Below are 141,271 nucleotides of genomic sequence, written 5' to 3'. Positions count from 1 at the left end.
CAGAAACGCAGACTTCCATATCTTGGGCTCAGGCCAACTGGATCACAATTTCACGGTTGGGAGAGAGGGGAGGAACCCTGGGCAGATGTAATCAGAATCATTTTAAGTGTTTCTGGCCTGTTCCCTGTTTGCAGCCCACTGGGTGGTCTTGAGATTACTCGGGCTCAGTGGTTGATGTTGATCAAGGCCTAGACAAGGCTGGGCTGATGGGGGGGTCCCCACAGAACCCTAGAAGCCAGGACTGCTCTTTGGATTGTGCATCACCCCCATGAGCTTTCAGCTCAATTTTTCTTTTCTTTTTAACCTCTCTCCAGCATTCCTTGAAGAAAAGAGGAACCCGCTCCCTGGGGAAGACAGACAAGAAGCCTTCAGTGCAGGTACTTCCCATTAGCCTTCACAGCCCCTGTGCAGCCCCTAGACACCTTAGTCTGAAGGCCCCGAGTCTGACTCCAAGTGGCCCCAGGAGTCCCAGAGGTGCCCACCCCTCCCCAGTTACTACTCCATCCTCCCCTTGCTCATTTCCTTAGCTTCGCTGCCTACTTTACTTCCCAAAACTACACCCTGAGCTCATGGTTCTCATGCTCTCTGCTAGGTAAAGTGCCGTGTATATAGCACAGGTCAGGAATGGAATAGTCTCCAGTGGCCCTGGATTGTCAGGGTGTCAGGCACTTTTTATACATTGTGTCATTTAATTTTCTTAATGGTCTGCAAGGGAGCGAGTGTTATCGCTCCATTTTACAGATGAGGATAATGAAGTAGTAATGGTAGTAGTGGTAGCAGCAATAGTCACCTACTCCAGGAAGCCCTCCTGGACTCCCCAGGCTATACATGGTGCCCCGTCTTTGCTGCAATATCAACATCCTCCTCTCTGCTTCCCTTCTGGACCCTCAGCTCCTTGAAGGTCAGGGCTTTGTCCCCAGCACGTAGTTAGTGCTCCCTGAAATACTGCAGCTGAGCCTCCCAACACTAACCTTCCTGCGTCGTGCCTTCCCCATCGGGTCCCAGGAGGACAGTGCAGACCTGAAGTGCCAGCTGCACTTTGCAAAGGAGGAGTCCGCCCTCATGTGCAAGAAGCTCACCAAGCTGGCCAAGGAGAACGACGGCATGAAGGAGGAGCTGCTCAAGTACCGCTCGCTCTATGGAGACCTGGACAGCGCCCTGTCGGCGGAGGAGCTGGCCGACGCACCGCACTCACGGGAGACCGAGCTCAAGGTGCATCTGAAGCTGGTGGAGGAGGAAGCCAACCTGCTGAGCCGCCGCATCGTGGAGCTGGAGGTGGAAAACCGCGGCCTGCGGGCGGAGATGGACGACATGAAGGATCACGGCGGTGGCTGCGGGGGCCCCGAGGCCCGCCTGGCCTTCTCTGCGCTGGGTGGCGGCGGTGAGTGCGGGGAGAGCTTGGCGGAGCTGCGGCGACACCTGCAGTTCGTGGAGGAGGAGGCCGAGCTGCTACGGCGCTCCTCGGCTGAGTTGGAGGATCAGAACAAGCTGCTGCTGAGCGAGCTGGCCAAGTACCGCTCGGAGCATGAGCTGGACGTGACGCTGTCGGAGGACAGCTGCTCCGTGCTCAGCGAGCCCTCGCAGGAGGAGCTGGCAGCCGCCAAACTGCAGATCGGCGAGCTCAGCGGCAAGGTCAAGAAGCTCCAGTACGAGAACCGGGTGCTCCTCTCCAACCTCCAGCGCTGTGACCTCGCCTCCTGCCAGAGCACGCGGCCGATGCTGGAGACGGATGCCGAGGCCGGGGACTCTGCCCAGTGTGTGCCCGCTGCCCTTGGCGAGGCCCACGGGCCCCACACTGCCCGGCTCTGTAGAGTCAGGGAGGCCGAGGCGCTGCCTGGGCTGAGGGAGCAGGCCATCCTGGTCAGCAAGGCCATCGATGTCCTGGTGGCTGATGCCAACGGCTTCTCGGCGGGCCTCCGGCTGTACCTGGACAACGAATGTGCCGACTTCCGGCTGCATGAAGCCCCCGACAACAGCGAGGGCCCCAGGGACACCAAGCTGATCCACGCCCTCCTGGTGCGGCTGAGCTTGCTCCAGCAGGAGCTCAACGCCTTCACGCGGAAGGCGGACGCCGTCCTGGGGGGCTCCGCCAAGGAGCAGCCAGAGCCCTTCTCCTCCCTGCCCAGCTTGGGCTCCCAGGGGCCCTCCAAGGAGATTCTTCTGGCCAAAGACCTTGGCTCAGACTTCCAGGTAAGATGTCTCAGTCACAGGCCCTATTACTTTTTTCTTTTTCTTTTTTTTTTTTTTTTGATATAAACCTTTTACTGAACCATAACATATGGACTGAGAGTCCCACAAAGGACAAATGTACAGTTTAATGAATTTTCCCAAGGTGGGCACACTCGTGTAATCATCACCCAAAACAATAACTTGAATAACTTGACCGGCACCCCAGCAGCCCCTCCTCAGTTAACCACTATCCTCACTCTGTTTGTCTTTGAGTTTTGCATAAATGAAGTCACACAGTACGCACTCACCTGTGCCTGACTTCTTTCACTCACTTGTGTTTGTTGGCTCCTGTAGCAGTAGTTTCTTTATTTTTCTGGATATGAAGTCGTTGAGTCACCATACCACAGTTCACCTAGTCATTTACTATTAATAGATATAGGGGTTGATTCTGACTCACTATCTTTTGGCCAGGTCACCCTTTCTTCTTTTCTTGTTTCTTTGCAATTTTGTATTTTAAAACAAGTATTATTAAAACAAAACAAAACAAAACTTCGGTCAGATCCCGTGCAAAGCAAGAAACGCAGCTTGTAAAGGTAATGAACTTCCAGCCTTGATGTCTATAAACTACTACTTAGAAAAATTAAAATAGCAAATGCATTTGTCTTCAAAAAAAGCATTACTGCAAAAGTAATCCATAAATGTTCAAAGAGTTTCAGAAATGCCTTGGGTAAAAAGATGAAGCCCATCCCCACTGCTTCTTACCATTAAAGGTTCTGCTGTTCACCTTCTGGAGCAGTGCTGTCTGTTATGGTAGCCACATGTGGGCTACTTAAAATTAAGTTAATGGTGGGGAGGGTATAGACCTAATTACCTACCCCCCAAAAAAATTAAGTTAATAAAAATTATGTAGAATTGACAATTCAGTTCTTCAGTCATTTCAAGCACTCAGTAGCTATGTGCCAAGTGGTGCAGACCTGGAATACTTCATCGTCACAGCAGGCCCTCTCCTTCTCTGTGTGTATGCTCTCATATATTTGTTTTTTCCCCAAATTGTTTTGTTACACCCACTGCTACCCACCACAACTTATTTCACTTCTGTAATGTGTCTACTTGTTCATTTACTTAGGGTGCTGTATTGATTGTTCACATGCCATTTGTGATCAGTGCTGGAGGTGCCATGTTAAGCAAAAATAGTTATTCTTCTTACCCCCCAGCCTATATCATCCAGCGGGAAAGAGGGTTGTTAATCAAAATGTCATGCCAAAGAATGTGAAATTACAAACCGAGATGAAGGCTGTCAAAGAAAGGTACTTGGTCTGGGAACAAGGAGCTTGACCTAGACCCCGGGCCAAGGAGGACCTCTGATCTGAACTGAGATCAGGAGGATGGATTACCAGGGGAAGAGTGTTCTAAACAGAGGGAATAGCCTGTGTAAAGGCATCATGGCTAGAAGAAGTGTGATGTGTCCAAGGACTAAGAGAAGGAGTGAGTCTGGACTGCAGGAAGGTACGAGGGTACAGCTCAGTGGTAGAGTGCGTGCTTAGCATGTGTGAGGTCCTGGGTTCAATCCCAGTACCTCTTCTAAAAATCAATCAATAAATAAACCTGATTCCACCCCCTGCCAAAAAAAAAAAACAAAACCCTAAAAAATAAATGGACTGCAGAGAGCATCAGGGAGGTTTGATCTTCTTCCTAAAAGCAATGGGAGGGGTCTTCCCATTTATGTACAGAGAGATTTAACTCTTTGTTTTTGACAACAAATTTCGTTAATCTGTACCTTGTTGATCTGGCTCAATCTTGCTTTTTTAAGCAAGCAGAATGCCCCATATTGGGTCTCCCTCTTGGTTCTTCTTGGGGTAGGATGAGCTGGGACCGCACATGTGGTAGGACAGTTGAGGCTGGCTCAGGAGATTTGTGCGTAAGACAAACATTCATGGAATCTGTTTTCACTCACCACTAGTCATTCACCTTTTCGACAAACATTCGTTGAGTAGTTGCCATGCGGCAGCTGTGGCTCGGTCTGAGCTATGGAGGTGAGTCCACCTAGGCCCCTGCCCTTGAGTGGGCAGTTAGAGCCTCTTCTAGAGCCAGAGGCCTGGGGTGGGTGCTGTTTCTGGCACCCCCTTGTGCCCCTCCCCATGGTTACCTTTAGTCTCTTCTGCCTGTGCCTCTAGGTGCAGCCATCTGACTTCAGGGACCTTCCAGAATGGGAGCCCAGGATACGAGAGGCCTTCCGCACTGGGGACTTGGACTCCAAGCCTGACCCCAGCCGGAGCTTCAGGCCTTACCGAGCTGAAGACAATGACTCCTATGCCTCTGAGGTGGGCCTAGACCTGAGTAAGAGGCGGGATGGCTGGGTGGTGGGGTGGAGGATAGTGACTGAGGCCTCTCCAGCGCAGAGTGATCTGTGGACAGTCCTAGCTGGACATGATAGGGGGTTTGAGTATTCCATTTTGTTCCAAGCTTCCTGGCAGCAAGGGCTAAAAGGGAAACAAGGAAGTCTGGGCCATTCTCAGGGCCTGAGGAAAGGAAGCTTATAGACTCATCTGAAGAAACTACTCTTGTTTTCCTATACTGAATTCCACAGGGAACTTAATAATTTATGTCATTTAATGGAACCAGTCATGTCTTTAGCAAGAAGGCCACAGTCTCTCCAGTCAGGCTGACTGGGTTCAAACTGTGAATCTGTATATATATTGGCTGTGAAATTGTAGATGTCACTTTACTTCTCTGATCTTTAGTTTTCTTGCCTTTAAAATAAAGGTGATGTCTCACAGGGTTGTTGAAAGGATTAAATACATAAAAAGCCTTAGCTTAAGGCCTGGTCCCTGTGGGGTGAGGAGACGGAGGAGGAGGATGACCCATCACTGGGCTTCGAGGGACCTGCCTGCATGGCTGTGTGGCCTCGGGCATGTTCCCACTTTCTGGCTGCAGCTTCCCCACCTGTAATATGGGAGGGTTAGAGTGGATGGTGGCTGTCAAATTTCTGGATTTCCTGGTCCTTGAGGAATTCTGGGTGGTTCTGAGCTCCTCCCAAGCTTTCTGAACCTCTCCCCAGCACTTCATAATGAAGCTGAAGCAGGAAAAGGCTCCTATGGACTGGATGGGGCCTCCCTGAGATTCCTGAACCGTGGAGAGCCCTGTGTGTGCCCCAACCTGGGCACACTTTTCTACTGAGCATCACTGGGAAGGCAACTTTGTGGTCCCAGGAAGGCCAGTCTGCACCTGTGCAGGGGGAAGCTCCCTTGAAGCTGATGGATCAAATTCTCTAAGTGGTCTGAGTTTCCTAGCAGCCACGGCAAGGAGTGTGTATGTGTGTGTGTGGTGAGGGGGGGAATCATGAGGTATTCAGTTCTTATTTTTTCAGAAAAAGAGATAGGCCAGCTCACCTGCAGAGAAAGTAATTTGCTACATGCAGTCAGTTATTGTCTCATTAAACCACTCTTTATTGAGAAGTTACAGTTTGCCAGGCACCATGTTGAGCACTGAGTTTAAGGAGAATACCAGAGATAGCAGATAATATTTAGTCCTTTAAGGATTTTTAATACAAAACAGGTGAAAATATATACCTCAAGCCAGAGTGCCATCTATTGCCAAACTTCACGTTATTGGCCAGATAATAAATGTTTGGTTTTTTTCACAGCGGGACATCTTGCCATGCCTGGAAATCTATTATGTAGGAGTTGGAGCTGACATTTCTCCTTTTTGTTTTCCTGCTTAACATGACAGCATTAAAATTTCCTTTTTTCATTAAAAATACTTTTAGCAGCCTTAATTGAAGTATAATATTTAGGCAGTAAAGTGCCCATATTGTAAGTGACAGCTCTAATAATTTTCCCAAACTGAACACTTCTGTGTAATCAGCAAGCAGATCAATAAACAAAGCATGACCTGTCCCTGGAGGCCTCCCTTCCAGTCACCATCCTGACTTCTAACAAAATAGATTTGTGCTGCCTGTTTAGCTACATATCCTTATGAACACAATTTCCTCTGAAAATGTATAGTTTTATTGTCTTTTTTGTAAAATGTCATTACGTAGTCATCATAAACAACAAATAACTACAACAAAATCCCTAAGCAGCATTGCATAAGGATATAAAGAAGAAAGTCAAGATCACAAGATTATCACATAGTTCACCACTGTTAACTTTTAGTTTGTGTGTGTCCATGTCCTTCATGTTTTTCTATTGAGGTATATATATATATATATATATATATATATATATATATATATATATATATACTTTTAACTTTTTATTGAAGTATAACAGTATAATATACATATAATAGAGGACACTATCCTCCAGTGTACAGTTGAATGGATTTTTATAAGTGTAGACCCATTAAACACATGTTTGACCCCCATCGTTGATTATCTAAGTTGTTTGTAAATTACTACAATTATAAACAATGAGATGAACATCTTTATGAATTAAACTTAATTTTCACAGTGTATTTTCCTCAAATTTCAGGGAGAAATTATCAAGTTAAAATGATAATAATAGCTAGATTTGATGTGCACTGTTTCTTTTAATCACCGTGACAACGCACCGAGGTAGGGACAGCCGTTGTGCCTGTTTGGCACTGGAAGGACAGCTTGAGGCTGACTTACTGCTGTTGCTCCCCTACCACTCTCATTCTTTGACCACAGCTTCTGTCCTCCTCCTGCTCTCTCCCTCCTCATTATGTGTGTCTCTCATCTCAACCCCAGATCAAGGAGCTGCAGCTGGTGCTGGCCGAGGCCCACGACAGCCTCCGGGGCCTGCAAGAGCAGCTCTCCCAGGAGCGGCAGCTACGGAAGGAGGAGGCCGACAACTTCAACCAGAAAATGGTCCAGGTGGGTGGTGCCCAGTGCCCTCACTGCACCTACTCCAACCTCTCTTCCCTGAACCGAAGGCAAAAACCTTAGAGGTCCACGGGTCTTCAGAAGGCAAGAATGTCAGGGGAGACCCGTGTCTTCCAGCCCCATGCTCCTTTGGTGATTATGCATTAGCTGTGCTGGGCTGGAATCCTAGGCTTGTCATTGACTGTGTGACCTCAGGCCCATCCTGTCTCCTCTCTGAGCCTCAGTTTCCCACCTATGAAATATTGTCCCCATCAGAGCTGAAAACCTGTATTAGAAAGGCCACAGGCCTGGCTGATTATCAAGATGGTAGTCTTGCTTGTAGACGGCGTTTACTAAGCCCTTACTGTATGCCAGTTTTGCAATGCACTTTCCACACATCGTATCCTTTCAGCCTCATGTTTCCCCCTGTGAGGTGTCCTCATTTTGCAGATGGGGAAACTGACGCCCAGAGGGCTGAAGTGCTTTGCCTAGAGTTGTAGTTACAGGGCAAGGTGGGGCTGGGATTCGAATTCAGATAATGGGCTCCCTCTGAGCCGCGACACCGCGTTGTTTCCTTGGTATTGACATTCTCAGCCTTCCTCATTGCGAGCATGCCTTTGCTCTGCATGTGGGTCACCATCATTGCTTACCCTCCCAGGTTCCTCATTAAATGTGAGAGCACACCTGGTGTGTGCTTATTAGCTGATGTTATGGTTTTTATAATCAGACAGAGCCAGGTTCAAATCCCAGCTCTTTCACTGATTTCTAACTGATTGCTGCTGTTTTTATGAGTTTCCCATCCCTGGAGTAGCAGAGGGAAGTGTTTATTTCCAACAGAATGAGCTGCTAGCGGTGGAATCCCTGGCAGGGATCACCAACAGGCCTCTCCCGAATTTTCCTCTCTGCCCTTGTCTGAGGCCTGGAATGGGGTGGGTTTGTGGCCTGGAGACAGCTGGGGTGGCTCACGCTACTATCCCCCTCACAGCTGAAGGAGGACCAGCAGAGGGCGCTCCTGAGGCGTGAGTTTGAGCTGCAGAGCCTGAGCCTCCAGCGGAGGCTGGAGCAGAAATTCTGGAGCCAGGAGAAGAATATGTTGGTGCAGGAGTCCCAGCAGTTCAAGCACAACTTCCTCCTGCTCTTCATGAAGCTCAGGTGGTTCCTCAAGCGCTGGCGGCAGGGCAAGGTTTTGCCCAGCGAGGGGGATGACTTCCTTGAGGTACAGTTCCTCTGGGGTTCAGGCTGGGGCCGGGGTGGGGAAGATAGGACGGGAACGATACCCAGCTGGATAGACATAGCCCTGGGGCTCAGACAGTAGCCATCAGCTTGCAGCTTCCATCCCTGCTTTCCATCACTCATTCAGCATCTGTTTATTGAGAACCAGCTCTTTACTGGGGACTGTGGCAGGTGCTGGGGATACCATGATGAGGACGACAGACTTGGTCCCAGCCTCGCCAAGAGGAAGGCTTTTGGGGGGCCAATAGGTCTTCAACACCTCTTTAGGTCTCTACTTGTTGGTTTCCTTTTTTAACAAACCTCAGAGTCTTCAGCAGGCAACAGTATCTAGGTAAATTAATAATCTAGTTTTGTTGTTTTTGCATTAGATGCAAACATGGTATATATTAATGTTTTTTACTCTTTTAAGGTATAACTTACATATAGTAAAGTGCACACATCGTAAGTGTACACCCCCCAGATACACAGTATAGCCCGACCCAGATCACGATGAGCACATTTGCAGTGCCCCAGGAGGCTCCCACGTGCCCCAGGCAACATGCCCACCCCCGCAGCCAGCTCTGTTCTGACTTCTCAAACCATTTACACCGGCGTTAATTTTGCCTATTCTAGAACTTCATATAAATCCATGTTGTCTTTTGTTTCTGGCATTAGCTTAATATAATTCTTTGAGATTCATCCATGTTTAGCGTGTGAAAATAGTTTATTGTTTTTTACTGCTATTTATTTTTCACTTATGCATATACTTATTTTATATTTAATGTTACCTTTGATTTATGACAATGAGCACTGGCTTTCCATTTTCAGTAATAATACAAACTTCCTTTTTTAGGTATACTTGTTTAAGTACAAAGAGTAGGTTGACTTAAAGGCATTACTGATAGTACAGGTAGTATTTGGGTGTGGCAGGAAACACGAGGAGTGGAGCTCTGGGAATGTGTGGAGTTTGGGAAGGACTCACATGGCCCATTTGTCCCTCAGCCTGTGCAGGACCCGTTGTCCTCAAAGCCCCTGCCTCCCATCAGCAGCAGCATGCTAACATTGCTAGGAGAAGGGGGGCGTGCAAGGACGTCATACCTCAGTCACATCCACCTGAGTTGGCATTCTCACCTTGGCTTTGGCTTTTTGGGTACAGGTACCTCTGGTCTAGCCCAGGCTTGGCCCTTCGCTGGTTCAAGCTACTCTTTGCCAAAGCCAGTGGGGACCAGTGGCAGTCCCAGTGTTCCCCTATGTAAGGCCCCCCAGAGTAGCCTGAATGTCCCAGGAGTGGAGGATGTTGGTTAGACCTGAATCTCTAGCAAGAGTTTCCTCCCCCAGCCCCAGTGGGGCTCATGGTTCTTCTCACAGGCCACCTGCCTCCTCCCCAAGGGCCTCTAGAGAGAGTCGCTGACCGTCATTTGATGGACATATTCCCTCCTGCTTTTTCCCTGGAATGTCGGACACAGAGGTGCCCCTATGAGAAGCAGTTCGAAAACCTAGCATGCCTGCCCCTTGAGCATCACTCTTTATGACACCTGGGGCCTCATGTTTGAAGCCACTCTCTGCTTTAGGACCACCCCTCCTGTTTGGAAATCCCACACAAGCCTCTGGATGAAGCCCAGTTTTTTTTTTTTTTAATAAATTTTTAAAATTTTACTTTAAAATTATACTAAAATATACATAACATAAAATTTACCTTGTTAACCGTTTTTAAGTGTACAGTTCAGTGGCATTAAGTACATTCACCTTGTCTTGCAACCATCACCACCATCCATCTCCAGAACTCTTTGTCTTGTAGAACTGAAACTCTTATCCATTAAATCCTTATTTATCCCCCCCCACCCCGCCTGCCCCTGGCAACCACTGTTCTACTCTCTGCTTGTATGAGTTTGACTTTTTTAGATTCCACATATAAGTGAGATATTGTAGTATTTGTCTTTCTGTGTCTGGCTTATTTCACTCAGCATAATGTCCTCCAGGTTCATCTATGGTGTCGCAAATGGTAGGATTTCCTTCTTTTTTAAGACTGAATAATGTTTGTATGTGTAGATCACATTTTCTTTATCCATTCATTCATAGATAGAGACTTAGGTTCTTTCAATGTCTTGGCTACTGTGGATAATGCCACAGAGAGATCCAGGTTTCATTTCCGCTGGATGTGTACCCCACAAGTGGTATACCCACAAATGGTAGTTCTAGTTTTAATTTTGGGGAGAAACCACTGTACTGTTTTCCATAGCTGAAGCCTAGTTTTGGCTGCTAGGGAAGATTCTTCCCCACACCCCCCAAAATGAATTGCCTGCAGGCCACATAGCTTATATTTTAAATCAGTTTGTCTCAGGCAAACTCCATATTTGGTGAAAATCTTTCTAGCCGTTTCAATGAACTGGAGTAACAGAAACAGAAACTTACTTGAAAAAAAAAAGTATAAGCATAGAAAATTAAATAATATCTGTGCCAGTAATAAATAGAAATATACATATTTCCTGAAGTAGGCATAATAAGATATAAAAATAACCACACATGTAAAATATATATGTACATATATGTATGTAATATGATATAAAGCACATGTATAAAAATACATATAAACAGATACACAATAAAATATGTATAACTATATAAGTAATAAACCTGATCTGTATGCATACTTTTAAAAAATGTATGTATCCACACATGCAGAATTAAAACTACACACGTGAATGATAACTCTCACATATTGAGTATTTTTAGTGCTCTGGGCATTGTGTTAAATGCTCTGAGTGGACAATTGCATTTCCCTTTTATACATGCCCTGGGATGTGGAAACACTTATCCCCATTCTACTACAGTTAAAGATCTTTGATTCCTCACCCTCAATTCTGAAATCCAGAAGCTTTGAGAACTGTTTTGTTGTGTCTAACTCAGTTGGAAAAAATTGACCTGACATTCGTTCAGCAGCAGAACCTTTATTTATCCCATGTCACGTTAATAGTCACATGTTTGAAGGGGCATTGTCGGTGCCCATGAGCACAGTTGTTAACACCAGTCTGGGCTGTTGTACAGTATACTGTGTAGGTGCCAGATTATCTTTCTAAATCCCGATTGATTCTGAATTTGAAGCACACCTGGCCCCAAAGAATTTCAGAGAAAGAATTGTGCACCTGTGTATATAGATAATCAAAAGTCTGTATGTTTAGATCTTCGTGACCAGGGGCAGAACTAGGTGTCTGTTCATGTACGCCCTGCTCCCTCAACATGCTTCCCAGCCTCAGAGCCTGCACTGATCCCAGAAATCCTTCTTCATTTGGTTTCTAGGACACCACACTCTCTTGGTTTTCCTTCCACCTCACTGGTTTCTCCTCAGTCTCCTTGGCTGGATCTTCATTTTCTCCCTGAACTGACCTCTTAACATCAGAGTCCCCAGGGCTCAGCCCTCAGATCGCATCTCTCCTTTACCTGCACTTACTGCCTCAGGGCACCTGTCCAGGCACTTGGCTTAAATGGCCTTTCTTGCACATTGCAAATCCAGAATCTACAGAATCTGACCCAGATGCACTGCCCACCCCTCCACTGCCCCCAACTGAGCCATCATCACTTCCTGCCTGGATTATCACCGTAGCCTCCTAACTGGTCTTCCTGCTTCTGCCCTAGCACCCCATCCTTCCACCAAGCATCTTGTGTTAACAAGGGTACCGGGAAGCCAGGCAGCAAGTACTCCATGTGGATGGTGCCACCTGGTGTTGTACCATTTGGAGCTCTGTTGCTATCCCGTAAAATATCTTAACACAGCAGCTAGAGTGATCTCATGAAACCGGAAGTCAAGCCAGTGTCTCTCCTTGGCACCATCCTCCTCTGGTTCCCATTTCACCCAGAGTAGAAGCCAAGGTCCCTGGTCAACCAGTCTTGGTCCTTGTATCCCTCACTTCCTCCTTGACTTTCTTGCTCTTCCTCAAACAGACATGTTCCCACCTCAGGACCTTTGCATTTGCTATGCCGTTTCCCTGGAATTCATGACCTGCAGATATTCCCATGCCTTACTATTTTACCTCCTTTAGGACTTTGCCCAGGTATCACCTTCTCTGTAAGGCCTTCCTTGGCCACACAGTGCAGCACATCTTAAGCCCCTTCCCGGCTCTCTTTCTCCATAGCACTTACTATTGTGGGACATGCCATCTTTAGTGACATTTCATGTATTTCACATATTTGTTTGTTTTCTTACTACTGGCATGGAAGCTCAGGGGGACCAAGGTTTTTGTCTGTCTTGCTCACTGATGTGTCTCCAGCTCTAAACACAGGGCTTGGCGCATGGTAGGTGTTCAATAAATATCAAATGAATGAATGAATGAATAATGAATGAGTGCTCCAGTCAGAAGGTGGCTTCTTCTGCTTCATTCTCATCCTGAACTAGACCCTGGTCCCCTGGGCTGGCTCCTGCCCAGAATCCATCATCAACAAACCCCTCCTCCCAGGAAGTCCCTTCTTTTCACCCAAACCTCTGGTTGACTTTATCTATAATTGTGAGGATGTCTGTGGCCCTTTTATTCCAACCATAGAGCCTACCTTGACAACGCAGCTGTTTATAAGTAGCTCTCAGGGATGTCTTATGGTCCTGGGGGCAGAAGAGATGGTGTGGGGGGCCAGCAGGGCCTGACTCGGCAGCTGTGCTCCTCCACCCAGATGGTGCCCAGGGATCAGAGTAAAAATTTGGGCGGTTGGTGCCTAGCTGGGGTGCCTTTGGTCCATAAACCTCCATTCTTTCTTTCTGCCTGGCTTTGCATCCCCCTTTCTATCTAGGCCACTGGCCTGTATCCCCTCCGCCTGAGGGTCAGACCCCAGGCATGATGCCCTCCTACCCTCTGTTGAGTGTGGTTTTTTTTTTTTTTAAATAGGTAAATAGCATGAAGGAGCTGTACCTGCTAATGGAGGAAGAGGAATTAAACGCCCAGCATTCTGATAACAAGACCTGTGCGGGGGACAGCTGGACCCAAAACACCGTGCGTTCTCTGCCTATTTCCAGTTCTGTCCTGTCCATCTGTTCCTTTGTCTGTCTAGTGATCACATCTTGCTGCTTTCCCTGACCCCAGTCCTACGCCGGGCACGGGAGCTGCAGTAAATTACTGCCTGGTCACTGGCCCCAGATGCCCAGTAAGTCACCCCAGGGCAGTGGTTGAGGGTCAGATGATGAAGTGTGGGGTCACAGGTGAGGGACCAGTTAATTCCGTTTGGAACGTAGAGGGGATGGTATTACAAAGAAGAGGGTCATAGGTGGTAGGGTTTGAAGGATGAATAGGAGCTTGATTAATAGAGAATAGCGAAAAGGCCATTCTGGACCAAGAGAACTGTATGTGCAGAGGTGTGGCAAGGTATTCCGAGACTGGCTGCAGCTTGGGATGTATACAGTGGGGGTAAGGACATTAGGCTGGAGTGAAGGATGGAAGGAGGAAGGGCTTTTGGCCTAGGATCAGGAACCCTTAAATCAAACCTTGGGGTAGTGAGAGCAGTGGGGTCAAGCTCCCAGGGTCACCCACAGTAAGCTGGGTTACAGGTGGGAAATGGGTCATGGGCCCAGGAGAGAAGATTGGGACCAAGTCAGGCAGTCAGGGAGGCTCCCTGTTTCAGACTCCCTGGCCTATGGTGGATCAGAGAAGACAGATCCCAGGCAAGAAGGACCCGGCTTAGACGCTGCAGAGCCTCAGAGAAGCTAGAGCTCAGCTCAGACTTAGGCTGAATAATTGTTGTAACAGCAGGATTTTGTGTTTATGTGAGGCTGGGGCACATGTCAGCCCAGGAAGGGGCCAGGGCTGGGCTTGTCATGCCTGTTTTATGGGGAGATGCCCCAGCAAGGTCGTGGGACTTGCCTGAGGCCTGGTAGAGTCCCAGGCTGGACTCTGGATGAGTGTTCCCAGCCCAGCCTCCCCTCCTCGCCAGTCCAAAAGCTCCTGACCCAGGCCTTGTCCCCGTCTGCAGCCCAATGAGTACATCAAGACCCTGGCCGACATGAAGGTGACGCTGAAGGAGCTATGCTGGCTGCTCCGGGATGAGCGCCGTGGTCTGACTGAGCTTCAGCAACAGTTTGCCAAGGCCAAGGCCACCTGGGAGACAGAGCGGGCAGAGCTCAAGAGCCATACTGCCCCGGTGAGTCTCCCATGTGTCAGAGACACCCCCCTGCTTGTTTCCCTCTCAGCCAGGGCCTCAGATCTGGGAGCAGGATGCCCAAGCTATGCTCTTAGAAGCATAGGAATCCCTTCACTTACCTTGTGGCCCAGAGACGGTGAGAGACTTGCCTAGAGTCAAGGGACCAGAAACAGTGGGGACTCGGGGGTCCTTGGTCCAGGGAAGGCAGGTGAGGGATTGACAGAGGAACACGGATTGCATCACAGGCCGCTCTGCTGCACCATGGGCTCACAGGCGAGGCCAGAACACTTAACTGCCTATCTGCACAGGGTGACATCCTTCTTGCTCAAGCCCAGATTTCTGATGCTTGCTGTCCTCATAAGGATCCCCTTAACGCCCTGCTACCTGGCTCTGTTTTGCTCCCTCCACCCGAACTGGGGGACTCCCTCCCTACAACCCAGATTATCAAAGGAGCCTTAACCAGGAGCCCCAGGTCTCTGCTGTGTGCCTGGAGGCAAGTTGCTACCTCCCACTCGCGTCTGAGAAGTGAGAGGGTGGGCCTCCTCCCACTTAGAGAGAATGCTCTCACCACCACTGCCCCGACCCCACGCCACAACTCTGCAGGGCCCAGCTGCCTCCATCCTGCCCCCGCTGCAGGCTGCCTTCCTGGGGATCACGGGCCCCTTGGAGGTGGGTACACTGATTATCTCTATTGGACAAGTGGCAAAACAGGCACAGAGGAGTTATGTTTCTTCCTCAAGGTCACCCAGCTAGTAAGGGGCAGACCTGACCCTGACTCCCCCAACCTCTGCCCTCCTGGCTCCCTATGACCATGATCCCATCTTCTCCCATGTTCAGACTTCTGGCTTCCTGGGGTCACCATTCTTTCCTCCCAATGCTCCCTGCAGATCTCATAGCTCCTGCCGCATCTGCACATCCACAGTGTCCACTGCTCCTGCTGCCCCCCAACCCCTGCCATTCCAGGCGCCCCTCCCCGCCAACCTGACCGCAGCCTGAGGGTGTGGGGTGCACTTATTCTTGAGATTGCACGTTTACCCTCTGCCCCTCAAGGTTTGGGGCCAAGAAAGCCATCAAGCTGGGATGATTCCTGTGCAGTCTTTATGTGACTGTGCATGCCCCCCACTAACTGTAAGCCCTGGTAAACACTGGTAAGAGCTGTTGAAATCCGTGAGAAGCAATAACTAGGAACCGCTGCCATTTTGTAGCTATGTGACCTGGGCCAAATAACCTCTTCGAACTTCTGTCTTCTCTGTAAAATATCGAAAATGGCAGTTATCTTGCTGAGTTTCTTGAGGACACTGAGATAATGCCTGAAAAGCCCTTAGCGTGGAGCTTAGTGGTAGAAACTGCTCCACACAAGCCTTGATTGTTAGGAAAGTTTAGTTCTAACTGAGGAGATCAGGGAAGGTTCCTGGGTGAGGGGTCCTCTGAGGAGCACTCCCTCCCCCTGCCCCCTGCGGGTGCCTGGGAGGGAAGGAGTGGGGAGGGCAGAGGGGAGGAGCCTCCTGGTGCCAGCTGTCCGGTTTGCTCTTCCTTCTGCAGATGGAGCTGAAGGCTGGGAAGGGGGTTGGGGAGCGGGCAGGGCCCGACTGGAAGGCAGCCCTGCAGAGGGAGCGGGAGGAGCAGCAGCACCTCCTGGCCGAGTCCTACAGCGCAGTCATGGAGCTGACGCGGCAGCTGCAGATCAGTGAGCACAACTGGGGCCAGGAGAAGCTGCAGCTGGTGGAGCGGCTTCAGGGTGAGAAGCAGCAGGTGGAGCAGCAGGTAAAGGAGCTGCAGAACCGCCTGAGCCAGGTAAGGCCTGCCCCAGCCTGAGCTGGCTTGAACCACTAGGGGGAGTCACTGTAGGCAAAAGGCCAGAGGGAGGACTCCTTCAGGTAAAGCTGGATCCGTGTGCTCAGAGACTGCCCTAGGGATGAGGTCTTTTTCTCCGTCAGTCTCGCAGAAAGGCTTGCTTTCCTCTGTGTTTTATTCTGAAGCCAGCTGTCCTTAAATAGGGCCTCTGTCAGTTTAGCAGTTACAGTGGAAAGAAGGTTTTCCTTTTCACAAGGCTCGATCAACCAGGTGGGAGTCATGTGCCCAAAACTAGAGCCTGCCAAAACCCCAGAACCAAGAAGGAAGAACCAAGGCTGGTTCCCCATGGAAAATTGGAATCCTCTGACCAAAAGGAGGGAGATAAGAAAAACAATCATTGACCATTAACACCGCAACTACAGTCAGCACGCACCCAGCTTACCAGACTGCTTTGCTCCACTGTGACTTTTTCCTTTGTTTCACCTTTTAATTTTAATTGTATAAGTCAGGACTTTATCTTTACATAGGACTCAAATATTGCAAAAGCATACTCCAACCCATTCTCTCCCTTTCTTGCTATTTAAATTTATATTCACAGAGTTTTTTTTATCATTAATTGAATCGTAATATACGTATTGTTTATACTTTGCCTCTTTCATAGAGAGCTGTTCAGGACAGCGTGTAGAGGCCAGTCTCATTCAGTTTAATTGCAGTTTAACGTACCTAGTGTGGGAACACCACTTTGATGTCATTCAGCTGCCACTTAGCTGATATAGCTGTTCCAGGAATTGCAGCATGAATTAACATAATAATAACTATGACTATATTTGATATCATGACACTTGTCAGGATGCCTGTAAGTGGTTGGTTTCATGATCATTTTCCAAACCCACTTTGTTGGTGGCTCAGAGCTGCTACCCACTGGGAAGGTGGCTCCTAGTCCATGATCTGGGTCATCTGAGCTGAAGAGTGCAGCCTGGGGCGTGGCCCTGCACAGATCGGGACCCTGCTCACCAGCTTTGCCTGCCCCTGACTGCCCTCTTTACCCTTGCCCAGCTGCAGAAGGCTGCTGACCCCTGGGTCCTGAAGCACTCGGACCTGGAGAAGCAAGACAACAGCTGGAAAGAGGTGAGTGGGGTGATAGACTGTGTCACCTGGCTACACTGGGAATTCCTCATTTGTTGGGAATGTGACAAGGAGGATACTAATGCTGTCCCACAGGTCACACCCTCGCCCCTTAGGCTCCTCAATCCTGGGGTCTCTACTTCATGGTCCAGGCTGTGCTTTGGGACCTTAAAGGGCCCCTGCCAGCTCCACTGCTATGTGCCAGGAGAAAGGCTGAATGTCTCACTGTGTTTCAGCTGTGCCTTTCTCTAATGCAGGGCCTCTAAATAGCTGTGTGGTCTTGGGCAAGTCACTCTCCCTCTCTGGGCCCCAGTTGCTTCATTGGTAAAATGAGAATCACACTCAGCCCTGGTTGTGGAGATCAATTGGTGAAGTTTGCTTCTAAGCACCAGGTGCACTGTCCATTTAGCAACACACTGAATAACCAAACAGTGAACATATGGGCCCTTGCTCATGACAGCTTGAGGAAGTGCTGTGTTAGGAGATTTGGTTGCAAGCAACGAAAACCAGTTCTGGGAAACTGTCTCAGGGGACCTGCTCTGGAACCAGGGTGGGACAAGCCCCGAGCAGGACCTCAGGTCACTGTTTTCACCTCCAGCTGAACAGAGGCCACTGGGTGCTTTGTTGCTGCCACTACATTCAGAGTAAGTTCTAAATGGACTCTCTCTCCTTGGGTTTTCCTTGGGTTCTGATTGGCCCAGCCTCAATCACATACCTGTGGAGAGGGGTCAGATGCAGTATAGCCAGGAACTGACCAACAGACATTCTAAATTGGTGCTGACATCACTCCTGCTCTCCAAGAGGAGACTCAGGCACGTGGTGTTGGGGCTCAGCTCCCACACTCACCTCCTGTTACCTTCCCTTCGTGTGCTAGTGGCCAGAACTGACCCTTTCCTGCCTTTCTTCCTTGACAGACACGCAGTGAGAAGATCCACGACAAGGAAGCTGTTTCTGAAGCTGAGCTTGGGGGAACCAGCCTAAAGAGGTGCAGGCAGCCACCCCCACCCCATGCTCCACTCTGCAGCGCCTCCCCTGCTCTGCCCCCTGCTCTGCCACTTTGCCTCCCCTATGTGCCCATGACTGTACCGCAGCTGAGCTGAGAGAACACTGGGATATGGTTTCTATAGAACCCAAGCCACTTAGGAACTAGGAGATGGGATGATGGCAATTCTAGCCTATGATTTTTTTGGTTTGATTCAGGGCGTGGAAAACCGGGACCCCAGCATATCCCAGCAGGGAAAGAAACTGTTCAGCTCCTCTTAGCGGTCTTTCTTCCTCTATCTGAAGTTGGGAGAGTCCAGCCGGACATCTGTTCCTGGATTAGTGAACAGCATCCTCTGGGTTTAGCCAGGGAGACTTCCAGAACTATCAGGACCATCTCTCCACCATTAGGACACCCATGAAAAGAGTGAGGGCAACAGAATCCCACAGGGGCCATGCAAGCAGCCCAAACGAAGCCAGGCAGGCCCCAGGGTAGAAGGGAGCTCCAGAGTCATAGTGTGGGGTTTGAATTCCACCTCTGCCATTTCTGGCTCTGCCTTTGGGCTATACTTCCCATCTCTGCCTAGTGGGATAATAGGAACTGCCCCATAGAGTTGTCGGAGGACTGAATGGTCTGACATGGGCGATGCTGTCATGTATGCCTGGCACTTTCAGTCATCAGGCAGCACACGTGCCAGATCTGTGCCGGAGATTAAATGGTGTCCTAGTTTGGGTTCCCCCAAAAGCAAAGCCTGAGACAAGGATTTGAGTACAAATAGTTTATTCAAGAGGGGATTCCAGGAAAAGCCTGGAAGTGAGACAGGGAAGGGAAGGCATCATAAAGGGGGTGCCATCAAGCAGGTTATATGTGGGTGATTGGAGCTTAGTTTCCAATTTCGCTGAGGATCTCTGGGAGCCAGAGCAGAATGTGAGTTCTCCTACCCGGGGACAAGCCACCAAGTTTCACCCATTGTTTTTTGAGGGTTGTGTGTAGGGCCACAAACTGTGATATTTCTAGCTTCCTCTGGCTGGAGGCCAAGTGTGCTCCTGCAGATAGAAAAAAGCCCTCAGATGGAAAATGGCAGGTGCTCAGTGTGCTTTGTTGGGTGTGTAGGTGTGATGAGGGGCAGGGCACTGACAGCGTCTTCCAGGAGAGGTGAGCAGAACCTTTGTGGTCCCAGCCCTGGTGAAGCGCTGGGACCAGGGAGGAAGACCAGAGTGCCTGACCCGTGTAAGGCACCTTCCACTAACGCTGCTTTTCCTCCTCACTTTTCCCAGGACCAAATCTGTCTCCTCCATGTCGGAGTTTGAAAGTTTGCTGGACTGTTCCCCCTACCTCACCAGTGAAGCCGCCCGGGGCAAGAAGCTGCCCAACAATCCTGCCTTTGCCTTTGTGGGCGCTCAGCCAGTGGACCCGGAGAAGGCTGCCCCGGAACAGCCAGGGCTGTCGCCCCGGGACTGCAACCGTCTGGGTACCCTGGGCTGCCAGGAGCCGGCAGGGAGGCAGATGCAGCGCAGCTACACGGCTCCAGACAAGACAGGCATCCGCGTCTACTACAGCCCCCCGGTGGCCCGGCGCCTGGGCGTCCCTGTGGTCCATGACAGGGAGGGGAAGATCATCATCGAGCCTGGCTTCCTCTTCACCACGGCCAAGCCCAAAGAGTCGGCCGAGGCAGACCGACTGGCCGAGAGCTCTTACAGCCGCTGGCTCTGCAACTTCTCCCGGCAGCGCCTGGACGGAGGCTCGGGGGGCGGCCCCTCGCCGGCCGGGCCTGGCTTCCCAGCGGCTCTGCATGACTTCGAGATGTCCGGCAACATGAGCGACGACATGAAAGAGATCACCAACTGCGTGCGCCAGGCCATGCGCTCGGGCTCACTGGAGAGGAAGGTGAAGAGCACGTCCAGCCAGACGGTGGGCCTGGCCAGCGTGGGCACGCAGACCATCCGCACGGTCAGCGTGGGCCTGCAGACCGACCCGCCCCGCAGCAGCCTCCACGGCAAGAGCTGGTCACCCCGCAGTTCCTCGCTCGTGTCCGTGCGCAGCAAGCAGATCTCATCCTCCCTGGACAAGGTGCACTCGCGCATCGAGCGGCCATGCTGCTCGCCCAAGTACGGCTCGCCCAAGCTCCAGCGGCGGTCCGTGTCCAAGCTGGACGGGGCCAAGGACCGCAGCCTGTGGAACCTGCACCAGGGCAAGCAGAACGGCTCAGCCTGGGCGCGCTCCACCACCACGCGGGACAGCCCCGTGCTGAGGAACATCAACGACGGGCTGTCCAGCCTCTTCAGTGTGGTGGAGCACTCGGGGAGCACTGAGTCCGTCTGGAAGCTGGGTATGTCTGAGGCCCGGGCCAAGCCAGAGCCCCCCAAGTACGGCATCGTGCAGGAGTTCTTCCGCAATGTGTGTGGCCGGGCGCCAAGCCCCACCTCCGCGGCGGGGGAGGAGGGCACCAAGAAACTGGAGCCCCTCTCCCCGGCCAGCTACCATCAACCGGAGGGCATGGCCAGGATCCTGAACAAGAAGGCGGTCAAGTCAGGCAGCAGCGAGGAGGCCAGGCTCTCCGTGCTCCCCCAAGTGGGGAAGGATGGTGTCCCCCGGGATGGAGATGGAGCCACGGTCCTTCCCAATGAGGTAGGTGGGTGGGGTCTGCCCTTTTTCTTGGGAGGTGAGGTTGGCTTATGAGGTTCAAACTCTTGGTTTTCAGACTGAGAAATGTGGTTGTGTGTTTCAAAAAGTCCTTGTGCTGATCTGGGATGGGGATTGGAAGGCCCCAGACCTGGAACAACAGACCTAATGGATACTCGGTCTGAATACAGCAAACTAGTGAGCATGACTTTCGTAGCTGCTTGTGCCACCACACACCAGAGACTGCCAGCATCCCCTCCAGGGGAGAGGCTTGCTATCCGCTCTCCCACCACCCAGCAGATGCTGGAGCCAGCTTGTTTGGTTTGGGAGAGCTGATCGTGTCCATCTGTGTTCAGTGACTTACTTCACCTTAGTACCTTGAGCTCAGCCACTGTGGGAGGCTTTTTCTGACACCATGAAAATTGGAAATGCTACAAATCAGGGCTTCTCCTCTCAATCCTGGAAAACTAGTTATTAAATATTTACCAGTACACCACTGCCCCCAGCCCACCAAGACTCCAGGCCTAAGTGCTTCCATATTCTCTGAGACTCCTTGGCTGCTCACTCCACTCCTGATATCAAGTTCAGATTTAGGTAGGGATTATGTGCGTGTTAGTAAAAGAACGCATATAAGTTAGCTTTGCAGAAAAGGAAATGACAGAGTATCTCATGGAACCCAAGGTTATATTCCACTTTTAATTATTATAAAATATTGAATGTGTTCCCTGTGTTGCACAATATATCCTTGTAGCTTATTTTATACCTGTAAACCCCCTACCCTTATATTGCCCCTTCCCCCTTCTCTCTCCCCACTGGTGACCACTAGTTTGTTCTCTGTATGTGTGGGTCTGCTTCTTTTTTTGTTATATTCCCTGGTTTGTTGTATTTTTTAGAGTTCACATATAAGTGATATCATACAGTATTTGTCTTTCTCTGTCTGACTTATTTCACTTAGCATAATGTCCTCCAAGTCCATCCATGTTGCTGCAAATGGCAAAATTTTATTCTTTTTTATAGCTGAGTAGTATTCCACCATGTGTATATACCACTTTTTCTTTATCCATTCATCTGTTGATACACACTTAGGTTTCCGTATCTTGGCAATTGTAAATAATGTACAGCTGCACTGTTTTTGATTCAAGTATAATTGATTTACAATGTGTTAGTTTCAGGCGTACAGCAAAGTGATTTAGTCATATTTGGGTATATATATATTTTTTTCTTAAATTATTTTCCATTATAGGTTATTATAAAGTATTGAATATAGTTTCCTGTGCTTTACAGTAGGTCCTTGTTTATCTATTGTATATATAGTAGTGTGTACGTGTTAATCCCAAACTCCTAATTTTTCCCTCCTCCACCTTGTACAGCAGCCTTAGCCATTATCCCTGTATGTTGGTAACATTAAAAAATTAGAAAATACCTAAAATGCACATAAAAGTGAATTGGATAAATAAATTAAGCTATTTTCACTCAGTGGAATAGTATGTGGCCATTAAAAAGAAGGAAATCTAGACATACATAACAACACAAAAGTGTTCATGTTTGCAATTACAAAACAGACTGTAGGGGGTGAGATCCTTCTGGTAAATGTATGTGTGTGCAATGTTTTGAGAATTTATCTTTCATGGACAACGTCCACTTTCTTCCCTGTATATTCCAGGATTTATTACATTTGGGAATATTATTTATGAACAGGCATTAATTCTCTAGTGGGGGGAAATAATTTTTAAAAGTTGGTCGAGAGAGGGGCTACAAACCCCGGGAACTGATCCCTGGGCACAGCTGAGTCTAGATTCCTTGCCTGGCTGGCCACCCAGTCCATGGGTAGTCAAGGCCTCCTGGTTCTTCCTGACTTCTTCTTCCCTCCTCCTAGGATGCTGTTTGTGACTGTAACACCCAGTCTCTCACCTCCTGCTTCGCCCGGCCATCCCGCTCCGCCATCCGCCACTCTCCTTCCAAATGCAGGCTGCACCCTTCAGAGTCCAGCTGGGGTGGGGAGGAGAGGGCAGCCCCCCACAGCGAGTGACGGAGCAGCCAGGTTCCCCACCTCAACCAGCCCAATCCCTGGATAGCTGATGGGAACCAGCAGAGAGGAGACGAGGCGAGGGGCCCCGATCCCTGCATCCCTCGTCCTGGAGAGACAGCAGCTGCACCACTGCCAGAGAAGAGCTTTGCCCTCCAGGTAAAGCGGGGCCTCCTGCTGACTGCTGGGTGGTGATCTCTGACTTCCCAGGGGAAGGCAGTGAGAGGGAGAAAGACCAAAACTGGGCTTCAGAAGCGTCTCTAGAGAGATCCCTTAGGAGCTGATCCACTGAGAGCTTATCCCTGGGTTGTAAGGGAGAGCCTTGCCTGGTTCTACCCACACCCACTTCTCAGAAGAGCCAAGGAAAGCATACAGTTCCGGCCATGCCCCTCAGGGAAAAGGGCTCACAGAGATGTTCCCTGCCAACCACATCCCTCTTCATGGGGAGGAAACACTGATGAGAAGAACAGGCTTTGCTCTTGGGCTCAACTTGGGGGTCCTGGTGGAGCTGAGCTGGGCATCACCCCATCCCTTCCTTCCCTCCACCACCTCCTCCTCCCAGCCCTGCTGCTCTGGACTGCTGTGGCTCAAGGGGATATGATAGGGCGGTAGCCAGGGGTCAAGTATCTGCTTGGAGTCCTGGAGCCCTGGATCTCCCTGCCCAAAGCCTGGATGCAGCAGCAAGGACTGGAAGACAAGGTAGAAACATGTGGGGCTCAGGGTCGGGGAGCCACTGGAACTGCCTTTCTTGCCAAGGTGACTTGGGGTCCCCAACCTTCCCAGGAGACTCCTTGAGGACAGAAATGGGTAGAGCAGTCTCAAGACCTGGTGCACATATACATGCCTAATTGCCCACTGCCTTGATTGCTGGGGCCTCTCTCCCTGGCACCCTGGAGGGGCTGTTGCATCTCCACTGTGTTTACATCCTATGGCCGGTGGAGGGTAAGGATATTCCCAGCAAGAGACTCCCAGTTGGCCGGGTCAGGCCAAGGAGCAATCCAAGAGGCTGGTGCCCCAGGACATGGCAATAGACTGGGGCCTGGAAACACATTTCTTGCCTAGGTTGTTTATTTGAATTTTTCTTACTATAAATATTTAAGGTGGTTTTACTTTATTTTAATAATTTAATTTACCCTAAAGTCCTTAAGGTAATTTATTGGAAGTTGAGACGTACTCTTGCCACTGGGACAATGTGAGGCTTCGAACGCAATGGACGGGTGTGGGGTCCCCCATGTGGATAAGGAACTTGCAGCTGAGCTCTGGTTTCCTGGTCAGGCTTGGCGGGTCCCCCAGCAGAGCCGGAGCCCTGCAGTTTGCTCCCCCGACTCCGCTGACCATTTGACCCCGGATTACTACTTTACACTCAGCACCCGGTACTTACCTGGCCCCCAGCCGTCAGTCTGTGAATGTTCACTGACAGGGTGGGGGACTGGACCAGTGTCACCACTTCCCAAACATTTTCTCTTTTCCTTCTCATTTTCCTCCCTCCCTCTAACACCTTTTTTTCAATGAGTCAAACATGGATTCCTAAGGCTTTATCAAGAGCAGGGAGAGCTCTCCAAGTTCCCTAAGTGAGAACTCGCAGGAAAACAGGACTGAATTCCGAGAATGTTGTTTATTGCAGCTTTGCACATGGATGTGAGAGTGTCTGCCAGCCTGCTTCAGTTCTCACCAGCCTGCCAGCCTTTTCACCAGCCTCTCTCTTTAGCCTTATGGCCTCTCCTGGCTCGTCTCCCAGCCCTAACTGTACTGCCCACCCTTCCCCACATCCCATGTGAGCTGCATGAGCCATCGGATGGATTGCAGCATGGCTCATTGCAGTGTGGTGGTGGTTTTGGGGGGTACTCAAGACGGCCTCCCCCTTGGTGCCAGTGAACCCATTTTGGATGTACATGTGCCCCCACATCTGTGTGTGATTGGCTGGAGGCCCAGATGGATAAAGCAGCTTATCTGTGAATTCCCTATGAGGAAAACCATAAACCAGCAGCTTTGGTAGTTTGCCCCCAGGACCCAGGAGATGCCTCTGCACTCCTACCCACCAGCTCCCAGTCTTACCCTTTCTGGGGCACCTGGACCAGTTACCCAAATCCCTTCATCTCCATTCCCCATCAGCAGAACTTTGGGGTCAGACACTTCCTCACACCATAGTGACCTGTGTGGGCAAAACAGGCAGGCCGATGGATACGTGGGCCAGCCCCCTCCGGGATGCCACTGCTCCCACCCAAGAGATCAGGGGGCCCCTCCAAGGTTGTCTCCAAGTGAGGGGATTCACACCAGGCCACAAGCCACCAGAGGCCTTCTCCCACCTTCCCAAGCTGCGAGGGCCAGGGAGGCTGTGCTTCTAGCCTTGGGGAGAAATCCTCGTGAGACCTGAGCCCTGCGGACCACTCAGCCTTACTGTGATCCTCGTCCAAGATTGTCCTTGCCATCCTTGGTGTCTTGGTACCTGGCCGCCCGGCCCCCAGCCAGTGTCAGAGGCCCCAGGTCATGGTTTTCAGTCAAGTCCCAGTTTCTATTTTCTGCATGCCACTGTGCGAGGTCACTCATCACTGTTCTGACAGAAGCCTCTGAATGTGGGGCTTGATGGGGTTCAACATGTTACCTGTAAATATTGGTTTGGTTTGATTTTTAGCATTTTAATTAGTAACAGTGTTTTCTTTTTTAGGGTAGGGGGTTGGTTTGTAAAAACTCTCTGCTCATTTGGAATGTAATTTCTAAGTTTGTTTCTTTAAATGCCTTTTAAGTCTTGGTAACATTCCCAAAGCAGAAAACTGCCTGGCCCGCAGCAGGGACTCCCCTGGAGCATCGGGTCCCAGGAAGGAACACTACCCTTTTCCCCTTTCTTCCCCTTCCTACCACCCCTTGCCTTTTTACTCCTAGCAACTTCCTCGTCCTTCCCTTCCTCCTTCTCTACCCATCTTTTTCCTTTCCCCCATCCCCATTTTCTTCAACCAAAGTCCCAAGGTACCCTGAAGTCCTATTCCCTACAGACCGCCAGGCTTAGATCCATTGTATTGGCACGAATTGGTTGTGGGGAAATGGGAGAACAGTTGGCATGGTGACCCCAAAATGGACCATCTTGTGTTTCTTATGTCTGACTTCTTCCCAGAGCCAAATTAGACCCTCCTGGGGGCAATGATGTCTGTATTCTAAATGAAAATCAAACTACTTTGTCACATTAGTGGCTCCTAGATCCTGCATGCACATGGCATCAGTACGCAAGTTCCTGTCACCCTGGCAGCCCTTTGCCCCCAGTTCTTTCCCCACCAAAGGCTGACCAATTGAAAAATACCCTCCAAGAGGCCTTGCTCAAAATGGGCCCTTCCCCTTGGGCTCCCCCAGAACACTTCTCTACCGGCTGCTCTCCCAGGCGACAAAGTCAAGGGCCCAAGGACTTGAGCCTCTTCCACCCTGATTGCAACATGGCTCTGTCGTGCCTGACCCCATGCACCTTTCATGGTTTCATCATCCAGCCTGTTCTCTTGCTCACCCAACTTCCAGGCCCTTCCCAGTTACGAAGTGGGAGAATGTCCTTCTACCTTCTGCCTGATCACACTCCTTATCCCCAAGCCAACCCCCTAGTGCCCTGGCCCTGGAGGTGACACACCCTTCACTAGTGTTAGTGAATAGAAAGAGAGCCACAAGATAAACTGGACCAACCCTCTCACTTTTCTTTAAACTGTGACAAAACGTATATAATGTAAAACTTACTATTTTAGCCATCTTAAGTGGCTTTGAATACATTAATAATGTTGTACAACCATCACCACTATCCATTTCCAGAACTTTTTCATCTCCCCAAACTGAAACTCTACCCACTAAACAGTAACTCCCCACCCCTCCCCTCCTAGGCTCTGATGACCTCTATTCTACTTCCTGTCTTTATGAGTTTGCCTATTCTAGGTTCCTCATATAAGTGAAATCATACAGTATTTGTCCTTTTGGATCCAACCCCCTCACATTTTTGGATGAGGAATCAGGCCCAGAGAAGGGAGTGGGTCATCTAAAGTCACACAGCAAACTAGAGACAGAGTTAAGACTCAGGTGTCCCGACTCCCAGCAGGCTCTGCATTCCCAGTGGTGAGTGAGACATCACCTACCATTCTGTGGTCTTGGTTGAACCCCTTGCTCTCTCTGGGCTCAGTCTGTTTGCTCCCCACCACCTACCCATCCTCTCTTTTATCATCTTCCTCCAAAGCTTCCCCTCCTCCTGCCTCCTCTTCAGCTGGTTCTCACCAGCAGATGAAGTGGCCCTGGCCCATGGCCAAGGTTTTTCCTCTTTTGAGCCTGGGGCTTACTTGTAGCACCCATCCCTCAGCCCTCCCAGAATTGCCTCCCCAGCTCTGCTCCCCTCCCTGTAACCTCAGCAACCCCCTCCCATCCCCTCAGGCTCACATTCCCATAATCCTGTGTCTGTGGTCTTCCATCTCCTGATGTTTGGTTTCAAATCTCGTTGTGTCTTCTGAGTTTTATTTTGTGTTTTTTCACACCAAAGGAGGCACCTTTCCCCAGTGCCTCAGGCTGTGACACTCCCACCAGCCCAGAAAGATGTCTGCTTCATCCCACCCCTAAGCCACATTGTCTTTGTCCACAGCTTCCTGGCAGGACCTTAGTACTTTCCACTGGGAATGAGGGGGGTACTTGGATCCCCACTTTGACCTCCTCTACCCTGCCCAGTCCTGCATGGTCTTTTTTGGAAAGCAGATGCAGCCTGGCTAGGTTCTTCTCTCCTTCTCCCTGGGACCATTCAACCATCTGTCCTTCTTGACGTCACCATCTTTTGCATTCTCCTCTGAAAAAGCTTGTCCTGGCAGAACCAGTAGCTCACCCTGGCACTACCCCTTACCCCTCCCAACAGTGTTTGCAGTTTGCAAAGTCCACAGACCCAAGAACCAAAGGGGACTGGGGACATGATGCTGGGCCTGAGTCCCCTGCCCAGGGCTCCTCCCAACCCCTCCCTGACCCTCCTTAGACCCTCCCTTGTCTATCCCACCAGCCCTACTTCCTTCCCTTCTGCCCTTCACCAGCCCTCTGGGCCCTAGGCTCTAAGGAAAGGAGCTTTGATTTCCTCTAAGCATCCTTGAAGGGCCAGAGTCGTCAGGGCCTGGCCACCTTGTTACTCTTCATTCTGATACCACTCAAACTGCTCCCATGAGAAGGAACCTCAGCCAGGAGTCTGGAGACCTGGCCCAGGTCTGGGCAGATGTCAACTTCTCTGCGTTTGGCTGGTGGTATGATTTTATGATGACCAGAAGGATGATCCTTAGGGCTTCGGAGCACCCCTCGTGTTTTCGGGTCCTATGTCATCACCCTCTTTCCACTGGGCCCTGCTATACTGGCTCCTCTCTCAGCTCTGTCACTGATCTCTGTGCCTTAGTTTACTTCTCCACAGAGGGGGGCTCACCACAGGTCTGTTCCTAGCTTTTTCCCAGACATTTTGGTACCTCTAATGCAGGGCCTTGCCAGCTGTCCCCAGCTCCCTGACACTGCCTTGGGGCACCAGGTTGCTGAGGATGAGATGCCTGGACATTCTCAAAGAAGCAGGAGCATAACCTGGGAACCTGATAGAAATGAAAAGTATTGGCCCCACCCAAGACCTACAGAAGTAGACCTCTTTTTTGGTGGGGTGCTCAGCAAGCTGGGGTGTAGTAAGCCCTCCAGATGATTCTGACATACATAGGAGTTTGCCAACTGTTGATCTAGGCTAACAATTAGTGCGGCCTGGTGAGGGACTGAGGCTGGCCCTGACCAGGAAGGGGTGGGAAACACCAGCCTCATCTGGACTCCTGATAGATTGGAAAACTCCCTCCACACCCTCCTCCTCCTCCCCCAGAGTAAAACAAAACTATGTTCTCCTCTTCCTGGAAACTGCAGGTCTGGGAGAAGGCATACATTTTTCATTTCCCTGCCCCTGGCTTGGTTCCACTTCTACCCACCTCTCCCACTTGTCTGGGTTTTACAAAAGGTTGTGTAGGGTTGTGCCAGTCAGGCAGTGGGTGGGAGTCCTGGGGGGTGTGGGAGACAAAAGACCCTGATGGTTTATCCCTTGGGGACCTCACCATAGGCTTATGGCCTCTCTTCAAATAGAAAGAAACTTAACTCCTCAAAGAAAGAACCCTAAATCCCCAGCCAGCTCCTCCTCCTTCTCCCACCTCCAGGGAGACCTTGTAGACAGTGCCAAAAACAGCTCCAACCCCCAGCAGCTGGGGAAGAGAGCCAGAAGCTGTCCCTCCTCATCCTGGCCCCCCTCCCCAACCCCCACCAATACTGTGAAGCCCCCTTCCTGCCCAGCCTGGCTTCCTGGTGTGGCCCCTACAGTCGTGGCCCCTAGGGGTCCTCCAGTGAAAGGCCTTTGGGAAGGAAGGGACCAAGGGCATCCTTGGGCCAAACTGTCCACCTCTCCTGTCCACTGTTCTCTCCTCCCCACTCCTGTCTTCAAAAGGCTCCTTCCCAGGATGGATTGGGTGCTAGGACAACCATGGTCCAATCCGCCAGCTCTCCTTGCCCCCGTGTCATTTCAGACATGAGAATACTGTACAGTGTAAACTTACAAAGGGTTTTTAATGGTTGTAGATTGAAAATAAAGTATGTCATATGAACAGTTTCCGTGGACTTGGCCTCCTCTCTGATTTCTCTTGTAAGGTGGGTGGGGTCCCCAGCAGATTTGAAACCTGACTCTACCCCACCCCCAGTTGCCTGGGAAGGAGGGAACCTGGGAATGCCACAGCCAGCTGGCTGGTATGGGGTCACTTGGGAGGAGCCTCCAGGGGTTCCTGGCCACTGACACCTCAGAGTCTTCCATGAAGGGTGGTATCACCACTGAGAAACAAATGCAGAGTACTCAAAAATGGAATTGAACCTTTCTGCAAAAGACTTCTAAAAATTTATCATAAAAAAGGACACTATAGACATGAGTTGATTATCTATTACAGTATAATTAATTATCCCTAAACATATCACAGATGCTGTGGATCAGGAATTCAGGAGCTGGGTACTTCTGACTCAGGGTCTCCTGAGGTTGCAGTTAAGTGTCGTATGCTGCAGTCATTAGAAGGCTTGAGTGGGGCTGGAAGATCCATTCACAAGGTAGCTCACTCATATGACTTGCTCCCAGGAGCAAGTCAGGGTTGGCAGGAGGCCTCATTCCCTCCTCATGTGGACCTCTCATTGGGCCGCTTGAGTGTCCTCACAGCATGGCAGCTGGCTTCCCCCAGAGCAAGTGATACACGAGAAAGTGGGGTCGAAGTTACAATGTCTTTTATGACCAAGCACACTATCATTTCTGCAATATCTTATTGGTTATATCGATCAGCCCTACTCCTTGTGGAAGAGGACTGACTATACAAGGGCATGAACACCAGGAATTGGGGATCCTTGGGGGCCATCTTGGAAGTCAGCTGCCACATGAAAATCATACAGATCTCCTCTTTTTTGAGGGCCTAACAACAGTCAGTCCTGTGCTAGGCATTGAGGACAACAGTACATGGGCCTGAAAAACAGGAAAGCGAATGTCAGGAAAGTGGGGTGCCCAGGGAGCCAAGAGGAATCAGGAAAGGCTGCAGAGGGACCTCTAAACCTAAGGTTGAGACATTGACCAGATGGAGATGGTAGGGTGTTGTAGGAAGGAGACTGAGAGGAGATGTTCCAGGGAAAGGGAACAGCATATATGAAAGCCTAGTAGAAAGCAAAGCAGAACTGGGGAAGTGAAAGAAGTCTCTAGTGTGGGGAGTGATGAAAGAGGCTGGGTCAGATCATACAGTACCTTATGAGGGAAGGAATGTGCATGTCCCGTGGACAATGGGGAGCCATGGGAGAACTGAAAGTAGGGACAGGACATAGTCAGAGGATGTACTGGGTCTGGATTCCATGAAGCAGTACACTCACTGTGCCCCAGGATGGCCAGTTCCGGCTGTGTTCTATTCTTGGGACATTGACAAATAAGTGGTTGAAGGAGTAGGGTGGGCATAGAAGGAACTGGGCCCCAGAAAGTGCTATTCAGGGAAAAAAGGAAATCTCTGCTTTCAGACGGCTGGTGGGAGCCAACATGCTTGGAACCACAGGGTGGAAACTTCAGGAAGGCAGATTTCTGCCTACCACCAGAAAGCTTTTCCAAGGACCACAGCTGCTATGGAAGGATTTCCACAGTCACATTCCAGCTGCTGCTCACCAACCCTTCTTTCAGATTTTGTGGACTGTTTGTAATTCAATACTTGGACAGCTCAGATCCGAAAGGATTGCACACGCAAGGAGACATTTTGATGGCATCATGCTGGGTGCCGAAGCAGCAGTCTGCTCTCTTGAGAGCCCCCAAGCCAGCAAGGGATAGTGGACCAGGCACAGGCTGGACTCCTGGGAGCAAAGAAGGAGCATCTGGTTTTCAGCCTGGGGCCTCAGAGAAGACTGAAGCTTAAAATTTGAGAGAATTTTGCCAAGAACAAGCAAGGAAGGGCTTCCCAGGCAGAAAGAACGGTATGAGTAAAGGAGCAGAAGCAATGAGGGGTGACCAGAGGAGCAGAAAGCAGTTTGGGGAGGGGGTGGCCTGGAATGAGGCTGCAAAGGAGACTTCTTAAACTTTGCCAAGTATTGAAGGGAACCACAAAAGGAGAAAAAGTGTTAGAATAGGACTGGAAAAAGTGTTCCTAGTCCGCCCTGGGACAGTAATGGTCCACATTTTTTAGAGTTAAGATAAAGGAGGGGGCGTGGCCTAGCAATGGGGCAGGGCATCATCACTGCCCGCCCGCTAATGCACTATCTTCCTTTGGAAGGTACCGCTCTGGGCCTTTGTTTCCCCATCTTAGAAAGGCTCTGGGTATGTGTGGCGCAAAGGACACGATGGTGTGACGGGACTCCGTTAGTGACTCCCTGGGCATGCCATAACTGGGAATGCTGCAACGTGGCCAAAACTGGGCTGCGAAGGACTTGGACAAAGGGGGCGGGGCTGGTAAGAGACTTGAACATCGGTTTGCGCATGCACCTTGAGGAAGCCGGCGTTCTGCGCGTGCGCGAGTCCGAGAGGCCGCCGGCCGCGCATGCGCCCTTGGCTGGCGGGAGTTTCGCGAGAGGCGGCAGTGGCGCGGGAGGCGAATGGCGCTGCCGGTTCATACCGGGAAGCAGCAGCCACCTTCGCGCCGGGCGCCCAGGGGTAACCCCGGGCCGTGGAGAAAGTGACCTGCGGCTTTGTGTTTCGAGGACGAAGGCTCCGGGCCGGACGGGCGTCGCCCTGAGGTCAGGAAGTCGCAGACTTGTCCCTGGACTCGGCCTCGCTCACCCCCGCGCCAGTCTTTTTGGAGTCGGAGCCCTCGGCCCCGCCCAGACCCGACCAGTCTCCACTCCCCGACAGCGGAGACTAGGGGGTCTCCGGGGCGCTGCAGCCTCCTCCTGGTGAGAGGAAACCCCAGGGCGGGCGTTTGTAGAGGCCGCTCAGGGCCTGTTTTATAGAGCCAGCGGTCTGGACTCCAGAAGCGGTTGAGGGCTGGAGATGGGTCACAGGCCAGGCAGGGTTCGAATTTCATCTTTGTTCCAGGCTGGCTGCATAAAAAGTTTGGGCCAGGCTTTTGCCCCTCTGAACCTCAATTCCCCTATTTGCAAGGTGAAATTAATGTTGATTAAGAGCTGTGGAAAGGATTGATGGGATAATGATGCAAACAGTGTTTACATGCATTCATTGGTCCTGGCATATAAATTGGTACCGTTGTTGCTGCTGTTATCCAGGCTTTCATCTATGGGATACAGCCATATAGCTGGCGATTTAGATCCTTGACCTCCCCCTTGTTCTCTTTTCCTCGTTGTCCCTCCACATAAATTCTTTCCCTTTACTAAGCACCCTCCACGTACGGATTTCTGCTGCTGGGGAGGGATAAGCACGGAAGATGTAGAGGTGCCTCCCTCATGTCCCTGCCCTCTTCCATTCAGTCGATTGTCTGTGACAGGCCCTAGGAATACAGTCTGGCCGGGAAGACAGACATGTAAACAGACTTTACAGCCAGTGCTAGAGAGACCTAGGGGTGGAGCAGCCAACTCTGCCAAAGAGAAGTGATGTGAATGCTTCATGTTTGAGCTAGATTGGGAAGGATGAATAAGTGTTACAAGCAACGTGTGCAGATTCAAAAGTGGTTCATGGAATGGAAGTGGCAGGAGAAAGCAGAAATGGGTAGTTGGGACTAGCTCCTGGAGGTGTTGAATATACTGGAAGAACCTCTGCTGCAGTCTAAAGAATGGACTGGAGAGGAGCAGTAGTGCATGGAGGAGAACTGGTGGAGAGGTTGTTAGATTCTTGAGGGGAGTGGGAGAGAGTGGTGGAAATTATGACACGTGAGCTAAATTGATAACTGGAAACGGAGAAGAGCTTTAGAGACTGTTGGAGGTAGAGAATTTTTTTTTTTTTAATGGAGGTGCTGGGATTGAGCCCAGGACCTTGTGCCTTCTATGCACTCTACCATTGAGCTACATGCCACCTCCAAGCTAGAGAATATTTCTAGCAATGAATTCTGTGGAAATTCAGAGAGTGATGATCTATGCTGATATTCTCTGGAGGAGGTGGGTGAGGTGGGATTGGGCTGGGCCTTGTTAGGCAGGTAGAATTTCATGGGGCAGAGATAGGCAGATCAGAGAGACTGGAAAGCACAAGGCCTAATCTGATGTAGTAAAGCCCCAGCAAGACTGGGACTGAAATGTGAAGGACAGATCACCTCATTTTCCTATTTTCAGGGTTCTCCACCCAGGATGACTTCAGTGACTAGATTGGAGATTGTAGAAGGTGAGTATTATAGTGAAATTCAGTACCTCATGCCTTGGGTTCCGGTTCCTGAGCTATACCTAAATACCTTCCTGGCTCCTGGTGGATTTGGAATCACTTGCTCATGTATTTGCAGATATGCTTCCTCAGTGTTTCCATGATCTCGGGCACATGTTTTCTTTTTCCACTTTTTTGCATACTTAGTTGTGATGGGTTTGATTCTGTATTTTGACTTTTTTATAACAAGTGCTAGAAGAAGAACCAGTGACATCCAAGACTTATGATCATCAATTGGAATCAGATCCCATCCCTGCAGAAGCGTGTAATAAATCGTCTGCCTCCCTGGAGATGACTGAAGGCGTTTCAAAGGAACGAATTCACCTGGGCGCTAGCCCCCGAAAAAGGGAAAATTGTGATCTCAGCCACCGGGAAGGACTTCAATCCAGGTCCCTTCATTTGTCCCCCCAAGAACAGTCTGCCCGTTGTCAAGACAGGAGGCAATCCTGGCGGCGAGCAAGTATGAAAGAAACGAACCGGCGGAAGTCACTGCCTCCCTTTCATCAGGGCATCACAGGTGGGGTGCTATGTGCATAAGACAGTGGAGTTCCAGCTCAGATAGGAGGCAGTGAGGTATGGCAGAAAGGTAGACTTGACTTTCCTGCTTACTTGCTATGTGGCTGAGCAGATCACTTCACCTCTCTGAGCTTCAGTTTCCTCAACTGTAAGAGGAATATTCTAAGATTATAAGTACTGATGTCAAACACCTAGTAAGTATTCAATATCACTGTTATTTGTATCATAGTATTAGCTGTCTATTGTAATCTATACCATGAGAGGAAAATGTGATTTACAGTTTTGTTCAGCATTCACCTCTGCTAAGTGAATGTTCAACATTCACTTCTGCTAGAAATAAAGATTTCTAACTGTGGCTTTCTGCTTTATATCCTAAAGTAGAACAGAAAGTGTATGGGTTGCTATCTGATTTTAGGCTTTATAACTGAAAATATCTCAGGGGGAAGAGCACATAAAAATAGAGTAAAAACCTAGTTTTTAGACATGCTGTATTTGAATGTGATTTTGTGTGAATCTTTAATAACATCTCAGTAAGCAGTGAAGTACAAGATTTGATTTGAAGCACAAGAGCACATTTCAAGAAGAACATAATAGCTGTGTGACCTTGAGCAGGTTACTTAACCTTTGCCTTATGGTCCTCATCAGTGAACAGGATGGAATAATACCAGTCTTCAGGGTTGTGTGAGGATTAAATGAATTGATATGTAACACACTAGTTGGAATGTCGTAAGTAAGTAGCACAAGTGTTAAGCTGTTGTGATTATGTTAAAGCTATTACCTCACTTCCAGATGGTCTGATGTCTGGAAGGAAACCTGGGTAAAAACAGCCATTTAGCATATCAGAAAATTGCTATCACAGTTATGCTCATACACCTTACTCCTTAGATGTGCCAAGAAACTTCAATTTCCTAAGATTACCCTTACCTTCATCTCTGTTCCAGAGCATGTGGACCTAAAATTCTGTGTAATAGAAAACACTGATGTAATAAGATTTGCTGTTTCCTGGTTATTTCTGGCCACTTGCCAGGTTTCTTTGGTTATAGGCAGAAGGTATCCTGTTTTTCATGACTAACAGCAAGGAGAAGTAATCAAGAGAGGATACAAAAGAACTTTAAAAACACAGCCAGCTAAATCTGGAGGGTAAAAAGACATGTATCTCTCATAATTCTCTAAACAGATTTCCTTTGCTGTATAAGAACTGATGTTTTGAAATGGATGTAATGCAAAAAACAGTGTCTACATCTTTTAGTTGCTTGAGAATTCTCTGGAATAATTATGTGAAATGCCCATCCAATTCAGGCTGACTCACTGTGTGATCTTGGGCAAATTACCTATTTCCTAACCTTTGCCAAATGGAATTGATAAGATAGTTGCCTGAGTTTTAATGAGGTGTGTATGGCATTTAGTAAAATGCCTTTTAGATAGCAAGTGTTCAACAGATTACTATTAATATTATTATTAGGTCATAGAGAGGCAGCATGGTATTAGTGGGAACAACACAGGTTTTGGTGACAGACTTGGGACTGAATTCTGGCTATACCAGTAACAAGCATCAAACAAGTCATCTCCCCTCTGGGCTTCAGTTTCCCCATCTGTAAAACGGACCTCATAGTTTATAAGAAGATTCTTAAGACAGTGGATTTAAAGCATACTGCAGTGCTTATCATAAAAATACTGAAATGTTCCCATCTCCTTTGAATGGTGAACATAAAACATAAAAAGAATTTAAATTTTTTTTAAATCTACCTTGTTTAGCAAGACAAGATTTTAATGTAATACATAAAAGGTTCTTCTAACTTTTTAAAGTTAGGATGCACAGACGAGTAAATTTCATTCTTTGGTGATCCTGAACAAATTAGATGTGATTGTATATGAATTCTCCCTTTAATTAGAGAAGGCTGCTTGGGTTTTCTTACCTTAAGTTGGACTGCATCAAGGGGGAGGAAATTTTTTAGGTTTTTTAAGCTTTGCTCACTATAAGTATCCAGCTACTTAAAGGTGGTGCTATTTTATGTTAGAGCTCTGCAGATCCATCAGTGTCAACATGGCAGAAAGTAAACGGCTGGGCTCTCTCCTGCTTTCCAGTTTCCAGGTAAGATTCTCGGGATTGGGAAATGCTTCTTCCCTCCCCTTCCCTTTTTTAAACCTCTTACTGTGATAGCCCCAGAGAGAGATCAATACTGTGTGATTTATTGCTTAAAATTAAAAGATGTTTCTTTCTAGTTGGGATTAATTTAAAAGTCAGATTTTATTCCAGCAGCTGATTTGTCTCTGGACTAGGCTCTACCAGTCCCATTGGTGCTGCTGCCACTAACTGAGCAGTTAACAGAGATTTCCCCAGTCTAGTCTCTCTTGCGCATTGGCAGCAAATGATGGGAATTTAAAGTGGGTGGGGGTCAAATCTAAGTTAAGGCAGATATTTGAGGTCTGACTACATTCTGAGTTGGTATTATATTGCTGCTTGGTGATCACATCAGTTTAGATAAGCAAGTCATTTGTGTGATTACGTGACTATTTTTTCCTGAATCAAAAATCAAATTGTATAGTCTGAGCAACAAAGAGTTTTTTCCCTTAACTTTTTCTGTTTAATTATATGAAAAATCTTAGGTTAAAAATTAAATCATGTTTACTTTCATATTCATTAAATATCATAAAATTACATGAACTCAGGACTGGCCTGGGAAATCTTGGTTGTTATACTGAAAATGCTTTTCTTTATTTAGTTCTCTGTTCAGAAACTTGAACCTTTCCTAAGGGGCACTGAGGGCTTCAATCTTGAAAGTTACAAAGCCAAAGGTAAGTTGCTAAGACTAGATGAGTGAGCTTTGACCTTGGGCTGCATCTTCTGTTAAGGTCAGTTGATCCACTCTCAGGATCCCAATTTCCATGAACTGCTGCCTCATAAAACCAGCGCCCTCCTTTTTTGGGGAATTGCATTTTAAAAAGATAAGAATATGTGCTTAAGAAGTTCAGAAGGTCTAAAAAGTGAAAAGTAAGCCTCCTTTCCACCCTGATCCCCAGTCTTATTTCCTCTCCCCAGAGGCAACCATAGCCACCAGCTTCTTGTGTATCCTTGCAGAGACATTACTGCATTTCCAAACATTTATAAGTTAAAATCTAATGGGTAATCCTGTCTGCACTGTTTTTTTACCTTGTCTTTTTCTAACTTAGTAATTTATCTTGCAGGTTGTTTCATGTCACACAAATAGAGCTATCTTGATATTTTAGTAGCTACATGGTATTCCATTTTATAAATGGAATATCTCTATTTGATGCCCACATTGATTCAATCATCTCTTTATTAATGGGCTTTTGGGATCGCTTTCAGTCTTTTGCTATTCCAATGAATAGGGCAATGAATACCTTTTTACACAAGCCTTTGGGCATGTATTCAAGTGAAAATAAGATAAATTCCTAGAACTGGAATTAGCTAGATAAAATGAAATTATAAAAATTACCAGGTTGCCTTCCTAGAAAGTTTATATCAATTTGTTCTCTCACCAGCAAAATATGTAAGTACCTGTTTTCTCATATTCACCACACAGTTTTATCCAGCTATAGATTTTTTACCAGTTCATAGTTGATAAAAGGTATTTTTGTAGTTCTATTCTGTTTTTCTTTTGAAGAGTGTAACCATTTTTTTTGTATTTTTTAAAGCCATTTGTACTTTATTTTCTGTGTGTTGTCTGTTTGTATCCTTTGCTCATTTAAAAAAATTGGAATATTGGCTCTTTCATACTGATTTTGTAGGAATTCTTTATATATTAAAGAAATTAGCTGTTTGTTTCTGACATAAGTTACAAATATTCTTTCACAGGAACCAATTTTAAACTTCCTAGAAAGTAGATATTCTCCTTACTTTATGATTACACAATCATCCAGGTCAGAAATACTAAAGTGCTACCCACTTAAAAGACCTAGAAGATACATGAACTCAGACTAACTTGCCAGTTAAAATTGTTTATTTCAGAATTGCACCATCACCATAATTAGAGTTGATGTGCCAAAGTTATTTTTCATAACTACTTAACATAACCTTTCCCCTCTGCATTCCTCACCTGAATGTAATTGTAGAACCTTCCAAGTCTAAGCAGAGCCCGTTTTTACCTTATGCCCATAATTCTTTGCTTCCAGCTATTTCTCATTACACTTTTGCCATTACCTGACTTCTCTAATATGTTCTTCCATCCAGTGCCAACGGTTCATATCTTGAAAAGAATGAAATGTCAGTGCAGATAAATCTTTTTAACTGCTTTTTCACCAGTCCAATGTAAAAGAAAAATAAATAAGTATCATAAAGAGGAATTGTCTTTCATTTTATCTTTATTTACCCAAAGGAAGAAGATAAAATCTTCCTGTATATTTGTAGCATTTTTTCAAATGGATGAGAGGGCCAGAGTATAACGGGTCCCTGGAGCTAAGACCACCTTAAGAATGTTATATCTTTGTCAGCAGCTCACTGAAAATTTATATTCTCTTTATTTTACAACATGTAATTTTGTTCTCCCTAGCATCTTCTCTTTCGGAAGAATTGAAACATTTTGCAGACAGTCTGGAAGGTAATGGAGCTCTACAAAAATGTTTTGAAGATCCAGAGGGGTAAGAGCAATTCCCCTTCTGTCCAAAATTGTAATTGAATGAAGACTTTAATTAGACAGTTGTACATTCACTCAGCAAACATTTATCCAACATCTCCTATGTATCAGGCTCTTAAGGTACAGTGATAAATAAGTCAAACAAGATCTCTCTTCTTATGTATTATAATAGGAGAGACAGTCAAACAAATACATAGAAAATAATGATTTCAGATACCGATAATCCCAGAAGTCAGTAAATGTGATAGTGACTTGAGAGGGTGGGCAACTTTAACTAGAATGTTCAGAGAAGTCCTCTAATGATTTGACCTTTGCACTGAGACCTGAATGGTGAGAAGGAGCCAGCAATGGAAGGCGAGGAAAAGCATTCTTCAGATCTTGGCAAGCCTTGCAAATTGGAGAGAAACTTATGTTCGTTAGCTGTTGGCAAGCAAGAATATTAGGAGAAATTTAAAATCCCACCTCCAAACTGGTAGTTCCTGTGCAGGGGTGCACATAACCCTCCACCCCTGCCTACAACAAATATTGTCACTTGGACTTACATCATGAACTCCTTAGTTTTGACTTCACAAAGGTCTACCTTTCCATGAATCCTTAGAATTAACATTGCTATTCAGGAAATAATGTCTATTGACAGATGACTGGATAAAGAAGCTGTGGTATATTTATATAATGGAATACTACTCAGCCATAAAAAATAATAAAATAATGCCATTTGCAGCAACATGGATGGACCTGGAGGTTGTCATTCTAAGTGAAGTAAGCTGGAAAAAGAAAGAAAGATACCATATGATATTACTTATATGTGGAATCTAAAAAAAAAAAGACAAATGAACTTATTTATAAAACAGAAATAGACTCACAGACATAGAAAACAAACTTATGGTTACCAGGAGGGGAAGGGGGTGGGAAGGCATAAATTGGAAGTTCAAGATTTGCAGATACTAACTAATATATATATATAAAATAGATAAACAGCAAGTTTATACTGTATAGCACAGGGAACTATATTCAATATCTTGTAGTAACTTACGGTGAAAAAGAATATGAAAACGAATATATATATGTTCATATATGACTGAAGCTTTTTGCTGTACACCAGAAATTGACACATTGTAAACTGACTATATGTCAATAAATATATATATATTTAAAAAAAAAATTTAGCTCAACATGGCTTCTCTTTTAATGCAGTGTATTTAAGCCACAGAGGCTGTCACAGGCCTTGGTAGAAAAACATGAAAGGTGGCACAACTGATTTGCCTTTGCCACACAGAGTACCAAATACATGTGCAAATTTATGGCATTTTCAGTGCTTCCTGCTTTTCCATTAGGGTTAAGTACCCTACTGAGCAGAGCCATTGGTTTAAGTAAAACATATCCCACTGATAGCTTCAATTTAAGTGGGAAGACAAGATGGTTGTATGAATAAGTATTGTTGGGCCTTAACAGAAGTTAAGGTTTTGAGTAATGAGAGGGGAAGAGGCTAAAAAATGGTGTGAACAAAAGTTTGGAGATTGAAACCCCCAGATACTTGAGGCTGAGTGGCATTATGTTGGACAGAACAAAGGGTAACAGTAGGAATCAAACTTAATGAGCTAGACAGAGCCAGAACACAGTGCCGGGTTAAGGTGTTTCGGCTTTTCTTCTGAATGCAGCAGAGGATCACAGAATTTTTAAGCAAGGAAAAAAAAATAAAGGAGTATTTTATGAAAGGTTAATCTGGCCATAGGTGAATTGGAATTGATGAGAAAAATAAATGATAAAGAGACCACTGAGAAAGCTGTTACTTAGTGCAAAAGTGAAATACAGTCCAAGAGTAAATATTTGTCCAGAGGTAAATTCTGAACGTGTTTTGTTGCCATTAAAATTGTGTAAGGTATCCATATTAAAAGCAAATGTTCTTGAAAGATTTGAGTTTATCTCATAATCTTATCTGTATTCCAGAAGAGCATCAGATTTGTCTCTGGAAACATCAGTGGCTGAGATGAAGGAATACATAACAAAGTAAGTGAAGATGAGTGACCTTTGTTGGAAAATCTAGATTCATCTAGGGAAAATAGCTAAACCTGGGAAAAATGAATAGTAAACATCCTGTTCAGTGTGTCAATACTAGTATATCAACACTGGAAGTTAGAAAGCTGCACCTAGGGATGTATGGGGTCTACTGATGGCCAATTTCATAGAATGAAGTCTAGAAACTAAGGATGTTAATTTGATTTTTAAGAACTCATGTTTGATTGATTGAATTAATATCCTCTGAATTGGTCATGCTCTCCAATCCTTTTATGACCTTTTTATTCACATCTTAGAACCAGAGTAGACACCTAATATACTTGTTGCTCTTAGTGATTCAGAATGAGATGATGAAAAATTAACTGAATTTTTTTCTGATTCTGTAGATTTTCTTTAGAACGTCAGAGTTGGGACCAGCTGTTGCTGCGCTACCAGGAGGAGGCTGATGAGATCATATCCAGGTTAGATCTATGACTAGAAATAGAAAGCTTTTACCTAGATTTGAATTGATTTCAGTTCTGTTAGCACAAATTGAATGATGAATCCATTCTTACAGGCCCATCAACTCAGCAAATCTCTGTAAAGTGTATATTAGCATTCTGACTATAAATGGAGAATAAAAGGGAAGGGAAGGGAGAGTTTCACTATTACTCAGCCAAAGAACAGAACTGCCCCTGTTCTTTGACCTTAGCTGCTGTTCCACATCCTGGGGAACACAGGCACATCTCTAATCTGGGGCTGGGCCAAGAACAATATCAAAAGTCTTCAGTGAGCACATAGCTTTTGAGTTGCAGCTGTGGGAGAGAACCCTGGCCTTGGAGATCCAGACATGAAAGAAGGGATGGAAGAGGGTGGAGAGAGAGGATCTTTGGGTCTTGAAGGCATAAGAAAGTGGGAAAGTGCTAGATTTTGGTTTGGTTTTAGTTTAGTGATTTTAAGCTTTATTTTCCAAACAGAATCTTAGCTAGAAATATCACTATAAAATATTAGCCAAAATCGTAATTGCAAAACTGGCCTCTTATTAGAGAGCCGCTTTGAGGAAGACAGTTTGAAAAACTTACTCAGTCTAGGCATTGATGGTTATCACTTTCTTCACCCTTTAAATGTTCTATTTATGAAGATAGATAATGTATAAAATGGCAGTTTCAGAATAAAAACTTGATGGAGCATAGCTTAATAGTTAAGAGGAATGCTTCTGGAAACAGACTGTCTCTATTCAGATTGTAACTACTCCTTAGTTCTGTGACCTTGAGCAAACCACTTAATGTGAAGTGCCTCATTTGAAAATGGGGATAATATTAATACATACCTCATTGGCTCATTATACTTGTTAAATGGAAAGTGCTTAGTGTTTGGCAACCAGTAAGCACTCAGTAAATTGTAGTAGTTGTTATAAAGAGTCATCTTAAATTTTCATGAACTCTCCATTATATTCAGTTATTTTAGATAATTGAAGTGAGCCAGCATCTTTTTGGTAAAAGATCATAGACATTGGCTTCAAGCTAGCAAGCTTTGGCTTTATCCCAAGTGTAGTCCTTTTTGTAAATGGACCTTACTGTTAGGTGGAGTCGGATAACTTGAAGCCTCTAGCATCTCCTGGAGTCCAGTGGTATAAAAACATTAATACTAGATAATTATTTCAGAATCCCCTGTTAATAAGAGAGCCTGTACTTAACAGTGGGGTAGAAGAATGTTGATTCAGGTTAATAAAGCCTTGTAGGGGGGGTTTTCCTAGGTAATCTTTACTGTTCTCCCCAGAAAATTACTATAAACTTACATGAAAGCTCTTTTTTTGTTTTATTTCTTTTTTAGAGGGTCAACTGAAACCAAAAATACTGAAGTTGAAGTGGGACCTACAACATATCTTAGGTCTTCCCAGAGTGAAGTCCTTAATACAAAGCCTGACTACCAAACAATATTACAGAACCAGAACAAAGTCTTTGATTGTATGGAGTTGGTGGTGAGTTGGGTCATGATTCTTTGGTTGAGTTATCCAGCTTTGCTACCTTGTCATCCTTGGAAATTAAAAGACCTGGAGAATATGTGTAATAAGATAAGCGTATTCAGCTCTACCTAGGAAAACATGGAGAGACAATAAAAAATAAACAAATAATGTTAAGTGCTAATAAATCAGGTGGAGGGAGAGAACGTACAGACAGCAGTTGCTGTATAGAGGGGTTGTTAAAAGCCCACTAAGGTGCCACTTTAATAGAGACTAGAAAGAAATGAGGAAATGAGCCATGAGGACATTTTGGAGAACAGTATTTTATCAACCCAAGTATTAACAGGAAGTAGATGGCATTTGATATAGGGGAATTCAAGGAGAGTCTAGTGACAAAGGGTCCTAAGTGTAAAGGTTTGGATATAAGGAAACCAAAAATGAAGTGAAGTGAACTGGGGCTTAGAGGCAGCTGAGCCATTACTACCCCTAGGCCTTGTTGGGGGAAGAACGGTTCCTGTAGCACCTGGCGGGGAGTCATATATAGTGGGCTCCCTTCAGAGAGTCATGACCTTCAGTCCAGGATGACCCTCCTGGGAGCTGGCCTGGGTAAAGATACCCTGACCTCATTCAGCTGCCTCCCACTTGGCTCCCTCTTGGCCAAGCCCACCCAGAAGCCATAGGACATGGGATCCTACTGGAGGTTATGCAGCTCAGCCTGCTGGTGTGTAGAGCAGGGTCATGAGTGCAGTCTGGGTGTGGAGGGGCAAATAATAGTGTCTGGCATAAGCATTCCAGGTTGAAATAACCACAAAAGCAAAGCTTCTTAGCAGGAGTGTGCCTGGTGTGTTTGATGAGCATCTAAGAAGTTGTGGACCCTTACATTTCACCACTGTCTTCTCTGCAGATGGATGAACTGCAAGGATCCGTGAAGCAGCTGCACACCTTTATGGACGAAAGTACCCAGTGCCTCCAGAAGGTGTCAGTACAGCTCGGTAAGCCTGTCTTAAAGGGACCAGAGCTCACAGGGTTCTGTATCTAATAGCACTTCAGATACAAACTGCCTTTCCCTGTATCAGATGATTTTTTTTCCCTCGCAATAACTGTTATGTTGTGGATATTCAAAATTGATTGGAAATTTGTAGATGTGAATTCCATAGAAGCACAGTAAACTGATACTCATATCTCTACAAACAGTTATTTTGGTAAATCCAAGAGTTAAGAAATACTCATTGCGTTTTATCCCTTTTCATTCTTCAGGAATCCACTAAGTGACACTGACATTGCTTCTCCATCACTTTTCCTGACCTCCTCCAGCCCTAAATTCTTTGCTAGCTCAATGGTAGAATGCATGCTTAGCATGCACTAGGGCCTGGGTTCAATCCCCAGTACCTGCATTAAAATGAATGAATAAATAAATAGCTATACATACCTTCATTTTATTATTCATTGGATTGTGCTGTGGTTGTAGTTGCAGCTGGTTTTCCTACCAGACTGCCATCACATTTGTACTTGGAATGCCCTTTGGTATATGGCACAGTGTCCAATATAGTAAGTTTTCAATAAATATTACTTGAATTAAATTGAATTTTTTTTTCGCTCCTTTTCTCTGCAGGGAAGAGAAGCACGCAACAATTAGATCCTTCACCAGCTCGAAAACTGCTCAAGCTTCAGCTGCAAAAACAACCTACCACACATTGCTCTAAATCTTGTCAGTGACCTTATGCAGCTTTTCTGCCACAAGGTGCTGCTGTAGGTGAAAGAAATGGGAAGAGTGCCCCAGTGCACGGCAGCTGCACGGCAGTCTGAGCTGTGATGTCTGCCCCGTTGCCTTTGAAGATAACTGGCTGACTGTATAGCACTTCAGTTTTTCTCTAAAAGTGATGGAATTTATGCATCTGAAAGGATGTTGTATAGACACTTTTTCCAAGAATGTTCAAAATGCTTGGCACTTCTGTTTTGGAATGACCTTCAGAACTAGTGGCCCATTCTTTTGAATATCCTTTGTGGTCAGGAACCTTTCTCTTGTGAAGATGTTTTGCAGGTTTTGAAACAACCCAAAGTCATTCAGGACCAAATCCATGAAACATTTTAGGGGTCATTCTGGTAGTAAAGGAATGAGACTGATCTTTTAGTGTGGCTTTGAAGGTGATTTTAGGTAGAGGAGAGGTGAGCATTGTTTGCATTGTGTTGACACATGTATCACTTCACAAGATGTCCAAATTGAAGGAAATACTACTCATTTTCTATATCCTGCTATCTATAGTGTGCTTTAGCTTTTGATAGTTGACATCCTAAGTTTTGGATTATTGGTAAGAAGGGGTTAAGAACCTCTTTTCATTATTTTCTGTATTTGCTAATAATCTGCATTATAAGATTGCACATACTAAAAAGCTTTCCCTTGTCCTTATGTTTATTTTGAGTGTATAAAAAAATTAAAAGACAGGGAAAGCTTAGCGGAAAATAGGATTCTTTGCCAGGATGCAGAAGTGAACAGTAGTGGAGAAACACCTCAGCATTAACTACAAATAAAACACCAACTACTTTGTTGTTAGTGTCTCTTATTCTCTGATCCTCCTATTAGGAGAAAACCCACTTCCTTTAAATACCTGGCCATAATCCTAAGTCTTAAGCCTTGGCCTAAGTACCAGTTAGTGAGAGGTGGTATCTCCTTGCTTTGACTTACGTTCCTCATTCTCTCATATTTACAGAGCCCCTGCTATATGCCACGCACAGTTCCAGGAACTGGGGAGAGAGCAAAGAACAAAAACAGACATGGGACCTCCTTTCATGATGCTCACAGTCTAGTGGGGACACAGGGAACGAGACCACTTCTCTGCAGAAGTGATGTTTTACTTGATTTGGGGAGAATAAAGGAATTAAATAGGGCAGTTATTTGAGGTAAAAGGAGCATCATTTTGAAAGGCCTGAGGGGAGAATGAAATATTCTGGGATACTAAAAAAAAAAAAAAAAAAAAAGAAGTAAAGCAGAAATGCTGAGTGCCAGTGTAAGAACCATGTGAGACAGAGAATTGAAAGTCACTGGTTTTAAGAGGGAGAGATGGGATTAGAACTTTTATTTTTTAAAGAGCACTCCAGTTGATGTTTGGAGACAAGATAGAAGCAAGAAGGTGTGGGTGTGAGAGACCAGTTGGGCTACTGCAACAATCGAGGTGGAGAATGACAGCCTATGCTGGGAGTTGGCAGTGGGTGAGTTGGGGGATTTGTTCATAGGTCTGGAACATAGGCATGTCGCTGTGTTAAAAGTCTAACTCTGCCACTTACTAACTGACTGAAAAAGGTTATTTAACCTCATTTGTAAGATTGGGGGAACAACAGTATCTGTATCACAGGGATGCTATAAGGATTAGACTAGATAACAGAAGTATAGAACAACAGTACCAATGTGATGGAGGTGGGTAAAAGCTCTAACAACTGGGTGGGTGGGTGACAGCAGTTAATGACATGGGAAAGTTAGAAGTTGAATTTGGGATGCCAAACAGAAGTCACCTAGACTGTTGGATATACAGGTGGAAAACCTGGACTAGAGATTAAAATCTGGAAGTTACTGATACCTAGTTATTAAAGCCTTAAGAATAGATAATATTGTCCGGAGTAGAGCAAGAAGGGAAACTGGACAGCCCTGGGGAAAGCTTTTAAGAATCAGAGGAATGGTGTTAATTGTCTATTCTTCCAGAAGCAGAGTACTAAAATGCAAAGAGTATAGAGATTGGAGTGAATCTTCATCCTTATCCTCAATTTCCTTATCTATAAAATGGGGAGAGACACCTCTCTCCAAAGGTGATTGTATCTCCCCTCATTTATTTATTACATTGTATTGCATTTTTTGTTGATAAGAATTTATTTAAACTCAAGGATAAGAAGTAATTTTGTGTCTGCAATAGCGATACAAGATAGAGCACAGATACATTGTAAATCAACTATACTTCAATAAAAATAAAATATTATATGCACTAAAAAAAGCACAGAGAAAGAAAAATAAGCTCTGAGCACTCTATAAGCATACAGACCACAACTTGATGAGATAACTTCTACTTTTTGTCATTATAGATGAAGAACTCAGGCATGGGAGGGGCTTAATAATCTAACCAAGGACATAGAGATAGGAGTGGGGTGTCGCCTGCAACCAATGTGGCACTCAGTAAATGTCAACAAACATAAATCATATGATAGTCTGTGTTCAAATTAATACTAATTTTCCCTCTTCCCAAATTTGGTTCAGGAATTGTGCTTGATAAATATAGACAATTGTTCTCCTTGAGATGTTTGGTAGTATTCGTTTCACTTGCCCTAATTTAGTTAAGAGAATATAAGTATTTAGTCAGTAATACTTAACACTAAAACAATAGATTAAATTATTAACTCTTTCAAGGAGTTCAAGGATTATGTCCTGTACATTTTGGTGTTACTGGATTTTGGGGTAATTAAGCTTAATGTGTATAATCATTCTGAAAAAAATTCCATTTCTCATGCTGCACTCAAGGAGATGTGGCTAGCAACTGTAAAAGGTGATACAATGGAGCACTGGGAATTAGGAGCCCTGCTTTGGATTCTAGTTCTTAAATTACTAGTTCACTCACCAAAAATTTACTAAGCCCTTTCTTTATGCCAAGCACTGTGCTAGGTACCGTGTGACCTTGGATGCATCTTTAGGCTCATGTGAAAATAAAAAAAGATGCCATTTCCTGTAAGGGTTCTTAGGGGATTCATAAAGATGTGACTCAGCAGAAAGGGAGAAGGCAGCCAGACACAACACGGAGCGCCTCTCTGAGCAGTTCTAGTTAAGATTCTCCAAGGCAAACCACCCCTTTAATCAGGGGGATACGTTCCAAGGCCCCTAGTGGATGCCTGAAACTGTGGACAGTACTGAACCCTATGTATGGTAAGATTTTTTCCTGTACATATATGTACCTACAATAAAATTTATAAAATAGGCACAGTAAGAGATTAACAACAACAAAATAGAACAATTAAATACAATAAGTTAGATGAATATGGTCTCACTGAAAATATCTCATTGTACTGTGCTCACTCTTAGGATAATAGGAGATGATACAATGCCTTTGTGAATGATTGGTTGGTGGTGAGTTAGGTTGGTGTTCCAGAAACAGCGCTTGGCCTGAAGTTACCATCCTCCACCTGGGTGTAGGGGTCTTAGCGCTTGTAGAAGAACTCAAATATACACTGTTATGTATATCCCTTGAGGAGGAACTAGGGACTCTTGGTGCACTATGTGCTTTTTCTCAGTTTCTGCATTCCCTCACATCCCTGAATAGTAACTGCTTGAATCTGCTCTTTGGAACACAGGGAAGGTCTAGGAGGCTGAAGCCTTTTCCCTGCAAACAAGAAACGGGGAACATAGAAAGGTTTTGTACCCAGGAGAGCCCCACAGGTTTTAGGTTTTGTTGGGCATCTTCTTCCAGAGGAGCCCAGTTTCATCACAGGAAGACCTGCTTTGGATGGTATCCCTTCTCTACAATCAGTTTCTTCAACTCTGCTGGAAATGTGGCAGCAGATTCTTTGTCAGCAGATGCAGCCTCTCCAATAATTTTTATATTTTTCAGTCCAAACTATTCCTGAATCCTTGTAATCCACTCCTTACTTGCAGTATATGGCTTGATGTCACTTGTTTCAGGGGTCTCTTGCTGAAGTCTTTGTAAAGGCTTGAAACTGAGCAGGACATAATGGGGCCCTCTTGGGTACAAAAGCCCCTCCATGTCCTCTGTTTCTTGTTTGTAGAAACAGGCTTTAGTCTCTCCTAGGCCTCCCTTGAGTTCCAAAGAGCAGATTCAGTTACTTAGGGAAGTGAGGGAATGTAGAAACAAAGGGAAGAAAGTCAAGAAACTATAGGGATAAAAGAATCCCAGTTCCTCTTCAAGGGATATACTTCACAATCTGACATTTATCTTTTGAGTCCTGTGCAGAGACTAAGACCCAGGTGGAGGATGATGCCTACGTGCTGACCACAAGCATGTTGACCTCAGACTGGTTGGAACCAGAAGGTTGATGATTAAGATTCCTTAATCACCACCCTGTTACCTCACCACCAACCAATTAGAAGAAAGTTATGCATCCTGCCACCCTCACCTCAAATGTTTCCTTTAAAGTCCCTTCCCTGAAAGCCATCAGGGAGTTCAGGTCTTTTGACCTCCTGTAGACCATTCCTTGCTTGGCTCTGCAAGAAAACTTTCTCTGCTCCAAACTCCAGTGTTCAGTTTTTTGGCCTCGCAGTGCATCAGACACATGCACCTGGATTCAACAACAGGTTCAGTGCTTCGGATGCAACACATTGTCAATCAGAATATGTAGTTTGTCCATGTCTTCTACCCACAAACTTAGTGCCTTTTCATTCTTAACTAAGCACCTTCTTAACTATGCACCATGACCCTAACTTTTGCAGTTTGAGGTGTAACAGCAAAACTAGCACAAATTTCTTCTTTCTTTTTCACAATTTCATGGATAGAAAATTCATTCTTGTAATAGAAAAAACCAAATCTGATTCCATATTAGATTTGTTCCTTTGGCTTTAACCCTGTTCTCTCTTTCCTATGTTTAGTCTTGCTGGTTCTGCACCTTTTATAAAAGAATGTTGCCTATAGCCTGAAATATACAGCACAGCCTATTCTCAAGGCTCTGACCTTAAAGATATTAACACTTTTCCATTCGTATAAAGATAACAAGTTGCAGAATAGAAAATAATATTTGTTTTGTTGGAGGTTTTACAGGGACACCATGATCTGACCTGCATGGACAGCTGCAAGAACAAAGGATTCCCAAGAACAAATAATTCCTACACCAAGAAGTTTGCAACAACCAAGCATATCCCCTCCCCTTTTAGTATAAAATGAGCCAGAATTCTGACTTGGGGAAGATGGTTCTCCAGGACATTAGTGTGCCATCTTCCCAGTCTGCTTGCTTTCTGAATAAAGTTGCTATTCCTTGCCCTAACACCTCGTCTCCAGATTTATTGGCCTGTCCTGCAATGAACAGAACAAGTCTGGACTCAGTAACACTCTTATTGTAGATCTTAGCAACCTCAGCATATAATTTTTTTTCTTTCCTCATTAAGTTGAGAACTTTAACCTTTTCACTTAAGGGAAGCCCTTTATGACCTATTTTTGGCTTATCCAAGTCACTGGCAATACTACTCTTGGCACTTTGGGGCCATTATTAAGTAAAATAGGGGGTTACTTGAACACAAACAGTGTAATACTCAGACAGCTGATCTGATAAGAGCCCACCAGTAAACGCTCAAGGGGCAGGAAGCACATACAGCCTGGGTATGCTGGACAAAGGGAAAACTCACTTCTCCATGTGGGAGAGAGCAGAACCAGAGATTTCATCACACTTCTCAGAACAGCACAGCAATTTGAAACTTAAGAATTATTCATTTTCCACTCAATACTTTCAGACTCAAGTTGGCCCTGGAGTTACTGAAACCACGAATAAGGGCAGAAACTGCTGTACATCAAAGATGGCGCCGGCTCAGCCACCATCTTCTCCGTAGTTCCCCAGGTGGGCACACGGCGCGCATGCGCCGCCAGGCGGCCACAGCGCGCCTGCGCGGATTTAGAGCCGCCTCCTCCTCCTTCCCACTCCGGCCGCAGCAGCTGCCGAGCTGAGGGCGGGTATCCAAGCCTCAGGTGAGTGAGCGCTTCAGTCGGGCTGGGGGGGCGGGGGGGGACGCGCCTTGCTGCCTGCAGGGTCGGTTGTCGCTACCCTTGCCTTCTCCTTCCTCGCTTCATCTCCCCGGCGTGGCCGGTCACGGTCTGCGCTGCCAGCCTCCGCCAGGTGCCTGGGCGCCCTCCGCTCTCCTCGCGTGGAGACCCAGGGCAGCCCGGTCTCTCACAGCCGCTGCTCACCTGGGCGGCGGGGCCCGCGGCAAACCCGCAGGCGACAGCGCATAGGCGGCAGCGGCTGAGCCTCTGGGTACCCAACCCCTTGGTCTTAGGGACCCACGCAAGCGCGACCCTCTTTCCCGCTCCTGCTCTGCAGGCGGCGGAGCTTGGTGGGCCTCGGGTACAGGCCCCATGTGCCCGGGAGCCAGGGGGCTTGGAAGATGGGCTGTGAGCTCGCCCTGCACCCGTGGGGTCTTCGCGCCTCAAAGAGTACCAACTGGCTGGACCCCACGATGCAAGGGAGGGGCTCTTAGCCCCACTGCACAGATGAAGAAACTGAGGCACAGAGAGGTGAAGTGCCCTGCCCAAGGTCACACGCCAGACAGGAGGCTGGAATGGCTCTTGAAGTCAGGGTCTGGGGCTCTCAGGCCAGTGCATTTGGAATTTGATCTTGCACTTTAAAGAAAATTTGAAATACACTTGCATCTCTGGAGTTGCTTCTTCAGCGTCATAACAGTGTGCTGCAAAAACAGTATTTTTTTGTTGTTGGAGTACAACTGAGGTGTTACTGCGATAATAGAGTAATGTTATTAATGAGAGCTCACGTTCATCCAACGCTTGCCAGGGAGCTTGCTAACCATTTTAAGATTATCTCCATACTTTAGCTCTTCCCAGTGTGATGCATCCTCCCTTTTCATGCAGCTTTTTTTTCCTGCAGAGCTGGCCTCCCTGTCACAGGTAAACTAGGAGCCTCATGGCTTAGGAGGCAGGGAAGCTCTCTCATGGTGGCTTACAGGCAGAAGAGGGGTAAGCCTTGTCTGCCTGCATCTAGATTTTGCCCCCAGAGGATATTAGCCTGCCTTTTCTGGCTGCCAGGACAGCAAGACTGGGATAGCTGGGCTGGTTGGATTTGGAGGTGACAGAGCAAATCTGGCAAGCACTCACCTTACCCTGGGGCTTTCTGGCTTTATCCCAATGCTGGGCTTGAACATCTCATTTAAGAGAAAGTAAAAAGAGAAAGAGAGCATTGACAAAGTAGTGCCTCACTGATTTAAAGTCTCAAAGGGACAGCTGTAAAAATATGTGAATGTTTCTTCCCAAAATTAACCAGCTCAGATCGTCTTTTTCTCCTCTCAGCAAATCCTTCTACACATTTCAAAGCTCCATTAACTTGCCACCTTTTCTGTGAAGCCTTCCTTGCTTGATTTTTGATTAGAATTATACACACACATACATACGTATATACACAGGATAGGGTAGAGGCTTCAGTCTTACCCTTAGGACTATTAGCCCCTTGAGGTCAGGGACCATCTTTGCAGCCCCAAGTGCTTGGCTTATAGTAGGTCCTAGGTAAAGACTCAATGAATTTCCATTGCTCCTTTTCGTTGCTCAAAGAGTGATGTTTTCCTGTTGCCCTTCTGTTCCTCTTTCTTGCCCTTCAGTTTCTCTTTGCTGTCCTCTTTAGATTCAACTTCTGGTCATCACCGGCCACTCTAGTCCACCTTGTTGTGTCTGAAAATTTGCAGAAAATGGTCCCAAATGAAGAAGCCTGTTTATCCCTAACAGTGGAGTTGGTATATGTCACTTAAGTATACAGGGCAGTTTTTATTTGCATGTTACACTAAGGTAGCCTGAGGCTTTTAGCTTCTTAGTCTATCCCTAAATACATGTAAGATTCATTTTTACATTCTTCTGCCTTACATGGCTAACTGCCCCAATGTTGTCAGAGTAATCCACATTTTTTTTTTTTACCATAAATCATTTCATAGTATTTATACCAATAAATGTTCAGAAGGGCCCTTTGAGAGACAGTAGATCTGTGCATAGGTCCTCTACATAAATGAAGCTTTTAAAAGAGTTTTTCCAAATAATTTTCTGCAAATAGATTGAGCTGTTATTATGCTAAGACATGTTGCTGGGTATGATGTGAGATTCTCATGGTTCTTGTTGAAAGCACTTTACTAGCTAACTGGGAAACACCATGTCTAACTGTAACCCAAGTCTAAAACTAGCCATGGTAGCATTACAAGCAAATCAACATGAGTATAATGGTATATTCAAGTATAGAGGAATAAGATATTCCAACATGGGACATTTCATAAAATCATACATTGCTCAGGGCTGAAAGGAAGTGCCAGGTCATTGAGTCCAACCGTCTTGCTTTTATAGACCTCATCCTGAGAAGCGAACTTGCCCAAGGTCGCAGAACTGGTGCTGCAACTTGAATCTAGACTTTTTATCCATTAAAGATTTATCAGTATTTCTCTCAGTGAATTCATCCTTAAAAGACCAGCAACTCTATTAAAATTTGTGCTTAGGACAGGGGTGAGGAAGGGATAACAAAAATATGATTCATGTCTTCAGGGAGCTTATGGTCTGTTGGGGAATAGTAGAGAACTCTTCTCTTTCATTGAAGATAGCATGTACCTAATTGTTAAATTGTGGTAGAGGGACTAGGTAATGTCATAAGTGTTGGAAGAGCAGCAAGAGGGATCAGTATGAGCTACTGATGAGTGGTACTGATACCACTTTGGCTAGGATCTAAGACTTTCTGGACTTTGACAGATTGGTACAGTCAGAAGTAATCAAAAGGACAAGGAATGCATATTGAAGTAGGGTAGCAAAACCAAGCAAGGTAACAATGCCTGACAATAAAATGTTAAAGGGACAGTTAAAAAAAAAACAACAACTGGCTTGACCAGGGTGGCTTGACTGTTAGAGCAGTGGTTGTCAGCCTTTAGTGTGCATCAGAATTACCTGAAGAGTTTATTAAAACCCAGATTTTGGAGAAACACCTTCAGAGTTTCTGGTTCAGTAAGGTCTGGAGCAGGGCCTGAGAATTTATTTCTAACAAGTTCCCAGGTGATGCTGGTGCTTCTGATCCAGGGACAGCACTTCGAGAACTTGAGCTGGATTAGAAAGTTGAGAAGCTAGAGTCAGAAACTGTCAAAGAACCTGTTCCAAAAGAGTGTGTGTGTGATACACCAGCATAGGAGAGTTCTGGAAAGAAACATTCCAAACTGTAATAATAGTCACTTCAGGAAGTGGGATTTAGGGAATTGGAGAATTCTCTTTTCACTCTGTATCTTTTTAAATTATTTTTGCATTGTACACATACTGCTTTAGTGTTTTAAAAAGGAAAGAAAAGTAAGAGTTCTTTTCGCAGGATATGTACTAAAATATTTATGGATTAAAAAAGAGCTTGCTAAAGTAATCTAGTGTCATACAACAAACATTTTTAGAGTGTCTGCTGTATGCCAGATGCTCCTGGTTCTGGAAATACAAAGCCTTTGCTAAAGCTTACAGTCTGGTGATCAAGATGGGCAGATAGCAGCTCTGCAGAGTATCATGTGAGCTTCCTAAGATCAAGGACAAGGGTCTAGCTCTGTGCGTGGCAGATAATAGGCACTTGGTACATGATGAATGAATGAGCAAATCCAGGCAAGAAGTGAGGACAGTCAGAAAGAAAAGGAAAGGGCAAATGGGAGATTCTGGAAGAAAAATTGATGAGCCTGTATAGGGATGATGAAAGGAAGGAGTGTGTCAAGGACTTTCAAGTCCAAAGATTGATAACATTTTGGGATGACTGTAGAACTTGGTGTCAAGTCATCTATTCTAAAAGATCTTTTTAAACCATCCCCCTAAGTCCCACTTTTTTTTTTCCAGAGACTGCTTGAAAATAGCACACAAAAACTTAACCTAAGGGGAGGGTATACCTCAGTGGTAGAGTGCATGCTTAGCATGTATAAGGCCCTGGGTTCAATCCCCATTGCTTCCATTAAAAACAAAGAAACAAATTTAATTACCTCCTTCCTCCCCAAAAAAGAACAAAACAAACAAACAAAAAACCCCCTAGATTTAGTATGAGTATTTACCAGGGCTTTCTTCATTAAATGAAAAAAAAAATTTTTTTTTAATCACAGTGTTAATTCTATTTGTAATATTGACCTACAAATTGCCTTTAATCGTTCTCTTATCTATTAGTGTGAAATTAACTGAGATGTATGGAGGACGAGATGTATGGAGGACGTTTTAAATGGATATTTGAATACAAAATGGGTATCCTGTCTTTTGATCTTATCTCTTCAGTGAAAGGATGGTGTAGTTGACTCAGAATTCTTTCATGTTCCCATAGTGCCTCACAGAGTTTGACACATTATCAGTCCTAAATAAATATTTGTGTTTGATAGCTGAACGGGGTGTACTTTGGAAGAAATATGGCTTCATTGCATTCTGAGTTGAATTCTGTACTAACACTAATTAAAACACTAACATGCCATGCTATTAAACTTGGTAGAGATCATGATGCAGAGCGGGCTTTCTCCCCAGCTTTTTGTTTGGAGGTGCTGCTTTTTTATATTCCTCAGAGATATGGAAATATGAAAATTAATTTCCCAGGGAGAGGGGTTTAGCTGTGTCTATTTGATTGTAATCCCTTCACCACATAAAAATGCCCACAGACTACAGTTTGAGTTCTCAGTTGGCGAAGTATAAATTTCTGATACAGCCACTCTTCATACTTGATTTTATTACTAATTATTTTAAGGGTTTTTTTTTTTTTGTGGTTTTTTTGGTTGTTGTTATAAGTTTTGCAGTATCTTTTTAAAGGTAACACTGCTTCAGATTTGGAGACAGTACTTTTGTTTGAGGAACTGTGAGTGTGATGGCCCCAAAACTCATAAATACAGTACATCAGGATAAGGAAAATTTAGCTCATGAAAACATACTTCCCATTTCTAATGATAAGATGAGAAGTCATATCAGCTTTTCATTTAACTGGTAATCGTCATATGGTAGTCTTTCCAGAAATACCATTTGCTTTCAAAACAGACGCAGTTATTTATTAAAAATGACAGATATTTCCTTACAATGCTTCTATGCTTTTAAGCCTGAACTTTCAACTTATGGATAAAAACTGAATGCTTTTTGAAATTGTGAGGGTTTTTTGGTTTTTTTTTTTCCAGCTTTGAAACCATTTTATGTGAAACCCTAATAATTGGCAGAGAAAGGAGAAGAGAGGAATCAGGCTGGCTATTATCTCTTTATCTCTGCAGTTGAGAGAGCTCTGGGGACCAGGCCCCTCCAGCCATTCTTCAACTTTTGAAGATGTTGATTCTTTTAAACCTTTGTGTTGGGACAAGATTTTAACCAGAGTGTTGACTAAAATGTAGCTTTGGGTAATTTAGACAGTTCACAGGGTAGTTGCTTTTCATATACCCCCAGATAGGTGCAGGTCTTTCCTATTCATTAAAGTAATAATGATGATCATAGTGATACCAAAACTTTGTATGTGCTTTTCAATTTTCAGAATTCTTTGATCATTAAGATCCTGGTAGACTCCAGTAGCCAAACCTGAAAAAAGTAAGAAAAATTAATGGCCAGTTGGCATCAAATGGGAAAAGTCATTTATAGAGAGCTGCCTAAGCTCTAGCTGCAGGCTGCTCAAGGTCAGATCCTTACTCTACCACTTGCCAGCTGTGTGACCTTCAGCATATTACAAAACCTCTTCAAGCCTTAGTTTCTTCATCTGTAAAACGGGAAGGATTATGGTACCTATATCTTATAGGTGTGTTGGGAAATAAAACGAAATAACGAATGGATAAATAAAGTGCATATTATTGTATCTGGCATAGGATAAGTGATCAATATATCATGAGCATCAAGGTAGTGTGAATATTAAGTACTGCCTCTTAGGGCTCTTGTTTGTCCCTTACCTCCACTCCAGCTATCTTAAAGAACAACTTGTTTTCTGTCTTATAGCTGGTGGGAACCTAGAACCCACCCCAAGAGCACGTACCAGAGCCTTGCCAACAGTAGCTTTCCTAGTGTCCTGAGCTGCATCCTTTAAGAGTTGAAGGCAGAAGGTAGTGCTTCTGCTTCTAGAGTTACTTTAATATGACCCCTTTTGTTAGAGCTTCAGGTGGTTGATGGGTGCTGGGATTAGCAAGAACGCCCCTTGATGTGTGTTGCTTTGTTCTAATAGTTATCTGTACCAGCACCCTGGAATGAATAGAATGGTTATACAAGCAGACTTAGATTCCCAGCTTGGCAGTCGCTGCAGACCTCCCGTTTACCACCTGCTGCCAGAATCCAGGAGTGACTCAATGGGAAGAGGGGCTTGTTGTAAGGGATACCACTTTTCCTTTCAGAAAAGCACAAGGTGTGTGGATGGCCCTTATCCAGGGCTGAGGACTGCTAGAGATATTTACTGGTAAAATGAGAGTCTGTGAGCATGTTTCAGCAGCTGCCTTTGGTCACTCCCTCTCGCCCCCACCTTTGCTTATGGGAGTAGCATCTCTGAGTATTTTTTGCTCATAAAGAGTAACCTAGACTTTCCTTTATGTAGTGCAAAAGCTCAGTTAGCTATATTTTTAGAAGTCATTGTTCCACGGAGCTGGATGGTTTGGCTTGTTTATCTGGCTTTCTGGGGAGTCTCCTGAGACGCTTTCCTTTCCTAAAGGCCCCCAGGAGGCAGCAATGAAACGAGCATCCATTACCCTAGACACTTGCTGGTATGCTTAAGTCAATCTTTTTATGTTAGATTAATTCAGGCTTTAACCCTGGCAAAACCTGAGAGCCAAGTAAGTCATCAGATTGTGCTTCTTATAGACCGAAGTATGGAATTTACCCCAGTGCTCTGCAATACCTTTCAGAGCCTGGAATAGGAGTCTAGATGCCATTCCCAGCCCCAAGCCCAGCCAGCTGTGTGAATTTAGGCAAATCAGTTATATCTGTAGGCCTCTTTTCTCATCTGAGACTGATGGTATGACTGTGGACCAGTGGTTCCCAGCCCTAGTTGTGTTTGAGAATCATCTGTGGAGCTTTAAAAACAATACCTGATTGGGAAGGGTATATAGCTCAGTGGTAGAGTGCTTGCTTAGCATGCACAAGTTCCTGGGTTCAATCCCCACTACCTCTCTTAAAAATAAATAAATGAGCCTAATTACCTCCTTTGCTCACAAAAAAATTTAAAAACAAACAAACAAGATACAATACCTGGGCCCTATCTTAACCGGATTAAATTGGACCTTTAGGGTCGGGGCCTGGGTATTGACATTTTTCAAAGCTCCCCAGGTCTTTCTAACATGTAGCTAAGAGAACTACTGGACAAGGTGCTACATTTTAAACAACTGTGTTATTTTGCTCCTCTGAAACCCTCATTGGTTGTCCACACAGTAAAGTCTGATTCATCTGCTCTGTGTTCCGACCAGCCTTGTCTTCTTTCCCAGCTACATTGTTCTTTTTGATGCCTCTTGGATATGTTGTGTACATTGATTTCTTTCCCAGCTTGGATGTCCTCACCTGGGATGTCCTCTCCTCCCTTCCGCTATCCAAAACACACCCATTCAAGGCCCATCACTCTCAACTCCTTTGGGAAACTCCTGACCATCCCAGTCCTTAGTTATTTCTCCCACCTCTGCACTGGTTCTGAGCTGCGTTTAACTCTGACTAAATGCAGTGAACACTAGATGTAAGACATGATACTCAGGCAACATTTTGTCCTTTTTGGGAAGTGGGATACATGGTTTGACTTGTGTATTGTTGAACATCTGTGTAGTATCATGTATTGTTGGCTGTTTCATTATGTGTGTATATATTGTAGCTATTAGTTGTTGGGTATCTATCCATGACATGTCTCCAGTGGGCATTTTTGGCTTAATCACCTGTTACCAGCAGCAATTTTCTGCTCTTGCCAAACTGGAACATTTTCCAGCAGACCTGTGTTCTCTCATCTTCTTGCTTTTATGTTTTCCCTTTCTGGAATTCTTTCTTTTAAAAATTCTTCTCTCATCCTCACCTACAGGAGTTTTATCTATTCTTCAAAGTCCAGTTCAAATATTATCTCCTCCATGAAACTTTTTCTCAGCTCCCACAGCATGCATTAACTGACCTTGACCCTAAACCACTGTAACCCTTAGAGCAGTGGTTCTTAACCAGGGGTGATTTTGTCCCCCACCACAGGATATTTGGAAATATCTGGAGACACTTCTGGTTGTCACAGCTGTTGGAGGAGGGTGCTACTGGCATCTAGTGGGTAGAGGCCAAGGATGCTGCTGAACATTCTACAGTGTGCAGGACAGCTCCCATAACAAAGAATTATCTGGCCCAAAATATCAGTGGTGCTGAGGTTGAGAAACTGCCTCACAGTTTGTCCAATTTATAGGCTTCTGTTTATCCTGCCTTGAACTGTAGTGATTTGTTTATAGACTTAATCTCCTCTACTCAAATGAATTAATGGGTGAAGGCAGACTCCAGTTCCAAATCTGGGCTTTCTTGTTATTAACTTCATATTAAGGTTTAATCCTAGAGCCTGTGACCTGATCCTAACTGCTCAGTGTAATTTAGGACCGGAGATCCTTAGTGTGTGGTGGGTGCAGGGAGGCAGTAGGCTGAATTTCTCTCCTTTCTACCTCCAGGTCTTTTCATCTGTGATAACCTGGGAGGAAGTGCAACACAGGGCATAGATAAGCATTTGGGAACAGAAGAAAATTGGGTTTCTGTTTCAGCTGTTGCATTTATGAGTTGTGTCATTTTGGTCAGTCCATTTTACCTCCGTAAGCCTCAGTTTCCTCATCTCTGTAATAGAAATGATGCAGTGCCCCAGTGTTTTACCTCACAGTGCCATTGTGATAAGCCAATGAGATGTAAAGGTGCTTTGTAAATTGTAAAGTGCTGTAATAGTCATTCAGCCAGCGGTTTATAGATAAAAGAGAGGATGTGAATCAACTTGCTGCAAGAGCACCCCGTCTACCCTCCCAGCCAGTCCTCTGGCCATTTCCTCCAGCTTTCCAGTCATACCTGCCTCGGCACCAGCTCCAGCTGACCCATTCCAGCTCAGTCTCCTTAGCAAGCCTCCTCTGTGTGCTGCCTTCATTCTGTGTTGGTTGTCTGTGTGCAATCTTGCCAAAACTAAAAATGACTGACTCTGCCCCTAGAATACAAACTAGTGGCCTGGTGTCACTACATCCTGGCAGAGCATGACAACGGCCAGGCAAATTACCTTGGTCATGGGCAAGAGCTACAAAATAAGACCGCTTGTAGTTTAGAAAGCCAATGCTGCATACAGTCCCTTACTGTCTTTTTAAAGTAACAAAAGCTGTGTTTTTAAGCGCTCAAAATCTCAGTGAGCTTTTTCTTAGTGAACTTCACGTAGGGTGTGATAAAAGCCTGAGACCCTCATGTCCCTGGAATCAGGCCAAGTGCACCCTCCCACTGATTTGCTGAGTGACCTTCAGCTAATCGTTGAACCTCATTAGGTTGATAACTGGGTGACCTCTTAGGATTATAGTAAGAGCCCTGTGCAGCAGAGGATAGGAGAGTGCTTATCCTGGGGAATAATGGAAAGTACCACATTGACAGGGAGCTCTTGAGTCACAGATTGTCGGTCCTGTCAGGGGCCTAAACTGTCATTCTGCCCAGGCTCTTCTCTTGACAGATGGGGAAGCTGAGGTCCAGAGAGGGAAAATGTTTCACTCAGTGCCACTCAACTAGGTGGGGGCCCACCTGGATCTAGAGTCCACATCTGATGTGCTTATGGGCTCTTTCCATGATTGAGCATCCATTTTTTGTGAGTGAACAAACAGGTTGCACTGTATCATTGGACTTCTCTAGGGTTCTCACCACCACATCAACCAGGGCCCTTGCACATTTTTCTGTTTTCTATTTCAGAGAGCACAAAAATTAAAAGTCAGTAATCTTGATGATCTTTAAAAGCCCTCTCAGTGTTGACCCTGAGTATCAAAGAACACTGGTGCCTTTCCTGGTCATTTTTGTTTGCACTTCAATTCACAAGTGTAATTTTCTAAATGTTTAGCAAGTCATAGTCATGGGCTTTTTAGCACAGAGAACTGAATCTTTTTTTCGCTGGATTTTAATGCCACTGACTTGCCCTGTCAGGAGAGTGTGGCTGTTTCTTGGCCTCCTCCTCCTCCTTCCCTCTTCAGCATTTGACAGTCTCCCTGCCCTTCCATGTAAATCTCTCTTCTCCCTTGACTTCTTTGACATTGTATTTCTGCTTTTCCCCTTGCATCTTTGATCTTTTTCCCCCTTTGTTTCTTACTGGATCTGCTTTCTTTTCCATCACTGAATTATCTTTCAGAAGAACCCAGGGCCTGCAGCTCCTCCTTGTCTCTGGTTTGGTGACAAGCCTACACATTTTCCTCACTGATTCTCACTCTTTGGTGCCAAAATTTTAGCTCTGATTCAAAAAGAAAATGTTTTTCACCAAATTCTCTGTTACTGTTTCTCGGTTCCCCCATTTCTGTTAATTGTGCCATTCTTCTTTTTTATCCCTAGAAACCTTGGCAAAATCTGACTCATCTGACCTCAATCTTTCTTTTTTTTAAACCAGATTTGTGCTCCTTAGATCCCTCTTTTTCTTTGTATCTGTGATTCCAGTAGCCTGGTCAGATTCTTGTCACCTTTCAGCTAGATTTCTGCAGTAATCTACTAAACTCTTCTCTCTTTCTCCAGTATATTCCCCCTCTAGTTGGTCTGGCCTATTGAATCTTTTTAAAATCCCATCTAGTTTACTGAAATCTTTTTGGAAGAAGACAGGATGAAGTTAGATTCATAGAGTTTGTTTCTACTCCATCCTCATCATCTCTGTTAAGCATTGTTGCTAATAATCAGGTCTTTAAATTCTTCACCTTCACCTCACATGATCCCATCTCCTCAGCTGATGAGGTCAGATGTTGGACTGTCATCGCTCAAAACTGATTATATCTGAGATCCTAAACAAGATCCCCAGGTGACTGTATATTAAGGTCTGAGGCTCACTGTTCTAACAACAAGCAAGAAATAGCCCTCGTTTCTGAAACTGGGTACCAAGTAATAGCTGGGATTTTGTTTCACTTTTCCCTACTCATCCCATGTTCTCCTCATCCTTAGCTAAATACTGAGATAATGAGGGTTCTTGTCCTGGTGTGATGACTCAAGCCTTCATTATAAGGCATCTCTGAGTCATTGGTGGTATAGGATTGCTCTGGGCTTCTATTACCTTTACTTCAGGGAGGTGCCTCTGTATGTAGAGTGGAAGAAACTTGCCCAGGGCCCTACAACCAGTAGATGGGGTCAAATATAGACATTATGGTATAGTGGGAAATGCGAAATTTTTAAGTCCTTGCCCCATTACTTACTTAGATGTGGATATTGGAAAAGTCACTTAACTTCTCTAAGCCTGTTTCTTGCCTATAAAGTAAGAGATGAAGATATCTAGCTGGGAGGATTGTTATGAGGACTAAACATAAGTTCCTTATATTATAATTCCAGGCACAGAGTAAGAATTATACTTGTCCCCTTTCCTTTTCTAGCCCTTTGATACCAGGCTCACTTCCTCAGTTTGAGGATGGCTGTTTTTTACTTGTCACTTTTCCCTCTATCTCATAAAACTGGGAAAGAGTTCTTATCTACTACAGTTTATAAAATCGCTACTAAATTTAAAAAATATTAAAAGCCCTTAGTACCAGGATGGGATCTGGCAACCATACCATTTGTGCAGATGAGGGCACTGCAGGCCTGAGATCCCCAGGAGGCGGCCAGTCTGTGTAGCTGAGGAATCTGGAGATGGAGTTTTCCACCATGTGATCCTAGTTTTCTTATGGGTGTTATAAAACTGCTCGTTGGCAAAGGTTCAGGATAATGAGACCTGAGCAAAAATTGAGTCTCTGGAAGAATGCCTCAGGTCCCCTGAGATGTGAAAGGTGAACATCTACTGTCTTGTTGCCAATTCCTAAGTCACGACGTCTGCACTGACTACAATGGGCCCAGCTAATAGGAACAGCCTTCTCATTTAATTTGTTTGTCCTGGCACAAACACTGAATTTTTCTTCATATTTAAAAAAATGCACGGGAACACTATGTGAAAGCGCGTCACTTGGACCTGAGGGCACCTCAGGCTTCCCTGTGTCCCTGAGGCTCCTTGACAAGCCTCCCCAGGTAAAGTCACATTTGAATGATTAACATCTTGCAGTGCCCTGCTTCCAAGTGAGTGAATTAAAATAGGGAATAAAGCAAGTGAGTTGAAAAAACAATTTCAGGAAGTCACCATTTTACATGGGGGAAAAAAAAATCAAGTGGAAATAGACTACAGTGTTAATAGTGATTGTCTTTAGATGGAAGGACTATGAGTATCTTCATTATTCTGTGATTTCCACATTTTCTTAAGTGAGCACATGTTGCTTTTTTAATAGGAAGAAGAACCTTAAAATTGCCATTTTAAGTTCTGATTCTTTTTTTTTTTTTAATTTTTGTTAGGGAGGAGGTAATTGGGTTTATTTAAATATTTAAATATTTATTTATTTATTTATTAATGGAGGTGCTGGGGATTGAACCCAGGACCTCGTACATGCTAGGCATATACTCTACCACTGAGCTATACCCTCCCCACAAAATTACCGTTTTAAATTACTGATAAATAGTGAAGTCCAAGTGAAAAGCAGCTACATTTTATAGTATGATTAATAAACACACAGTGAGTAGCTCTCACTTAGGCCAATATTTGGAGAGTTAACTGAATCGAAGTGGGGACTATAAAAGAGAGAATTTTAGATGCTGGCTGAAATTTGTGATAAAAGAGTCAAGCCATCTCATCCCCTTTTGAAATGTGACTTATAAAAAATAAATTTAAAAATTCAGTTTCTGAGCAGTCAGTAGCTCAACCAAATGTACAGGGTGCTGGGTTCTGAGAGAAGAGCCCCGTCCTGTAGGGAGGGAGATGTTGGGCTTATGCTCTCTAAATGGCATGAAGGTTTGGGATCCTCACAGTTAGCATGTGGGTCCGTAGTTTGAGCAGTGTTCCCAACTGGCATCCTCTGTGCTCTTCAAAGTAATGGTAGAAGAGCTTCTGTTAGTTGGCTTTAAGTTAGTCACTGTTGAGAGCAGGATTTATTTTGGTGTATTGGTCAGTGTGAATGAACAATGTTACCTGCCATAACAGCAAACAATGGGTGCTGCAGCCACCAAGCCCTCAGCCACTGCAGCGACCCCCCCAGAGGTGCACTCTGAGGGGACTCAGGATGGGGAAGAACAAGATACTGGCCCTAAATTGCTACGGTGCATATCAAAGGAATGATTTTAATGAGCCCAGACTCTTGCATCTTCCCATACATAAAAAAGCACTGAATTCATTAGTTTGATGCCTGGTTTTCTTTAATTAACAGTAATCTTTTGATGTTCTGACTACCTGGTCTTTGTTGCAAAAACCCCTATATATTCTGGCTCCTCCCTTACCTCTGAGCAGTCCCTCAGAGCCTGAGAGGCTCCCTCCCGGTCTTGAAGTCCTCAGAAAGTCTGCCAAATAAAACGTAATTCTCAGCTTTTAGGTTGCGCTTTTTTTTCAGTTGACATCCTGGAACACATACCCTCTCCATTGCTAACTAAGTCAGAAATATACAGTCCTATCACTGGAGGGAAAAACAGAAAAATATTGGCCTAACTAGGATCTACTCACTGTGTGTTTATTAATTACACTGTAAACTGTTGCTGCTTTTTATTTGGGCTTGACTATCACATATAGAAAACTAATATCTTTTAAAGGATTCCCACCAATTGGAAATATTTGCTCCTCCTTTGAACTCCTCTGGCCCGTCTTTTTAATTCTCATTTTGTAGCTTGCTGTCTCCTCTACTCTTTAGCAAGCTTCTGGAAGGCAAGGACCTTCTCTGTGTCTTCCATAATGCTTTCTTTGCACAGTGGGTACTCAATAAATGTTTGATGAATGTCCAAATTCCTAAGTTACTGAATTAGGATTTTTCCTGACTTTAATGAGTTCAGGGCCAAGACAGAGGAGATGAAGCCTACTGCTTCGGAGTCTGGGTGGGAATTGCTTGCATGCAACATCCAGGGTTTGCAGCCTCTCCCCATGGCTTCCTGTACTGTGGGATGGAGGCTCTGCCTGCCTACTCCAACTTCTCTCTTCTCCTAGAACTCTATTTCCCTAACTTCTCCCTCTCTGTTACCTACTTCTCTGTAACAAATCACTCCAAAACAAAATCATTTATTATGTCTCATGGTTTCTGTGGGTCAGGAATTTGGAGCAGGCTTGATAGGGCAGTTCCAGCTCCAAGATCTCTCATGTGTTTGCAGTCAGATGTCTCTGGGGCTGCAGGTCATCTGAAGTCTTTTTTTTTGAATAATTTTTTTAATATCTTTTTTTTTATTAGCAGGGGGAGGTAATCAGGTTTATTTATTTGCTTTTAGAGGAGTTACTGGGGAATTGAACCCAGGACCTTGTACATGCTAAGCACATGCTCTACCACTTGAGCTATACCTTCCCCCTCATTTGTAGTCTTGACTGGGGCTGGAGGATCCATTTGCATGGTGGCTCACTCACATGGCTGGTAGGTTAGTACTGACAAGGTGGTTCCTTTCCCCAGAGGGCTGTTTGAATGCCCTCACAATATGGTAGCTGGCTCTCCTCCCTCCCCTCCCTGCTCCAGAGCCTATCAATCAAGACTACAGCATCTTAAAGCAGAAACTATAATGCCTTTTATGATGTAGCTCCAGAAGTCACATACTGTTGCTTCTGGTATATTCTGTTATCTACCCAGGTGATCCGTGATTTATTTGGGTGGGAGATTACCCTGCCGTGATTCTCCAAGTGAAGGCTAGTGAGCTGAGCCTTGGTTCATCTCTCTCTTTATCCTAGCCTACAGCATTAACCTTCGATTTTTGTTCTCCCTTAACCCATCCTCCAATCTGTTGCTTTCTTTTCTTTTTCTTTTTTCTGGAGGGAGGAGGTAATTAGGTTTATGTATTTATTTTTAATGGAGGTACTGGGGATTGAGCCCAGGACCTCATGCTTGCTAAGCACACGCTCTACCCCTGACCTGTACCACCCCCCGCCCCAAACCGTTGCTTCCTGAAGTGTAGCTCTGAGCGTGTTGTTTCATTACTTATACATCTTCAGTAACTAAAATGGATTCTCCATGAGGGCAAAGACTATTGTATTATCTGTTGCTGCATAAAAATCTTACCATGAACTTAGTGGTTTAAAACAACACACATATGTTGTCTCAGTTTCAGGGGGTGGGAGTCCATCATGGGTTGACTGGGTCCTCTGCATGGCTGCAGTCAGGGTGCCAGTCAGGGCTAGCTTCTCATCCGAGGCTCGACATGGGAAGGATCCAATTCTAGGCCCTTCTGGTTGTTGGCAGCCCTCTCAATTCCTTGCAGGTGGTTGGATTGAGGGTCCCAGTTTCTTGCTCTTCTGACTAGAGGCTGTCCCTTGCCACAGGGCCCTCTCACAACATGCCAGCTTGCTTCTTGAAAGCTAGCAGGCGAAAGTGTGTCTCTGCAAGACAGATGTCAAAATTTTATGTAATGCAATTACGTACAGATACTCATGTACATTTCATCACTTTTGCCATATTCTAATGGCTGGAAGCAAGCCACGTGTCCCACCCACACACCCACACTCAATTTGGCGTGGGTGTGAATGCCAAGAGGGACAGGGATTACAGAGGACACTGTAGTGTCTGTTTGCCGTAAGTATCTACTTACTGTGTTTTCAGCACCCTGAGCAGTGCATGACACATACTAAGGTCTAATATTTGAATGAATGAATGGAGTGTGACTATTATGTTTCCAACTCCTTGTTTAAGCCTTTTGCTTCACTCCTCTTCTGTTTCAGAGATACTGATTTATTCTTGAGAATCCTCTACTCTCATCTGTCCTCATGGATGAACTTCAGGATGTTCAACTCACAGAGATCAAACCACTCCTGAATGATAAGGTAAAGACCGCTGATTTCACTAAAATATATGTAAGTCTTTTCTTCCGTGATTAGTTCATTCTCCATATTATCTGAATGGTAACTAACTCAAAACATATTTAGCTTGACTTTCTATGGAGAGAATACTTCCAAGAAATATATTTCTTAACCTTCTTCTTGATGTCTTTCCTCCCTTTTCTTTCTTCCTACTTTTGTTTCCACAGGCCAAATTCAATTAAGTTATCTTTGAAATTTTCCTGTTTTACAGATAGAGATGTGAAGCAGAAAGTGTGAGAGTAGGGGTTGACTTAGAACCCGAGTGTCTTGATTTCCAGTTTCTATAGGGAGAACTTCACAGCCATGGCTGGTGCTGTACGTGGCAGTACTCTCCCTAAAGTTTGTCAAGTCTGTGGTGTGACCTTTCTGTCCACGTGGAGGGATGCCTGGGGTGGGTAATACACCTCATTTTTACATTAGTGTCAGAGAGCTACACAACAGCCACCAGGATTCTGCAAGTAAAGAGTGCTGTGATGATAGGAGTTACCAGAAAGCTAAGCAAGGCTTATCCTCTCTCGCTCCCTCTCCGTTCAGTAAATGTGCCTGAAACCCCTTCTTTTCAGCTCTACTCTTTCGGTTTATTGTCATTGTCCCCTATTAAAATACTGTTCTAGCTTGGTGTGAATGAGCCCCTGGCATCCTTTCCTGAGGGGAGTGCTGATGGAGAGTAAGGATAAAGATAGGTGAGGTCAGGACGTTGGTGGGGAGGGTTCCAGAAGAAGATGCTGTTGCCTGTTACCTTTTTTGCTCAAAGCAAGACCATTCACCTGCAGCTTCTGGGGCTGATGACTCACTGTGTGTTCATTAATTTGCTATTGAATACCGTCAGCCCCATTTTCAGCCCCATTCTCATCGCTGTGACCCCATCTCCATCCTCACCCTCGCTCCCACCTTTATCTTTCACCAGGTTTCTTGCCCTCTCCCTTGGCAAGCTGCACAGTTTAAATTCCCATTTGGTTTCTCCTGCTGCTTCCCTTCATGTGTTCAGAAAACTCTCTCCATTAAGTACTGTCTTTTGGTGTGTGTGAAGGGCTCTCCCCAAAATGATGTGCCATGAAGAGGAGGAAGGAAGTAAAATCTGCTCCTGTAAAGCTTTAAAGCCCCAGAGATGAATAGTTACAAGGCATGTTGCAGTAGGCAGTTTAGCTTCAGGAAGGTAGTAACCTGTCCTAAACCTGACTGATCATCAGAGTCAGCTGGGGAATTACGTAAAAATACAGATTCGTGGGTCCCACTCTAGAACAACTAAATTGGAATCTGAGGGGAGGGGGATAGGACACACACACCGCTCTACAATCAGTGGTCCTCAGCCTTGGCTGCTTATTGGAGTTACTTGGGGGAGATTTTAAAATGCCCAATGCTTAGTTCATCCCTCCAGAGGTTCTAATTGAATTGATCCAGGGTAAACTTTTTGAAAAGCTTCCAAGATCTGAGGACTGGGCACAAGTAAGAGAAGGATCCTTCCCTGACCCTGGAGGTCCGCAGGATGCCTAAGGAGGCACCTACATGAAGTGTTGCAGGAGTTCATTGGCTATCTCACAGAGAAGGCAACTGGAAAAGAAAAGATTCGGTGACCGTGACCATGGAAAAGCATTGCTAATGTCTGGGTCCTCATGTCTGAGGCCACAGTGATGCTTTGGCTGTGTCTGATGTGTGCCCAAGTGCTATGAACAGAATTGTGCCCCTTTCCCTAAAATTCATATGGTGAAGCCCTAACCACCTTTCCCCCATGTGACTGTATTAGAGATAAGGCCTTTAAGGTGACTAAGGTTAAATGAGGTCATAGGGTAGAGCCCTAATCTGATAGAATTGGTGGCCTTATAAGAAGAATGAGGGAGAGAGAAAGAGAGTGACACCACCACCCCCTCCCCTGGCCCCGGCCAGGAGAGGACACTTAGATGGCTGCCACCTGCAAGTCAGAAAGGGAGCTCTCACCAGGGACTGAACCTTGATCTTGGACTTTGAGTCTCCAGAACAGTGAGAAGATAACTTTCTGTTGTTTAAGCCACTCAGGCAGCCTGAGCCATCTAAGACACCAAGCGCTGTCTCACTTCCTAACATCTGTTAGCTCTTCTTGATGTGCTTGTGCTGTTCCTACCCACGTCCCATGCTCTCTCTCTCTCCATCTTGTTCCCCTCCCTCCCCGGGAAGTGTTCCCAGTGCATCACTATTCATGAGCACCCCCTGGTCCAGCCAAGCTTTACAGAAGTAGAATCGGATGTTATCATTCCCAAACAAAGAACTCTACCCCGCTACCCCCACACACCCCCTCCAGTGTATCAGTGCTTCTACCTTAGCTCCGTAAGTGGGCGCTTTTGCATACGTTTTGAAAGGTATAATAATGACAGTGCTTCTCACCCATTATTTCATTTGATCCTCCCAATAGTCTGGTGATGTAGGACACACAAATCAATTTGTTCGCCTATTGCTGGTGAGGAAACCAGGGCTAGGAAAAGCGAAGCAGCTTACTCAGATTGCGAACCTAAGAATGCCAGCTGTAGGGCAGGGTTTCTCAGTCTTGGCACCGTCAGTGTTTGGGGCTGGATAGCTACTTGTTGTGGGAGACCGTCTCAGGTACCGCAGGGTGTTTAACAGCGTCCTTGGCCTCCACCTGCTAGATGTCAGTAGCACCCCTGAGTTATGACAACCCAAAATGTCTCCAGACATTGTCAGGTGTCTCCTGTTGAGAACCACTACCGTTAGGGTTTAAGGCTCCAGATTTGAATAGGAGGAAATGTCTTGAAATTTTTGTTTTTGGGAAGTTTTTTTTTTGGCCTGTTCTGCTATTACTTACTAAGCTCCTTTTGTGTGCCAGGTGCTTTACATCCCTTATCTCTTTTAATCATCAGAGTATCCCTTTGCCGTAGATGATACTATTCCTCGCTTAGCAAATGAGAATCTGACTGAAAGACTGCCTTGCCCAGTCAGTAAGTGGCAGAGCCAGGACTGATACCCACGCCTTTCCTGCTCCAAAACCTAGGGCCTTTGCGCTGTGTTCACTCTGTAGATGTTTTAGCATCCCCTCGGAGGCTTGCCCTCCCCCTTTAAGGGGAAGCCAGGAGATGCATATTATCTCACTTCATCTTTCTGTCCGTTCTCCTCATAGATGTACTCTTAGCCAAAGACATCAGTACCCTTCCCGGCTTTGGGAAGCTAAAGGAAGTCTAGGCCCAGCCTGTTAGGCAGAAATTTGCCCTGAGATGACTATAAGGCAACATTCTCAAAATAGCTTTAAGCAAGGCTTATGTTAACTTTCCTCTTGTCATTTGTTGGTACTTTTCCCATTTAATTTTAGTATGCCTGAGATTTTGTCTATGGCTCAGAATTGCAAAGAAGTGGGTAATTTTGCCATGCTTGTTTTGGCTCCAGTGATGAAAAGAACCACCTGCCAGCATTTCTGTTTGTTTTTTGGAGGCAGAAATTGCACAGGAATATGACATGATTTTTTTTAAATAGCATTTAACCGTTTTCAGAGCATTTTCACAAATACTATCTAATTTGAATCTCCTAACCTCTTGTGAAATAAGTAAGCTAAAGGTATTTTTAAGTCCATTATACTGATGAGGCTCAGAGAGATTATATGACTTATCCAGCGTTAGTGTCCAGTAAGGTGGTGAAGCCAGGAGTGGAACCCACCGCTGTTGACTGCAGCCTGATTCTGGGGGTCTAGGGCTCTTCCCACCATCTGTGGCCTCTCGTTAGCTGGTTGTTCCAGCCTTTTCAGCCAACAGACCTAGTACAAGCAGGAGAGAGCTGACTGGTTTGTGCTTTGTTATCCCTGCCCTCTTCTGCCTACTGTTGGTTCAGATACTGCTGAGCCCACAAAAGCCAAAGACCAGGCATGAGAGAATAAGCAGGTGGCCACAACTGGCTTCTGCAGAACTGAGGAAGTATCAAGAAGAAGAATAAATATTTAGTGGGGGGAACAGAAACAATGTATTTACTTTGTTTTGGTTGTTACAGTAGAAAGTGAGGTAGATCCTACTGCAGTTTAAGTTTTCTTTTTCTACTAGTGGTTGGAAACATAAGCAGGGGAGGAATGGAGGATGTTACAAGAAGCAGGGAGAACCCAGGGATAAGCCTTTTTTGTAACCTCCAGGGAAGCAGAGACAGGCAAAGGGTTTATGCCAAGGTCTCTTTAAAAAAAAAAAAAAGGAAAGAAACATTTATTGACATTTTCATTAAAGAGTATTTGTGAAGTGCTACATTGCATGGACTGTTCCCCATCTTTCTACTTTCTGATGGTAAGGATTATTGTCCTTTTTTAGTAGAAATGCCATATTTTATTCTCTTTGACAGTTTTTAATCAGCTTGCTTTTAAAACTTTTACTATTGTAACAGTTCCTCCTCCTCACTTTAGTTCCGATTACATCAGTTGCATGTAACCCTTTCTCTTTGGTACTCATTTCTTGCTCAAATTGAGTATCTCTGTTTTGAGATGCTCATAACCTCTTCCAAAATGGTATTTATTGAATTTTCTAAATGTTTGGGTAAGGACTGGGAAGAGAGTGGTCAGTCAGACACAGCCCCCCACATCAAGTTCACAGAACAGGTAGATTTGCTCCAAATATCTTCCTGTTGGTAGTTACTTCTAAGGTCTTACGTATTGTGTCTTTCTTTCCATTATATCTGTTGCCTTCTGTCCTTTGAAACTATATGTTCCTCTTGGCTAGATCTCATTTTGGGGAACTACATTTCTCTTTTCTCTAGCAGTTACAATTAAACTTTCCTCCCTGCCTTCCCCCCTTTTTTCATACTTCTCTTCATACTTTTGTGTTTTCTCAGTTGCTTTTTGCTTTTTCCCCAGGTTGAACTGAGAGAATTACTTGTTTTTAATTTGCTTTCTTGAGCTGCTTCATTTACCTTCTGTATTTGGCACTGAGCCTCCACCAGGAAACACTCCTCTTAGCTACTTCTATCTTGACTGCAACTTTCAGTAATGATTTCTCTTTTTCCTTGATTTTTTTTTTTTTTTTGAGTAAAGGTAGATTTATTCAGAGAGATACATACTCTGTAGATAGAGTGCAGGCTGTTTCAGAAGGCAGGAGAAAGGCCATGAGGTGTGGGGGTTGGGTGCTTAGTTTAAAGTAAAAGTAGTTACACACTCCATAGACAGAGTGCGATCTGGCTCACTCAGAAGGGGGGGCAGCCCTCCTTGATTTCTTTTTTTTTTTCTCTCTCTTCCTCCACATTATTCTTTTTTAATTTTTTTTCTTGAATCCCTTTCTGCTACTTAAGTCTGCTTAGCGCAAGAATCTCTCTGAACATGGAATTAATGGTATGTCCAAAATGGACAGAAAAATAAAAACACCCAGATCCTGAAATTTCTGGAAGTTTTGTTGGAGTGGAACCATGTACCACAAATATCAGAGGCAAATTCCTTCCAGAATGCACCTAGTGAGTAGTATTGAATTTTTAATGAGTTCAGAGAATTTGGCTACTGTTGACCACAGCCAAGTGGGGACCAGCTAATGCTCTCCATTCAGAAACTCTGGATGCCAAACATTGTCATAGCCTTTCTCCAGGATGATAGATCACTCATGAAGCCTGAAGCCATTCTCCAAGAAGATCTGGCATCCCTTTAAAAAAAAAAAAAAAAAAAAAAGACAGAAAAACAAGTGTTAGGTAGTGTTCCTCTGATTATTGGTACCTTTTCCCTGGGAGTCTGACTGTGTACATTGGATTAAGAACCCACAGTTGTTTTTCTGTGAGGTTCTCAACAAGGCAGAGATAACTTTGGTTTCTGGAGAGGATTGCCTCTTTCTGCTTTTGGCATTTCTTTTTGTGCTCATCTCTGAGGCTTCAGGGCCTCACAAAATGCTTCATGACTGTGATCACATGCTTGTGAGGAAGGGAATTCATTCATACAAGGACAGCTGCTTCTCAAATTGCTCATCAGAATTTGTGTCTCCTTAGGGAGGGTATAGCTCAAGTGGTAGAGCACATGCTTAGCATGCACAAGGTCCTGGGTTCAGTCCCTAGTACCCCCATTAAAAAAAAAATTAATAAATAAACCTAATTACCTCCTCCTACCCCTGCAAAAAATAAAAAATAAGAATGTGTGTCTCTATTCCATGACCAAGATTTTATTTTAGTTCAGACTAGAGTGATTTTCTCTATTCTTTCTAGATGATCTCTAAAGGAACCTTTGGGGACTCTGTAAGATTGAAGGTCTAATATGATCTGTTTTGACATCATTATAAATTATTACTCAAAAGATTAAGTGACTCTTTAAATCGTATATTACTAAATACTAAGTTACAAATATACTTTTTGTGCCATAACAAATCCCTTTTTTCTAGTTTTCTAATAATGAAAGGTGAAGCACATGCTTATTATAGAAAAATATAAAGAAAATTGCAATTGCCATAATCTCTCTATTCAGAAATAGCTGCTATTGCTAATGTTTTGATATTTTTCGTCTAGTCCTTTTTAGTGTGTATTTTAATATAGTTGAGGTCAAACTGTGAAGACCATTTTATAGCTTACTTTATTTTTATCTAATGACCATATCATGTCTTAAACTGGAATGCAGTGGAATTTTTGTTTGTCCTTGATCCAAAGTCTTAACAAAAATCTTTTAACATTTGATTTTGTTATATTGGCTTACTCATTTTATAAATACATATCAGGCACCTGATTTATACCAGGCCCTGTATTATATGTGGTGGAAGGTACAAATTGAATCAGGGACCAGGGACTCACTGGCTGGTCATTTTTATCCTTCTACAAATGATCTACCCTAGTCTGTGAGAGGGCCCTTCCTTCTGCCTCTCACAGTCTAACTAGAAATTAAGCACAATGGCTTCTCTGAAGGAGTTCTCCAGAATTTTATGGGGCTAATGGGACCCCGGGAGCACTATGATCCTTTTTGCCGGTGGCAGCATTCCTTGGAAATGTGCTACCCAGTCCCAGCTGCATGGCATCTTAGTTGTCTCTCCATGCTGTGACTGCATCAGGCTTTATTTTGTGAACTTGGTTTCATGCCAGGACTAACACTGCAGACTAGCTGCCCCTACCACTTTCTCATGTTCTCAGTGTCATCTACAGTCTCTCTGTGATTGGTAATCTATTGTGACCTTACTGCCACCTTTTAAAGACATACGGGCTGTTCATCCATAACCTTATTCCTTCAAAAGCTTTCTGTCTGGATCAGTGCTGTCCTGCAGAAGTTTCTGCAATTGGTGGAAATGCTCTGTATCTACACTGCACAATAATATAGTAGCCACTAGCCTCATGAGTCTACTGAGCATTTGAAATGTGGTTAATCTGACTGCGAGACTGAATTTTAAATTCAGGTTAAATTGGCACACGTGGCTAATGGCCACCGTATTGGAGAGTGGACAGTCTACATCGTCCCAACTGGCTCTGCTCGTTCCCTTCACAGGGAGGACAGTTTGTTTTTTTGGGTTTGTTTGTTTGTTTGTTTGTTTGTTTAACCACATTTGGCTGTGCTTTTAACCTCTCTGTTTTGTCCTGCCAGCAGTGTGGGTGGTAGGATACAGAACTGTTTCTAAGAGGATCTCCTTGAAGTGGGGTGGGATTGCTTAGTACTCCCTTGGCATCAGGTATCTCGATCTTCTCTGGAGGGGCAGCTTTTGGGAAGGTGTTTATTATTATTGCAGCTCCACACCTTCTGGGAACTTGTAGACAGATACATTATGATAACATAGTTTCTAAAAAATGAGAGGTTTTTTTTCACAGGAGGGGCTTTTATTTTAAGAAAAATGAAATCAGAAGGTTTTTTTTTTTTCTCCCAAACACATCACTCATCACCCTTTTTATACTCTTACATCATACTCTTGCAACTCTGGCATCTAAAATGCTACAAAAATGCCTCTGAGTCATTGCTACTGATTTTGTGTGTGTGTGTGCGCGCACAATCAAACATTACTATGATATAATCTCTTTTTAGAAGCTTGGTGAATTCTCCCTAGATCTTTTGACTGTGTTCTACTTTTTAAATGATTCAGTGATTTGTCCTTTTTCTTATCAGCAGTTTCATGGGATGCAACAGATATGCCAGTGTATTAAGAACCCTGTTTTAGCTTTCTTTCTTTCCTTCCTTCAGTGACGCTGTCTTTCTCCCTTGTTAAATTTCAGTCTCCCATTTCTGATCCATCTACATCTTTCTCTTCTTAATTCTTTCTTTGCTTCCTTGTCCTGGGCACTCTGGCTCCTGCCTGCCTTTGCACCTCTCAGGGTTGGCCTCCAGCTCCTTTCCTCCCAAGTAACCCCCCATGCGGGTTGTGAATGTGCTCTCAGACTCTGACCTATGTTTTACTCTTCCCACAAGCTCTCCTTGCTCTCCTTAGGTAAGGAGACAAGAAGTTACAGACTTTACTGGGAAACCGGGCTCCTTCCCTTCATCTTCATAGGAAACCCACCAAAGTGTAACCTCACCTCCAAAGACTCACCTTTTACTAAGACGTGTTAGGAACCCACCCAGCTGCCTCTGAAGCCTTTGGAAGGGAACCTTTTTGGTTTTAGGGCAACCCAGAGGCTGCACATGCACTGCTTTCACTGTGAACTGAATTTGCTGCACATTTGGGGAAGCCACATGGGGAAACTGACTGTGTTTTCTGCCTTCTGTTGACAGAATGGTACACGAAACTTCCAGGACTTTGACTGTCAGGTAAGGACTGTACAAGCACCGAGGAGGGCTGTGTACAGGACCTCTGCAGTGCTTCCCTCCCTGTGCTGGTGGTCTTGTAGAGGTGGAGCTCTCTTCATAGCTAATCATGACTCCTTCATGTTCTTTTGGTTATTGGATCTAGTTTGTTTAAAATGATTAGCTATTGTGTTCAAAAATTGCCTGCCCAGTACCTGTTCTGTGGTTGCAGGTTATTGGGTGGAGCTCTCTTTTTGAAATTAAGATCTTTCCTCAAATGATGTTGGATACCCTGGTCACAGACATCAAATAGACGGTTGTCACCTCACTGCAGAAAAGGTGGGGGAGGGGAATTTGAAGGGGAGACTCACCAACAACAAAATCTTTTCCTAAAAGAAAAGGCCAAATTAAGCTTTATTAATGCAAACTGCAGCCATCTCTTGGTTTTATCTTTGGAAACGCAAAATTCAGCCTGACTCATCAGTATTTTCTTAAAAGATAAACTGTTCTTCTTAGTCTGCTTTTGCCTGTAGCTCTGTTGCCACTTTGGAAATCAGTAAAGTGAACCAGCAGCTAGCCGTCTTCCTACTTTATCCCTTGACTGGCCCTGAAAGAAACGGGAAGGACTGAGTGCATGGAAATGGGAACCTTATAACCTGTCCGCAGCAACGTGAAGTAGACTAGGCAGGAAGGGAAGGTGCAGGGAAGCAAACTTCCTTGCGTTCAGGATTCAGCCAACTTGTACACCCCCAGGCAAGTGGATATTTTCAGGTATGCATTTTATGTTAAGCACAGTGAAATCTCTCCATATAGTATTAGCCTCAAAATGAAGAAGTAATATCTATCTCATAGGCAAACCAGTCATAGCATAATGACTTATTGGGTATCTACTGTAGATACTGAACATACATCATCTCCAGTCCTTGGAGCAGTATCACAAGGTGGTTTTTATTATAAATGAAGAAATTGAGAATCAGGTTCTGTAACTTTCCATTGGGTGGAATTAGGGTTAAGAAACCCCATTCGTCCTGAATCCATTGCCCGTTCTTTCTTACCTGGAAATGGCCAGAGCTGAGATGTGGCAAGGAGTTGAGTTGTATGTAAAGCTGAGGTTCCTTGGCAGGACTCACTTTGGAAGGGGAGGGCTCATAGCATTGTTACAGATTTTTGAATCTCATGCCAAACACCTCTTGGTGTGACTGTTTGGTGTACTTTACCTTTACAACATAATCAGCCTGGTGTTGTTAGGGAATCAGTTGCTATAGCCTCTGCTCAAAAACAAGAAAGTCATTATTTTTTGGTACGTGGTGGCAATCAAGTTTGGGTTTAGTTGTTTTTAATTTGATCTGACTTCAGTTGTGGTTTGGATCTGACTTCAGTTGTAGGTTGAACCAGTTGAACTTGATTGCTGTTAATATTTGATATAATTTACCTAGAAGGAGATCATTTGAGAGGTTGACAGTAACATTTAAGGTGAGGAATTCCAGAATTAGTATATATATACTCTCACCTAAAAGTGTGGAAGCATTTATTTCCATCAAATTGAGCATCCCCTCCCAACCCCAAATTGGACTATTTAAAAAAATGTGCTTATTGCAAAATAGATAAGAAAATACCAAAAAGTAAATAAATAAAAATCACCTGTTATCTCACCAGTGTTAATATTTTGGTATATATCCTTTAGGATTTTTTTCGCAGATAAATTTACTTAGATATAAATGAAATTGAGTTTTAGAAATATAATTATCAATCACTTTTTAATATTAAGGCTTAAAAATAGTCTGGCAAAAATTCTTGATATTTTGGATGAAGTTTTAATATAACATATTCTAGCCTCATTAAATATAACTTTCATTCAGTTCTGATACAAATAAAATGATGGCAAGTGTTTGTCACTATTTGTCACATGTCTGTCACTGGTTTTGAATGTACATGGTCTCTGTGTTCTAAAGAAGGAAAAAAATCATAGGCTCTCCTTTTTTTCTCCTCTCAGCACTCACGAATACTCTTCTGTTGCCTTTCTCATCTATCTCTTTGTTAAAGGTTTATGTGACGTTCTGGAGACTGGGTCAGGAGTCTAGTGACAGATGATAAAAGATCCAGGAGGTAGGAACTGTGACTTGAGAAGTCTAGAGTGGCCCAGTTTGCCTGAAGGCTTCCTGGAAACCACTGGGCATTCTTAGGAGACAAAGCAGAGCAAATCTAAATCCAGCATTGTCACTTAGGAAAGGCATTCAGCCGTGTCATTGGTTTTGTTTATTAGCATAACTATGGCACAGGGTTAACAGAAGCCAGTTAATCAGCGCTTTCTTCTGATCTGTCTTGACTCAGAAAAATCTTTAAAGAATCTTTGGTGATATCCTGGGAAGTTATTTTAGCATCACAACCAAGCTTATAAATTTAGTCTCAACTGCCTTCCCTGGCTCCCTGCCCCCTGCTCTGTTTTCTTTACTAATCAGCAACATGCTTTTTGTTTGTTTGTTTGAATAATTGAAAATATAGTTAAAATTGTACCATTTCTCTTGGTTCTTTGATTGTCCTAGTGACTTCATTGCTATATAGCTCCCCTGAGGCAAACAGCAGTTATATTTGGGTATAGAGTAATGAGGGAAGTTGTTAGAGGTTACATGCTTAGAATTGATGAGAAAGGAGAAGGCCTTCTGCCAGTTGAAACAATGAATCAGTAGGCTTATTGTCCATCAGTCTACTTCAGTGCTGCTTAATTTTCCTCTGCTTGTGAGACTGTTTGAAAATTTGGAATTAGAGCTGAGACAAATGGTATAGCTTCTCTGTGTATATGATATATTGCTTTAAAAAAGTAATTACAACTAGGGATTAAGAGGTACAAACTACTATGTATAAAATAAATAACCTACAAGGACATATTGTACAACACAGGAAATATAACCAATATTTCATAAAAACTTTAAATGGAGTGTAATCTATAAAAATTTTTGAACCACTGTGTTGTATACCTGAAACTAGTATAACATTGTAAATCAACAATACCGTAATTAAAAAAACATGGATTAGTAAGATGGGTTGAGGGGAATGACAGGTGTATGATAATCAAATATAGTAAAATATCAATGGCAGAATCCAGGCAGTACATATACAGGTGTTAAAATTATTTCAACTTGGCTGTATGTTTGAAAGTTTTCAAGATAAAATATTGGGCAGTTTGGGGAATCAATGTTTAACTTTACAAAAAAGTACACAAAGCTGCTTTTAATTTTCAAACAACTCTCCCCATAGACAATTCCAGTGCTTCTCTACATGGACACATACTGTTTTTTAAACATTTTTTATTGAGTTATAATCATTTTACAATGTTGTGTCAAATTCCAGTGAAGAGCACAATTTTTCAGTTATACATGAACATATATATATATTCACTGTCACATTTTTTTCCCTGTGAGCTACCATAAGATCTTGTATATATTTCCCTGTGCTATAGAGTATAATCTTATTTATCTGTTCTACATTTTGAAATCCCAATCTGTCCCTTCCCACCCCCCCACACGTACTTTTTATGAAGTTATAATCACCATGTTTGTATAAACGTCACCATTGTTATTTCTCACATATTTCTGAAACTTTATGTGTAATGTTTAATGTTTGCATATGACATAAATAAATATGCTGTATGTTGTGTATAATAAACAATTTATGAAATTCAGAAAAGTGTAAAAATAAAGGTTACCTATAATCCTGCTACCTAGAGATAGCCATGCTTTATTATACTTCTTTCTAGTTTTTACTTTTATATTCTGTCATCATAAGAGTACACGCTCATAGTTGAGTATTTAGAAAGCACAGAGAATTTTAAATAGCTAGAGAAAAGCTCATAATCCTAGAATCCAGGGACGACCATGTAAATATGTTTAATGTTGAGGTGTGTGTGTGTGTATAATTTTTATAAAAATAATTTTAAAATGTATATGGTTGGTCACACTGGATGTACAATTTTGGATTATTCCTTTTTGTTATTATTTTTTTAATTTATTATTTTATTTGGGAGGAAGATAATTGGGTTTTTATTTATTTATTTATTTTTAATGGCGGTACTGGGTATTGAACCCAGGACCTTGTGCTTGCTGGGCACATACTCTTCCACTGAGCTATCCTCTCCCCCTGGGTGTACAATTTTGTATCTCCATTTCTGACAATACTAGAACACAATCTCATTTCTATGTCATTTTAAAACTCTCATAAGAAACTAATCTCTAATGACTGCCTGTTATTTCATCAGATGGCTATACCATGACTTAACTATTCCATTATTTTTAGAAATTAGATTGCTTACAATATATTCAGTTCACTGAACACTTTCGTGCATAAATTTTATGTACACGTTGGATTATTTCCTTAGATGGATTCTTGTTGAGGGGGAGGCGATTAGGTGCATTGATTTATTTATTTTTTAACGGAGATATTGGGGATTGAACCCAGGACCTCTTGCATGCTAAGCATGCACCCTACCACTGAGCTATACCCTCCCCCCTTCCTTAGATGGATTCTTGGATTGAACATACTTAAGGCTCTGGACATATCTTGTCAAATTGCCTAACACTTTTACCAGAGGGGTAATAAATATTAATGGAGAGTGAAAAGCTGCTCTCTGCCAGGATATATCATTCCTGTAGAAGAGGCTGATAATGGAGTGAACTCACAAGAATGGCGTTCTTGCTCCTGTGGTAATCCAGGCCTGGCCAAGGGCTGAGTAATTTCATCCTGACTGTTTAAACTGCAGTAACTGTGTAGAGGACTGATTGATAGGACATTCCTGTGAGGATTGATCTTTAGTTTCACAGTTCAAATGTATGTATGCAACTGCCTCTTCCAAAGGGGTATAAATAGCTTTAAACCCTTGCAGATCACTTGGTGAATGAGCCCTGTCATGAAATAAGAATTAGGTGAAACAAATAACTGAAAGTTCCTTCCACAGAAAAGAGGTGTCTGGAAAGAGCTGAGATTCAACAACCTACTGCCTTCTGTTAGAGGGCTTGACCAGTTCCGCGCTCCTCCCCTTGGCTTGAAGGATGTGAACGTGGCCCCAGTCCCCCTTTCAGCCTTTCGTCCCACTGCTTCCCTTTGTGGACCCCACGCATACCCAGGAAAACTGGAATTATTGCTGACCTACCCACACTTCTGCTTTGTGCTTTTCCTTTCTGATGGCCTTTGTTCACAGGTTCTCCCCTTGAGATATGCACCTGTCCCCTTTTTGTTTGGTTTTGTTGTTTTATGGGGAGGAAGAGGGGGAGGTTGATTATTAAGTTCTGAGGGTATAGGTGACTTTATTCTCATTTGGGGAGAAAAAAAGCATCTTATAGAAAATATTAAGGCCCTTTTTATCACCAACTCCAATCTCAGTTCCCCTTTCCCCTGTCACTAGAGGATTTATTTCTCTGACAAGCTCTGTCTCACCGTGGGCATGATGGCTGCCAAATGCTCAAAATTTGTATCCTTCCAGCTTCACAGCCTCACTGCTGAGAGAAGATCTTTACCTGTAACTTGAAGGAAAAGGCCAGCGGAGGAGTCTTGTTGGCTTAGCATGGGTCTCATCGGGGGGCAGGGGTCACATGCACATCCCTGGACCACTCACTGGCCAGAGAATGGAGTGTTTGAATTGGCTAAACCCAGACCCCTTCCTACCTAGACTTTCCTAGAGAGTCCATGTTCTGAAGGTGTTTTGGGATGTTGAATGGGTTAAATAATCATTCACTCTTTTTCCTCTTCATTGTTAACTAAGGCTATGTGAAAAGATATTGGAGTTGGCTTTGAAGGAGGAAAAGATAGATTTTATGTTGACATATTGCAGAGGAAGCTTTCAAAAGAAGAGCATAATTAGTGAGAAGTCTGAGCGTGTGGGTAGTTGAACAGTAAAAGTAGGTGTCTGAAAGAGTGTTGATTGAACTAGACTGAAAGATATAATTGGTAAGAGAGGAGAGCTGAAGCTAGAGTCCGGAAAAGTGTATTATAGAACTTTAAAAAGGAGAATGATTTACTGATAGGCAGAAGGCTGAGTAATTGTGGAGGCAGATTCTTTCACTACGGGATTAAAAGAGATCATGCAAATGAATTTTATACAACTACACAGAGGTAAGGTAATGGGAGTATTATATTAAATTGTCCTATATGATAAATAACAAAAACTTTACCCAAGGCTCATACAGTAGCCTGCTTATTAGAAACAGAGTAAAATTCATACTAATAAGAATGTTTCCAAGAGTATATTGCCATACAAGTTTACCGAAACTCTTTCAGACTGGCCAGAGAGAGGAAGAAGCACTAACAGGCTTGACAAGATCAAAATTTAACGAAGTTCAGAGGAGATGGCAAGTCAGGTTGTATAACTCAGGTGATAGCACATTTAGCTGAAGAAAGGGGACTCAGAGCAAAGGTGAAAATTGATTATTGTCAATTAATGGTGATATCCTAAACTCTTAAATTCTTAAACTGACTCTTAAACTACACTTTTGATTAAGGGGGAGAGGCAGCCCAGGATGGAGAAGTGTGTTGGGGATCAATAGGATGTCAGGTTGCTTCGTAAGCCTGGAGAATAAGGGATCACATTCAGAGGTATGTAGCCTTGGAGGTGGTAGGCAATCAGAGTGCTGGGAAAGATCTATGACCAGAGCCCATTAGACACTCTGATTGTGCAGTCACACCCTCTGGAACACTGGGGCAAAGGGGGAGGTAACTGGAGAAGCAGCCAGTGAAGCAGAAGATAGTTGGCTAAAGCAGAAGGGTCCCCTGCAGTGGCCTGACCATTAAATCAGCTCCGTAGCCAGGGTCTCTGCACACTTCATCTCCAAATGGAGAGTTGTTCAAGCCATTCACACACGAGTTCACAAAGGATGTCTTTACAAGACCACATGGAGGTGAGTGTCTCCTTTCTTTTCATCTTCTTTATTCTAAGAACATTCACATACTTTGAAAATGAAGAGAAACTATATGAGGCACTGACGACTGAGGGTGGCTCCAAATAGGGCAACAGGATTGACGGGTAGGGCCCAGGACTCCTGGCCCTTTCATACTTTGGTCGTTATGCAGTTGAGGGCATTATGGGGAGGTAGGGGCTGAGAGACCCATAAAGAGCAGAAATTTTATAAGCCAATTTTAACTGTGAATTTCACCCAGATTGTGAAAGAACAAAGTAATTTGCCCTATTGCCTCATCTACTTTTAATGTCTTCCCTTTTGCCCCATTTGTTATATCTCCCTTTTCATCCTCCTCCTGAACTTCCCTGACGGCTCACTATCCCCCTCCACACTCCACCCCAACCAGCTGCCACCACACACACCATCCCCATCAATCACCAGGCCTTGGGAGGTCCTGCTAACCTTAGGGCCAAACTGTAAACTGGGTTTTTTCTTCAGTTCTCAGTAGTACAGCTGAGGCCAAGCCAGGGTATCTAAGCTGGACTGTGTGCTTGGATATGACAGAAGGAAGGCTCTAGTAACTAGACTGTAAAGATGACAGATCGTTGTGTATTACCTGCAATTTGAGTTCTCCTGTAGTGTCACTCATCTGGCAGCAGCTGGCTTCTCTCTCTCTCCCTCTTTATTTTTTCTCTCAAAAAATAAAACATGAGAGGGAAGCCTGCTTAAGTTCCCTTTCTGAATATATCACCTCCGAGGGAATCAAGTCCTAAAGATAGTGCATGTTCCTTCTCCTCCAAGTTTTCCTGCTTTAAATATACGTATGCAAACATGTACTATCTATATAGTGTTGCTTTTTAAAAAATCTACATACATAAGTCGTGTATCATACACATAAATTTCTGCATTTCTACTCAACATTGTGTTTTCAGGATTTTCTCTATGTATTAATGCTTACAGTTCTAGTTTGTTCATTTTTATCTGTATTTCATTATATGAATAGGTCATAATTTCTTTGTTTCCCTATTTGATGACTATTTAGGCTACTTCAGTTTTTTGACATTAAAAATAAGACTGCATGTACATCTCTGTGTATCTTTTTGTGCGTGTGTGCATGTTTGAGAATTTCTTTAGATTATACCTAAAAGTAAAACTTCTGTATGGTAGACACCTCTTAACTTCACTAGAAATTACCAAACTGTAATTGTAGTTGTTCCAGTCTACATGCCCACCAACAGCGTATGAGAATCTTTATTTCTCTACATCTTGGCCAACACTTGGCATTATCTGACTTTAAAGTTTTTGCCATTCTGGTATGTATGAAATCACATCTCATTGAGTTTAATTTGCACTTTCCTGACTACTAATAGAATAAATGTCTTCTTCCTCAATTTTCTACCATAGTATCCTATTTATTTCTTTCACGGCACTCTTCACAAGCTGTTATTATGAATTGGCTGATTTGTGTGTTTATTGTCTGCCTCCCTGTCTAGAACATAATCTCTGTGAGAGCAGGGATCACATCTCTTGTTTACTGTTTTGTCCTCAGAGCTCAGTCCAGGGTCTGGTAGTGGAGCTTCAATAAATACATAATTGTTTAATGAATGAGCCTGGTGATGGTGGAGGGGGTTCCTCAATAAGTCTGAGATTACTACACGGGAAATGTTCATTCAGCAACAGGAATTTATGTCTTTATATTCCTCCCATCCAAACCCTGTATTTTATTTCATAGCTAGTTCACAGTGCCCGATTCTCTCCTTCATTTCTTAACTTCTCTTTGAGTAGGCTCGAATAGAAGGCAGCAAGCAGTTAAGAGAATAGCAGAAACATTGAGTCACTGGTGGTTTGATCTGATAGAGAGATCAGCTCCAGCGTGAGGCCTATAATTTGAGATACACTGATGTTCAGTTAGCATAAAATTGTTCTGTGCTCCACAAGAACCAAGGCTCTGATGAGGTTCATTGTTCAATAGGAAATTAAGTTGGAAGTCCTTTCCTTTTTTTTTTTTTCAATTAAAAAAATTTTTTTAATGGAGGTACTGGGGATTGAACCAAAGACCTTGTGCATGCTAAACATGCACTCTACCACTGAGCTATGACTGCCCTTGAAGTCCTTTGCTTTTGCTGAGACTCTTACTGACAGAGTTAATCTTGTCTTTTCTAAGATAGGTACTGACTTTGTCAGCAAAAATTCACTAGACTAGGCATGATAGTTTTTTTATTTTTGAGAAATACAGATGTTGAAGAAGACTAGAATAAATCTCAGTTAACTTTTCTACAGTCTCTTTCTTTTCCACCCAGCCACTCTTAGTGCAGCTCCCAGCAGCTCTGACTATCTTACGACAGCTTTATTCAGTTCCTGAGGTCTGCTCTGACTACATCTTAAACTTTACTTTTGCTTTGGTGAGAATCCTTTGGGATGCAGAGAACAAACCCACCCAAATAGCTTAAAACAGAGGCAGTCCAGGGATGTTTCAGAACTTAAGAGCACACACAGCTGGAACCAGGAATTAGAGTGGTGGAAATACCTACTATAAGTTCCAAGTTTTCTTTTTGCAAGAGAACCAAGCTGAGGATGGAGTCTCTTACTGCCAGTTACAAATTCTCAGGGAAGGATGCTGACTTAGCATGGACCAAATGCCCACCTGAGTCCAGGAAGCCATGGCCATAAATTATAGTTGGCAAACAGGGTAGCCAAGGACCATTCCTGTAGTGTGTGGATGACACAGCAGGGCAGCTCCCAGGAAAGGGGAGAATCTTTAGATGTCTACTGAACTTCAGTAGCTGAACATGCATTTAGAGGCTCTGAAGCCTCTGCCTTTTTTACTCAGTAGCTTCTTCAGATCTTCTGCTTCCTTAACTTTCCTTTCCCCGGGTCCTACCTGGCTCATTACTCAACTTGCTGATCTCCTTGCCGTAACCATATTCTCAACAGATCCCTGACTTTGCCCACTTAAGAAAGTGAGCTTTGTAGATAAGATGTATTCTTCCCTCGTTTGTTTTCCTGTTCATGCAAAAGGAATTAGAAAGTAGGAATATTCTGTGTAATATAACGTCTCTCTGGTGGGCTTATAATTCAGTGATGTGAATAGTGGGAAAGAACGATGAATCAGGTGTTGTGACACTTCAGCAGCCTGGGAGGTCCATTCTGCCTTTGCTGAGACCTTTACATTCTCTTGTTACAGGAACATGATATAGAAACAACTCATGGTATGGTCCACGTCACTATCAGAGGCCTACCGAAGGGAAACAGACCAGTTATTCTGACATACCATGACATTGGCCTCAATCGTATGTATTTGATTTTATACCTTCCCTTTTTATTATGATTCGTAATCTTTGTCTATTTTTAAAAAGCACACAAGAAACCCCACTATTCTAATAGAGCATAGGTTTTCTCCTCTCTGCCTTAACCTTCCCTCCTCGTGCTACATGTGTTCATGGCAGAATTAAAGTTCCTGGGAAGTGTGCAGGGAAAATCCATTTGGGGAGAGGATACTGGAATTATCTGTCACTGTGTCTCATATGTGTCATATCTGTTAAAGGACTGAAGATTGTATGATGAACTGGTTAAGGAAGTAGAACTGAAATCAGTTGCTTTTTTTTTTTAATCTATACTTGGTTTTTTTCATACTTCAGGTTAGAAAATTATTTGAACTGAACTTTTTTGTGAGCTCTTCAGTGAATTAGTAAAAGTATTCTTGCTACAGCCTGTCATCAGTGACTTTAAGTGGATTTTTCTGGATGGCAGTGTAAGGTTGTGGCCCTAGCCCCAGGCACACAGAATCTGTGTACATGCCTTTTTTTCCACACTCCTCTGGCTTTCAGAGGTGACCTGCATTGGAGGCTACAGTCTAGTGTTGGAGCTTTTGTGGCCTCTTTAGCATGAAAAGGAATTTAAGCCGTTATACCAACAGGGTAGAAATTGAAGCAGCAACCCTCCCCTGCACCCCAGCAGTTTTGCCGAGAGACAGTCTTCCCCATGGTAAGTGTAAGCAGCCCAAGTTACTCACTGTAGCCAGGTTCTTGGGATATGGTCAGTGTCTCTGTGTTGGGTAGGGGCATAAGATACATGAAAAATGACAGTATTATGGGTGTAAGATTGTTTTGTGCAACACCAGGATTGGCTTGCACTCTAGACGTGTTGAATTGAGGATTAGTTGTTTTCAAGTAATTGAGACATCTGATATTTAGCTTTTAGGGCAGCTTGGATCGTGCAGATTGTTCGGACACCTCACTTTAGTGGGACAGTGATTCAAAGGGAGTAAAAGAGATGATGATGTGGAATTTATTGAGTAGGGGAAAACTGGGGAGAAATGAAGAGCCTGTGACTTACGAGTATTTTTGCTTTTGCAGATAAGTCCTGTTTCAATGCGTTCTTTAACTTTGAGGATATGCAGGAGATCACCCAGCATTTTGCTGTCTGTCATGTGGACGCTCCAGGCCAGCAGGAAGGTGCACCCCCTTTCCCAACTGGGTAAGACCACAAGCAAGACCTTCTGGAAGACATGCTCTCAGAGAGCGGGCAACTGAGCTCCAGTGAGCCAAGTAACGTGTGCTTCCCTCCCAGCTGATTGTAGCACAGCCTGCAGGTTATGCTCATCAACTGACCATCCACGTACTTTCTCTCCTCGCTCTGAGAGGACTGTTACACACAGTATGTTCAGGAAAACTGCATGTTTTCCTGTATCCAGGAATGACCCTCCGTGGATGGCCTTTATATAAGCACAAGGCACAAGGGTCTGGAACACCCAGTTCTCACTGTCTCTTATCTGTCCCCTTCCTCATCTATTTAAAATCTGTCATTTTTATGTCCCTCCCTGAAGCTCCCAACTACCTAGGCCCAAACGCAGATCCCTCCACGCTTCCTGGGTGCACCCTGCCCTTCCCTCCAGTCTGGTGACAGAATTTGAATGTTGGTGTAACCGTTTATTCCAATTTAGAGGTGCATTTTACTTGGACGTGGAGCTCTTAGCCTCATGCTAAGCCTGCTTTGCATGGCTTTTCCCCGGGCATTACAATTATTGAGAAGACCTTGGAGGAGTGAAAGCGCGGGCTGTGGAATGCTAATTCCTCCCCTCTCCCTTTACTCATCTGCGGAGCTGCCTTTGCCAGTGACTGCTGGGAAACAGACCCCGGCAGATGAGTAACAGCCAACACTTATATAGTTCTTAAATAATATCCTGACGGTGCCTTACATACTTTCTCCCTGCTTTTCCTGGATTCCTAGCCTGAGTCAGTTCCTGGGCTTGTTTGACTAGTAGTTTATATCATAAACCAAATTCAAAAGTAAATAATAAAGTAACCGTGTTATCCTAGGCCTAAGTAATACCAATCGGCATTTATGGTGCAGAGCCCAGGATTTGTGACCATGTGCTGAAGCCCAGTAAAGCTTTGTTTACTTGTGCATTTAGCTGCCTGACATAAGCAGCAGACCAAGAGCCACTTCCTCAGTTGACTCTTACCCCTGAAAGTTTACTAAACCTGAACCCCAACTGGAGTGATTATTAGGGGTTTGGAAATACCCTGGAGAGAGCCATGTTTCCTGTTTTTGCACATGACTTCCTCTGGTTCCAGAGATTGCTCTTTAGGATATAGAAAAATATAGGGTTTGTTTTTGTGTTTTTGTTTTTGTTTTTGTTTTTGTTTTTGTTTTGCTTTCTTCTTAATGTGGCAGTTGTAGAGAGTCGCACAATATGCCACAGTCATTTCCAGGTACCACATCACCTCCTTTGACAAACGGAGTGCTTTTACCTAGAACCCTGTGCTTTTCTAGCCGTTCTAGTGATTGGGAAGTGTGAGTGCATTCTAATTCAGGAGATATCCTTCTGGATTTCAGGTACCAGTACCCCACAATGGATGAGCTGGCTGAAATGCTGCTTTCTGTTCTCACCCACTTAAAGTGAGTTCATTCTGCAGTTCTCCCACGTGGTTTTTGGTTTTTTGTTTTTCACACTTTGTACTGTGTGTCTGATCTATAGGGGTATGATGGTGAGCAAAACAGTGTGGTCACTACCCTTGTGGAGTGTGAAGCTTACATTTTAGTGGGGAAATAATTAACAGGTAAGCAAACAAAATTCACAACTTAGGTGATAGAGCAGAAGTCAGTGGGGATGTTGCAGCAGGGAATGGGGGCAGGATCCGCACCAATAAGGCAAACTGAGGCATGCCTCTCTAAGAAGGAGTTATGTAGGTTGAGACCTGGAGGAGAAAAAGCTACCTAGAAAGAGCCAGGGCACGGGGATTCCAGACAGAAGGAATAAGTTGAAAAGGCCCGAGAGCAAGTGAGCAAGTGGGAGAAAGGCACAGGGTGAAATTCGAGAAGTAGACAAGGACCAGATAACATAGGTCTCACAGATCAGGTAAGAATTGTGATTTTATTCAAAAGACAAAGGGAAAAACACTGAAGGGTTTTAAGTAGGGGGGTGATATCCATTTTAGCCTTTCAGAATGGTCACTCTAGATACATAAATTGCACATCAGTAAAGCCATTTACATTTTTTAAAAGGATTACTGTAGCTGTGGAGAGAATGGTTTAGAGAGCAGTAAATGAGAAAAAACAGGGAGACCATTACAGCAATCTGGCAAGTAATAACGATGGCTTGGTACTGGCTGTTGCCCAGGGGAGGGAATGAAGTAGGTGGAGGCAGATGGAAATGTTTTGAAGGTGGACTCTATAGGACTTGCTGATGGGTTGGACATGGAGGTGATAGTGAACTGTCAAGGGTGACGCCCAGGTTTTAGTCATATTTCATTTAACCCTTAAAACCAACTTAGAAGTCCGTGGTCGTATCCTTGTTTTTTAGATAGGGAACTCAGGCTCAGGAAGTTAAAGAAACTTGACCACATTCTACATCCAGTAAGCATGAGAGCCAGATTTGAATCCAGTTGTATTCTTTCCATGATGCCACACTACCTCCAAATGAGTTAACCCTGTCCATGTTGGTGTGTCCCGTTCACAGTCTGAAAAGCATCATTGGGGTTGGAGTTGGAGCTGGAGCTTACATCCTCAGCAGATTTGCAGTAAGTACGTGGAAGATTAGTCTCAATGCCCTTGGGGCACAGCCTAGGTCACAGCTCTTACTGCTGTGTTAAATGACAAGGAACTGTTGTGTGTCTTAGGTCAGTTTTTCTGTAAATTCTGTCGACAACAGACACAGGTTTGTGTAAAGCCTTACTCTGTACTTGCAGCACCTGAAAAATCACAAGTGAGGGCCATACAGCATCAGTAAAGAGCAATTCTTAGGGAATACTTACGGTGGAGTTTCACACGGCCATTAAAATTTTGTAAGAAGAGCATATAATGGTATGCAATTTCACATACTTTATAACCTTAACAAAAAGTTTAGAATACAGATGCACATAAATAAGCATAAGAAAGGACTGGGAGAAAACATACCAAAATACTAACAGGGATTGTTGTTGTGTGTGTGGTAAGATACTGTGAGGTTTTATTTTCTGCTTTTTATAATTTATCTGTTAATCAGATTTTCTATATTGAGCATAATTGGCATAATCAAAGGGAAAATAGTAAGCTGAAGAGTTTTGAGTTTGCATAGAAATGTTCATATTGATTTTTATTTAAGGAACTCTCAGATGCCTTCATAAATAGGTGGTATCACCTATTTATGTGGTTTTAGGGAAAAAACTTAAGCCCCTAGTGTGTAAGTGTATAAGTACGAAATAGCCAGTCTAAGCTCAGCAGCCCCTGTGCCACGAAGTCCAAGGGCACTGCCCCAGCAGGGGAGATTCCCGCCCCACGCCCCCCCGCCCACCATGAGCGCAGCAACTATAGAGATACCAGGTGCCCTCCTCTGCTTTGGAAATAAAAAACCGTCTCCCCCATAGATCCTTGCAGGGCAGGATCCTCTGATAGCGATTTAAGAAGCTGATTTTCCAGACGCTGAGTTAGATTTAAAGAGCTGTTTTTCTAAATGTCCTCCCTGTCACCTCTCTGACCTTTCTTACGTTCAGATCTGAGGCACTGAGGCCTAGTAAGAGCTGATGAGCCAGGCTCCAGTATTTTCAGAAGAAGCTGGGGGAGGGGCTCTCATACAGTTGTCTTTGTCTCATTTCAGCTCAATTACCCGGAGCTTGTGGAAGGTCTCGTGCTCATTAACGTTGACCCTTGCGCCAAAGGCTGGATTGACTGGGCAGCTTCCAAAGTAAGACCAGATGGTGTCCATTGGCTCATCTCTTGGTCCCTTCTCAAAATGGCTTCTTACCTGTTTTTTATTTTTACTTTTTCATTGAGGTATATACAGTTAAGGGCAAGAAATTTTAAGTATACAGCTTAGTGAATGTTTACACAGGTAATCACCACCCAATCAATATACAGAATATTTCCAGCTCTGTACTGAATTAATACTTTCTCCCTTTCCCAGAAGTAACTGTTATTCTGAGTTCTTTCACAAAATAGATTGGTTTTATGTATTCCTAAATGTCATATAATTGGAGTATGTATTCTTTTGCATCTCCCTTCTTTTATTCACCATTGTCTATGAATCTCATTCATGAATGGAATAATAGGCGACCAAAAAAAGTCTTGTTTATTTAAGGAAATGAGAAAATTCTCATGTTTAAAAAACAGACAATAATGTTTTGTTAAATACATACATGCATAAGGGAAAATAATTTGTTACTAGTAGTTACATCTTTGGCTGGTAGCATTATAGATGATTCTTTTCTTTTTTTCTATATTTTTCTAATTTTCTATGATAAATATGTATTTCTTTTATGTTATTTTATTTTTAAAAAAATGTTGCCTATTCACTTTTTATTTATTAAAAAAAAATTTTTTTTAATGGAGGTACTGGGGATTGAACCCAGGACCTCATGCATGCTAAGCATGCATTCTACCACTAAGCTATACCCTCCCCCTGTATAATTATTTTAAAAGATTAAATTATTCCATCTACTAGCAGACCAGATTCTAAAAACTTTATCCATTCCTCCCCATGTTTAACTTCTAGAGGAATGATGCAAATCTTAGCTTTGGATGAAATATATTAACAATGCTATAGCCAAATGTTGTGGAAATTTTCTTACAACCTGACTTACTGAGAATTTGTTCTGATTCCTATCTAGTTTGTGAGTACATTAAAACTTACCTTAACATTCTCAATAATGTGAAACAGCTTAATAAAAATTCTTATAAAACTTCAGAATGACCTTATGAGTATTAAACATGAAATGAAATTGGTTATTAATTCTAATTTAATTTGTATCCTGTGGATCATTGGTAACCCATGTGGAGATTCCTGGACTTCTTCCTGAATCTTTCTGGGACCTTGTGGTCCTGCTCCTCCTTTATCCATGTCTGTCTCCCTTATCTCCTCTCCTCCATCTCCACCCCCAACTTGATACTTCACCTCTGATCCAAGTCAGCAGTAAGAATTGAGCATAAGTTCAACAAAGAAGCCATAAAGGGAATCAGCAACATAATTTGAGCTGGGAATTTTTTTGAAAATAGACTAACAGTCTGCAGATTGACACAGATTGATGCATTTATTAGACTGTGATATACATAGTTTTGAAATGGGAAAAATTAGGAGAAAAATATTCAAAACGCAAGAACATTCTGTAAACATGGCCATTTCCTCCCACTCCGTGAAATGAAGATAGCAAAAACTGGAGGAAAGGAGAAAAATGTATTTTTTTTCTTGTGGATGGCTTGGAAATGGTTGTGAGTCAATCCTTATTAGCCATAAATCCAGTGTAAGGCAGAAATATAGGCAGGAGTGAGGTAGCTAATAACCATGAGTTCCGTGTCTCAACTTTCCAAAGAAGTAATAGCCAGCATTTCGTGCAGCCACCTATTTTCAGAGCAGGCTATATCATTACCCTCGAAGGGAGACTTCATTTTTTTTCTGGTTTGTTTCTTGTTCTTGTGTTTCTTGGAACCACTGTCTCATGAAAATGTGTGACACTGAGTTATGTTTTTTTTTTTTTGTCAAAGGATAACATATATACTGTAAAGTGCACAGCTTAATAAATTTTTACCTATGCTTACTCCCTTGACACAACATTTTTTATCTTTTTAGCTCTCAGGCTTGACAACCAACGTTGTGGACATTATTTTGGCTCATCACTTTGGGCAGGTAAGTTCCCGTTCCAGCCAGGAGAGCTGTGTTTATTATTGGCTTGCCAGCAAAAAGTCTTATTCACCTCAGGGAAGAAGGGGTGCCTTAGAACTCACCTGAGCCCAGTGGGTAACACTTCCAGTGCCGTGTGAGATGCATGTGGCCCAGCAAAGGCCAGTCTTAGAGGAGAGGTATTTACTCAGTGCCACGTGGCTCCGGCATTTGGAGAGATGAGAGAAGGCATGCACCACCTGCCCCCCACCCCTACCCCACCCCAACCTGTTCCCTGTAAGCTGCATGCCATCTGTTCATGTTTGACAACATCACGTGCCTCACCAAACATCTTTAGAGCTATATTGAGGTCTGGGAAAGGCTTCACAGAAATAGAAATTTCAGAGAAAAAGGAACCAAGAAATGTTAGTGCTGAAAGAACCTTAAAGATGATCTTATTCAAACCCCATGTGTTACTGGTGAGGAGACTGAAGTCTACAGAAGTGACAATTATATGAATAACTGTAGGGTGAAAGAGGGGACCCTAGTTCTCTTTTCAGAGAGAAAGACGATTCTCACAGCAATCACCCTGTGTACTTTTTTTCCTACACTACCAAACAGTTCTCGGACACCAGTTGGGTGTCCTACAGTTTAGCTCCATTATGGCACTATCTGCCTGGAGATAGGTCTGGATCTCACGGGTTGGGGCTTGAGCCTGTGAGACTGCCGCCACCGCCACCACTCCCCCTCCCCCCATTTCAGCCACCAGTCACCACTCCAGGTTGTCACTTGAGCTTCTGACCAACCAGCTGTCCATCAGAGGTTCAAACCACTCCCTCTTTGGATTTAATTTGCTAGAGCAGCTCACAGAACTCAAAGAAACAGTATACGTACTAGATTACTGGACATAACCCAGGACAGCTAGATGAAAGAGATACATAGGGCAAGTCATGTGGGAAGGGGCGCCAAGCTTCCATGCCCTCTAGTGTTCCCCAGTCTCCCAGAACCTTCACACAGTCACCAACCCAGAAGCTCTCCCAAGCCCATCCTTTTGAATTTTTATGGCAGCTTCACTACCAAGACGTGATTCTGTGGCAGTCGATTCAACATCCACCCCCTCTCCCCTTCCCTGGGCAAGGGGTCGGGGTGGGGTGGGATTGAAAGTTCCAACCCTCTAATCACAGGGGCTGTTCCATCTAGAAGTTACTTAGGGGCTTTCCTAAAGTCCCTTCATTAACAAAACAAGATACATTTATCACTCTCATCACTTCAGAAATGCTAGGGGTTTTAGGAGCTCTGCACCAGGAATGGGATGAAGACCAAATATATATGTCTTAACATAAATCACAATATCACAGACGACCTGTGAAGGAGTGAGGGAATAAATGAGCAGTAAGTTTGGAGAGCTCTGAGGTGTCTGGAGTTGGGGAGATGAAAACAATATAAATAGGAGTAATGTGTGCTCAACTGTAGCCTGTGCATTGAAGGAAAATGGTAAGTGGGGAGAAAATTAGTATTTACTGAGTACTCATTATGTGTAAAGCACTTTGACAAGTACCTTAAGGCACAAACTCAGTTATTTTTCACATGGTTCTATTAGATTTATTTTAAACTGGAGAAACTGAGGGCCAAAGAGGCAACATAACTTGCCACCATTATCCAGATAGCAAGTGGTTTGAATCCAGATCAGGCAGCTCCAGAGTCCATAGTTTCTCCTTTTACTGAGATTAAGTTTTATCAAGGTTACAAATTCGCACATATTTTAGAGCAGAGAAGTTCTGCAGGGCTTATTACAAGAATCTGCCCCCCCCCCCCCGTTTTCCTGCTTCTTAAAGGTAACCACTTTAATTCTTTTAGCTGATTTTTGGGGGTTTTGCTTCATTAATTAAGGTATAACTTACGTATAGTAAAGGACACAAATCACAAGTGCGTCTCAGTGACCTTTTATATTATATGTATATACTCTTCATGTAACAACCACCAAATCAAGATACAGAACATTTCCATTATCCCCAAAAAATCATTCTGTGTAGCAGCCCCTTGTATTATATACCACAAATGTTCCTGTGAACATTTGGGTTATTACCAGTCTTTTGTTTTTGTTTTACTATTACAAATAAAGCTGCTATGAGCATTCTGATATATGTCTTTTTGGACATGTGTCCTAATTCTCTTCAATTCTCTTCGCTTCCATCTTTCTAAATGTGCCTGTGTTTCCACTTGTTGATTTTTCAGTTGTGGGCATTATCTGTTGGCATTCCATTATGAGAGATGATTTCCCTTCTATACACGTACACACCGACCCCATGACACACATTTGTGCTTTCCACCACTTCGTTCTCCCAATGTAGCATAATTTGGATTAGATCAATTTCCAGCATTTACACTAGCATGTGAATGTGTTTCAGAGCTGAGCTGTGTCAGCTTTCTTTTTCTGTACATTTCTTCTTTACCTAGTGACAGTGTTAAAATCTGTAAGTAAAGGACCCTGGAGGGACACTACAAGGTGATAGTGACAGGAAGGCTCTTCCTTTCCAGGTGCTGCCTTTTTAAACAATTTAGCACAAGAATCAAGGCTTGGCATACAGGCCTGGTGACCCTCGTCTCAGCAGCCTTCAGGTGACACTTCCTCCATCCTGTGGGCTGCTTCCAAGGGCCATTCAGGAGACAGAAACCACACACTTTGAGCATAGAAAATTTCATATAAAGTATTGTTAACTAGTAGAAGGTGGCTTACCTCTCAAAGAGGGCAAAGAGGATTCAGGGGTCCAAAAGTAGCAGGTGGAAAAATAGCAGCTACTCCCAGCTGAGGGGGTGTGGGCACTGAAGGAGCTGAGGGCTTAGCTGAGGCCCCCTCACCAAGTCTGAGAGTCAGGCCTCTTCAAAGAAGGCCCGGTTTCCACGGAAAGTATAGCCAGCCAACAGTGAAACAGTCTGCCAGGAGGTGAGGGCCTCAACTGGTCCATAGAGCCTCTCACCACACGGGGGAGACATTTGTCTAAAATAAGGTCTGAGCAGCTGCAGAAGCTGCAGTTGGAGGGGGAGAACATGGGCTGAGGGTGCAGCTACAGCAGGTCTGCGAGGATTCCTGACACACTGAGCCATTGGCTCCTGTGCTAAATTTTTTAAAAAGACTGGAAAATGATTATTTTGCAGTCTAGCTCCAGTATTACAAGGAACAGTGGCTCTGAGGCCAAGAATAACTGGCATGGGTGCTTTCCCCTAATGGCTAGTGATCCCTGTCTGTCTGTCCATATTTAATAAGGGTGGATCACTGAAAGGCCAGTGTGCACCAGGTGAGGCTTATCGCTTGGGTAGTTAAACCGGCCCATTTTTTCCTTGTGGATGCCCTGATGGCAACAGCTTTAGGTCTTTTCTCTGGGACTGTCAGATTCCCCAGATGAACTTTGAGGTTACACACCAGACACTGACATTAGGATTCTGGGACCCAAGTGCAGAAAAAGGTGGAGGGTCTCAACACTCCAGCTTTAAACTTGCACTTAAGCCTAATGTTTTCAATATGGTGTATCTACTACCACCTGGGCCTGTGGTCTCCCAGATCAAAGACATTGTGTTTTATCATTTCCAGATAATAGACCTTTTAGTCTTCTCCTAGGGTGGGAAAAGGGAAGTCCCGCCAGAATGCAGGGAAGGGATCTGGCACGCTGACTGCTTTTTTGCCTTGTTCCCATGGTCCACAGGTACAGATTGTTAGAAACATCACAGTCCTTGGTTTGTGATACACCCTCATCATTGGTTCATGCACATAGCCCACTGTTACTTACCTAATTAGCTACTTATTTTTTAAATGATTATTTTCATTTCTGGAAAGCTGATAGTGATGTCTCCGCTTTCATTCCTGTTTTTAGTAATTTTGAGTCTTGTCTCTGTTTTTCTTGGTTAGTCTAGCTGACCACTTTCTTGTTTCATTGATTTTTTTCCTATTCTTTCTCTATTCTCTATTTCATTTATTTCCATTCTAATCTTTATTATTTCCTTCCTTCTGCTTTCTCTAAGTTTCCTCTTCTTTTTATAGTTTCTTAAGGTAGAAGGCCAACTATGAACTTGGGATCTTTTTTTAATACAGGAATTTAAAGCTATACATTTCCTTCTAAATACTGCTTTAGCTGTATCCTATAAGGTATTTTCATTCATTTCAAAGTATTTTCTAATTTCCTTGTGATTTCTTTGATCTATTATTATTTAGGAGAATATTGTTTAATTTCCCAAATTTCCTACTGTTACTGATTTCTAATTCATTCCACTGTAGTCAGAGGATATTCTTAATATTTCATTACTTTTCAAATTGATTGAGAGTTGTTTCATGTCTTAACATGGTGTGTCCCAAAGAATGTTCCATGTACACATGAGAAGAACGTGTGTTCATTCTACTGCTATTAAGTAGACTGTTCTTAGATGTCTGTTAGGTCTGGTGGTTTATAGCATTATTCAGTTCTTCTATTTCCTTGTGACCTTCTGCCTCATTATTTTATCCAGAATTGAAAGTAGGACACTAAATTGCCAACCATCTTTTTTTTTTTATTAATAGGCTTTGTTTTTTTAGAGCAGTTTCAGATTCACAGCAGAATTGAGCAGAAAATACAGAGAGTTCGCACATAGCCCTCCCCACCCACACATATGTACTCCCCTACCCTCAACATCCCTCGTCAGTGTGAACTGCCAAGTGTTATTGTTGAATTTTCCATTTCTCTCTTCAATTCTGTTTCCTTTTGCTTCATGTGTTTTAATTGTTGTGTCTTCCTGACATTATGTCTTTATTAAACAGGACTTTCAATCAATCCTCCTTTGTACCATCTTTACCCTCTGCTTGCAGAGAGAACTGGTGCTGACAATTCTTGAGCCTTTTCAGGCTCCTTGGTACATGGTCACGAACTCTTGGCTTCTCCCCACCGCCAGCCTAGCAGCCTTGTTGAGTCTGGTAAATGAGTGATTACAGTCTTCCTTCTGCTTTCCCACTTTGTTTTTGCTGTTGTCAATTTTCCTTGTTGTCTCTGTCCTTATGTGTTTATGGCTTATAAACAAAAAAAAACCTTTGTTATTTTTATGATTTTTCTGGAAGGAGTAAATCTGTGCTTTAAGCCAGCATCTTTAATTGGAAGTCTCAAAGACCATGATCTTCCCATTACATAGTGCTGCGTAAAGTGGTTACTTTGCTGAAGACACAGGATGCTTGGTTTTGACTGTAGACCTTAAAAACCAGTTCACAAAATTTACAAAATTCCGTGCTATGTGCTCTGGGAGAGACAAAGGTATTTAAAATATGGCCCTTATTCTCCAGGAGCTCACTCTGTAGGGAGATGAGATGTACAGAAATACCACTATAGCACACGTAAAAAGGGACAAGTAAAGAACCACCTTTCACTGAACACCTACAGATTTCAGACAGACATGTTATATACATTAAACAATTCAGTCTAATAGTCTCTTAATGGGAATTGTATTATTCCCACTTTACAGGTGAAGAATGAATTGGTTTACACAAGGTCAGCAGCTATAATGTATCAAGGGAGATTTGAAACTAGATGGGCCCAGTTCTGAAGCTTTCTTTTCCTCTTTCTGCTGTGCCAGGGTATCTTAGGAGAGGCCCCGTGAGGGGCCTAGAGGAATTCAGAGGCAGAAGAGGTTTACTTCTAATTTAAGGGAATCAAGGAAGGCTTCAAGGTGGAGGTATCCCAGCTAGGCCTTGAAGGATAGATAAAATTCAACATTTTAGATTTGGGGAGGAAGGGGATCATTCCAGGAAGGGGGAATCGTTTGCTGCTCAAAAGCAAAGAGGAAGGAATTATAAGACGTATTTGGAGGTGTTAAGTAACCTGGGGCGAGACAGTGTAGGATGTTTGCGGGAGGTTGATTAGCAAAAGAAGCGCCTGACATAGAAGAATGAGGTGTTTGCTTTCAGATATGTTAGAAATACTACTTCAGCTGGGGAAAGCTCACATGAGAATTTTAATGATTTCTGTAAAGCAGGAACATCCTCACAACATATACATAATGTGTGTTTAATTAAAAACGTGTGTGGTCATAGACAATGGGTTGTCACAGGGCTGAAGAGTTCATTTCAAAGTTAAGCAAGCAAATGCTTGTATTGCTTTTATTGCTTTGAAATGGAAGCAAGTGAGGTTTCCAAACATTAATAATCTCATCTTCATTACTAAGAAAAAAACCCCACAGTGATATCCCCTTTTTTAATCTATCAGATTAGCAAAAATCAAAGAGTGGGCATCTGTACTAGCCAGGGTGTGAGAAAACAGGTGGCACAAATAAATGAGACAGCTGCATATGTCCTGACAAAGAATGATTCTACCATACTTTTAAGTGAAAAAGCATGATGTTGAACAGTATGTCTGTCAGACTGATTTGTGTTTCAAAAACAAAAAAAAAGGGGTGTTTGGGGGGCAATTTATACATAACAGCTTTTCCTAAAAAGTTCCATTAGCACTTAAGCCAGTTTTACCCCTTTTATACCAATACCATTTCTTCTCTTTTTTAAAGTTTTTTTTTTTTTAAATAGAGATACGGGGGAGTTTTTTAATAGAGCTACTGGGGGTTCAACCCAGGAGCTCATGCATACTAAACGTGCACTCTACTACTGAGCTGTACCCTCCCCCATTTCTTCCCTTTTTTAATCTCACACTTTGCTGCTCAAGTTCCTCTCCAGGCCTTCAAAGGGGAGCTGGATAGACCATTTCATCCCTAATTGCTGTGTGGTTCATTTGTTGTTCACTCTTCTTATATATAATGTCTTCAGCCTTTACCAAGTTTCCTTAGAGTGCCTCCAGTGCCCTGTAGTTTCAGTTTGACTCTGATCTCTTTGGTCAGTTTCCAACTGTATTCTTGGCTCACTTCACTTCATGAAGTAGTGAAAATGCCAACTCATGTCCCCCTTATCTGTTTCTCTACAAAGCCTGCTGGTGGTGACCTTTATACACTGCCTTAAATTGATTAACTGACTCTCTGACAATCCCTGATACATTTCTTTCCTCCAGTGCAGACGTGTGTGTGTGCGCGCGTGCGCACACACACGCGCACATATGCACGCACATATATATGTATATGCTTATATACAGAAAACCTGGCAACCGGTTCTGGTGGCCTCCAAGAAGACCAGCAAGAGAGGGACCATTAGACAGTGGGTAGTGGGAGGAGATTCTCTTTTTGCTGTATAGACCATTTTGTTTCTCTTGAATTTTATACAGGGAATATAGCCAGTATTTTGTAATAACTTTAAATGGTTTATAATCTATAAATTTTGAATCACTATGTTGTACACCTTAAATTAATATAATATTATAAATCAACACTACCTCAATTAAAAAACATATTATTGGTAATAAGATTAAATAAATGATAAATTGACTTAGTAAAATATCATAAATGGAATGTAATATATAGTTCTGTAATATATATTTTTAAACAATAGTATATAGATATTGTACCCATTATATTGATGAAGAAATAGGTAAGTTAATTATGCAGATTTATGGCTATTAAGAGAAATGTTACTTTCTATTTATTTTACACTTTACAGTTCATATAACTTTTCTTATTTAATCTTTAAAACAGCCCTGTCTTGACACAACATTGTAAAATGACTATAACTCAATAAAAAAAAATGTTAAAAAAAAAAAAAACCCAGCCCTGTCAGGTAGCTGGTTATTATCTTCATTTTACAGACACTCTCTATTTTTATGAGGATGGCAGAACATGAAAAAAACACAAATAAGGAAATTAGGATTCGGAATGGTTAGATGACCTGTCTAAATTTCAGAGCTAATACTTGAATCCAAGTTTAGTGAAGTTACTGCTGTGGTGCAGGTAAGGATATTCAGAATGTGTTTCCAAGTTTTTGTGCTTGACCTGGAGTTGATTAGCAACCTTTTCCATCACAGATTCTTTGGTGCCCTCATCCAACACAGAATAAGGCACTGAACCAGTCTGATGCAAATACAAAAAGATTTCAGCCATTCAGCCTACCAGTACATCATCAGTAGGCCCCAGGCTCTGTCCCATCTCCCATCATGGACAGGGAGCTTTGGCTTTGGGCATTGAGAATGCAAACCAAAGAAGACAGCCTTGAACTGTAGCTCAAAAGTTTACCTGGATCTTCTTTTGGTTGTTCTAGGAAGAGTTGCAGGCCAACCTGGATCTGATTCAAACCTACAGACTGCATATTGCCCAAGATATCAACCAAGAAAATCTACAGCTCTTCCTGGGTTCCTATAACGGGTACAGTTGTTTCCATTCTTTCACTTAAATGATGATGAGGCATCCTACCGAGTCCCTTTTTCCTGCTCTGTACCACCCAGGATGCCACTGACATGGCTACTTGTGAACAAAGTACACGGGGTGGGGGGGGAGGGTCCCCTCCCCTCATCAGGTGTGAAGGAAAGATAGTTTTCAAATTCCTTGATACATTTTGGCTTTCATAATCAGGAAGTAACCTGAGTTGCTATGATTTTACCTGAAAAGGGCCATTGCTTCCTTTGTTTCTGTAGACGCAGAGACCTGGAGATTGAAAGACCCATTCTGGGACAAAGTGAAAACAAATCAAAGACACTGAAGTAAGTCTCTCAGTCTCCCCACTAAGTTGCTAAATATCTTTGCCTTTGATAGACGAAGCCACTGTTCACTGGGGTGTACATGCTGCTTGCTGAGTGTCACGTCTTATTCTGCCTTTCCCCAGGTGTTCTACTTTATTGGTGGTGGGTGACAACTCACCTGCAGTCGAGGCTGTGGTAAGTCAGTCCTGATGTTGTGAAGACGAATGAGATGAAATGCAATAAGTTGCCTGTAACACACTGCTGACACACTAGAAACAGTTGGTAGATCCTAGTTTTTGTTATTTCTGATGACACCTACCAGGGTTTGCTCTTTGTTATCCAGTTTGGAAAACGAACTCCACTGATCACTCGGTTTCATCAGAAGGGATCAATACTACCCTTGATTGCTGCGCAGTTCACTTCGTGGCAAGGAGGACAACTAAACACTGTTTGCTTACTGTCCGATTTCTGGCAGCCTTGTCCTTCAGAAGCCACCAGAAATCTGGAACTGTATCAGCAGGCTGGAAGACTGCCGAGAGCCTGTGTGCTTTCCTCTACCTCTTTCTTGATCAAGCACATAGCACACTGGTAGAAATAATACATGCTTATTGTAGAAAATACAAGAAAATTGGCAAATAGGACAGGAGGAGAAATCATGATCCCATTGCCCAAAGACAAGCCACTGTCTTTAACATAGATTGGATGATATTAAATATATCCAGTTTTGTGATCTGATTACTTAAGACTATTAATAGCATTTTTCCATATTGTGAAGTCGTTATGTCTGTATAATATAAATGTCTTATAAATATACCCTCGTTTATTTAACCTCCTTCTACTGTTGATTATTTCTGATTTTGCACCATTAATAATGTTGCTGTTGAGCATCTTTACACAATCTTTGCCTGAATCTTTGATCAGTTCCCTAGGAAGGGGTGGAGTTAATGTGTCAAAAATCATAAACCTTCGTAAGGTTTTAATACATTTTCCTAGATTCCTTTTCAGAAAAGTCACAGTAGTGTGTTGCCACTGGCAATGTATGAGAGTGCCTGTTTCACAGCATGCTGTTCAGCACTGGACTTTGAAATTTTATTAGCAGTTAATTTGATTAAAAATCGTATCCCGCTGTTTTAATTTGCATTTCTTTAATTACTGATGAGGCTGACAGTTTTTCATAAGCCTGTTACCATTTGCTTGTCTTTCCTACAGGATATATAACTTAACTAAGTATCTGCATAAAAGTAACTGGTTTTCTTTGGCCACCTTCACTTCCACCCTATTTAGAGCAAAACGTTAGAGAGTAAAGCTTTTTGGAAACAGAATGTAATAATTAATCAGAGATGTAGATATAGATGGGAAGGTCGGTGGGCAAGGGGAGTGTTTGTAGGGTGAGATAGATGTGACAATAGAATATATTCACATTTCCCTGAATTACCCTGTAAAGCATCGAATGTCTAGTGTAAAATACATGGTGTGGCTTGAGCACAGAGGCAAATAACCCTCAGGTCAAAAAAAAAAAAAAAAAATCCCCAGAAGTAGTAAGTTTATAGCAATGATCCCAATTCATCAAGAAGGAGTTTTGTAAAAGTCAGTCTCTTCTGGCTAAAAAGGTGGAGCTACCTGCTACAAACATATCTATCAAAAACATTTTTTCATAAACGTGTACTTAAAACAGGAAAATAGTATTATTTTTAGAAAATACTTCCATCAGAAGTCTCTAATAATGATGAATTGTCTTTTTAAAATTGCATGGACTTACAGCAAGATTACCAAGACTAACATTGTTTTTCAAGACTATGTAAGTTGGCCAATACAGATAAGGTCTTTTTCTGATTCCACACCTTCAGTGTTCATAGAGAATTTCAGGAGCCCCTGTACCACAAACTAGATGCTCTTCTGTACTCATTCAAAACTAGCTCTCCTGCCAGAGCCTTTTATCCCATCGGTTGGTAGGGATAAGAGGGCTATTCTTGCATGGAAGAGCAGGAAGAAACTCCACAAGTTCTGGTAACTGTTGCTAGCTATTCTTGCTTACATATTCATTCAGCATCATTTTTTGACCATCTCCTGTTTGCTTGATGCTGTGGAGAATACAAAAGTCAGTAAGATGGAGTCTCTGCCTTTGGGGAGCTGTCGGAGAATAGACATGTCAAAAACCAGCCACTGTGCTTGGCCTGCCAGATACTGAGACTTCTTATAAAGTTACAGAAATTACAAAGTGATGAACTAAGGAAAGCATGATTTATTATATTAAATCTAGACTTGGGAGTTCATTCTTCCAAAAAATATTTACTGTATATCTACTGTGTTCTAAGGACTGTGCCTGGTAGTTAAGGATCCAGTTTTTACATTCCATCCTTTAGAGCACGTTCTATAATAAGTAAATGTGTATGTTTCTTTGTCACTGCCTGCATTGTCATCAGTATAGAGCAAAAACCTTACTTAAACCCAGCAGCAATCCCCAGAGTAAAAGTTCAGCTGGATTACTGGTTCTTGCCTAGGTAATTTTGGTAATTCCCTAACTGTGTCACTGCCTCTGCAGTTTGTCATACAGGCCACTGCTGGTTATTTTCCTAAAACAACTCAAATCCTGGCACCTCAGAAACCCTCCATGGCTTCTTGCCTTCCACAGTCAGCTCAAGTCTTCCCAGCCTCTCCCCGCAGCACATCCTCACACCATTCTTGTCTCTGTAGTCCCACACGTGCCCCGCACATTCACTTCACCCCCAACCCGGGGTCCTTCTGCTTTCCTCTTGACCCCGGAAGCCTTCGAATGCCTACCCCTTCTTTTTCTGTCTGTAGAAATACTTATTCCTCCTTCTATACTCACTCAGCTCAGAAGTAAAAATTTCAAGTGATCTCATTCTGCCTTGTATTACATTCTGCCCATTAGATTCCATACTCTTTAAGGCACAATGTTTTATATATGTGTGCTTGGGCAAGCATGTGCAAGGGAGAGATCCCGTTGATTGAGTTAACCGTAAAACATTGTTGAACCTAGACATTATCTCCCCAGAACATTTTCTTTGAGTTCCCTGTCTTTGTGGATGTGAAGGTACAAGATACCAAACATGTAAATATACAAGGTTGTAATTCTTAATTGTGCTGACTGCTGTAAAAGAAAAACCATTGAAGGATTCAGCTTAAATGGGGTAGCCAAAGATCCTGAGGCAGAATAGGGTCAAGGTGTAAGGAATGGCAAACCTGCTACCTTCAGGGCACAGGAAAGGGCTGAGAAATGGGCAGGGGAGGTGCAAAGGCTCTATCATTAGGGCCAGTTGTGCTGGGAAATCATTAAGATCCCAGCAGGTGACGCGGGCCACGGTCCAGTTCACTTTTTAAAGAAGTAGATAACTTGCTTCCATGTTATGTAGCCAGTAGGAGGAATTAGATTCAACATGTAGTTCTTTAAAGACTCTACTTATAACAGATTCAGAAAATGAACTTAGCCAGAATTTTTTAGATCTATTAAGTAATATCAGATATATTGGCAGGGAGGGGATGTAGGTGGGAAATAGCTCAGTGGTAGAGTGCATACTTAGCATGCACGAGGTCCTGGGTTCAATCCCCAATACCTCCCTTAAAAAAAAAAAAGCAAAGAAATATCAGATTATGAGTGCATCATATAAATATATCTCCCACTTTGTATTTTGGTAATTTCTTTGGCTGATCCAGCCATCTTCAGATGTTGATCTTGGAAGATAATTCTCATGCCAAGCTAGTTCTTATTTTTCTAACAGTTTGTACAATTGTTTTATTGTTTTCTCTCTCTTTTTTTTTTTAGGTTGAATGCAATTCTCGCCTGAATCCTGTAAATACAACTTTGCTAAAGGTAGTGTGTCGTCTTTCCTCATTGCCAACCATTAGTGAGTAAATTATACATGGTTTAAATTACTTTATTTCTGGAATAGTCGACCTTCTTTAAAAAAAAACTTTTTTTCCATATATTCTCATTGTAGAAGATCGGAGGAGGTGGGTATTATAGCTCAGTGGTATAGCACATGCTTAGCACACTTGAAGGCCTGGATTCAATCCCCAGTACCAACATTAAAAAAAAAGAAAAGAAAATCAAAAAATAGAGAAAAGAATGGAAATATAGAAAGAATAAAATAAATAAAAAGTACCCATGATCCTACCACCCAGAGGTAACCTTTGGTAAAAAAAATTAGTCTTTTTCCTATACATTTTTACATCACTAAGATTGTAGGCTGTTTATAGCCCTGTATCTGTTTTCCTCAACTTTTTGACGTATAAACATCTTCCCATGTCATTAAAAGCTTCATAAGCATTGTTTAATGTTGATATGAGAATTAAGATAATGGATGGAAATTCTTTACCTTTGAAATCCCCTTGTATTGACAAGGAAGCTTCCAGTAACATCTAATGATGAGGGTGGATGCATTTTCTTTATCTTAGGGCAGATGGAGAGCAACTCTTGTACTAGACTTCTAGGATTAGTATCAAGTTTCTCCCCCTTTTGAGTGTACCCCAGGCTCACATTTTTCTGAAGCTGCTAGCAAAATAATTTAATCAAACTTGACTTCATGGTTTTAATTTGGGTTAGTATAGATTTAAGTGCTGATCTTATGTTGCTTCCTGCTACTTTCTCAACCTGAAAGACCTCTGCTTTCTTCCTTTTCTCTTTGAAGTATAGTTAGAAGGGAAGTGCTGTCACCAGAAGCAGCCCCATAGTTCCTGGAAATATAGCATGAGGTTAATGCTCTGAGGTGACGAAACTCAGAGTGTTCTGGGGTCCAGGTGATTGATGAACTAGTCTAAAACATGAATGGTTTTTTTGAAAGTATGTGGTTTCAAAATAGCTTTTCACTGCAGATCTGAATCAGTTTTCCAAAAGCACAAAACTGAACTTTACAGTACCCATAGATGTGATTATTTCTGGGCAAAAATGCCCATCCACAACAGCATGATGGAACTGATTCTCTAACTGTTTGATAGGTATCCAGCTTGGAAATAGGCTTTCCCAATATTCTTTCTGCGTATGGGAACTATTTTATGGTTCTAATCAGATTTTGACTCCTAAAATGCCTAAAAATACAGCCTGGGCCAGTTAGTTCTGTTTTACACTTAAATCGGGTTAAATATTTGTTCCTGATCTTAGGCTTAGAATTTCAGGGGACTGACTATTCCTTGTTAACCTCAAATTCCTGTGCCTTCCGTGGCATTTCCATCTGTTGAATAACAGTCCACCCTCAAAGAAAGTTTTCATGCCAACGGAAGGAGACCATGGGGTTCATGTCTCTTTTTTTTAAAAAAAATCCCAGTCAGCCTGAATAGGCCACTGTCTGGGTATGGAATGCATAACAGCTGGAAGGAAGAGGGTGGCCTCATGGTTGGCCATCATGCCTTAGAGGCAGTGTTCTCTGCAGACTGGCAGAATCTGCATCACCTGGGAGTTTGTTAGAAATGCAAGTTCTTAAGCCCCAAACCTATTAAATCAGCATCTCTAGGGCGAGAAGTCAAGACTCTGAGTTTTAACAAGTCCTCCAGGTGATTCCAGTGCATGCTAACAAAACCCTACTCTAGAAGTCTTTGCAGAAGTGAGAAAAACGTACTGGAAAGATTTATGAAGTGAGAGACAGCCCCACAAATCCAGCTATGAAATGAAAGTGGCTGACCAAGCAGGTTGGCTGAATTTAGCAGCAGCATCTGACTGGAGACATCCCCTTAGTCGTGGAGTGAAGATAATACAAGAGTTGAGAGAGGAACTCTAAAAGCATGGTACCTTGAGAAGTTAGGATTGCACTGCTTGAGGACTCAGAAAGTAACATTCTCCAGTTGGAGGCCGAACCATGGTTGAAGGTAGTAGTTAACTTCACTATCACCCCAGTGGAAAATTCCTGACATGGGCCTGAAAGGCAGGCCCTGCACTACAGATTAATAAATATTGAATAATCTTCTCAGACCTACATCTAAGATTATATGCTAGGATTTAAATCTTTGCATAAGAGTGCATTGAGAGGGGAGGGTATAGCTCAGTAGTAGAGTGTGGGCTTAGCATGCCCAGCATGTAGAGGTCCTGGCTTCAATCCCCAGTACCTCTGTAAGTAAGTAAATAAATCTAAATTACCTACCCTCCCAGAGAAAAAAACTTGGAGGAAAAAAAAAAGAACTAGGCTCTTCGAATAAAAACAAAAACAAATAAAAAAGGAAAGAAAAAAATTAATGAGTGCATTGAGGAGATGGACACTTGGATGCAGTTAAACATTAAGTTAAGGAACTAAAATTTGATCTTGTCCTTTTGAAAGGACTCATGGATGTTCAGAGCACTTCCTGTAAGCGTAATTCTCAGCTGACTTACGTATTTTTCCTCTTCTAGATGGCAGACTGCGGTGGACTGCCCCAAGTAGTTCAGGTAAGGAGATTTTTTTGAAAACACCCATTTGATTCTAGCTCTCTGCCTGTGCAGAAATTGACTAATGCCTTCTTACTTTGTCCCCATAGCCTGGGAAACTCACCGAGGCCTTCAAGTACTTTCTGCAGGGAATGGGCTACAGTGAGTAGGACACAACTTTCTATTCTAGCAAAGACGTACTGATTATGGGGTCATTTTGATATCTGGGGAGCCCACAATTCTCAGGGCATAACCTCTGTGCTAGCCAGCCTGAAATCAAGTAGACACCAGGATGTTTATGGAACATTCATCTGTGCATATGTATAAAGATGAGCCGATGCTTATTCAGCACTTCACCTTGGGCCAGGCACTCTATAATCTTAACCCTAAGAGGTAAGTTCTGTTATTAGTCCCATTTTATGGAAGAGGAAACTGAGGCTCACAGAAGCTAAGCACCTTTCCCAGGGTAACAATTCAGCTGCAGAGCTGTGATTCAGACCCTGGCAGTCTGACTCTAGAGTTGATATTTTTCAATCACTGAAGCTTAGGCAGTCTTAGCTGTGAGTCTGAAGTTATTATTTACATTTAAACTCGGCTGGTTAATAACTCCTGGCCTAGAGAAACAAAATGGAAGCTCCAGAAGAAAATGGTAGTGTCCTCAGTTAAATCTCCTCCACCACAGGAGATGAACTTGCACAGTATTTGCGAGTGTATCCAAGGATGTGTCCGTATCGTGCTGCTGTCCTGGTCTCTTGTATTGTGAGACCCGTGAGCTTTCTCATTTGTCACAGAATATCCACATTTGCTCCTTTCTTGGAGTTGTGAAAAAAAGAAAACCCCTTTCACCCAGGTACAGAGCTCTTTACCCAGTAGGGTGATTTTTCTCCTGTCTTTGATATCAGTGTGGATAATGACCATTGAGCAGCTTCTCTGGGCAGCAGCTGGGCCCCTGGGTACAGCCCTCTACCTGGCAGGCAGACTGTGTATGTCTTGTCTAGAGTGGCTGTGTCATCCCTGTCTGTGAGCCACTACCAGCCAAGCCCACACCCATGTCTCTGGCTCGCTGGGAGGAGCAGAAGTCTGTCTCCTTTCCTAGGAAACAGCTGATCTTCCAGCCCATTTCTGATCCAAGCAGGTGGGCTGTTTATAGTGTGGGGGAAAACAGTTGCCTTTGACAATTTGAGTAAGTAACATCCAAATAGTTCCTGAAGCATCAATCAGCCTCACCTCTTTTCTGGGACCTTAAAATAAAAACTTTATCCCTGGCTTAGAGTGCTCTGTCAGTGTCTGCTAGGCAGCCAAGGTTGCCACTTGGCACTCTCGGGTCACTAACCTGCCTTTTCCTGTGTCCATCCTGCTTCCAGTCCCGTATGTGCAGCTCAGTCACCTGAGCACCGAGTCAGGTACCTTCCTTTGTGCCGGCCCCACCCCGCCTCCCAGCCATGCTCTCCCAGCTGCACTGGCTGCCCGCAGCATGTCCGCGGTTTTCCTGTGCAGTGAGAGCCCGATAGAACGTGGCTCGTTGTGCCCCGACACGGTCAGCCTGCAGGTCCAGGAGGCCCCCCAGGAGGAATGTAACAGGTAGAGTCACAGAAACAGCTGAACCTTTACAGGCAGAGCCCCTCTTGCATCACCACCTACTTACTGATCCTTGAGTTAACCCCCGGACACAGGATTCTAAGTCAGCCTGTGCCCAGAGAACTGTGGGTGATGGCATCTTTGGGCCCCAGCATTGAAGTGACAGCTGGGGAAGTGGCTTGTGCCTTGGAAAGATAGGCAGGGAGGTATTCCAGGTAAGGCCCTGTCCTGGCCAAGCTGGAAGGACATTATGGTCAGAGCAGTGGCAGAACAGGAGTCTGAGTTAAACACCCACCCCTGGAACTCTTTCTTGCAGGCAGCCTGTACCTCACTCTCTGTGCAGAAGCCAGCTCCAGGCCCACCTGCCTGCCCCTCCTACCCCTGCACCTTCCTACACGTCTTCTCCCCGGGTAGCAAGGGTAGCCTGTGGACACGGATGGTAGTCTCGTTGTATCGGGCTGGCACTGTGTTTGTGATACACCTTCATACTTGTGTGATTTGTTTTTCTTTTGGTTTAGTCTTGCATGCACTGCAGGTTTTGGTTACCTATTTGGGTTCCTTCCTAATCACTGTACAAATGGCGTGGGCATAGCTAAGAGGCTATACCCTGGACTTAGGTTTCCCCTTTTTCTGCTGTGGACAAATCAGCTGAGATTCCAGTCAGATCCAGAGGATTAAAGCAGCCTTGTCTAGAGCCCCTCACCCAGAGCCAATAATGCAAAGTCGGGGTGACGTGTCTTGTCCTGGTGTTCCCTTAAATGGGTTGGGAAACCACACACAAGGCCTTTGGTGAAATGTCTAGATTAGCTGAGCTTAACCAGGGCTCCATCCTATAGTCCTCTTGGTTCTTTCTTACAGTCCCGTCTGCCAGCATGACCCGGCTCGCCCGCTCACGGACCCACTCCACCTCGAGCAGCATGGGCTCTGGAGAAAGTGCCTTCAGCCGGTCGGTCACCAGCAGTCAGTCAGATGGGACTCAGGAGTCCTCTGAGTCCCCTGATGTTCCAGACAGACACCAGACCATGGAGGTGTCCTGCTGAGCAGATGCTCCTGCCCTGGACCATGCAAGTCCATCTTCCTTCCAACAACATGCCATAATTATATAACACTTCATCCAGCAAGCTGACATCTATCTTTAACTCCTGCATGGCCACTGACACTCTCTCTGATATCCTGGATCTGTCATCCTCTCTTGCCTGCCCACCCTCCTCTTTGTGTGTACCGAGAACCACTTCCATGCCATTACTGTCACATTCCAGCATCTTTAGCTGATCAGATCTCCATATCTTCTCTTGCCAGCTTTCCCCTCTACTTTCCCAACTATGTAGCTGAGAGTCTTTGATCCTGATGTATGTGTGTGAGCACGCGTGTCTGTGTTTGTGTGTGCATAGTTCTGTGGTTTTAGACATGCTTTCTTGTAGAGCTTCTGCAAAACACATACAAAAAAGGGACTTTTTTTTTTTTTTTTTTTTTTTTGCATTTTCAGTAGTGTTTTTAGGGGAAATACGCAGAACAGAGTTCTAGGTTGGCTAGGCCACTGCAGTCTCTTTCAGTTCGAAATCGGTCAACAAGATTTGCAGAGTGACTTCAGGAGAGAGCAGCTCTGAGGAATGCGGAAGATCATACTTACTGTTTGGACTATGGACGGACTGTGACCAATAGAGGAGAGCCTGTCTCATAGAGAAGCAGGCAGGGTGGCCAGCCACCTTCTCCTTCCAAATGAATTCACGTATACTGGTCTACAAATAAAGGGGAGGGGTATGTTCTGTTAGAAGCCCACGAACGATGAGGTTCTGATGCAGTGTGGAGTTTTTCCCAAGGAGTAAATGTGGCTTAACTACTGGGCTCTCTTAGCACAAGAAGGTGAAAAACAGAATTTCAGTCCTCTGCTCTTCTGTGCATAACTGTTGTCTCTGCAGCATCTGATACCGCATTCCAGATGTCCTCAGAGCCTCCTAGGGCTGAGATGAAGAATGTTTCTCCATCCCTCAATCCCCCCAAAGGGAGAGGTGTGGCCTGAAAATTAATGTAGATAATGAGGAAATGGTTGGGGAGAGAGGAACAGACGTTAACACAGTATCATGTTTGATAAGTTTAGCTTTGATTTTGGCAGACTTAATGGACAAAAAATGAAATTGAGATAGAACCCATTTCTCAGAAGGATTCTTAATCCTGTGAACTCCCTTTTGTAGGAGGGAAGGGGCCAATCTGTAAGGGCAGCCTGTCCAGGTTGAATTGTGTTCAGTCTGCTGCTGTGTGAGGGGGTCACAGCCACCCAGAGGGTTTCGCCCGGAGGAGAGTGAAAGCAACTGCCACACAGTAGAAGGCGCAGCTTTGAGGGCATCGAGACGTCAGCTCAGGGTTACACAGTTCTGATCTTAGGAAGGGGCTTTTCAGGCATAGCATTCGCTTTCTGCTCAGATAGGGAATGCATCACTCAGCCAGAGTACAACTTTTTACAGATTATGAAATAAAGCTGTATATGTCTCATTGTTACCCAGTGACTGGCGCGCTTCTCTCAAGCCACTTCCTGGGGCTCAGGGAGGGACGGAGTGACTGCGCCTGGGCTCCCTGCTGGGCATACTCACCTACCTGTTGATTATCCACCCGGCGACACCGTCCATTTAAAGTGAGGAAACCAAGACTTGGGATAAATAATTTGCCCGAAGCCCTACAAATAAATCAGCTGGGATTGAACCCTGAGTCCATCTGACACACCTGTATTCTGCTCAAATCAAAGCCTGTGAGAAGGCTGACTGTGTGGTTTGTGATGGAGGAGGAGAAACCCAGGTTTGGGAAGGCGTTCCTCATCTCAGTTCTGCTCTGTGTGTGCGGTTGCCGTGTCCCACCCCTCATGTAATCTGCAACCACCTGCCAGGGTTCCTCTAACAGACCGGGCTATATTTCCCCAGAAAGGTTTGTCTTTGTAGCCTCCAAGGATAATTTCAGCAGGCCACCATCTCAGGTCAGTTTTGAATGATCCCAGAGGCTACCAGTACATCCAGATTGCTGTGTCTGTGGGAGATGCTGTGTCGACCTGCCTATCCTGGTAGAGGAGAGAAAATGGATGCACCCAGGTAAATACAGGTCATCACGCTGAGTTCCTGACCAAACAGGCCAGTACAGAGCTGGGGGTGGTCTGATGGCCACAGTTGCTCAAAGAAACACCTTGCTCCAGCCTTCTTGGCTGCACATTAGCATGGATGGTTGCCTCTTTCCCCCTTAGCTTCGTGCCTGGAGTCAGGCCCCAACTGGCTACTCCTGACTGGTCCTTGCCATACTCATTCTTTTATTTCCTTTTCTCCTATTCAGTCCAAAAGGAAATTTGGGGTGCCTGCTTTGTAAGAGGCAAGGAAGTGGCTAGGTAGGTGCTACACAAGATGACTGTGTAAAGCTTTTCCGTATAAATTGTTACCCAGTTCTCATGGCAACTCTGCAAAGTGGGCAGTGCCTTTTACAGACAATAGCTGAGGACAGTTTAGTGATATGGCCAAGGAAACCTAGCTAGAAAAAGTTCCCAGTTCTTGCAAAATCAATGCATTTTCCTACTTTGCTAAACATTTTACTGAGCATTTCTGCAGGCAGGCCCTTCACCTTCCTATATGTTCCTCCTCCTGACCCAATAAGATAGACACTATTCTAATTTGATGGATGAGAAAACAGGCCCAGAGGTAACTAATCTACAAATGGTCACAAAACTAATAAAGCAGCAGATCTAGACTTTAAACTTTATAATTCTCAGGTGCCTCCCTGAGTGAAACGGGAGAGGATATGGTGGGATGTTTTCTAAGACCAGAGATGGCCATTTCCTACTTCCTTCCTCATTCACGGACCCCTCCTTGAGGACAGTCTGAAGTCGGCCTGTCAAATGAAAAGATGTACATCAGAGTGGTGTGAAGTCAGTAGCAGGAGGGTGGGCCTGTGATCAGTTCCCTTCCAGCCACAGGCCGCATCCTTGAGCGTCCATCACCCACTCTAACATACTGGTTAGAACTTCGTAAAGAGCTTACGCCTCCACTCTGGCTCCCTCAGCTCTCCACGCCAAGTGCTCAGGGAGTTCAACCTCAAACCAGCCCTCCCCTAGGGAAAGGGTGAACCTGAGCCCAGGTGTGCTCAAGCTGGCGAGGCCCCAGAAAAGGCTGCGTTGTCAGTGAAATCATGATTTTGTGTTAAAAGCATCTCTCTCCAGGATTGCTAAGCCCCCTAACAGGGAGACGGTGAGTGCGTGTGGTTATTTAGATTCTAATAAACTGAGGTTTTATTAATTTAAATTTTAATGACCAAAGTTAAACATACCAATTAAAGGCAGTTCTGTCAGAGATTCTTTATCCCAGCTGAGTGATTCTCAAGTTTAGGGTGTGCATCAGAATCACCTGGGGGGCTTGTGAAAACAGGTTGCTGGTCCTCCATCATGGAGTTTCTGATTCAGTAGGACTGAGATGGGGCCTGAGAATTTGCACATCTAATAAATTCCCAGAAGATGCTGGGGCTGCTGGCCTGGGGACCAGACTTGAAGAACCACTGTCCAGACCCTGCTGCACAAAGTGTGGTCCCCAGACCAGCAACATGGGCAGCACCTGGGAGTTATCAGCAATGCAGAATCTTGAACCCCACCCAGACCCACCAAACCAGAATCTGCTGTTTCACCAGATCCCCAGAGGATTCCTATACACATGAAATGTTGGGACACATCACCCCAAGGCAGTCCTTCCCATACTTGCCAATCAAAGGAATCTCTTGGCATGTTTAAGATTCAGATTCCTGGGCTGCTCCTCTGGTTACTTGGATTCAGAAGATGTGGGAGGATCCTAGACTAACAAGCTCCTCAGGTGGTTATTATTACCTGATCATATGGCAAGCATGGGGACCTCCTTCTCATTTATTTTGGTTCTATGTTCCTTGGATCAGACCAAGCCACAAAACCAGGATCATGACGAGGCAGCTGCTTCTCCCCCACAAACAGGAACTTGGGGAAGGTGGCTCCTCGATGGTCTGTGGTGCCGTCAGAGGAAACGAGTGGCTGTGAGAACCACAGAGCCTGCAGATGCGAGCCGGGAGCCGCAAGGACCCTGCAACAGAGCTCAGAGAACCCTGGGCCTGCTTCCCCACCTGGCCGTGCTTGGGAAAACTGCCTAGTTGGAGGTCTCTAAGGAGCACGGGGCTCCTGTCCCATCCCAGGGGTACAAACTGCTGACCACAGGCAGGAGCAGAGCTATCCAAAGCAATACTGAGAGCCTCTCCATGAAGATTCTTCCAGACTGAGAGAGTTCTGGATGGCCTAGGACTAAGAACTTCCAGCAGGATCCTCCCAAGGCCCTAACCTCTCCAGCTAAAGCATGCATCTTAGCCGAGCCCTCGCCCCAAGCCTCTGATGGCAGGAAACCAGTAAGTATGCTCGTTTGTGTTTTTCAGTGGCCTTGGGGCTGTGAGGAAGGATGGTCCCCTAAAGATGGGGAGTAGGCTTAATGGTTGGGAAACAAGCTCAAGAAGAGGGGAAACGGTTTCACTGAGGCTGTGAGAGGGGTGGTTTCTGAGGGTCCTCCTCTCCCCCTTTGCCTGTCCCCTGCGGAGTAACATTGTTCCCTCCGGCTTATCTTCATGCCCCTTCTGGTCCCATCTCAGTTACCAGCTTGCTGTGTGACTTTGGGACCCTCTCTGGGCTACAGCCTTACAATGTCAGTGGATAAGGTTGTATCTCTGAAGACACGTTCAGCCCTAGAGTCTAATAGTTCCTCTCAAAAAGATGATCGAAATTTCTCAGTTGAGAGGGAATTCTCCCTTTAGCTCAGCCCAATTTATCACTTACCTCCACCTCTGAGAAATTATCTTCAGAAGCACAAAAGACATGGATTGTAGATCCAGCTCTGCATTAACCAGCACAGGAAAGTGAGCACGAGGTTACCCACTCTGGGCCCTGGTCATTGTACTTGAAGGGGATTCAAACCTCTCAGAGGGTCAAGTGAGAAGATCAGAACAATGTGGGCCATGTGCTGACCTCAGCTGCCTTTAACCCTTTCCTTCCACCCATGCCTGGGTCCCCTAGAAAGTGCCTAACATATAGTTAAATTTTTCAAATACTTACATCATTATGATTAGTTCTTTCAAAAGTTTGGGCCAATACTCCTCCTAGCCCTGCCAGCCCATGGTTTTCATTTTGCCCCCAGGAGGCTTCCCAGCCTTGACCTGACCAGGTGAAGGCAGCTGGCAGAGTGCTAGGGGGCTGCCAGCCTCAGTGCAGGGCTCTCCTCCCTCCCTCAGGCCCAGCCCCCAGTTCCACCTGCAACGGGAAGAAGTCTCTGCATTAAGTGTGGTTGGTGACAGTGGTGACTTTGTCTTGCTGAAAGACGGGAAAGGAAACTGATCTTGTCAGAGAACACAGTCTGTGCCAGGCTTCTCGACTTCTCCTCACAACCCTGTGGAGTCTGTATTGTCCCCAGTTCACAGATGAGACTCAGAGAAGTTACATGCTTTGCCTGAGGGCCCATAGCTCGAGCTGGGTTGGTCTGAAGTAATCACTTGTGCTACCCAGGAACGATCTCTCCCAGGGATTTTCTGGACCCAGTGTCTGCACAGTTAAGCATATGGCCTGTACCTCCTTCCCAAGGGGGAAAGGAAAGGCTGGGGAGCAGCAGGGATGTTGATAACCTGACCTGAAGGAGTCCCTAACATGGAGGAAACCAGAGAGACCTTAGGAGGTGGCAGCACCGTCCCAGGCTGCCAAGGCTTCAGGATCCCAAAGTCTGAGCAGGAAGTGGCTGCCAGGAGCCCCCTCCTAATGGTGGGCCTGTTTTGTATTAAAGGGCTCCTGTTCCGTGAATACTGAACAGATACCTTTATCCCCGTGTTGATGACTCAAGACTGCAGATAGCTGTTCCCCGCTCTGAGGCAGGAAGGAGCTTTACTCCTCAGACACAATGGCCTGTGAGGCCATGGGAGTCACTCCATGATCATGACAGACATCCATCCTCAGCCAGGCAAGGGGAAAGGTTCAAAGGCAAGGACGGAACCTCCTGTGTCACCAAACTGGTGTTAATTGTGCCTTGTCTCTAGTGAAAAGACAAACTGTCTGAAAGAATGAAACCACCTCCTTGAAACATTTGAGTATGTACAGTGTTTGGAAAAATCGTCCTTTCCCGGGAAACCTGGGAATTTAGAATATACTAAGGGTAAAACACCTGTCTGAAGAGCTATAATTACTTTAGTTAATGTGCATCAAGTGCCTTCTGTGGGTGAAATGCTGAGGAAATGGGCAGAGAGGTCCTTGTCCTCAACAAGCCACAGAATGACGGCTGATTAAACAAGCACTCCAATATGCAAAAAATGACAACTTGGACAGGAGCACAGCGGGGAGCCGAGGGAGAAGAGGGAAAGCTCCCAGGAGTGGCCTCCGGTGAAGTGACATTCAGGGCGTGAAAAAGGAAAAGCAGGTCCTGGCCAGGCTCTTCACATACGTTATCTCTCAGACCCATATGGTGGGTACTGTTATCCCCATTTTTCAGACGAGGAAATGGAGGCAAAGAGAGAGGAAGTGGTTCAACAACCAATCCTGTAAAGCCTTGCAAGTCATCATGGTGTCATACAGTCTCCCTGGCATCTTACTTTGCTACGTGACACCAGTAACTGTGTGCTTAGTGTCACCTTCGCTTGTGAGACACCAGCTCCCAAGCCCTCTAGGATCCCCCTTGCCCACCTAGCTGTGGATCCTGGTTTGCCTGAAGTGAACTCTGTCTTGTCATTGGCCCCTGCAACCCAGGGGCAGAATGTGATCCCAGAGCCATAAGAATAATCAGCAAGGCCTGGAGGGGGGTTCAGAGAATGCTTCCTGGGGAAGTGTGGGATCCAGGTGGGCCCAAAAGGAGAAAAGAACATTCTAGCCAATGGGAGGGGGCTTCGAACATACAAAGGCCCAGAAACATTATGGAGGATGGCTACAGCATAGAAGAGATGGGATGCAGAGAAAACAGGGTCTGGTTTGCAGAGAGACTTCAGAGTCTGGTGGAGGGGGCTGGAGACTGGTCCTGATGGGAGGGATCTCATTCGCTGCGTCAGCAAGGAGGTCAGCAGGGCTGAGCTGGGGAGGGAGGGTGTCTGGGCACCAGGTTGGGAGCTATGGCTCTGTCCCCATTACAACATCTCTTTCAGATTTCTCTTGGCAATGTGCTTCTGAGTATTCTGCTGAAGAACGATGGGAAGTCAGCCCAGCAGGGGGAAAACCATGCTAAGCCCAAGCTCCAGCCCTTCTGTGGGAGGCCCGAGTCCTGAGCCCATGCAAGCAGGTAGGCTGTGGGCCTCGGGGCAGCCAGGCCCTTCCCAGGCACCGTGAGGCTGTGCAAATGCAGACATCGCTGCCTCTGTATACCAGGCCCTCCCTGTGAACCACACAGTCAGGCGCTCTGCTCTTGGGGAGCTTACATGTTAGTGTGAGAACACTGAACCAGATAAACTAGAAAATGTGAGAGACTGACAGAAGCTAACCAGCGTGGTGTGATGGTCCCCCTGGCATCTCCCCCGGCTTCCCTCCTCAACCAGTTTATTTGGAGACTGAGCTGCAGTTGTAAGACCAACCTACTTCCGTAGCTCTCCAAAGCTGCACTGTCTGTCGTGACAGCCACAAGCCATAAGCAGTTAATTTAAACCAAGATTAATTAAAATGAATTAAAGTTAAATAAATGTTCAGTTCCTCAGTCACTCCAGCTGTGTTTTAAGTGCTCAGTAGCCATGTGCAGCTAGTGGCTACCTTCTTGGACAGCACAATTAAAGAACATTTCCATCATCACAGAAAGTTCTGTTGGACAGTGATGCTCTGAAGTCTCCTCTTATCCTGAGAGGTGCTGTGAAATACTTGAAGCAAAGTTAGAGCTATGGTGGTTGGAAAAACTGAGTTCATACAATGCACAGGCTGAACCCATAACTGGGAACTTTCTAAGGTAGGCCTGACTAAAAATGCCAGTTTTTAAGGACATTTAGGCAATCAAAATATCTTGCAAATTCTAATATTTTGATGTCAAAACAGTCCACAAACCCTTTCTCAAATCACATTGTGATTTGGGGTTTTGATAATGTATTGATCAGGGTTCTCCAGAGAAACAGAACCAATAGGGTATGTGTGGGCGCGTGTATAGGAGAGAATTTAAGAAATTGGCCCATGCAATTGTGGGCAATGGCAAGTCTGAAATCTGCAGGGCATGCCAGCAGACTGGAGACCCAGAGAAGAGCTAATACTGTGAAATTCCAGAGCTGAGGCTGGAGGCGGGATTCCCTCTTCCTCAAAGGACCTCGGTCTTTTTCTCTTAAGGGTATCAACTAATGGATTGAGGTCCACCCACTTTATGGAGGGTCATCTGTCTTATTCAAGGACTACTGATTTAAATGTTAATCTCATCTAAAAAATAGTATTGCATTAACATCCAGACTGGTGTTTGACCAGATATCTGGGTACTGTGGGCTAGCCACGTTGACACGTAAAATTAACCATCACAGATAACAAGATTACTCTAAACCAAGCAGCACTTTTTAGGAGGAAGGACATGGCCACACACTTAAGCAGAACTAGAAGGCTGCAGAGCCAAATATCCTGATGTCTGTGTTTGGCAGGAGCTGTCCCCAGTCTGAAAACTCCTCTGCAATAGCTGGGGCTTCTTTCCCACTCAGCCCCCACCCTGGAAATCTGCATCTCCCAATACCAGCCTCTCCCAGGCCCCACTGTCATTGACACCCTCAGCCCCTGCTAGACTCCTGCTGGAGAGGCATCTGCCTCCTTTTAGCCACTCTGTTTGCACTGAGAGCCTGGGGCCCACCTGCAGGAAGAGATCTGGAAACCACACAGACCTCTACCTCATTTCCTCTAAATCTAGCCACAGGCAGCAGCCTGAGGCGGCTCTGAGTCATGCCCAGGCTGCTGAGAGGGATGACCCCACCCCCACCGCAGCAGGTGTCCTGGGGCCCTCCCTGCCTGTGGGAACTGAGGGGAATTGCGTTCCCCTCTGCCAGGGTCTCCATGGAAAGGATGGGGCTCTCTCAGTAGTTCTACCGCTGGTCCCAGCAGGGATATGGATTTGGGGCAGCTCCTTTGTCCATCAGCCTTGTACCCATCCATAATCTTCCAAAACTCTGCCTTGTGCCAGGACCAGGGGATACAGCAGTGGACAAGACAGGCACAGCCCCTGTCTTCAGGGACAATCAAGACCCAAAGACAGGTAGTTAATTACAACCAGTAGTCAATTAAAATTGTGTTAGATTTTGGTGATGGTGTTTAAAAGGACTGACCGAGAGTGTGTGCTGAGGGGCTCGTCACGGGAGGGACATTTCATCCAGGGAGTGAAGGATGAAGGTGACTCAGCCACCAGAGAGGACCAGTCAGAGGAGCACATATGCAGCTCAGTGGCTCCTAGGGGTGAAAGGCCAGGGCTTCCAGGAGGCGGACGGGCCCATCTGGCCACCTGGCTCCATTCTTGTTGGAGGACACCACGCCCCTTGACTTGCTTGTACCGTGTATTTGGGCATCAGGCATTTCCCTGCTCCATGGGATGGCTAGGCCCCGGGCTCTGAGGAGCTCCAGTCTAGGGTCACCACAGGGATCTCCACGTGTGTCTATGAGAACACTTAGGAACTGGTCCATTTCCAGGATCACAGTCGCATTCTGCCCATGTCCCACTAAAGCAGAGGCCCTCAGCCCACATAGTGTCCAGCTCTGTGTCTGCCCCACATATCCCCTAGGTCCTTGTCTGTCCACCTGCTCTCCCTCCCCAACCTCCTGGGGCCCCAGTGCTGTCTAGAGGGACTTGGGGAGGCCTCTTAGGCCCTGAGGAGCATTTATGAGACATACAAACCTTTCTTGCTGAGCTTGTATGCTTCTTGTAGCTTTATGCAGAGACCCCTACTGAGATGGGAAAGGAGGGTGCTGGGGTGTGGGTGACGTGCTCGCAGCCCGTGGAGGACAGGTTTTTCAGGACAAGTAGGCCTAGGCAGGCATCGGGAGGTCTGGTTAGGCTGGGCGAGCTGATTCTTGAGTAGGGGTGGGGCGTGAGCATCCTGTGCTGAGGGAGCCGCTTGCCGCCTGTTGGTCAACCTCAAAATTAGGCCTCATGCCCACCATGTTTTCAGGACCAGTCCTGGTGTGATGGTGCGGCTGGGGGGGGGGGGGAGGGGTACTTGGTGTCCTCTGTCTCAGTGACTCCCTCTCTGAACATCAGCCTCCTGGGGAGCCTGGGCCCTTTTGGAGATGTGCTGCTGTCCAGCCCAGTCCCCTCACCCTGGACCCCTGAGCAGCCATGATGGTCACCCACCCCAACAGTGCCCCGTGGTAGGAGAGGGACATGCTGATGTGTGTAGGAGCTGTGCCCTCCCTCCCCAGTGGAGTGCCCAGCTGAGCTTCGGTTGCTTTGCTGTGCAATGGGGCTGAATAGAGATGACGCATACAGCACCCAGTCAGGGCCTGACACACAGCAGGTGCTCAGGAAGAGATGGCATGTGTGTGACCAGGACACTTGACTGGGCCACACACTCCTGCTGGGCGTCTGCTCTGGGTCAGGCCTAGCACAGCGAGCCCTGGGGCTGCAGCTCTTCTTAGGGGGCAGCACAGACCTACACCTGCCGCTCTGGATGAAGGCCATGGGGGAGCCATTCTGCCCACGTGCACGGCACTCCAGAGTTACAAAGCCCATCCACGTCGGTGATTTCCTGGGCCCTCCAGGAGCCCTCCTCCCATGTCCTCCTCCCAGGTCCTCGAAGCTAGTTCATCTGGTACCCATCTCATCAGTGCCTTTCAGAAGTTGAGCTCAGAGATCTGGGCTGATTCCTGCTTAGAGTGGGCAGTTTTAAGTTTGCTGAACAACAGAATTCCTTTATCAAAATCTCCTGTGGAGATCTGTATATAAAAGGGGATTGTAGCGAGGATTCCCACTCTTGTCTCACCAACCCTTTCCCTGAGGAGACCCCAAGTGATGTCTGGGCACCCCAAGGGCTCTGCAGCATCCTGTGGAAAAGTGTCAGATTCCAGGTTGCCATCCCAGGATCCCAGCAGACATGCCCTAGGGCGCTTGTGGGAGGATTGATGGCAAAAGCCCAGACTGCACTGGAGCTCGCGTCTGGCCAGAGGGTGACCATCTCTGTCCTTCCATGCAGAGAGAAGCAAGGCCACCGCTGTGGCCTTGAGCAGTTTCCCGGTAGGCGAGCAGGCAGAGCTGTCGCTGAGGCTGGGGGAGCCACTGACCATCGTCTCTGAGTAAGTCTTCCAAGGGCACTCCGTGAGGTGCTCTGTTCCCTCCCCCGATACCTGAAGATGCATTAATGGGAGGAGGCCCCTTCCAGGAGAAAAGAACATGGCCTTTGGTGCCGAGCTCACACATGGCCCTAATGGTGGGATTTTAGGCAACCTGATACACTTGCAGGGAGAAGCAGTGAGTGGCAAGGCCTTGCAAGGGAGCCTTGAATCTTGCCATCCATTGCCCAGGAGGTGCCCAGACCACCTAGTGCAAGGGAACCTGGGAAATGCAAATGGGACAAGTGGGCACAGGACCCAGCCTGGTGGGTCCTTGTGAATCCTGAATGAGCAGTTCCCAGGGCTTTGGCCCTTCTGAGAGGGACCCCCTCGCCTTTCTCTTTCCAGGGATGGAGACTGGTTTACGGTGCTGTCAGAAGTCTCAGGCAGAGAGTTCAGCATCCCCAGCATCCACGTGGCCAAAATCTCCCACGGGTGAGTTCACACATCAGGCCCTGCCTGGGGAGAGCTTCTTGCCCTCTTCTCCCACAAGGTTGTCCTTTATGCCCAGTCCTGTGCTGAGCAAAGCTGAGGAAGGGAGAGACTCAGGCCCAGACCTGCCTTCTGGAGCAGACAACTCTCTCTCTCAAGATGACCCACGAGATGTGGGAGCCCAGAGGAGGGGGCTCAGGAAGGCCTTGTGGAGATGTGGTGCCTGGGCTTTGGAGGGTGGCCAGGAAGCTGGCTGGGGAGGAGGCTGACGGGGACTTGCTGGAAGTGGAAGCAGCCTGCAGAGTGTCCCGGGGAGCCTCCCTGGGCTGCCCTTCCAAGAGGCACCTCCCCCGGAGGGCTGGACGCTGGGACACAGGGTCTCTTACAAAGTGTGCATCATCTCTTGCCAAGAGTAAGTGACAAACTGACTCCAGAGCAAATTCTGTGTTGAGGGGGAAGGCCAGTGAATAACTCGGAGCCAGGAATGCGTCACTGTGTGTGCCGTGACAGCCACTTTTCCGTTCTGAGAAAAAGCACAGCTCCCACACTGGATGGCCTTTCTTTTCTGAGGCTCACGGTATGCCAGCTCTGATGGTCCTGACAGGATCCTGAGAAGTGTGGACAACTCGTAGAATCAGCTCGCAGAGGCTGTGTGAAGCCCACCTCGCCGTGCGTTTCCCGATGGCCTGGGCCCGCGGAGCAGAGTTCTTCATCCACAGCATGGCACTGGAGTTTATGCCAAGGACACACTGACCACCTCCAAGAGTCCCCTTTCCTTGCCACTGCTTCATTTATATCCTCAGCTTTCATAAGTCATATGAATGACATGCTTTATTTACTATAAAACTGGGCTAAGTTTGCCACTGGCATCAAGAGAGTCACAGCTTCTCTAATTTATTTACTTAGAATCAACTCAACCCTGATTCTGGCTTTGACTGTGGAATGTCACAAAATGACAGAGAGGCAGCCATTTCCATCAAATTGGCTTCTGGAGGCTTTGCCTGGGACCCCAGGGCATGCCTTGGGTACATTAGAAGGTTGATGGACTAGTAAGCCAAAAAATGATTTTTTTCTGAAATTTTAGAATGCCTTGAGCATTCTAGTTGCAAACTTTCCGCCATAAATAAGCCCAGGTGGGAATTAGATTTCAATGACAGTGAATAAATGTTTACCTGCATTCCTTTTGGCGACAAAGTTAAACTTTAAACTGTTGAAATAAAATATTTGCTAACATTAAAAAAAAATAGGGGCAATTCTTGGAGAGGTGACAGTTTGGAAAGGTAGTGGATAGCATATGGGTGCTGGAGGAACTGGCAGTGACAGGAGAGAGTCTGGGGTCACTTAACCTGCCCCCAGGCCCTGGCCACTTGGGAATGAGGTCTCCAATCAGAAAAGGCTGAGGCTGACCCCATGAGACTGTCCTCTGAGGCCCCTAGAGCCAAAACCGGGACAAAGGTGGGAGGCCTGACAGACCCCAAGGTCAGCTTCATGGGGCTGGAACTTTGAGGCCCAGAGAGGGGAGGAGATGTTCCTGTAGAGCTGTGGCCCACCCAGCCCCAGACTGACCCCATCCCTCCCTCTGCTCCTCCCCCAGGTGGCTGTATGAGGGCCTGAGCCGGGAGAAAGCAGAGGAACTGCTGCTGCTGCCTGGAAACCCCGGAGGGGCCTTCCTGATCCGGGAGAGCCAGACCAGGAGAGGTGGGTAAGCTCAGCCCAGCTCTGGGCTTGTCCCTTTAATGCCAAGAGCAGGGTGACCTAGGGAAAGGGATAGAAGGCCAAACGTGAAGGGCTGAAGACCTGGCCTTGGAGTCAGGCAGTCTGGCTGGCTGACTACCATGTTGCTGCCAGGAGGGCCCATCAACAACATGGCAATAACCTCCATTTCTAAAAGTGAGTGTGGATTGCTCACAAGAGGGGTAGGGACATCTACGTTGATTGCACATTCATGTGGGACTTCTCCCACCCCAGGAGCAGGGCCTTTGCAAACAAAACCTGAAGTTGAGAGAGTCTGTCTCTGATGCCCTTGCCTCCCTCTGAGCTGCCGCCCTGAGTCCCTTACAGCAGGGGCAGAGAAGGACGTTGAAGGAGTGGCAGTGCCCACATTTATGTTAGGTCCTTTAAATGCCTTCAAACAGTGCTTTGGGGATTGTACTTTCATGATCCCCATTTTACAGATGAGGAAACGATTTGCCTGGGGTTGGGGGGGGGACACAGATAATAAGTTCAGAGCTGGGATTCAAACCCAGGTGAGGTTTGTCCACTTCAGACACCCAAGAAAGGCCCACATGTGACAGTAATGGTGGAATTGCAAGCACAGTGGCAGGCTACGGAGGAGATATTCAGGAATGAGGATCGGCCTCCTGTGCTTGCCCTAAATTGAACATTGATGGATGGGTTGTCAGGGTCCTTTGCTCTCTGCTCAGTCTCCCTCCTGGAGCGCCTTCCAGTGCATCTTTCCTCTCCTTCCCTTCCTTCGGGAGTTCCCCGAGTTGACCTCTTCCCAGCCTCTCCTGCTATTTTCCAGGCAGCATCAGCATCCCAACCCTCTTATGCACCCATACACTGGCCGAGGTCGGTTGGGCTGACTCAATACAGCAGCTACAAACAGGAAACCATAGTGCTGCTGCTGGGGCCAGGGGTGCTGCAGACCGGCCCCAGTCAGCTTGAGAAGCTACAGGAAGTGCTCCATGCTCAACGGCCCCACCCCTGCCCCTTCTGGCCTGGTTCAACCCCAAGAACATAGTGACCAGAATTTGTGGCCACTGTTCCCTTTTCCTAAGAAGACACATATACAAGAGGAACTGACTGAGAAATAAAGGAGGGAGCAGATAACAATCCATAGGATCTTTTTTTCCCCCTCCAGTTTTATTGAGGTGTAATTGATACACAGCACTACATACATTTAAGGTATAAGGAATGCACAGGATCTTTAAGGAGCCACAAATTTACCAGGATTAAGGCTAGATTTGACTCTAAGCCTCCCCCCAGCAACACCAAAAGGAGATAGATCAGAATGCAGCTGTTTATCAAAAAATGAAGATATTTGCCAATTCTGCAGCAAAGGCAATGGTTTCCCAATACTAATATCTATAATCTCTCTGGTGCTTCCTTTTGGATAGTGTTTGTCAAGCTATAGGTCATGATCCATTTGTGGGCCAAGAAATCAGTTTATTTCAGCGGTAATAGACCAGTGAGTATCAAACCTGGGCAGGCATCAGAATGACTTTGAGGGCTTATTAAAACAAAGAGCTGGCCCAGCATTTCTGAGTTGTTAGGTCTGGGGCCTGAGAATTTACCGTTCCAACAGGTTCACAGGTGATGCTTGCTGCTGCTAATCTGGGGACCACACTTTAAGAACAGCTGATCTAGACCATAGCTGCATGTTGGAATCATCTGGGGGAGATTTATAAATTACTGATGCCTACACCCTACCTCCCAGAATTTCTGATTTAATTGGTCAGGGGTGTGGCCTGGGCCCTGGAAGCTATAAAAGCCCCTCAGGTGATTCTAATGTGTAGCTCAGGTTGGGACCCATTAATTTAGTGGGTCTGGACCAGTGAGTATTTAAAGTGAAATACAACAGGAAACATTAAGGTGCATCACTGGGGTTAAGGAAAATACTGCTTCATCAAACTTTTGTTTTAGATCACTTCAAATGCGTCCTGGGTCACAGTGTAAAATTTCATATTGTGGTTTGTGGTCAAAAAAAGCTTGACACTGAAGCGGTAGGGGCCTGAGTGACGCCACAGAATGGTGGTTCTCAGACTCAAGTGTACAGGAATTGTCAGTGGAACATCTCAACAATGCAGGCTCATGGACCCACCTCAGACCTACCAAATCAGACTACTGGGCACAGAGTCAGAAACCCGCTTCCTTCACAAGCTCTCTGGCTGGTTCTCATGTTAAGTTTGAAAATACAGTTCCAATGTGAGGAACACAAAATTAAGTAATGAGAGACTTTTCTCTGTTTACATAATGCATCTTGTCATATATAACAGTAATTAACTGTTGACTGAGTGATATAAGGATCAACTTTTCTTTGGTCAAAGATCCATACGTACCTCTGGAAAGGGAATCAGGGGCTTTGAGCTTATGTGTCCACCAAGGAGGAAGGCCTGGGGCCACTGAGCTCCCAAGCATGCTACTTAGAGTCTGGAGGGGAGGGGGAGGCCCCCATCTTCCACAGAATCCCTCTGGCATGCCTGGTTTTGTTCTAGGCCTGGGTGGGGAGCATGGAAGGGCCCAAGTCAGGCTGAAAACCTTGCCCTGTGATGGGGCATGAGGAGTTTGTGGAGTTCCCAGGACTGCTCTAGAGGTCAGTGCCAGGGCCAGACCCCAATAGCATCACTCCCTTGTTTTCCTGCTATCCTACTATGTGTCTGTTCTGTGTGGGGCACTGTAAGAGAGACTGATGAGCAAGACTGGCTTCCTGCCCCTGAGGGGCTCACCTCTGTCCATTCTGTCAGCTGAAAAACAGTTATTAAGCATCTCCTCTGATTCTGGCCTGCTAAGCTGTGGTTCCTGTCCTCAGGCTGCAGACAGTGGAGAGTCTTGAGTATCCTTGAGGCTATCAGCTTCTCAGAGGCCTCAGTAGAGGAAGTTCAGGAGGGTCCTATTAGGTCTACCTCCCATACATGGCTTTTAATCTGATCCCTCACACTACTGTGTACCCCACCTCTCCTCCTGGCATCATCATAACACCTGGGAAAACATGGTGCCTGACCCCATAGGTTACTGCAGGCCAGGATGTGCAATTGGCTAAGCCTGCTGGAGCTTTCTGGAATCTGGGACCTTGTACCTTTCCCAGTGGGTCTCCCTTCAGGCTTTGCACACAGCCATGGTTCCCACCACTCCCTCCCACAGCCTGCCTTCTGGCCCATTGCCCACCAGAACACTTGACGAATGAACACACCTTGTTCTTTCCACTGTTGCATCCTTGCACAAGAGCTTCCCTCAGCCTGGAAAGCCCTCTCCTCCATTCCTCCACCTGGCCAACTCACACTCATTCTTTATGACCCGTTGCAATGTTATCCCCCCAGGTTATTTGTCACTGTTTTGTTTGCTTTCAACTCCCATAGCATCTTGAAAATACCTCTTCTGTAGATGCAATAAACTTACTTCTTAAAGTCAAGGTATGTGAGCATAGGAATTAAATACCTGAAATGAGGACCATAAAGGAAAATTCTGGCTGAGGGATAGCACTTCTTTCCCCAGAGTATGAAGATCTGATTACCTGTGTCTGGGGTTTGTGCAGTGCCAGCTTGTAGTAAGTGCTCAAATGGTATTTCCTGTATCAGTGAACGAGCTCACTTGTACGTTGAGGGGAGGGACGAGGATGAAGAGCTGGGGTAGGGTTGACTGCTCTCCAGCACCATCTGTGCTCACGCTGGTAGAAGTGCAAATGGTGGCAAGGACTCCTGAAGACTGCTTGAAATCATGGCTCTATTCAGCGTTTATCACAGAGATTCATTAATTCACTCAACAAATAGATATTGCATGGCAACTCTGTGCCAGCACCCGTTCTAAGCACTGGAGATTCAACAGTGTAAAAAGCAAGATCTGTGACCACACTCTAGTTGGCAACATGGACAGTGAACAAATAGTAATTAAGCATCTGATGATGGCAAGTGCCACAAGGAAACAATAAAGCAGCATTAAGAGGAACAGAGTAAGCAGGTGCATCCTCAGCAGGAGGCAGATGTGCCTGGAGCAGATCCAAGGTCATCAGAAGTCAGGTCTGCAGGGCCTTTCCAGGGTGAGCTCTTGTGTCAGGGAGGGTTCTGAGTAGGGCAGTGACATGACTTGATCCCTCTGCTGTGCAAAGAGAGGATTTGGCAGGGGGTAAGGAGGAAGTGGGAAGCCACATGGGAAGTTGTTGCAGGGTGAGAAGTGGTCGGATTCCGGATATATTCTGAATGTAGCCAGTAGGGTTTTCTGTGGGGCTAGATGGGAGGTGGGAGAGAATGGGAAGCAGTCAGGGATGATTCTGGGGTTAGAAGCTTCTTAATGGATGAATTGTGCTGCTGTTTTCTGAGATGGAAAGATGGTAGACAGGTAAATTAGAACCATCCCTTGTGGGGCTCACAGTTGGCTATATGAGGGGTGGGGGGGGTAGTGTTGAGGAACAGACGATGGGAGAACAGGACCTTTGGTACTAGCACTTGTGTCTGGGCAAGCCTAGAGCTGGGGCTTCTCCAGGCAGAGAAAGTGCTCTGGAGAGGAGTTGTCTGAGCAGGACGGAGTTGTAAAAGGAAGGCTGGTGGTTACTCAGGCAGAAGAGTCTTCTACATAAAAGGAATAATGTTAGCAAAGGATCAGAGGCCCGATGAAGATTATTGAGTGCTTGCTCCATGCCAGACATGTTAAATGCGTTACCTGCTTCACCATCTGAATCATTGGGCACAATCTACTGAGACTGGGACAATGATGATCCCCCTTTACAGATGAAGAAACAGATCTGAGAAGTCAAATAACATGCCTTAGAGACACAGCTAGGGATACAGTATGTAAGGATGTCGTAGTATGTACTTTGCGTGTGATTTGAACCCAGGGAATCTGATTTTGAAAGGAGATGTCCTGGAACTGGAAGATAGCAGTAGATATTTGGGACTGGCTGGAGCATGTAGTGAGAAGGAACAGCAGGATACCAGTCACAGATGGCCTTGGTAGGTGACCTGTCCCCACAATAGGGTAGACAACCCCACATGGGGTTCACAGATCTGAGTCTAGCAGTCAGTACAGCTATGAGGACACTTCCTGGTTCTACTAACTACGGGGACTGTGGCCAGGATGTGGTGGCTGAAGAACCATGCAGAAGATAGAGGGACTCGGTCACTTTGTTTAGCTGGTTGGTTGGCCAAAAGGCCTATTTTCAGATATGTAGCCCTTTCTCAACCTCAGAGCTTTTTTTAGGGTCACAGCACAGCTCTAGAAGAGATTCTTAAAGGTACAGAGGTCAAGAGGTCTCCAGAGTTAGGCAGAAAACATGGAAAAGGAGGCAGGGACCTTGCCCTATATATACTTCTCAAAGTATTTTGACTTTGTATCCTGTAGCCTTGCTAAATTCACTTGTTCTAGCTTTTCTTGTAGATTCCTTAAGAATTTCTACATATATGATCACATTATCTATAAATATAGTTTAACTGCTTATTTTCCAATTCATATACCTTTTTTTCCCCTTGTCTTTGTACTCTGGCTAGGACCTCTAGTGTAACAAGTGAAGTGGTAAGAACATTCTTGCTTTGTTCTTAATTTTAGAAGGAAAAACTCAGTCTTTCCCATTAAGTATAATGTTACTTGTAGATTTTTCACAGATGCTCTATGTCAGGTTGAGAGGAAGGCTGTGGTTGGCTGAATAGCTCAATGATGTCCAGGTCCTAATCCCTGAAGCCTGTGATTATGAATTACCTTACATTGCAAAAGAGTTTCTATATGTGATTAAGGATTTTGAGATGGGGAGATTATGGTGGATTGTCCAGATGAGCTCAATGAAATCACAAGGGTCTCTACAAGAGAGAGGTAAGAGTAAGAATTTGAGAGAGACTGGAAAATATTATGCGCTGGCTTTGAAAATGGAGAAAGGGGCCATGAGCTAAGGAATGCAGATGGCTTCTAGAAACTAGAAAGGCAAAGAAATGGATTCTCCTCTAGAGCCTGCAAAAGAAATATAGACCTGCTGATACCTTGATTTTAGTTTAGTGAAACCCATTTCAGACTTACGACCTCCAGAATTATAATACATTTGCGTTGTTTTAAGCCATAAATTTGTGGTAATTTGTTATAGCAGCAATAGGAAACTACTACACCTTCTATTTGTAGTTTTTATTATTATTTTAAAAATAATGATGAGTGTTGAATTTTGTCAAATTATTTTTCTACATTTCTTCAGGTGATTGTGTTTTTTTTCCCTTTATTCTACTAATATAGTGAGTTACACTGATGTTCAATTTTTAAATCAGCCTGTATTCCTGGGATAAAGCCAATTTAGTTATAATGTATTATCTTTTTTTATATAGTGTTAGATTCAACTTGCTAATTGTGTGTTAAGTACTTTTTGTATTTATATATGAGGGATATTGGTCTATAGTTTTCTCATAGTTTTTGTTTGATTTTTATACCAGGTTAACGCAGGCCTCATACAATGGATGAGGAAATGTTCACTTCTCTTTTCTTAAAGAGTTTGTGTAAAATTGTATTATTTCTTCTTTAAATGTCTGATAGAACTCACTAGTGAATCCATCTGGACCCAGAGTCTTTTTTGTGGGAAGTTTAAAAGTTATTTATTTGATTTCTGCAGTAGACGTAGGGCTATTCAAATTTACTATTTCTTGTTTCAGTTTTGGTAATTTGTCTTTTAAGGGATTTGTCCATTTCACCCAAGTTGTAGAATTTATTGGCATAAAGTTGTCCACACTATGCTCTTACTATCCTTTTGATGTGTGCAGGATCCGTAATGATGTCCCCAGTTCATTCCTTATATTATTGTTTGTTCTTTTTTCTTTCTTGGTTAGTCTAATTTGAGGTTTATAAATTTTATCTATCCTTTTAAAGAATCAGTATTTGGTTTAATTGGTTTTTCTCTATTGTTTTATATTTCATTTATTTTTGCTTTATCTTTATTTTCTTCTTATTCTTCCAGCTTCTTAAAGTGGAAGCTTATTTTATTTTATGCTGTTATTTTCTTCAAATGTAAGACAAAGTTTTAAGTCCTGATTTAGCTGAGCTTACAAATTTTTATTATTTAGTTAAAAATATTTTCTAATTTTGCTTGTGCTTTCTGTTTCCTGGGTTATTTCCAAGTATTGGGTGATTTTTTCAGATATCTTTTTGTTATTAATTTATAATTTAATTCTGTTGTGGTCAGAAAATATACTTTTATTTCAACCCTTTAAAATTTGTTTTTATGGCCCAGTCTATAGTCTACCTTGAATATTCTACGTGTATTTATTGGGCACAATGTTTACACTAATTAAGTCAAGTTGGTTGATTGTGTTGTTCAGGTATTCTATGTCCCTAATGATTTTCTGTCCCATTAAGTACTGAGAGAGGAGTGTTGAAATCTCCAGTTATAATTATGGACAACTATTTCTTAATACTGTCGCTTCACTTCTGTATTTTGAATCTCTGTAATTAGATGCATGCAAGTTCAGGATATGCTCTTATCTCTGGTGATACTCTTAGTCTTGAATTCTACTTTTCTGATATTAATATAATCACCCCAGCTTTCCTATTAATGTTTGCATTATACATATTTTTCCATCTTTTTACTTTTAGCCTGTGTTTTAATATCCAAAGCATGTTTACTATGTCATTGGGTCTCACTTTTTCACATCCAGTTTGAAAGTCTTTGCTTGTTTGCTTTGGGAGGAGGTAGTTAGGTTCATTCATTTAAAGTAAGTACTGGGGACTGAACCGAGGACCTTGTGCATGCTAAGCTTGTCCTCTACCACTGAGCTATACCCTCCCCTGAAAATCCTTGCCTTTTAATTGGAGTGTTTAGACTGCTTCCTCAAAAGTAAAAGCTTCCTAAAACTGAGCAGTGCCTGTGGTTTGGGAAATTCACTCCTGCATTTTGTTGGCATTCCACAGGAAAAGGTTAAGTGACAGGGTCACTGCCTCTTCTCCCAGGTTCTCTGTGCAACAGTTTTCTCATCTGTAAAGTGGGGATAATTGTACCTACTTCATAGGTAATTCTCATTATGAGAATTAGATGAGATAATCCATACAAAAAAGCACATAGGAACACTCAGTAAATGAAAGCTACAGATAGCTCTACATCATTAGGTGATAGTAATAATCTATTATTACTATTATTTCACTAAGCACCCTCTTCCCATTTGGCTTTGATGAAGTGTTGACCTAAGAAACGAATCCCACTTTACAGCTAAAGAGTGCTCATATGCATTTCATCTGCCGAAAACTGCTATTGGAGGCCTGTTTATTATTTTATATAGTCTTTTTTTCTCTACTTTTCAACCATGTGCTTTTCCTCTTCTAGCTAGTTCTCTTTTTTAATTGAAATTTTTGTTGAAACCTGTCAAACTGTACACTTTAAACATGTGCATTATATATAAATTTTACCTCAATAAAGTTGACTAAACAAAAACAAAACTGGGGAAATTCACAAGCATCAGTTTTATAATACAAATGGATAGGTTAAAGACTAATAATAAAATCAACACCCATAAGCCCACTTACCGGCTTAAATTGTACAACAGTCCCTTTGAAGCCCCTTGTGTGCTTCACTCTGTTACCCAGTTATTTTTCTTCAGTTTTGCCATACACGCATCCCTATGCAATAATAGTCTTGGCTGCCTTTGGATCTCATTTAAATAGAATCATGCTGAATGTATGCTTCTGTGACTTGCTGTTTCTGCTTATTATTTTAAAGATTTATCTATTCTTACATGTGTTGTGGTTATTAACTTTTACTGCTGTATATAGTGCTATAGTCTAGAACCTACCAATCTTGAGTGCATATGGGTTGTTAGCAGTTTTAGGCTTTTCTTAACAATGCTGCTATGAATGTTTTTGTTTGTGTATTTGTAAGGTATCATGCTGGGACAGAACTGCTGGGTTGTGAGGCATGGGCACCTAACTCAACTAGTTAAGGCCAGTTGTTTCCACAGTGGCTTTTATTAATTTATCTTTCCATCTGCAGGGTACGAGTTCCTCTTTCTTCATGTCCTTACTGACATCTACTGACACAATTTCACATTCTAACACTTCCGTCAACTTGAGTCTTTGTAACAGCCAACACTTAATGTTCACTTAGACTGTGACAGGCCCTGTTCTGAGCACTCTGCATGCATGATCTCATTTCATCCTCACAAGAGCCCTATCTGTTATGATTGTGTTGTCATTTATGACCAAGAGACCAAGTCTCTGTCCCTCCCTGCCACTTTCCCTTCTGTCTAGGCCTAGTGACCACTCTCTGTGACCATCTCATGTCTTCCTTCTCCCATCCTGGGCTGGGCTGGGTCCCAGCAGGGCCTTAATTCCACCCTGGACTCTCTCCTCCTCAGGCTGTTACTCCCTGTCAGTCCGCCTCAGCCGCCCTGCATCCTGGGACCGCATCAGACACTACAGGATCCAGCGCCTTGACAATGGCTGGCTGTACATCTCACCGCGCCTCACTTTTCCCTCGCTCCAGGCCCTGGTGGACCACTACTCCGGTATGGTCATTCCCTGCCTCCATGAGAGTAGACCAGGATGTGGTGTCTCTGTGGGCAGTTAGTCATACCCTTGGACACTTTACCTGCTGGAGAATATCCAAATTATGAGAGACCTCCCCTTTCTTCATGCCAGTCCCTGTGCCAAGAAATGCAGCCTCGGAGCCCCAACATTACCTCATGCCAACAGAGCCACACAGATGTTCCATGTGACTGTATGCCAGTACTTCACCTACCACTGTGGTTCTGAGTTAAAGTCCCCAGTGGCTGGCACAGTTCTCTCCACAGGAACTAGGCCCAGAGCTGTTGCTGTTGTGGAATTCAGTTAACTCTTAGCATTCTCTGGTGCCTATCTGTAATGGGCCCTGGAGGATGTAGCCACGACAGCGATGTCAAAAGGCAGAGAGGAAAGACCACTACTCATCAGGGGTTTTCTGGACTGTCATTCCATACAGCAGATACTGACAGAACAAGTAGAGACCGGTCATGCCTTAGCTTTCTTCTTTCCAAAGCACCTTCCTAACCAGAAACTGGGGCTTAGAGAGGTCCATCAAAACTTACCCAAAATAACACAGTAAATTAAGTTTCCCCAAACCTAGCCGAGAATGACCTTTAACTGCATCTTAACCTCCAGATTAACAGCTTAGGGCTCACACTCCCACCTGCCAAGCGTGGAAAGCTGTTAGGGTAAGAGTGGGGTTGTTGGGCAGGAAAGCAGGGCTGGAGTCAGCCATGTCAAGGGTCTTGGTCTCTTCCACAGAGCTGGCAGATGACATCTGCTGCCTCCTCAAGGAGCCCTGTGCCCTGCGGAGGGCTGGCCCACTCCCTGGCAAGGCCATACCTCTACCTGTGACTGTGCAGAGGACACCACTCAACTGGGAAGAGCTGGACAGGTGAGGGGCCCCTGGAATGTGAAGATGGAACAAAGGAGAGTTAGAAGGACCCACCCCTGGGGACTCGGAATGGGCTTGTCACTTTCAGGGACATCTGGGAGCCAATGAGCACTCACTGAACTCATAAAGGCTAGCCCAGGCTCAGCAGGTCTGCAGGGGGGACTAGCAGGGAGGCAAAAGTGGGCATGGATATAGAGTATGCCTGGGCACCAAGGTGGCCAGGATGGAAGGAAGGTCAGACAAGATGGGGTACAACAGGGAGCACCAGTCCTGAGTGAAGTCAAGCAGGGGTTTGATCTCATAAGGAACAGGGAACCACTGAGTTTTTTCAGCAGGTTTTGAGAACACGGAACTGTGTGGTAAGTGCAGGGAGGAGCATGAGGCTCCCTGACCCAACTCTTTTCCCCTCTCCACAGCTCCCTCCTGTTTTCTGAAGCATCTGCCACAGGAGAGGAGTCCCTCCTCAGTGAGGGGCTCCGGGAGGCCCTTAGCTCCTACCTCAGCCTGACTGATGACATCTCCTTGGACGATGCCAAGGACCAAAGCAGAAGCCGAAAGGGGAACCAAGGCTGTAGCACCTAGAACCCTAACTCAGCCCAGCCTGACTGAGCACCCCAGAGGCAAGGCTGCACACTGAGTGAGGGGAGGGCTGGACATGGACACATCCCAGGTCCCACCTGTATCCTCTGTTCCTTGCTCTCTCAGCCATAAGAAATCACTTAACCTCCTCCCAGTGCCATGACCCTGCCTACAACCTCTAGTTCAAGTACAGACCAGTTAAGAACAGGGTCAGGGCTCCAAAAAGAGACTAAACCTCTGGGGTCTGACCCAGTCAGTTCCTGAGTTTGGGATTTCCAATACCATCTTCCACCCCTTGCCTGAGTCTCATTCTACATCCCCACACCCCTACCCACAAGGTAGAAAACCACCACTAGTATCAAGGAGGAAAAAAAAATCATTTAAAGAAAATTTACCAGTCTCACTCAGAATGCCACCACACCTCAAAAGGTAGGACTGCAGCCTAGAAGGGACAGGAAGCAGAGGGGATGGGTGACTTACCACAGCAGCAGGAACTGGGCTGTCCAGCTTCCACCTGACCACAGAGCAGGACCTCCTACAGTCCAGGTCCTCGATGTCCCCATTAAGCCCCTTTTCTGGACAGTCCTAGGTCTCAGAGCTTTCATTTTGTGGCTTATCATTGGAACCTGGCTAAGCTTTCCTGGCTACAACAGCCTTGCCACCTTGTGGCCAAATGCAAAATGACACCATTTGAGTCTAGCACTGCAGTGAGATCAGTCACATTTCTCAGTGCTGGGCAGGAGCATCAGGGCACCAGAAGGTGGTAAGCCTCTCTCCACAAAGATAAGGCCACAGCCTATAACAACTCCAGCCCTTGATTTCCTTGTTGCCCCTGAAGGGAAAGAGGCCTGGCTGGTGCTGGTTAAGGGAGCAGGGAGAGGAAGGAGAGGGAAGAAGGATGGGAGGCACCACCACTAGCGCGCCTACTTGGTTCTAAAGCTAGAGGTTAGGTGGGAAAGGCTTTACCATGCACCATCAACAGGGTCTCAATTAAAGATCTGATTTATTCAAGTATCTGAAAACATTCTACAATGAAAACTGTTATTAGAAGCTGCTTATACTGTGCTATGGACCACTCACATATTGCCATACTGTTTTCAGAAGACTTGAAATGCCAATGATAGTTTAAAAATTGTACACCTGATGGAGAAGGAAGACAATTTAATGTTTCATCCGGATCCAGAGGTGCATCAAATTAAAGGACAGCTCCAATCTGCAAACAACGTTTCATGATGGTATCCAAGAAGAAATGGTTGGTGATAGACAATTCAGAAATGCTTCCCCAAAAGGCGGATGGTTCTTTAAAAAGTTTCAGGTCACAACCTTTGCAGAAGATACCTGACGCCCAACACACTGATTCTCGGTCCAGGAAACATAGGTCTTCCAGGTTCCATGTGGCTGGGTGCCCTGGCAATCATGTTTCTGTGCTGTAACTAAGAGGCCCCTTTGGAGCAGCGGGGGCTGTACATCATCAGTCATAGTGGATGGCAGTGTAAAAGATGATCCAAATGACCTTGAGAGGAAACAAGCAATGTTCGTTAAGTCCCCTGACCAACAGGGTCAACACAGGCTTCATTCCACAGAACAAAAATGCTCTAAAAATGTGTGCATGGTGGGCTTCCCAGGGGCTATCCAATGCATAATCTGCTTGGGGGCTTACATAATTTCACCGAAATCAAGCTTTCTCTAATAGAGCCCAGGACTACCTTCCTGCTCCCAAAGCGACCCTGGACAAGTCTCTTCCCCTGCCAAAGAGCAACCAGAGTGTTATAGATGTGGAAATGATACAGGTAAAGCAAACTAAACTGCTAGTAAGTGTTAGGATTAGCAGCAAATGTGAAAACAAAACCACCATCCACACTGTCAGCTTCGTATCAAATAAAGCACAGGTTCTTAAACTGGCTAACCTCTGCAATCTCTGGGACCTTTAAAAACAGAGAGAGAGACGCCCAAGCACTACCTCCCAGAGATTTTGATTTTATTGGTTTGGGCTAGGGTCTATTAAGAAAATAAATTAATAAACAAAACTTTGCGATATATTCATATTCCATAAAGTTCATCCTTTTAAAGTATACAATTCAGAGGGTTTTAGTATATTCACAGAGTTGTGGAAACACTCTGGAGCACTTTCATTGCCCTCAAAACAAAACCTGTTCCTATTATCAGTTACTTCCCATTTCCCCTCCCACCCCCTGCCACTGGCAACCACTAATCTACTTTTTATCCATGTGGATTTGCCTATTCCGGACATTTCACATAAATGGACTCATTCCATACGTGGTCTTTTGTGTCTGGATTCTTTTACCCAGCATAATGTTTCCAAGGTTCATCCATGTGGTAGCCTGTACCAGTACTTCATTCCTCTTTATGGCCAAATAATACTCTATTGTATAGTATACAACATTTTACCTAGTCATTCATCAGGTGATAGTTGTCTGCATTTTTTGGCAATTATGAATAATGCTACAAATGTATTTGTAAAAGTTTCCCAGTTTCTAATGTGCAGCCAGAGCTGAAAGTCAGACATAGAAGCTGACAATGAGCCCTGGATTTGCATACCACAGGCAGACTACACAGTGTATCTATCACACCTCATCTTTTGGGACAACATTACTGGAGAAAGAACATGCCTTCCAGCTTTAGGAGTCTTAAAAAATGATACCCAAATCACACAGTGTAACTTAATCACGGGGCTCCCCTTGACTGACCTCTCATGAAATGACAAAACTTGCAGTAAAATTAGCTACACATACCATGAACAAGGCAAAAGATGTCATAAACCCTTCTTTGGTGAGCTCCCATGTGCCGCCATATTCTTCCTCATCTATCTGTAGGTAGTTGCTGAAGTACAGGTACAGGACTCCTGCATTGATCAGGCAGAATCTGGAGCAAGGGAGGACAAGTACCAAACACAAACTGTAAGCTTAGAAGACTCAATGCCCACCAACACAGTCCAGCCCTATCAGGGCACTTGCTGTTGCACAATTAACTGTATTCTGGGGGCAAGTGAAATAATACATGAAAACGCCTAGGCCCTCAATGGAGCTGCCCACTTGGTTGAGCTAGGGACTTGAAGAATGAGCAATTCTTTTTAGTTCACCTGCAAAACTAAATTTAAAAAATTTTAACTAGCATTCACTGAGCACTTATTAACCACATGCCAAGCTCTATGAGACAGGAGGAGCAGGAAGGGCTGAACAGAGGCCCTCTCCAATAATGCAAAACTTCAGCAGACAGAACACAACTATCACACTCAGTTCCCAGGCAAATTATAAATAATGAGACCTGAGGAAATGGTTTTACCTTAAGAGGCCCTAACTGGTGGCCATGCCAGAAACCAGGAGAAGCCAAGTTGGGGTCCAGATAGAGGGCAGTGAAGGCAGGAAGTGGGGAGGACACGATCACTAGAACTGAGCACCAGAGCAGTCCCGCCCTAAGCCCGGGCAGCTGGGTCAGACAGATGGAGTGAGGGAGTTTATGTGAAAAAATCAGTGTCCTTGGGCCCTTTCCAAGAGCAGGGGAAAAGGTGCCAACCAAAAGAGGGAAGGGATTTATTTGGAGTGAGAGAAACTGGCTCTGGTAGGACAGTGTGGGAATGAACTCTAGAAAACAAGCAGTCCTGAAAAAGTGGCATGATGGGTAAGCCACTCCAAGGTGAATTCACTCCAAACACCTCATTTCTTACATTTCTTGTCTATTGAGAAATAGTCATATTTTATCACTCTTTGTAAAGCTAATCATACAATTGCAGTGAACCCTGCATGGAGTACCTATGATGTACTAAGTACTATGTTTAGCAATTTATTTGCATTATCTCATCAAAGTCACACATCAATCTCACAAGGAAGGCACTTTTATTTCCCTGTTTTGATAAGGAAAATCAGCCTCAGAAAGTGAGCCCAAAATTATGTAGCTTCAAACTGGCAGAGCTGGAATTTGAATCCAGAGCTTTCTATAAAGTGAAAAGAAAAAAAGTCTCTGTGCAGCCTTACTCATCTGCCATAGTGGGAAAGGTACGAGACTAGCTCAAGTCTTTGCTGTATTATTCCCAGATTGGGCGACTTCAAAGAAATCTGTTAGGAATTCTGCAAGATGAGATAGGTGCAGGGCAGCTGAACCAGCGTCATCCTCTCCTAGAAAAGCGGCCTGGGGAAGACAAGAGGCCCCCTTTGCTTTTAGACTGCCTTCCCCTTTCTCCGGCATTTTCCTTTTCTCTGAGGTTTTTGTTTTTGTTTTTGTTTTTAAATAGAAAGCTCAAATGGGGTGACCAATTCTAAAAATGTACCTATATACCACTTCCAACCTGGGAGGACCTCTATGAACCCCAGGTCCTGCCTGTGTCTCATCACCCTCAATCAGTCCTCATCAAATGTTTGCTTTGTCAAAATCAGGCAGGGGATGAACCCTCACTGGCTTTCTTGGACAAATGTTTTGCTCAGCATCATAAATCAAAAACCTCTAGGAGAGTTTCCTTTCGGGTTATCTTCTGAGAGAATAGGCAACTCAAATGAGTTTGAAATAATTTCACCCCAAAGCAAGGGAATGATGAGATGTGATCACAATTAGAACAATCTACGTGATTTTCCATCGGTTTGACAGTTTGTATTCCCTGTGTGAAAAGAGAAAAGGCCAGAGGCCTGCCTGTCCACTTCCACCATAACTTCCCACAATTCCTATCTTAAGACAACTCCCACAAATACTTTTACTTCAATCTAGTGGGCATGCAGACTCACTTTCAGTGGCTTGTTAAAAAGCTGAGCCATGACCAGAGGCTGGTGTCAACTGTGCTGTCACTGGCCACAGGAGCACAGTAAAAGATGGAGACCAATTTCCTACTTTTTCACTGCCTATAAAATGCAGAGACCTAAGACAATTTCCGACAACACCAAGATTCAGGACATCCAACACAGTGCACAGGTGGTGGTCATTAAGTACAGAAGTTCTTCCACTTGCCAAACTTCCATAGACACAAAGGTCATGCCAGAGCTAGATGTCTGCTACCAACAGGCAATACGGCAACCTCTTGCATGAGGTCACTCTGGACCCATGAATGAATGAACTGGCCAAGATCTTTGGAACGGTGACATGCCTGACCTAAGATGCTCCCAGGCCTGCTGAACTGAGGAGTGATGCGCCAAACCTAGGAATGCCATCATGGGGCCAGCTTTTTGCTTGCGCGCGCACACACTCACACAAATCCTCCAGAGGAGCAATGGACTTTTCCAAAAAAAAAGGAAAATAAAATCTCTCTTTGAAAATAAATGATACCATGAACATGCAAGATACCCAAGACTTACCCTGCTATTCCCAAGAAACCTCGCAATGGTAACACTCCCCAAATGACACCTAGGACCACAGCAATGATCTGTCGGAACCAGTAGATTACATCTAAAAATTCATCCTGTAGAAAAGAGAGAATGCATGTATTATCTGGAGTGGGTGCCACAAGAGTGCCTTTTGTAATAGATGAAGAATAAAAAAGCTTTCTGCTAAACCCATCTTCCAGGGAAATTTTCCCCCAAAGCAGTGGTATATGGTTCTCTAATCTCCACAGCTTCTTATAATAAAATGAGATTTAAAAAAAAAGAGATATAATAGTTATCTTAAGGGATGACTTCCCTTCCAGGGCCTGTGCTCTAAATAAAACTTTTAGAAAAATCATTTTTTTTTCAGAAGCTGAAAAAATAAAATGGCTGTAATAGTAACTGTGCTTCCTGCTACAGGAAAATTCTTATCTGACCTGGGGAGACCCGGACAGACTGACCACAAGCAGAGAGGCTGACTGTTAACCAATTCAGCACCACCTACCTACACATTGAATTTTAAGTAAGTCAAAGGAGAGAAAGGATTAGAAACAAAAGTGCTGGAGGCAGGTGCCAACATATCTAATTTTCAAACAAGAACATGGAAGACTCAAGTTTCTGACCTGCCCTAGATTGCATAAACCAGTCCTTATACAAGGAAAGAAAGAAATGACACAGCAAATCAGAAAGGTTTTACAAGAGCTCGGCAGGACTCGGGGCAGGAGGAGGGCACCATCAGGAAGTGCCTCCCATCCCCCACCCCTTTACAGGAACTCCAGGAAAACCTATTTCATCAGTCCAAAAAAACAAGGGAAACACTGCAAATAGAACATTCTTTTCAAGCCAACTGTAATCAAGCTGCTTGTGATGATTCCTTCCACATCATGGAGCAGGGTTGGGGAAGTGCTTACACTCAGATCTTCTGAATGAGCGTGACCAGTAAGGGTATCTTGAAGCCCCCCGACCATTTCCTCACACACATTTGGTGGTTTCTCTCCATCCCTCCCCCCATGCGGAAGATGGTCTCAGTCTCTCCTCTCTGAATTACTGAGGTATTCAGTTTTCTCATTCTACAGTAAAGCCATGGCAGCTCACATGTAGTGAGCCTCGCTATGTGCTAAACGCTTTAACGCACCACGGCACCCTGCTTCAGAGTTGTTCTGAGCCTTGAGTGAAATGATACACAGGGAGCGCCTGACACGTAGCAAATATTTAGTGTAAGTCTGTTACCGTACTGTTCGTGCTAACGACAATGGCAAGTAGTTAATTCGGATAAAATAAGTCACTTATTCAAGATGCTACTGAGAGTAAAAGTCGGAGATCGAACAGAATTCAGCTCACACGCCGTTCAGTCACACGACCGGCCGGGTGGCAACTCTTCTGCCCACTCCTTGCTGCTGGCTTCACCCTTAGGCCACTCTGTGGTGAGCCTCAAGCCGGGCCGTTAGGCCCAGGCCCGCCAAGTTCGTCCCGACACCCTCGGGCCACCTGCCCCACCATCCCGAACACTCGGCCGCACCGGGACGGGGGCAGAGGCAGGCTCGGGCCTGTCCATTAGTCCCCGAGTCCCAGCCGGCTCCTCGAATGTGCGCCTTCGCCAGGTCCCACCGCACCTTGTCCTCCCAGGCCGCATCGCTCCGCAGCACTTTGCTCCAGACAGAGACTTTGAGGGCCCCGTTGGCCAGCTGCGGCTGAGGCGACTCCTCTTTCCGCCGCCCGCCGCTCATCCTCCCGTCGCGCCGCCCGGGCCGGGCCTGGGGCGCGCGGGCCGAGCTATAAGGGGTCGGGGTTTGGGGTCGTGGCGAGCTGGGCGGCGGCGGCGGCGGCGGCGGCGGCGGCGGCGACAGGATCAGCTGATGGGTTACGTGCTACGCCTGCGGCTGCCCTCACTTGGCCAAGCCGCCCAACTCTGCTCGCTGGGCCGAGACCGGGAGTTCGGAGGGCGGAGCAATGCAGCGCCGCACAACGTATTCACGCAGCCAATCGGCGGCCTCGCAGCCGTCGCTCCGGCGCAAACGCTCTACGAGCGGCGGAAGTGACGGCAAACTTCCGCCAGCCGCGCGGTAGGGTGAGAATGAAGGGACAATCTTGGTGGGGACGGCTACACAAGCGCGAGGAGGCGCTGTGGAGACTGACAAACGGTGTCTGAGGCGAAAGCGGAGGTTGGTTAGACATGAGCGTCGCCCAATCCGCCACAATTTGTCCCTTCGGGCAGCGG

The 141,271-nt window shown here is 44.7% G+C and overlaps 5 protein-coding genes across 10 annotated transcripts in view; 4 read left to right on the top strand and 1 right to left on the bottom strand.

Annotated features, from left to right (window-relative positions):
- MTCL2 (microtubule crosslinking factor 2) overlaps positions 1-29,476 on the top strand; it is a 63,182-nt gene extending 33,706 nt beyond the window's left edge. The window contains exons 4-16 of one of the 2 annotated variants that reach the window (XR_835703.3): positions 315-377; positions 1,006-2,190; positions 4,344-4,490; positions 6,881-7,006; positions 7,980-8,210; positions 13,078-13,182; positions 14,156-14,323; positions 15,866-16,117; positions 17,174-17,245; positions 18,157-18,227; positions 19,502-20,852; positions 22,723-23,031; positions 23,435-29,476. Coding sequence is in view for 1 of the 2 variants with exons in the window: in XM_010960764.3 (XP_010959066.2) it covers positions 315-377; positions 1,006-2,190; positions 4,344-4,490; positions 6,881-7,006; positions 7,980-8,210; positions 13,078-13,182; positions 14,156-14,323; positions 15,866-16,117; positions 17,174-17,245; positions 18,157-18,227; positions 19,502-20,852; positions 22,723-22,875 (3,924 nt within the window). In the remaining variant the exon portion in view is untranslated. Of the gene's footprint in view, positions 1-314; positions 378-1,005; positions 2,191-4,343; positions 4,491-6,880; positions 7,007-7,979; positions 8,211-13,077; positions 13,183-14,155; positions 14,324-15,865; positions 16,118-17,173; positions 17,246-18,156; positions 18,228-19,501; positions 20,853-22,722 lie in introns of both variants that reach the window. The other variant, XM_010960764.3, reaches the window with a different exon arrangement.
- A 2,224-nt stretch (positions 29,477-31,700) lies between these two features.
- On the top strand, positions 31,701-46,605 carry DSN1 (DSN1 component of MIS12 kinetochore complex). 2 transcript variants are annotated; one of them, XM_010960765.3, is made up of 11 exons: positions 31,701-32,253; positions 33,580-33,628; positions 33,855-34,181; positions 36,199-36,272; positions 36,904-36,976; positions 38,692-38,779; positions 40,723-40,782; positions 41,178-41,252; positions 42,604-42,751; positions 43,638-43,725; positions 44,346-46,605. In XM_010960765.3, exons 2-11 carry the CDS (start codon positions 33,595-33,597, stop codon positions 44,447-44,449), a joined length of 1,071 nt encoding a protein of 356 aa, XP_010959067.2. In that variant the 5' UTR covers positions 31,701-32,253; positions 33,580-33,594; the 3' UTR covers positions 44,450-46,605. The 2 variants fall into 2 exon arrangements, with proteins under 2 accessions (XP_010959067.2, XP_045376924.2); XM_045520968.2 differs by lacking the exon at positions 33,855-34,181 and having other exon boundaries at positions 31,882-32,253.
- A 3,672-nt stretch (positions 46,606-50,277) lies between these two features.
- On the top strand, positions 50,278-110,912 carry NDRG3 (NDRG family member 3). Of its 4 annotated transcripts, XM_074347247.1 has the most exons (17): positions 50,278-50,394; positions 66,221-66,322; positions 74,958-74,993; positions 85,038-85,143; positions 86,209-86,329; positions 87,692-87,754; positions 88,815-88,875; positions 89,931-90,017; positions 91,896-91,952; positions 100,069-100,172; positions 100,442-100,507; positions 100,630-100,681; positions 104,271-104,318; positions 106,824-106,859; positions 106,949-107,000; positions 108,203-108,241; positions 109,275-110,912. In XM_074347247.1, exons 2-17 carry the CDS (start codon positions 66,266-66,268, stop codon positions 109,454-109,456), a joined length of 1,167 nt encoding a protein of 388 aa, XP_074203348.1. In that variant the 5' UTR covers positions 50,278-50,394; positions 66,221-66,265; the 3' UTR covers positions 109,457-110,912. The 4 variants fall into 4 exon arrangements, with proteins under 4 accessions (XP_074203348.1, XP_074203349.1, XP_074203351.1 ...); XM_074347248.1 differs by lacking the exon at positions 74,958-74,993; XM_074347249.1 differs by lacking the exon at positions 108,203-108,241 and having other exon boundaries at positions 50,279-50,394.
- Positions 110,913-111,057: 145 nt separating this feature from the next.
- Positions 111,058-136,024, top strand: SLA2 (Src like adaptor 2). The gene is made up of 8 exons (XM_010960770.3): positions 111,058-113,801; positions 116,559-116,692; positions 120,540-120,639; positions 121,024-121,110; positions 122,702-122,805; positions 132,132-132,281; positions 133,039-133,171; positions 133,588-136,024. Exons 2-8 carry the CDS (start codon positions 116,602-116,604, stop codon positions 133,751-133,753), a joined length of 831 nt encoding a protein of 276 aa, XP_010959072.1. The 5' UTR covers positions 111,058-113,801; positions 116,559-116,601; the 3' UTR covers positions 133,754-136,024.
- On the bottom strand, positions 135,125-140,931 carry RAB5IF (RAB5 interacting factor). The gene is made up of 4 exons (XM_010960776.2): positions 140,667-140,931; positions 139,048-139,151; positions 136,504-136,633; positions 135,125-135,263 (listed from the first exon to the last, which is right to left on the bottom strand). The coding sequence occupies exons 1-4, from the start codon at positions 140,778-140,780 to the stop codon at positions 135,222-135,224; spliced, it is 390 nt and encodes a 129-aa protein (XP_010959078.2). The 5' UTR covers positions 140,781-140,931; the 3' UTR covers positions 135,125-135,221.
- Positions 140,932-141,271: the final 340 nt, after the last annotated feature.

The sequence above is a fragment of the Camelus bactrianus genome, chromosome 19, assembly GCF_048773025.1.
Source record: "Camelus bactrianus isolate YW-2024 breed Bactrian camel chromosome 19, ASM4877302v1, whole genome shotgun sequence".
Classification (NCBI taxonomy): Eukaryota; Metazoa; Chordata; class Mammalia; order Artiodactyla; family Camelidae; genus Camelus; species Camelus bactrianus.
The sequence above is the reverse complement of the archived record's forward strand: the minus strand, read 5'-3'. Positions and strand labels throughout refer to the sequence as shown.

Excerpts from the sequence above, each read along its gene's own strand:
- DSN1 (XM_010960765.3), top strand. The coding sequence starts at position 33,595 with ATGACTTCAGTGACTAGATTGGAGATTGTAGAAG. Across the intron at positions 36,977-38,691 it reads TGAAAGTTACAAAGCCAAAG|CATCTTCTCTTTCGGAAGAA; the intron begins GTAAGTTGCTAA and ends TGTTCTCCCTAG. Across the intron at positions 38,780-40,722 it reads TGTTTTGAAGATCCAGAGGG|AAGAGCATCAGATTTGTCTC; the intron begins GTAAGAGCAATT and ends TCTGTATTCCAG.
- NDRG3 (XM_074347247.1), top strand. The coding sequence starts at position 66,266 with ATGGATGAACTTCAGGATGTTCAACTCACAGAGATCAAACCACTCCTG. Across the intron at positions 85,144-86,208 it reads CCATGACATTGGCCTCAATC|ATAAGTCCTGTTTCAATGCG; the intron begins GTATGTATTTGA and ends TTGCTTTTGCAG. Across the intron at positions 91,953-100,068 it reads TGGCTCATCACTTTGGGCAG|GAAGAGTTGCAGGCCAACCT; the intron begins GTAAGTTCCCGT and ends TGGTTGTTCTAG.
- RAB5IF (XM_010960776.2), bottom strand. The coding sequence starts at position 140,780 with ATGAGCGGCGGGCGGCGGAAAGAGGAGTCGCCTCAGCCGCAGCTGGCC. Across the intron at positions 139,152-140,666 it reads ATGCGGCCTGGGAGGACAAG|GATGAATTTTTAGATGTAAT; the intron begins GTGCGGTGGGAC and ends TCTTTTCTACAG. Across the intron at positions 135,264-136,503 it reads CATCTTTTGCCTTGTTCATG|GTCATTTGGATCATCTTTTA; the intron begins GTATGTGTAGCT and ends TTTCCTCTCAAG.
- SLA2 (XM_010960770.3), top strand. The coding sequence starts at position 116,602 with ATGGGAAGTCAGCCCAGCAGGGGGAAAACCATGCTAAGCCCAAGCTCC. Across the intron at positions 116,693-120,539 it reads TCCTGAGCCCATGCAAGCAG|AGAGAAGCAAGGCCACCGCT; the intron begins GTAGGCTGTGGG and ends CCTTCCATGCAG. Across the intron at positions 132,282-133,038 it reads CCTGGTGGACCACTACTCCG|AGCTGGCAGATGACATCTGC; the intron begins GTATGGTCATTC and ends TCTCTTCCACAG.